Source organism: Rhea pennata, chromosome 15 (assembly GCF_028389875.1).
Source record: "Rhea pennata isolate bPtePen1 chromosome 15, bPtePen1.pri, whole genome shotgun sequence".
Lineage (NCBI taxonomy): Eukaryota > Metazoa > Chordata > Aves > Rheiformes > Rheidae > Rhea > Rhea pennata.
In genome coordinates this window covers 8,019,643-8,135,471 of record NC_084677.1, presented here as the reverse complement: position 1 = coordinate 8,135,471, position 115,829 = coordinate 8,019,643, and the positions used below count along the sequence as shown (strand labels likewise).

At 37.4% G+C, this 115,829-nt stretch overlaps 5 protein-coding genes across 15 annotated transcripts; 3 read left to right on the top strand and 2 right to left on the bottom strand.

Moving 5' to 3' along the window:
* The first annotated feature begins 480 nt into the window (after nt 1–480).
* On the top strand, nt 481–7,829 carry BFAR (bifunctional apoptosis regulator). Of its 4 annotated transcripts, none has more exons than XM_062587895.1 (9): nt 481–495; nt 1,135–1,231; nt 2,268–2,594; nt 3,027–3,228; nt 3,608–3,777; nt 4,315–4,459; nt 4,705–4,875; nt 5,403–5,605; nt 6,475–7,829. In XM_062587895.1, the coding sequence occupies exons 3-9, from the start codon at nt 2,329–2,331 to the stop codon at nt 6,665–6,667; spliced, it is 1,350 nt and encodes a 449-aa protein (XP_062443879.1). In that variant the 5' UTR covers nt 481–495; nt 1,135–1,231; nt 2,268–2,328; the 3' UTR covers nt 6,668–7,829. The 4 variants fall into 4 exon arrangements, with proteins under 4 accessions (XP_062443879.1, XP_062443878.1, XP_062443880.1 ...); XM_062587894.1 differs by lacking the exon at nt 481–495 and adding an exon at nt 638–686; XM_062587896.1 differs by lacking the exon at nt 481–495 and adding an exon at nt 642–686 and having other exon boundaries at nt 1,159–1,231.
* Nucleotides 7,800–40,186, bottom strand: PLA2G10 (phospholipase A2 group X). 3 transcript variants are annotated; one of them, XM_062587897.1, is made up of 5 exons: nt 39,801–40,186; nt 35,626–35,768; nt 14,006–14,171; nt 11,085–11,191; nt 7,800–8,815 (listed from the first exon to the last, which is right to left on the bottom strand). In XM_062587897.1, exons 2-5 carry the CDS (start codon nt 35,681–35,683, stop codon nt 8,670–8,672), a joined length of 477 nt encoding a protein of 158 aa, XP_062443881.1. In that variant the 5' UTR covers nt 35,684–35,768; nt 39,801–40,186; the 3' UTR covers nt 7,800–8,669. The 3 variants fall into 3 exon arrangements, with proteins under 3 accessions (XP_062443881.1, XP_062443882.1, XP_062443883.1); XM_062587898.1 differs by having other exon boundaries at nt 40,008–40,186; XM_062587899.1 differs by having other exon boundaries at nt 40,074–40,186.
* Nucleotides 40,187–40,781: 595 nt separating this feature from the next.
* On the top strand, nt 40,782–70,261 carry ZC3H7A (zinc finger CCCH-type containing 7A). 3 transcript variants are annotated; one of them, XM_062588476.1, is made up of 23 exons: nt 40,782–40,863; nt 47,315–47,418; nt 47,863–47,902; nt 48,740–48,937; nt 49,483–49,641; nt 51,251–51,331; nt 51,421–51,462; nt 52,258–52,288; nt 52,827–53,119; nt 54,829–55,033; nt 55,978–56,042; nt 56,824–57,016; nt 58,734–58,895; nt 59,970–60,166; nt 60,389–60,486; nt 62,546–62,727; nt 64,887–64,963; nt 65,561–65,694; nt 66,058–66,163; nt 66,686–66,794; nt 67,636–67,769; nt 68,096–68,259; nt 69,327–70,261. In XM_062588476.1, the coding sequence occupies exons 2-23, from the start codon at nt 47,351–47,353 to the stop codon at nt 69,514–69,516; spliced, it is 2,928 nt and encodes a 975-aa protein (XP_062444460.1). In that variant the 5' UTR covers nt 40,782–40,863; nt 47,315–47,350; the 3' UTR covers nt 69,517–70,261. The 3 variants fall into 3 exon arrangements, with proteins under 3 accessions (XP_062444460.1, XP_062444459.1, XP_062444461.1); XM_062588475.1 differs by having other exon boundaries at nt 54,826–55,033; XM_062588477.1 differs by lacking the exons at nt 68,096–68,259; nt 69,327–70,261 and having other exon boundaries at nt 54,826–55,033; nt 67,620–67,743.
* A 475-nt stretch (nt 70,262–70,736) lies between these two features.
* Nucleotides 70,737–105,281, top strand: TXNDC11 (thioredoxin domain containing 11). 3 transcript variants are annotated; one of them, XM_062588614.1, is made up of 13 exons: nt 70,764–70,882; nt 74,240–74,314; nt 74,611–74,827; nt 75,494–75,591; nt 77,451–77,580; nt 84,873–84,966; nt 87,777–87,889; nt 88,254–88,454; nt 92,400–93,189; nt 94,894–95,039; nt 96,235–96,344; nt 97,444–97,524; nt 104,168–105,281. In XM_062588614.1, exons 1-13 carry the CDS (start codon nt 70,800–70,802, stop codon nt 104,796–104,798), a joined length of 2,769 nt encoding a protein of 922 aa, XP_062444598.1. In that variant the 5' UTR covers nt 70,764–70,799; the 3' UTR covers nt 104,799–105,281. The 3 variants fall into 3 exon arrangements, with proteins under 3 accessions (XP_062444600.1, XP_062444598.1, XP_062444601.1); XM_062588616.1 differs by lacking the exon at nt 74,240–74,314 and having other exon boundaries at nt 70,737–70,882; XM_062588617.1 differs by lacking the exons at nt 70,764–70,882; nt 74,240–74,314; nt 77,451–77,580 and having other exon boundaries at nt 74,740–74,827.
* SNN (stannin) lies at nt 95,604–115,087 on the bottom strand. Of its 2 annotated transcripts, XM_062588619.1 has the most exons (4): nt 115,006–115,087; nt 103,413–107,745; nt 101,032–101,169; nt 95,626–96,334 (listed from the first exon to the last, which is right to left on the bottom strand). In XM_062588619.1, exon 2 carries the CDS (start codon nt 107,668–107,670, stop codon nt 107,407–107,409), a length of 264 nt encoding a protein of 87 aa, XP_062444603.1. In that variant the 5' UTR covers nt 107,671–107,745; nt 115,006–115,087; the 3' UTR covers nt 95,626–96,334; nt 101,032–101,169; nt 103,413–107,406. The 2 variants fall into 2 exon arrangements, with proteins under 2 accessions (XP_062444602.1, XP_062444603.1); XM_062588618.1 differs by having other exon boundaries at nt 95,604–96,334; nt 101,032–107,745.
* Nucleotides 115,088–115,829: the final 742 nt, after the last annotated feature.

Here is a 115,829-nt window from a genome sequence, read left to right as displayed (position 1 = left end):
CTCTCCTGTGTGGTAAAAATAGTCTCTGCCTGAGCCCTCTTGCCCAACCTAGTGTGGTGCACGTTAGTATTGCAGTTAAACGAGCATCTTAAAACTTGATTGACTTCTGACTTTAGACTTCACGTTAGCTTGTAAGATAGATCTTGGACAAGATGTCTGTGAGGGAAGAGTGCCCGGCGTGTGGCCGTGCAGGCAGCAAACGCAGCTCAGCCCTGCGAGCGTGGAGGCTGCTGTAGCGAGGAAGATGGGAGCGGAGCAGTGCTCCGGTCTGCGGGCGCGGAAAGCTTTGAAACGGCGCGCCGAAGGCAGAGGAGGCGGCGGGGGCTTTGCCCCTGCCCCTGCCCCTGCCCCTGCCCCTGCCCTCGTCGCCTGCGGCGCGGCGCCGCTCGGCGCGGGCCCCGCGACACTGAGCGCGGCGCGGCGCCTTTTTGTGACTTCTGCGCCCGTCGCTGAGGGGAGGCGGCGGCGGCGCGGGCACCTCCGAGCAGCGCAGGCGTGAGGCAGCGCTGGGGCGGCGGCGGCCGCGGGCGATGCTCGCCGGGGCTGCGGGGAGGCGGGCGCGGGGCGGCCCCTCCCGCCGGGCTGCGGCGCTAGGGCCGGGCGCGCCCCGCGGGGGCGGCGCGGGCACGCGGAAGTGGCGCTCGGGGGCGCGGAGCCGCCGCCGCCGCTGCGCGCCGGCCCCGCGGGTGAGTCGGGCGGCGGCGGGGCGCTCGGGGCTAAGGCTGGGCAGCGCGGGCTGCCGCCCGCGCCGCGGGGCTCCCGGAGGCCGGCAGGGCGGCGGCGGCGGCGGGGTGCCGGCGCGGGGGCCTTGCGCTCCTGCGCTGCCGCGAGCGCGGGGCGCCGCGGGGGCGAGATGGGCCCTGCCTCGCCCCGGGGGCTGCGGGCCGCCCGACAGGCCCCGCGCCTCGCCTCGGTGGCAGCGCGGCCGGGAGAAGGCGAGCGGCCGGGAGGAAGGAAGCGAAAGCGGGAAAGAAGAGGCACTAGCGACCCTCCTACTTCTGCCTGTTCCCTTGCTGGGTGTGGAGATTGAGTGGTGAAATGCTGTTGCACCCGCAGGCGTTCTGTTGCCTCTGTCTTCCAGGAAAACTGGAAGAATGTTCTCAGGTGCAAAACCTTCTTTTTATTTCTCCTAAGTAATGTTTCAGGTTTGTCTTCCAGCAAGCCAACAATTTTTGCTTCCCTGGAAAAAGAAATGTTTGTAAGCAGTTCGAGGACCTTAGTTGCACTATTGGTATGTATTTTTGTACTGTTTTTTTTTTTTTTTTTTTTTTTTTTTTTTTTTTTTTTTTACCCGACTTCGAGGCTTACCTCATTGTGTTTGATGTTGAGAGAAAGATGGGAACTCGTTAGTAAACACGAGTCAGATGGTGGGCAGAGCAAGCACGTTCTGGTAGGGTAGTGGCCGAAGAGAAAACTGTAAGGGTTATGTTAACTTCTAACATAGGTATTGTATGCAATGACTGATAAGTAGGTGATCTCTTTCGGTGTTTTTCTTATGAAATAGATGTCACTGCCAGAGAGAATATAAATAGGAACATCAGGCAAATAGGTTTGTAATTTTATTTTGGTAATGTAGAGGAAAACCTTAAAGTCTGTTCTAGCTTTGTGTTTTCCGAAGTACTAAAAAAGAGTAATTACCAGTAAAGAAGTTAGTTTGGAGTTCTGCCCTTCACAGAAAAAGCAAGCAGACCAATCTTGTATAATTTTGAAGCATATGACTTTGTCAATCAACTCTTCTGACATTGCATAGCCAGTACTGACCTATGTTAAAAATGTTTTATTGAACATGTTTGGAAAGAATAGGGATGGAGTAAGTTAATCATTATGTTATATGTGTATTGATTTTTTATTATTATTCTCTGATTGTATTTTCTAATGACATTTCTTTTGGCTTGATGTCTTTTACTAAAATCTTGATTAAGTATGCAGTCAAAATATAAAGTTTATATGAATCACAGAGTTAGCAAGGTTTTTGGTTTCACTTTCATGTGATACATAACAACAAGAAAAAAATATAGGGAGATTGAGCCTAGCTGTTTATATCTAGAGTCTGGTTTTGATAGTAGTTTGCAATAATTGTCATTGAAAAGTAGAAGATCATGTTTCAGTCAGGAAGAGCTAATTTAGTTGAACATTTTTTTAAGTGACAAAGGATATTCCACTGACAAAATACACTGCTTGCAATTCTAAACTTCTATAGTATTTTTTTTCTTAATTAATTGTTAATTAATTAACGATTTCTTAATTTTTTAATTGTTGCTTTGCAGAAATAATGACTTACCAAATAATCTAAGACAGCTTTATGTTTGAGTAAGGCATAAAAGGAAAATGGAAGAAGATGAGACTTTACAAGGTGAACTGGAGATGGCAAAAGTTAATACACGTGCTTCTCCTGAAATCAGTCGCCGGATATCAGTTAGTGAGTTCCTTTGTCATTGCTGTTACGACATTCTGGTCAATCCCACCACCTTGAACTGTGGGCACAGTTTCTGTAGACATTGCCTAGCATTGTGGTGGGTATCCTCCAAGAAGAATGAATGTCCAGAATGCAGAGAAAAATGGGAAGGATTCCCTAAAGTCAACATCCTCCTCAGGTGATTGTAATTTGCTTTTACTTTTCTAGTTTCTTGAATTTGCTGCAGACTTACATAGCTTATTGGTAATCTGAACTTTCACAAAGATTTTTAAAGCCTTTCACATTCTGCAGTTTTGAACTGTTCAGGCACTTTTTTTCTGCATGGAACTGAGAGTTTTTTTTTCCTTTTCTGATTTTTAGAGAGATGGAGAAGTGAGACCACCCCCCTTTTTTTTTAATTGAAACACTTTCATCTTTTAATATAACTGGTTGTTTCCTAAAAATTCTAAGTTAGAATGATCTTTGATAAATGTATGATTATTAGTTTTCTTTTTTAATGTGAGATTTTGATTTCCTCAATCTTCAGAAGCTAAGGAATATACTGCTTTTAAGTGATTGGTTGTTAAGAATCAGTGGGTTATAGTACAATGACAAGTATTTTTCCTATTAGGGATGTTATTGAAAAGCTATTTTCTGATGCCATTGAACAAAGAAAAGAAGATATTCAACAAAACAGTGATGTAGCACGCAGTTTAGCAACCTTCCAAAAATATGGGAATGACCAGATTCCTACAGCTCCAAACATAAGAAGAATTAATCCTCGAGGAGGAGGATTTTTTTCAGGCGTTCTGACAGCTTTGACTTGTGTAGCAGTAAGTTTCATCTCTGTGCTTTTTCTGTATTTACTTCATTAAATGTGTAATCAAATATACTTGAATTACATGTACATAAAAATGTTGTCAGTATACAAAAGACTTAGTAAAGTCTCTTAGTAAAATGAGCTAAGTAAATTAGGTGGCATTCAGATCTGTTTGTCAGGAACTAGAATTGCAATATACAGCAAATAGAAGTTAGACAAATCAGGTAAAACTTCAAGATATTGCTCAAACTTATACACTGAATATTTTAGGGTCCTTAAAATGGATGATTTTACATGTCAGGCACTTTAATGCATGTTTATTGTCTTTATATCACTATTATATTTGCTTTGCAGGTAAAGGATCTCTTTTTTTATTTTTAATGTTCGTGTAGGTAGTTCTGCTTGGGTATCACTGGAGTAGCAGAGAATTTGAAGATGATCTTCTTGTCCAAAAGCCTGTTGCTAAATGGACTGCTGAAGAAGTGATCCTTTGGCTAGAACAGCTAGGCCCATGGGCGTCACATTATAAAGAGAAATTTTTGCATGAGAAAGTGAATGGAAGGTGAGAAGTCTCACTGACAAGAACAGCTGTCACTTTATTGGACTACTAGATAGCTTTCATTAGGCACAGTATATTGCAAAATTAGTTTATCCCATAGGTTGGGGGAAATATTCTTCTATTGATGTATTGGGGTAAAATTCAAGAGCAGTTTAACACATCCAGTTAAAAATGTTAAGCGCTTAAGTTACCTGATTTTTTTTTTCTAATAACTTGTTTAAATGCTGCCTGTGTGGATTGAAATGATATTGAAAGTAAAATTCTACTAATGCATTATCAAAACCAAAGTATTGTGTTCAGCAATACCCAACATGCTAATAAATTTACATGCTGAGTACAAGCAAGGTAAAACTCTGAAAGGAAGGATATTTAAAACACGGCTCTGAGCTACAGTAGATTCAGAACGTTTGGCGTGGAACATTATCTAAAAGGTGATATCTTCTGTCAGTAGCTTACTGTTTCAGCACCTCATTGCTATTTTGTTAATCTTTCTTTGGTGAATAGTCACTGTTTACTGTCTGAATTCTTCTGTTTTTGAAGGCTACTTCTAACACTGACAGAGGAAGATTTCACAAAAGAGCCTTACAATATAGAGAACAATAATCATAGAAAAGCTATTATGATGGAATTGGAATGTGTCAAAACTTTAGGGGTTAAACCACCACAGAACCTTTGGGAATATAAGGTAAATTTTGTATAAAGTACATCATGTATACTAAGTATTTTTTAAATACTATTTTAAAAAGAGAAGTAAAGTTCAGAAGGAATGTTAAGGCAGTAGAATTATCTCTGTAGAAGCTACTTAGTTAATGAACAGTTATTTTTGAAAGAGATGGTGTTGGAACAAAACATAAAGATCGTCAGAAAAGTCTAACAACTGATATGCCTCTTCCAATTTGTTTTCATTTTTTGAAATTTGATACTTTTCAGGCAGTAAATCCTGGAAAATCACTCTTTCTTCTATATGCGCTGAAGAGTTCTCCAAGACTCAGTATGTTATACCTGTATTTGTTTGATTATGCAGAAACTTTCCTACCTTTCATCCACACAATTTGTCCTATACAAGAAGATGGATATGAAGATATTGTCACAAAACTACTAGTAGGTGTACAAAACTTTAAATATGCTACTTGTCTTAATTTGAAGCACTTTAGGACTACCAGGTGAAAAACACATGATGTAATTCTTCACCATTTCATCTTTTTACAATACAGCTTAAAAAAAATTCCTTTAGAAGCAGCTCTTTCACTTTATGGTCATCCTAAAGGTAATCCCATACAGTAACCCTTAAGAAGATTAGTTTAAGGCTTTTAAGACTTTAAATATGCAAAACTGTGTGGTTTTTTTTGTTTTGTTTTGTTTTTTTTAAACATTCAAGTGACTATGGAAAGGCATTTCACCCTAAATAACTGCTTTTTATGAATGACAGCATGAAGCCTGACCGCGGTGATTAGTGCTAAGCTAATGGAAATTCCTGCATTACAATATTGTCTATCAGAAAGTAAAGATAAAGTATTGCTTTGAATGTAGGAAAAAGCAAATATTAAATATTACAGTAGTGGAAATAAACCACTATTCTGTCTATTCAATATGAAATTGACTCACAGTCTTTTTATCCTAATTTATAGGACCTTAAAGATCCTACTTGGAAACAGTGGAGAGAATTCATTGTAAAGTATTTATTTTTGCCATACCAATTGATAGCTGAATTTGCTTGGGACTGGTTGGAGGTGCACTACTGGACATCAAGATTTATAATTGTAAATGCCATGCTGCTCTCTGTTCTGGAATTATTCTCTTTTTGGAGGCTGTGGTCAAGAAGAGAATTGAAGTAAGTCTTACTGAGCTTGTTGAAGAGGATAGAAAATACATGACGTAATAAATAAGGAAATAACCATCTGTCATGGTTTCACAATTGCTTGCTGAAATGACTAAACAGAACTCTAGGGTTAATAAAAAACATATTAATCTGAATCTGTGCTAGTACTGAATAGCTTGCTTTCTGTGAACACTTGAAAGAATTTCTTATAGCTGTTTTTACTGTGCAGGTGTAGCAAATGCAGTAATGGTAATATGCACATTTAAGTTTTAGGTGAATATTAACTGTTACATTGAGAGCCATTTTCATAGTAATTGGAAGCAGTTATCTCTTGGGAAATATATACATGAGAATGTTGTTTTGATATGCTTATGATATAGTTATTGAAGGATGCTTTCTCAGGATCATTAAGTAGCAGGATAGCAACATTGATATCTTCAACAATATGATCAAAATTGCTATTTTCAGTTATTAATTTAGTTTTATTTTAGAGCTGCTGATATTCATAGTAGCTGTGATCTTTTGGTGATAGGTTTTTAGAATTTGCAGGGAGAAATTCTTGGTTTGATGGTGTATAGGGTTTTCATTTTCTCTGCCTACAGTTAGGGGGCAGAACATCTTCATAAGAGAACAATAATCTATGACAAATCTGGAATTCGACCACTTTAACTTGCTGTGTTTTATGGTCAGAACAAATTGGCTTAATACTTCTTCATGTAAAATTTAATATTGCTGTGTTTTAAGAAAGTTTTTAAGAGTGCAGAATGATGTTTTATAGATAACTGAGTGTTAATTTGAGACTGCAGCATACACTAGCTCTTCATAGAATGATCAAAAACAAAACAAAATCTCTCTAAGCCTCTCCCTTCGCTTTTTCACAGGACTATTCCTCACAGAATGTGGAGACATTTCTGGAAAGTCTCAACCCAGGGTCTTTTTGTTGCTATTTTTTGGCCTTTTATTCCTCAGTTTGTCTGCAATTGTTTGTTTTACTGGGCCTTGTACTTTAACCCAATTATAAATATTGATCTCGTGGTTAAAGAAGTGAGGCGTCTGGAAACACAAGTGCAATGACTGGCGTTGGATCTATTGGGTTGTTTAATTTCTGAAAACTGGTATTTGATTGAAACTTTGCTTTTCTTTATATATGTGGTAGTGAAAGTCATGTATTACGTTAACTTAAACGTGCAAAAAAGCCCTAAGGTAAGTTACTTTTAAGCCAGCTCGACTCAAAGCTAGAGATGGGCTTTATCTAAAATGAACTTTCTATTAAAAAAAAAAAATTCATGTGTGAATTAGCTTTTAAAAATTTGTACTGTTGTGTCCAAATTTTGATAAACAAAATCAAACTCCTCTATTCTGTCTTGTGATATCTGGTTATTTTCAAGCTTGCTGGGGAAAGCCTTAAAGCCATTGTCTTCTGAACAGCAACGGTGATTCTATAAGTTAGTATTTCATACCAGCAGTGTGTTGCTCAGAACTTAAGTTTGCCAAAGGAATGCTGTTCCTGGATAGGCTTGATAATTGAAAGTACTTCAGGGTTTTCAGTCGGCTTTAAATGTGAAGTTCTGACAGTCAAATATACAAATCTCACAGTAGCATTGTTTTAAAAATTTCCCTATTGAAGGCAAAGAGTGCTTGAGGGTTATTTTGGAAAATGTGGCAGTTGCCATTCAAAACTTTCTTTGCTCAGGTCAGTTAGACTTCATCAATAGCTTGTTTAATGCTGTCTTCTTAAAAGTACTAATTCTCAAAATAAATTCAGGGTTATCCCTTAAAAGGATTATTTTGGAAAAGTGACCTGACATTGTAATTATGCCTTAATGTAATAAAATATGTGCATCTAAATCTGTGATTAAATATTGATTGAAAATTTATTTTGTATAAACAGGATTGCCATTTGATAATGTATGGTTTTTGACTGAAGCAAAGTTGACTTTTTTTTTTTTAACGCCATGTCTCCTTACATTGTCTTTGTATTTTTTTTATTTGTATCATTAAAATGAACTTCTTATTTGCCTATCAATATTTTTAAAGATTAAAGATCTCTTTTAAATCATAGTCCTTCTTTCTAAAGAAGTTTTATTTAAATTTTTGTATTGGAATACTTGCTACTAGCTTTGGCTTGTGTAAATTCGTTATCTGGCCATCTGGCTTTAAGTGAGTTCAGGGGAGTTAAAACATTCTCAGTTCTTAAACTTTAAAATTATCAGTAATAAAGTGTTTTATTCAGCAATTCTTGTTCTTGATTTCTCCTCATAAAAGTTTTTCAAAAACTGTGATGTGACCCTAGCTATAACCATCTTTACAACCTTATGAGGTGTATAGTTCTGATATCCATCTTATTGCCAGTTTACATTTGCACTCAATATGGCTCTAAAGTTTTAAAGGTACAGTTTCTTTTACCTCTGTCTATAGGAAACTCAAGGTGTACACAGAGTGAGAAGCTAGAGCTGTATTAAATGAACAATTTCTAAGAAAATAGTATTAAAAAAATCATTAAAAATACATTATGCATTTTTTAATGCAGATAAGACTTAAGTAGAATGAGATGCAAATTTAAAATTAGGTTTGGTAATGAGTGTTTAATGTAGATAAGAGAGCTCTCTACACTGACAAGTGACACTGTCACTTCATGCATTTTTTTTCTTGTCAGGTCAAAGAACAAATGTTAACATGTCACAAATCAGAGTTAAGTTAAATGTTAGCAGGAAGGATGGTATCATATACCCAATGGAGAGGGTGGATGAAAAATTTCAGTGAATGGTACTGTGAATCTGAAGGTAAACCAAGTGAGTTTTAAGTCAGTTACTTCTTAAGCTGATGAACTCAAATTCCTATTTAGTATTTAATCAGTAAAAGCTTATGTTAGAAATAATGAATTTGCTTTTAGTGCAATGAAAGATAAACAAGAGGACAAATGTTTGGTTTGTCTGTTTTGGGCTGGAAGAGTTGGAGTGGTAGAAAGGAGGATCAAGAAAGGGAAGAGATCGTTTGTGCTCACCACTGTGGTGAGAAAAAATTGTCTTTAGATTTAAATACATACAGAGTTTTCATGAAGACTGATATCCTGTGTCTAATATCTACAGAAAGGCTGAATCTCACCACACATAAAATCTGGCCACAAAAGGTACTTTGTGTGATAGGGAGCTTTAGAAAAACACTTGGCAGCTTCGCGGTCACATTCGCATGCCATTTTTTGACATCTGTCTTCTAGTGATTCTGAAAGAAAATAAAAGTTTGATATTAGTTTGAAACACAGATTAGTTTGAAGTAATTTAAAGCGCCAAATGGAAATGTAACGATTGTTACCTCTTTAGGAAGTGGTATGTGACCCTTCTCCCTGCCCAGTTGCTCTAGCAAATATTGTGTTTGGGAAGAAGTTTTCTATTTTCTGTAGGCTTTAAGCTACTGAAGGATGTAGCATTCAAAATTACATGTGTGAAATAAGAGATGAAAAGATGATCAATATTCAGCTTAAATTGCCCACCATTCTTATTAAAGTGGTCAGTAAAAAAAAATGAGGTAAGATGTGGTTGAATACGGTAAAATCCATGTCTGGCATTTGTTTTTAGTTGTATTGTTATAACCTAATAGATTTCTTGGTGTGAACAGTTTTTTTTTTTTTTCTACAGCAGTATCTTTTGGTTTAATTATGCCAACCCAGAAATGTGATATTTTCTCCTCTCTGATTCTCTATAAACTAAAAATTCATGGTAACATTTTATTTGAATATTCAACATTTTGAAAGCCGGCTAAATCTCTGCTTGAGATTTGCCTTGGAGCGGAACTAGTGTTCAGTTTGTAGATGAACTTGAATTCTACTATAACATGGAAGTGTTCTTAATGTACGTAAGTTATAACTAGCTACCTTAAGAACTACTCAGTAGCATAAAAAAAAACATTAACTGAAAAAGAAATAAAGAACTACTACTCATTTTCTTCTTTTTGCTCCAAATTTAATCTTCTCCATGGTATACCAGGTTACTTTGTTTCAACTTTTTTTTTATCGATAATATACTTACTGTCTTAGCGTTTTCAAATATTGCCAACTTACGGACTGGAATAGGAAGAATAACCTTTAAAGGCAAATATAGGTTGACTGTAACTTGACTGTTAATCGGATAGTTTAAGAGGAAAGATGCTTGTTATCTTTGACTCAGAGGAGGAAGGTAGAGAGGCTGTAAGAGGCAGACATGGGCAAAGTAAAGGTTGAATGAAAAGGAGGAAAGGAAATAGTGTCAAAAACTTTGATTTTTTTTTTTTTTTTTTTTTTTAGGTCAAGCAAATTCTTATTTGAGTTGTGAAGTAAGTTTCTTGTATTCTGTCTGAGTGGTTTACTTTTTGGCTTTTAAAGTATGGTGGTCAAACTCAGGCCCTCTGATGTAAACAACTTTTATATAAAAAGATATGTATTTTTGTGGTGCAAATAGTTACCAGTTGTCAAGCTGATTTGCATCATGGATAGCAGTACATAATTACAAGCAAAATAATTTTGACTTAACATCTGATTTTTAAAAATTCTGAAAGCTTAGAGTTTTTTTGAGGGAAGGCATAGTTTGAAAAAGTCCTCCAAGTATTTAAGAAAATATATATGAAAACTTTGTTTAAAGCTGATGGGAGTTATAAACAAATCATCTTTTTTTAAAAATCCCTTATACCTTTTCACTGTGTTACTTTGTTATCTTCTTGTCTCTTTTCACTGTGTTACTTTGTTATCTTCTTGTCTCTATCTTTTACAGCATAGATTGATAATATTCATATTTTGGAGCAATTAACCAAGATTTAACCAGGATGCAGCAACTACTGTATTGGCACTTGTATACTGATTATGTAAATGTTTACAAATTCATATTTTATGGCTTGTGGACATGTTACTTCAATTAAAAAAACTTAGTAATCAAATATATTATTACATCAGTGTTTTGGAAATCATAAGTTGTAATTGCAAATTCATTCATAAATTGCAGCCACTAAAACTAAGGTGTTCAGCTGATCAGTGATAAGGATGCCAAAAACTTGTGCGTCATAAACTTACAGATGGGGTAAAGTATTTTCTATATAAAGTATGAAAAGGATCTATTTTAAAGTTGTGATTTTCTGGCCTCCTGTTTTAGTTGCTCTCCTGTTGAAGATTTAATTTGTGACCTGTAACAGGGTAGTGTAATATGGGTTCCTTAATGTATGTAAATGCCGTGTAACTTGATTAAACAGAGGGTTGGGTTTTTTTGTAGTGCTTTCTGAAATGATCATAGAAACTTACAGATCAGAATTTGTTTTGCTTACGTATGTTAGCAGGTAGGAATTAGGAAGAAGAAGATACTACATTCAACTGGCGTAACTGTGCTTCCTGGAAACACAGCTTATACTGGCAAAAAAGCCCTAAAGGGAGGGAAGACAAAAGAAGAATTTTGCAGGTATTTAAGCAAATGTCTATTTTTAAAGTCCATTAGACAATAAATAAAAGTAAAACTAAAAACTGTTCACTCACCACACACAGCAGCATTGTCTTCACATTCCCAACTGTAACTTTCTATCTTGGGGTGACAGCCTGCTTGCTCTGCCTTACCGTAGCAGCAGTCATGGTTAAAACAACACCTGAAAGTAACAGAAACAGATTTGCCTTCATTCATCTGGATTATAAGACCATAAATAACTGTAGTATGTTTTGTATCGGCATGTTTCTATAGTCTGCGAAATAATAAACCAGTTTATTTTTGTGTACAAACTGTCCCCTGCTCGAGAATCAAAAGATTTAATAGAGCACTTGAACAAATACGTTCTTCTTCAATATAATCAATAATGATCAAAATTAGTATTTGATGTGCATTGAATTAGTCGAACTTCCTCATATACGAAAACGTAGGGAATCAGTTTTAAAGATAAGAGACTCTTATGTAGGTATCCCTCTCCTACCCCTTCCAACAAAAAGAGGAATAAACACTAGAACAGTCTGTCAAATGGTGAGTGGCACATTGATCTGCCACAGTTAAGATGTTCTTGTAGCAGTTACCAATAGGGAGAGGTGAAAACAAAACTTGTTAGACTGTAGCGTATTATCTTAAATGCATTCTTATAGCAAAGTGCTTAGATGGTGACGGAAAAGCTGAGGGCAGGTGACTAGTTCAGCAATGAATAGGCACGGGTGCTGTTTAACCCCGTGCTGTTTAACCCCGTACTGTTACTAAAACTGTTTGCCTCAGTATCATAAGAAAGTTTGGGAAATTGCCCAAAATGATGCTTTCAAAATTGTTCTTTTCATAACTGGGACAGTGAATTCATAGGCTTTCTATTACACTTGTGGAACTGAGCAGTATTCTCAAGTAAGCATTGATGGCTTATTTTGGTGCTTAAAAAAGAGTTACTCTCTGGTGCAGAACCACTGGAAGTAGGGGAGGTAACAAGGACCTGAAATTAAAGAGCTTGCAAGTCTTTGCTGCGAGCTGTAACTGTACTCTCTTTGATTCAGTGGAAGGATAAGATGTGTCAGCGAGTTCTTTACATTCAGTCATATGTTTCCTTCTGGTAGCCTGAAAACATCATATTACAGAAAGCATGTGATTTTTGGATGGTGTTTAGGTTGTCTGAGGAACTTGTGTCTGCACGAGAAAAAGTTAATGCTGTGAGTTCCCACTTGCAATTACTGCCTTTTTTTTTTTTTTTTTTTTTTTTTTTTTTTTTTTTTAAGATGATTGCTTGGTAATGCCACACCAATCTTCATTTAAAGATCTTGAAATACTTTATAGCTGCACAGCACAATGTTCTTGAGTTGCTCAGTACATTCACTATCATAAGGGAATAAGTCTTAAAATAGTGTTTGTAGCAGGACTAAGGTAAATAAACAAGGAAATCATGACTTATTTTGGAATGGTACAGTCTATTATAAGGAAATAGAAAACTCTGTAAGAAAGCATCTCTTACTAAAATTTTAAATCACTTTAATCTTCATTTAAATGCAAGAGTAGATATTTAAGGATCTTACATTTGATATCATGAAAGCACTCTAAGGTTTATCTCCATTTGAAACTTTGTTTTTGCAAATGGTGGGCATAAATTTCGATTGCAGTAACTGTCACTTAAATAAATTATAGGCATTCTTGCTTCAGATTAAATATTCCTATAATTTAATTTAATTTGTATTTTAGGAGTAATCCTTAATAAAGGCAGTCCACAATGCAGGTCAAAACTTCAAGAAAGAAAACTTGTTAAGAATATTTGACTCTGCATGTTAATTAGTGCAATGTTTTGATTGTTTCAAATGCTGGAGCAGATCAAGTACGCTCACTTTTGTTTTTGTCCTAGTATTATGTAGTTACTAAAACCCAGACAACAAATAACTAGCTGTATTTCCTGGAGAGGAAGTTTCTTGCTGCTTTGAGAGTTTTGTAAAATGAAAAATGTACCCACAGGGACAGATTTGCAAGCCGCAGATACTCTTGCGGGTACTTGGGAATACAGTGGCCAAAACTAACAATAGTCGCTACTTTCCGTATGTGCTCTCAGTCATTAAAGTAGCAACTGCGTTTTAAAGAATTATGTTTAAAATAACAGATTTTGTATGCAAAAGCCTGAAATATCTAGGCAAAGATTACAAAAGTGTTAGTCTAACAACAGCTAGAATGTCTATGCAAAATGTTCACACGTGATCTTTCCATGTATTCTACCCTAAATATGTATCGTGTTTGTTTCCTTTTTGATTTATGATAAGTCTGTGTCTGGTAAGTCAGCATTTGAGAAGTAACATGATGAGTAAGTATTATAAAGATAAACTTGAAAGTATAAAACCTTTAACTAATCTAACCAGAAAATTATCTTCCTCACAGCTAATCTTTGATTATAAAATAAATTCGTAGTTCTCAATGTGGTGAGATTTAGTATTAAATATGAAAGTTCTATTTTTGTAATTATTTTAGCAACAATTCATAATTCCATTCATTCAGAAGCTGTTTTTCAACAGACTGCATTTTGCATTATTTTGCACACATTCTGTTTGCAAAAATGTGTATTTGCACACATTCTGTGTGATTTTGAACACTAATAAAATAGGATGGATGAAAGTAGAATGAGAACATTTTCAATTGTGAATATTTTTATAGATAGTTTGAAAGTTTGAAGACCTGCCTTCTTGGAGAAGACTTTGAGTCTTCAAGCAACAGCCAAACAGCAACAGCAGAGAAACTGAGTTGTACTGTGAAGCCAGTATTAATGCAGTCAGTGCTTGAGTTAAAGGAAGACTTAAGTAGATATACACCAATACAATGTTAATGCTTCAGACTTTCTTAGCACTCCAGAGTGTGTTTAAACTCAGTTCTCTCCCTGATGTTAAATAAGCTTAATTCTTATTTTAAACCTTTTACTCTGTCCTCTGTGTAAATTCAGTGCTTAACTAATCAGGTAAATAGCTACTCTTACCAGTCTACTTTGTCCTTGGGCCAGCCTTTTCCTCCCAGACCACAGTAGCATCCATAGCGTAGGTAGGCAAAAGGAGAACGTCCTGTAGTACATCTGATGGCTCCAGCTAATTCAAGAATTCCTCTTCGATTCCTAAAATGAGCTTCCCCAACAGTGCCTTTGTAAACTGTAGGGAAGAGGGGGGTAAAAAAAACCTCTTCACTTCGTATTGAATCATTCCTGCAGTTATAAGGTCACTTCTTTTTTCATTATTTTGATAATAAATGTTCGTATTAGAGAGTAGCAAAGCAGTATCTAGTTTTGGTTCTGGCATTCTGAGGCCACAACCAGCTGTCCTTGACCCAGTCCCTTCCCCCTCACTCTGTAGAGAGTAAAATGCTGAGCCACATTCTGAATAGCTGCAATGGTTTTCTCCCACCAAGGCAGCATATAATAGTAGACTTCGGTCATTCCTATTCTTGAAACTCTGGTGAGGGCAAACGTGTCCCATAGTCTAGGTCGATTACTCTGCTAAGATCAGATGCCATAATCATTACAGTATTTTCTCATTACCCCAAAATGCAATTTTGTGTATTGTTCTTCTGCAACAGTGTCAGTTTGTAGAATGTAATGCTTCATGTTTGTGTGAGTGTCTTCTATGGATGGCATTCTGTTTTCTGCTGCAGCATCCTCATGTTTAAGCTAGCAAGCCAAATAAGTGATTTCTTTTTCTTGAAATAATTTTCAGGGGAATTTGAAGAGGCTTTTCCTTAAGGGACTCTTCTCACAATTATTTCTACAGAGCAAGGCCATATTCAGCAACTCTTTTTTTGCATAGGTCAAAGGTAGTGGATAAATGTTGAGACACCTTTTTCTTAAGGGTACTTTCTAATTGCCAGCAATTTGTCAGTCAGGGGTATGTAGATGAGCGTTAGAGAACCTGTTTTATCAAAGTACATGTCATGTTTGTTTTTCAGGTTGTTCAAAGACCCTCAATGGTAATAGGCAGCATTTCTTTGCTGTGCAGGATTTTTCCAAGTCATCTGCAGCAGTTTTTAAGAAGTCAGATGAGTATAAACCGAGTTCATGGAGGAGCGCTGTAAAGAGTTGTCTTACCAAAATAAACCATGAGCTTAATTAGTATAAAAGTTTATAAGCCTTACCTCCCTGTATTGAAAAAAGGTTAAGTTGTTGAATAGCTAACAATGTCCATAAAAGACTGACAGCAGAAGAACCCTTTGGACTCTGTCATTGAGGGCTTTGATCTATATTTTCATGGAAGATCTGTCAGAAAAATATCATCCCCAAGGCAGTTCTTGCACAGTTGAGTAACTTGGGATTTGTGGGATGTTGGTGACCTCCAGCACTAATACTTTCATGAACCAAGGAATTTAAATACCTCATGAAATCACCTCATTAAGAGACTACTATTGTTTTGTGTTTGGGAATGTTAAAAATGTTTTAGAAAGAGTATTTATGGTTAGTCCTTACTTATGAACACAGCTAGGCTTTCTAAGATAATATTTAGGACTTTTCTGACTGGTGACTACTCCCAAATATTTTTTTCTCTTGCTTCATAGACATGAGGTATTGGGAGAAGAGCCAGTGTTAAAGTAGGAGTGCTTGAACTTGCATATGCATGTTCAACCATTAATTACAAGTAACTCATTTTAAACAACATAAAAGTTTCCTTGACTGTGTAGTCATTTGCAGCTCCATTTGCACTAAATCTTGTTCTTAAGATAGTATATACTATATCATGGTTCTTGTTCCATGGTTATTATCTGCCGTTGAGGAATCTGGAATTTCTGGTAGTCTGGTAAGTCTGATCCTCTCAGACTTTACCAAAGATTGCACAAAATGTACTGAGTTGACTATTTTAGAATTTCTGTAGTTCTAGGTGCCAAAAGAGCAGTCATGTTGTGGAGCTCGTATGTGATCGTCTCTTCTTGCTTCACCACTCTGAATGTGTATTTCAGCTCTGGGTAGTAGAAGCATATGTTTGAGGTACTGCCCAATTGTTACCTTTTTGACAGAGCTGAAAGTATTATCTTCACTGTCAGTATAGGTTCAGTAAATTCCCATCTGAAAAAAACTTTGCAATAGCACTGCAGTGTTACAAGTGACAACCACTTACCTTCTTGAAATTTTATTGAAATTTGTCTATGCTCGTTGTTGCTAGCCAGTAAGGACTGAAGGAGCCATGTTAGTAATTAATGGCGAAGCTGTGTTTATTCTGCATGAGGTCAGTAATTAAAATCCTGAATAAAGTGAAGAATTTATTCACTCTGTGTCAGTTCCTGGCTGCTGAGAAAGGGTAGTATTGAAGTGCTATAAGATTGGAAGAGGGAACTAAGAATTTCCAAATTGTATTCCTAGTTGCAGAGAATTGCTTGCTAACTTTTGGACGAATCTCAATCCCTTGATTTACATCTGTGCAAAGTGGAAGTGATGAACAATCTCCTCTCTGGAGAGCTCAAGTATAATTCTTTGAAATGTGCCACATAAGTTCAAGGAAGGACATGAACTTTTTATCCCTGCAGATTCTTTGTGTTACAGCATCTGGACATCTAGGTATAAACCAAGACTGCATTGTACTAGATGCTCTAAACATGACTGAAGAAAAATCTATTACAACAGCTTTATAACCTGAGTATAAAAAAAGAGGTGAGAGACTGTCCTAGAAGCCATAGAACTCTGGAAACAGTATCAGTATGATGATGGTACCTTTAGTGTTATCAGCAGCATCATAAAATTTCCAAAATATTTTATCAGAACTTGCGTGGAACGAAAACAAAGAGTGAAGTGACACACTGCTGCATATTTCTGAACTTTTATGTTTTATTATATGTATTATATTTTAAAAAACTTTCTGTATAATTTTGCTTCTTTTTGCAGAGACTTCCCATTATTTTTATAGACAAGAATATACTTATAGCTTTGGTCACACATTCCTGAAAAAGCAGTATCACTACTCATACCTACCTAATACAGGTATATCTATTACTTTTAATAGCAGAATAGGTCTTCATTTTTTTTCTTTTTTGTGTATTTGTTATGCAGCTAACGTGCAGGTATATCAAAATGTGGCTGGGGAAAATGAGAGGGATTTGGATTGTTTTATTTTTGTTGCTTTATAATGTGCATGAAAAATCAAAAATATGATATCTACAGTAAATAGGTATGATTGAATGTAGAAAAATAATTTAGTTAAGCTTATTGTAATTTGAGCCTAATCTTGGTATAACTATTTAAAATTTTTGTAATATTTAATTTCAGTGTGTTTTGCATGTTTGGAATTACCTTTGGGAGTGTCTTTGTTAAATTTCAACTGTTCTTGTTCTTGAAAGAAAGTTTTAAAGATGAATGTTTGGAAGGAAAAAACTTAAGACAGATCTGTTTATCAGCAAAGTCAGATATAACTGGACATGAGCTACCTGCTCTAAAAGCAAAGGTTGAAGGGAAAGCAAAATCTTACCAATTCTGAGACTATTTAAGACAGAAAAACTTTACAGAAAAGAAAAAAAAAATATGCAGTTGTTCTTGAGATTTTAATGACAAAGCCACAGAGATCAAAAAGCATGAGTGACTTTCTGAAGACTGAAATTAAATAAACACTAAAGACAGCCTGAGAGAAAATAACAGTATGTAGTCACAATGTCCTTCTGTTGTGCTTATTTTAAGCCTGTAATTTCTGTTACCCAAATTAGAGTCCTACTGTGTATGGAGAGCTTTAACGTCATTGTATGCTCTGTTGGTTTGTTGCCTGTGTAAGCTCTTGGGAGTTCAGATTTTGCTAAGTGCTGTACATTATCATGTAGCAGTTATCATGTCTTTGCAGAATATTTTCCACTAGAGCTTTCTGATTTTTTTTCCCCCTCATAATTTTCTGGTCACCTAATTTGCTATAATATAAAATAAAACTAGTCCTTTAAGTTTCTATGTGCATGGAGGAAAAAATATATTTTAGAAACAACCTTTCACAAAAAGCTCTTGTATGTTTCCTATGAGATTTTTCTCTTTGCAATTGGCACAATGCAAAAATAATATTTCAATTATTTTACAGATATATTTTTATTGAGTTACATAACTTCATATAACTGTGATACACAGCTACATTATTAGCATCTGTTAGTCTGTGATGCTTTGTGAGTTTTAAAAGAATTTCAGTGAAAATACTTTCATTCTTTCAAAGACTGAGATGACATAAATATGTTTAGCATCACAAATATTTTTCATTACATATTGCAGTATTTTCTTTGTAAAGTCATAGTGCTGCAGTAGTTTGGAGCTTGAAACTTGGGAGGAAGGTCTTTTCTGATGCATGTCTAAGATCTTACCAGAAGTTGAAACCTGTGAACAACTATATGCATTGTAGAAACTTTGCTTTGATTTGCAGTGGTTTGATATGCCATCAAGAGTAGCCTTTCTCAGCTCATCTTGCTGCTTAGACTACTGATGTGCTATCTCTACAAACTCTGGTCATGTGGTACTTTTTTTTAATGATATACCTTGTTTTGATTTTTATGGATCAAGCATTGAGAAACAGGTAAATTGCATTTTTCTTCCTCCTCACTGCCTACAGAATGAGTGACTGTGATCTCTGACTCAGAGCTATAGGACCAAAGCCAGGCTCTCCCTATAATGATTTGTCTAAGCTGGTAGAAGCAGCAAACCAAAGTGAAGTCGTGCATTAGTTTCCTTAATGTTCTTGCTGAGGTTTGTGTTGTGCGAAGGGTGAAGTCTGATCAAAATGCATGAGGAATAATAGGGGCAGGCTGAGGTCAGGAAGTAGAACTGGGGCAGTGAGCTTACTGGAGCCTTAAGTTGGCCCCATTATGCAAGCACCGTATGCTCTTTAATCATGTGATTGCGTGTGTTTTTTTTTTTTTTTTCCTCCAGACCCCTGCTTCATTCAGTACACGAAAAGAATCTGCTATAAGGATGAATTGAGGCTTGTAACTGTAGGACCTTTCTATCTGCAAGATTGGTTTGGTGAATTTGCAAGCTGTACAGGAATGTGTAAAGTGTAAGAAGACTGAATCTCATAATTAAGGCAGCTAAATGCTATTCTAGAAAACTGGATTTTATCCTTACAGCTGTCACAGAAATTCAATATAAGGCTACTTTAATCACTTTAAAACACTGTCAATCAATGTTTACTAGTAGTATGTTCCCAGCCTCCTGAATATCCAGAGGTTGGAGTACCAAAGTGCTAAGATACTTGGTGAGAGCCAGGCTTTCAGTAGTTCTAGTTAATTTTAAGTAGTAAAAAAAAATCTGTAACATGTCACCATGGGAACTTAAAATCAGTGGATGCTTTTTTGTCTGTCAGCCCAGCTACCTATTTGTATGAAAGAGATGATAATGAGTTTTGCAGAACTGTTAAGGAAATAAGAACTTTCAGGTACTACAATGAGAAATACCTCAGAAAATCTATGAGGAAACAGCCTGTAAATTATTACAGTTGGCCTTTAATACTGCTTAATGAATAGGGCATGGGAATACACATTATTTAATAAGCAGGAGACAAAAGGAAAACTTGCTAAGTGAGTACTGCCTGTTATAGGCAGGAATGAGGCAGGGGTCCTTTAATTACATCCTCACATCCTAACTTATTCATAAAGACTGAATCATTCTTTCAGAACGATGCAGTTATGGTGTTGTAGCAAATCTTAGTCCTAACAATTCCTAGCTTTTGAGCTATTTGCAACTTAAATGCTCTGAGACAGCTTTCTGTATAAAACCCACAAAATAGATTATGAGTAAATTTATCGGCTTTGAACACAAATTATTGTTACACATGCAATCTGCATTCTGCAGTGCAATTTTTAAATACTGAACTTCAGAATACACTTGCCCATCACTGATGAACTTTAGCAAGGAAGCACGAAAACTTCCCGAATTGTAACTTCCATGTTGCAAGTTGAGCACCGAGGAGCTGTCAGCGCAGCTGGAGTCTCCAGCCGCCCGCTGGGATCCCAAGCTTTTCCCTTCGGTGAGTTACGTTTTGCCCAAGCGAGTCCGTCTTGCAAAGAGTTTCTTTGCCCCCGCGGAGGTGCTGCTCCGCCCCGGCCCCGGCCCCGGCGCCCCCCGGCGCCCCCCGGCGCCTGCACTCACCGGCCGGGAGCAGCAGCAGCAGCAGCAGCGGCAGCGGCGGGAGCCGGCGCGGGCGGCGGGGGGCCATGGGCGGCGCGGGCGCGGCTGCCGGAGCGGCGCGCGGAGGTGTGAGCGCCGGCGGCTGCGCGCCGCCTATAAGAGGCCGCTTTCAGCCGCGGGCCGGGGCCCCGGAGCCAGCGCTGCCCAGCGGGTCCCGCCGGCCGTCGGGCCAGAAGGGAGGAGCCGCCGCTCGGGCGCGGCGCGGCTCGCGGCCCGGGACCCCCGCAGGGAGCCCCGGGCCCGGCCGCCCGCCGTCCGGGAGCGGCCCCCGGCTCTGCCCCAGGCACTTCCTAAATCATTCCCTCTAGATCTGAGCTGCTAAGGTAGCAGTGAACTACGAGAGAAGTTATCCAGCGGTTCATTACCAGTGCTGAATGCCTGCACTGGATCTGCAGTCTGAACTTGCCAAGCTTCATCTCCTGATTGCTGTTTTGCTTAGGAGATTAAACAATTACTGCTAAACTGGTCATGTATACTTACTTAATCAAAATAACATTTTAACCTTCCCTTGACCAAAACTGTCAGTCTCCTTTGCAAATCTTGCACTCTTTGCATAATCTTCTCTATTCCCTTTCCAACTTTTGCATTATTTTGAATTATTATTGTATTTGTGTTATTGGATGCTGATGCTCTCAGCTGATGGACAATACCACTTACTTTACTTGACTTTTCTTTGCTTGTAGGTTGCATGTATTTCATCAGCTTTTTCACTACTGCACTGAAACCAGTGCATCTCTTGTCAGATGCTTAGTTGGCAGGGCCCCTGATATTCTGTGTGAGTGGCTATTGGGATTCTTTTTTTGGTAATTTTTATATCTCCACGGGATCCCATTGAGGCTTACACTGGTAGGCTAGGGAAGGAGATATAAAAACAAAGGTTTGTTACAGAACTTACAAAGAACTTGTTCTTGCTCATGACAGTTAGATACTTTTAGAGAGCAGCTAATGGATCTGTGTAGTGAACGTCTGACACCTTTATCAAAGAAATAGAATATTTTTATTTGTGCATGCTGAAGGACAGTCCTACTTTTACATTAAGATAATCTGATTTTGTTTTGTATAGTTTCTCTTTAATCAGAAGAGAAATCATATGTGGTCTGATTCCAGAAGGCAAAAAGCATGCACGTATGGATCAGATCTGTTTTTAGTACACTCTCATAATTTACATTCTATGAAATGGCTGTGTTAGGGTAGCACAGAAGTTAGGGTAGCATGGGATAAATGTGGAAGTACACCAACATAAGGTAGGACAGTGATATATCGGTGTACACTTGATGTGTACAAAATACATCTATGTACAAAATACTAGAAATGGCATGTTAGCCCAGTCAAAACTATGCACTGTGCTTGAATGAGCAAGCAGAATTGATTGTGGTATGAACCTGACAAGCCAGAAGGATGCAGGGTTTCTAGCTCAAGAGCTTGTGTCCTAGAAAGGTAGGAAAGCCAACAGTACTAGATTCTGCTATGTGATTTTGCTGCAGGCTTGCTGTGTAACCATGACTCCCCACTGAAGGCATGTGTGGTAAGAGTGAGCTGTGATATGCTGCCAGCATCTCTGTCCCAGTCTTTTGGGTGTTTTGAACATGGTGGACCATAGCTGCCACTGTGCTTCCCAAGGGAGATTTGCATGTATTAGTCAAGAATAGACTTGTGTACTGGAAAAATAGCATCCATGATGACCACAGATGCTGTCAGTTATCATGAAAAAATCTTGGTAATGTACTAATCGTAATAGAAAACATTCATTTGAGATCGGTTTTTTTAAAAAGACTTTCTTGCTACTGCCATCAACTAGGTCAGAGTAATTTTCCTATTACTTCCTATTACTCATGGAGTCACATTGCTAATTACAGTTACTCTATTTTCATACTGTCACTTATATTGTGTTTGTTTACTGACTCTTCAAGTCTATAAGTCACACCTATTACAATGCTTTAATAGTGTTCAACACCATTTCAGTGAAACTTCCAGTTGAACAATATCCTATCCAGCATACCATTGGATATGACAATAAAACCAGTATCTAGAGGAGCAACATGAATTATATGACATGTTTGTTCTTTAGGAGATTGATGCAATATGTTAGTGCACTTAGCTTGAGTTTGATTTCAAAGCTTTTTTTTTTTTTTTTTTTTTTTTAGTCTAAGTTGGTTAATTTTTATCTAATTCTTATGTGCATGTTATCAAACTTAGAGTTTCACACCATTGACATTTAAGGATGGTGATGTGTGCACAAATTGTACGCTTTTGTATTTAAGTATCTACTGAATAGTTTATATGTTTGATTTAGATCAAAACTGTCCTGTTGGTGTCTATGACCTTGGAAAGTTCTCTGCTAGAACAGGAGAGAGATCAAAACTGAGGTGTGCTATCAGGTTTCTAATAGCTTCTGCTTTCTACAGAGCATGTAATTAATTACTTTTAAGAAATATCAATGTGTTTTTGTGGAGAGCAAATAAGAGGTTATAACTGATTTTATGTAATGTCATAAAATCAGGTGGTGACAGCTTGTGTGTGTATATAAGCATTTTTTTCCCCGCTCTCATTTTCCTATGAATTTTTTTAAGGGTTTAAAGGAACGTCTAGTGAAACTGGGGAAAAAAATAAATTGTATAGAAGGAAGTAATTCAAGTGGGAATTAGGTTGTCCACTTAATTGCCATGGTATATGGCTAAGAAAAGACATTAAAAGAGACTGAAAGTTAATACGGATTACAATTATAAAATGATTTTAAATAAAACTTAAAATACCCTTTAAAGATAAAACTTTATGGGAGTGCAGATATATCATATTTACTTATTGTCACTTCTCTTTGTCTTCATCTGAAGTATCTGGTAACTGTTACAGGTTGTACATGACAAATGGCATTTTCTGTGCTACCAATGAATTCTCATGTGAACTGGAGCTGCATGATGGGCGGAAACCTTTGTTTTTCAAACATGCTTTCCAAACAAGGTTGCATGTAGTCAATAGTAGTTTTAAATAAGTTGTTCTTTAAATTGGAGGACTAGATTAATCGAGACGCAGTGAAACTAAGAACATGCACAGTACATAAAAATATTATGGGCTAACAAGCTAAGTTAGTAGCATATGCTTCATCTCTAAGTGTCTATTATTCAATTTCTTATTTATAGAATTGGTGTTAGTCCACACACAAAAATGTTAGTGTACATTAATCCAAAATGTTAAAATGCTGATGGAGAGTACTAGAATAGTCTCAAATACGATTAATGTAAGTACAGGTTACATGGTTACATGTGAGCAGATGAAGGTGCTGACTTGAGTAAGAGTGTAACAACAGTTGCAAAGCTGCAGTAAGAGCAGTTCTCTCCTTTCTTTCTTTCTTTCTGAGAAATTAAAAAAACAGTGACTTCTTTCTTTGGCCAAATGTACGTATATTGAGCATTTGACTACAATTATGATGATCTCTATTATACTGATTGTAGAAATCGTAGGATATGTAGATATCTGAACAAAGTCCCATGAAATCAGGATCCAACTATATTAAGCATTTGACACACACTTTGTAAGACATAATTCATGCCTCACTGAATTAATGACCTAAGATAACTAATCAAGAATGCTGAAAGACCTATTTTTCCCATTGTTATGAGTTGGCAGTGCAGATAAGGTGATTTGCTTTAGGTTTTATATGATGGCAGAGCTGGGGAACTGAACCTTGGTTTTCTGATTCCCAGGTTAGTAGCTTAATACCCAGACTGGGTTGTTCTGTGGCATTGACTCCTGGATAAAAATAGGGAAAGAAAACATGTGCCTCACTATGAAGGTATCAGGATAATTAGAACAGAAGAGCTGTCTCCCAGCAGTAGGTCAATTGACCTTAAACTGTATTTAGTTCACTGCCATACCTGGCAACTGTCCCTGAGTAACCCCACACTTTCTTGAATATTGAATTGGGGGAGAGGTTCATCCTGGAATATATCTCCTTACATGAGTATGTTCCTTCAGATGCTGAATGTCCAAGTAGTATACAATCAACTTCTTTATCATCATCATCTTCACAAGAAAGCACAATCTTGCTTTATACCAGTATTTGTTTGGAAACATTCAGGGTCCCTAGTGCAATGTTTGTTCCCATTTTTAGAAGTCTGGCTGGGTTTCCTGTCTTTCATGTATTTCCATCCTCTCTAATTTCCTTTTTACAACCAAAGCTTCCTGTTTACCAGTGTTTTCTTCAGCTCATGTTGGTAAGGATGTTGTCTCAGGAACTACAAGAGTTATAAAGCATAGGTTGCAGACATAAGCTCATGTGGCAGATCAGGAAACATTCTGCTAACATCATTTATGTTATTTTTCAATATATTACTTGGTACTATTTTACAAATCTCTTTCAAATATAGGAAATCCAACTTTGATTTAAAAAATACACCAGCCTATAGTGTAAACTGGAGTGTCTTTGTAAAAATAAGCCTGTGAGTTGGGTATGTTTTTAGAGAATTTTTGGGAACCACATTTGTAGCATTGTTCTTGATATGCTCTTGGTAGCCAAGTTACTCTGACCATTCTGCAAAAATGCTGTGCTAGTATGTAGCTGCCTATAACACATAGCTGTGTGCTGTAAAGGTTGTTATTACATAAATGTTTTTTGAAACTGGTTTACAGTCCTAATGTACACAGAGGAACTAATTTACTCCAATGTTTTTTCATCGTCCTTTGATTTTGTTTTGTTCTATTCCAGATCTTGCCCTCTGCTCCTTTCATATAAAGGCTACTAGCACAAAATCCATCCTGTGCATTCAATCACCCAAGCAAATCACAGATTGTTGCTGCCTAAGTATGTTCTTGGGGAACCATCTAGATACACATACTGATGCAATTATCTATTTTTATGATATGGAAATATATAATCTGTCTTTGAGCAAAGCCACAGGCTGGCTAGTTCTGGGGAAGGATTCTATAAATGATTTCTGACCTTTTTAGTGTTTAGCTTTTGATAGCCATCTATATCTTCCAGAAATTTTCTTATACACTGTCAGTCAAGTTCTACATTTTATCATCTGCACTCAGCAAAAGATTTGGGGCCTGATTCTGGTGGAACCTGGGTTTACTTTTGATTTTATACCTAGATGAGAAGAGATATAGCAATGCAACTTTTCCATTTTTGTTAAACAAGATTTGAACTCTTTGGCACATGAAAGATGCCTGGCTTGCTTTCTTTTATGTAGGCTGTATCAAATTCAATTCTTGAAATGTCTGATTTAATGACCAGGATGACAGGATGGAGTGAGTTCTCAGCAAGTTTGCAAGTGATACCAAATTGGGGGAAGTGGTTGATGCACGGTAGGGCAGGGCTGCTACTCAGAGGGACCTGGTCAAACTGGAAAAATGGGCTGCCAAGAACTTCAAGAGGTTCAATAAAGGCAAATGTAAAGCCCTGCATCTGAGATGGAATAACCCGATGCTGCAGAAAAGGCTGGGGACTGATTGAACATTTTTGTAGAAAAGGATCTGGGGGTTGTGATGAACCAAGTCAGCAGTGTGCCCTTGCTGCAAATGTAGCCAGCTGCATACTGGGCTGCGCTAGCAAGAGTGTAGTCAGCTAGGTTAGAGGGAAGTGATTCTTCCCCTATGTATGGAACTTTTAACACTTGTGAGTTTGGGGCTTCACTATACAAGAAAGATGTTAACGTGCTGGAGCACGTCTAGTGGAGGCCACCAAGCTGGTCGGGGGCTGTAGCACATGACATACAAGGAGAGACTGACAGAGGTGCATTTGCTCAGTTGTAAAGAAGAAAGGGTTGGGGAGATTTTATTGTTGTCTACAACTACTTAAAAGGAGGGCGTAGAGGAAATGGAGCCAGATTCTTCTTGGATATGCACAGTGGCAAAACAAGAAGCTACAGGCACAAGTTGGAGCATGGGAAATTCCAAATTGTATGAGAATTTTTAACAAAGAAGGTGGCCAAATCATGAAACAGCTTGGCCAGGGAGGCTGTGGGAGCTCCATCCTTAAAGATAGTCGTAACTCAACTGGATATGGCCCCGAGCAACCTGCTTTAATGGGACTTGCTTTGAACAGAAAGGTGGACTAGGAACCTCCAGAAATCCCTTCCTACCTACATGACTCTATAATTTTTGTGATATAGTGATGGCAGATAGCTTCAAACAAGCAGATGCACCTTGCCAAGGAAAGGGACTCCAGTATAATTTTTTTTCTTTGCCTAAAGGTTTTTAAGAAACTATGCCCTGCAGGCAGGGCAAAAAAGCTATGCAAATGCACTATGGAAATAGTATGTAATGAACTGGAAGTGTGTTTTTTTTTTTTTTTTTGAGACTTTGTCTACTATCTATACAGTTTTGTCATAAATATAAGTAGCACTCTTTACATAAGGAACTACTTTCCCACTACTTTAACTCACTGTATTGAAATTCCATTTCTAATCAAAAACAGCTTAGTACAAAAAGGGAAATTTCAAACCTCATAGTTGCCATTAGGAATGAAATTCATGTCAGCTTTTCTGTTAAGTTATTCACTGTCCCCTTGAATCCACATAAACTTTTAGCATCAACATCTAACAGCAAGCAGCTCTACAGCTGAAGTATAACTTAAGTGCACAGACCTGTCGTTTTTGTCTTGAACCTTGTGCCTGCTAGCTTCATTTGATGTCTCCTAGTTGTTCTACAGAAAAAGTGACAGATCAGTCCCTATTCACTGTCTTCAGGCGGAGCATGATTTTATAGACTTTTCTTACTTCCTTCAATCCTACCTCCTCCAGACTGAGGAGTCTTAGCTTATTGTATGTAAAATATTCTATTACTTTTGTCCGTTACCTTAATCTTTTTCCAGTTCTATTATATATATATATTTTTTTCTGAGATGGGGATGTAGAGTACATTCCGTTGACAGGAAAGAGACAGGAATACACATGCTAATCAGAATTTTGTGTAACTCTCGTATGTCTACTGCTTCTCCATTCTCATTTTGATAGTGCTGAAGAACTGAAGTATGAAACTGTCACTTGTCAAGCAGACTCTGGATCTTTCTTCACTGTTGGAGTCTTTCTCATTTTTTCTCTTTGCCTTTTCAGTGTGGATAGCAGTAACCAGAGAACCTTCAGCACTAAAATCATGATTTGCTATAGCTGAAGTAAATCAGATGTTTTCCAATCAGCCAACAGATGTAACATTACGAGTAATTTGCTGAAGATTAGCCATGGAGTAGAAGTGGACAACACGTAGGTCAGTATTCAATGAAATGTTTGCTTTGGCCACTAGTTGCTGTTTGATTTCCAGAAAAATCAGACTTCCAGAGAAATCAGATTTTTCAGAGAAGTTGGGACTCTAATTTCAGTGGAAGGTAGGAGTTCAAATAAGTTCTCAAATCTGAGCCACAGTTTTCTATGCAGGCCTATTTTTAAGTATGTTTGGAAAGCAATGAATATCAACATAATATAAACATTTTACAATTTTTATACCCTGTAATTATAAAGAGTTAAGCTTATATTTCATTGCAGTATCAATTACTGGATTACGAATGCTTTTTCTTAGGAAACGGTTTACAGTTCTGTAAGTCTCCAATTTCTCTGAAAGTGATCAGTTATGGGCAAGATAAAGACACAGTCAGGACATTTACCGGCAGAGGACTCCAGTTGTAGATTCACTGTTGGAGAAAACAGTTGAGCCTGGAGGCAGCACTTGAAGTACTCAAACCTTGTAAATATAATGCTCAGGGATATATATATACACTGCATTTAATAGGAAACAATCTAGAAAAACCCTTGTCTACTGGTTTCAGTGTAAACTAATCTGTAATATAATAAAGTTCACACCATCTTAAGCACACAGACGGGCTGTATGCGTTAAAATACCATTTACAAAGAATCTTATGTTCCTGTGTGTAAAAGAGAAAAAGTTTTAACTATGTATGAGATGACATTATAAAATTAACACAAATGTCACAGAACTACCCCATTTGTTTCCTATGATAGAACTGCCAATCTGATGGCATTTACTATACAGAGTAAGGGAGTTTGCTATATTGTGTGTAATGTACCTTACTTATTGGCATCAGGATAGTGAGATGGTGACAAAAATCAGCAAAACAAGGTATCAACTATAGCAGAGCTTTTTAAAAGAAATAGCTTTCCATTCATTTGGTATGTGAGAACCTTGCTAAATTGATTTAAATTCTTTAAAGCATTTAACCCTAAAACTTCAAAGCATCAAGTCATAGGTGATCTCAAGACCCAGCAGTAAAAAGATGACCAAGCGTAGTAGTTCATTCCTGTGAAACCTCCTTCCTAGTTTCAAATTTATGCTATGCCTTTCACTGACTAGTTTGCACAAATAAACACCTGTATTCACAAATAGCTATTTAAACTCTTTCAGATGGCAAATACTATATAAATTTTCCTTTCTTGTAAAACATAGTACAGACTAATTGTTTCGGTTATTTTACTGTATTTTCATTAGAATTATTTTAAATGCTAGATGCTATTTTGTCTAGCTTTTTATGATCGTGGCAGCCAAAACAAGGGATACTATGGTGCTGCATATAAAATTTTATGCAAACAAATATTCAGAATGTCTTTTTAAATGCTTAGCTTCTACATATTTGATGTTTTTACTTCACTATTGCATACATGGAGTATTCTGAATTTTACATGTGATGCTCCAGATCTGCTTACTTAACCATAATGGTGATTTAATACTGCAATGAGAATTTATTTAACTTCCTTTTAATTTCTTATATATTTATAATTTTTAATGTTTTAATGTTGCTCTAGTTGTTTTCTCTCTCAGAAGAAAAGATAAATCCTCATTAGTTTATGTCCTGTGTAATCCTTAGGAAGGATTTGCCAGGAACAGATAATCTTTGCTTGTTTCCAAGTCTTATTTAGAACGGAGGGTCAAGGGGAGGCACACCTAAACTCAATTACAGAAGCAATTCCAAATCATATTTATTCTGTAGAATAGCAAATTTTCATTTGGATTTGTTCTTTCTGGTAACCACCAAAGGAAAAAACTTACTTAGTATTTATCTAAAAAACCAAAAATTAATACTGTACATTACCATTTCAAATGCATGCTCACATATATATAATCTTGTGATGAGTTGCTGTTGAAAACTCTCTTTTCATTTCCAATAAAATAGTATATTATGAGCAGTAAATAGTTTATTCATGGATGTGTGCAAACATTATTGCATGTGCATGCAACGAAGTAGACTTAAAATGTGAAGCAAAGTAGTTAATTCTCTGTAGCATCTTCATCCCTGATCAAAGGGAAGGGAATGCATTTTCCTTTGGATCAAAAAAAATAGGCACTAAATGATCACTTTTATATAAAGAAAGAAACACTTTTTTACCATAACAAATATACTGCACGCCCCCCTTCATTTTTCTGTAATCTGCGTAATTATTTTATTACCCCACAACTGGAAGGACTGGAATTAGAGATAGGTGGGTCCTTTTATGATCATTATGACTACAAGTTGAAGGAAGAGGAGGAGTAGCAGCAGCAGCCCTAATTTTACTTGAAATACTGGACTTATCAACCCCTGTGAGAACATCCAGCAGCAGAATCCTGTAGAGAAGGGTCACCATCAAAACAAGGAGTATAACTACTTATTGGTAGGTTGCTTCGTTCTGTTTTCTTGGTGCTTGAATTTTGCATTTTATACCATTAAATCATTCACTTTGCTTTGGCCTCTGGCCTCTGCCTTTTCTTCTTAAGGCATTTGTCATTTCAAAGAGCTTACAGTCAGATCATCTAATCTGTCTTGTGTGCCACAGACCCTGAAATTTCTTGAACCAGACCAAACAACTTCTCTTTGACCAAGGCATGATTTCTATCTGCTTAAAGCATATAATTAACTTCGGAGCTGACAACTTTAGGAGATGAGCAACTTCCCATTCTGTTAGCAGAAAGACTACTGATAAGGGACCTTTGGCTGGAAAAAAGTCAAGTCAAGATTAGGCCCAAGAGTAGGGAAGGGATAGCCTGATTAAGAGAGGGTTTATTTAAAACTGACTCATATAAATACTCCAGTAAGTGGGTCACATTTTTATAGTAGAAATCAAACTTAATAAACACAGTTTAGCCCTTCTTTCTGCAATAAAAGGTGCTTTATTCATTAAAATATTTGATAATACTAAAAGAATTTAGGAGAGCTTTTGAGAAATGGAAGGAATGGCAGTTAAGTTCAATACTAAAATATTTCAGCTGCCAGCCAGAGAAGCTTTACACTTTATTTATATTTTCTCAAGACTAAATAATATATACTGTATGTTAGATTCTGTACTCAGTTAAATAAGTATATCCCTATTGTCTTTAGAAGCTAACAGAAAGGAAAACATATAAAACTATCTAATACCTGTGATTCAAAAGTTTAAATAAAAACGTGCTTTCTTCTGTAAACAACTGATCACAGCAACAGCAAGGTAACTTTAAAAACTGATGGTAGCTGAATTTTACAGATTTTAATAATGAGATAGGACAGCTGAAGCCATATACAAAGTCAGGGCAAGGCAGAGATATAAACTTGGAAGATCTCAGCTCTTTGTTCTATTTTCTGCGCTTTTGAAGTACGTTATTGCTTATTTTATCACGAATAATAACGCTATTTTTTAAAGACAGGAGTTATCAAGCCTGATATGCCTAAAACACAGATCCCCCCCCCACCACCACACATATGCCAATGTTTTTTTTTCAAAATAGCATCTGACAATGACTTAGTGTAATTATACATGCTCCTGGTTGAGGTCTGGAAGAATGCTAACTCTCCTGTCAATTTAAAATCGTTTGTATGCAGCTGATGGGTGGGGTGCCACATTTTTTTAGTTTGAATGTGGTACACTAAAAGAAAAAAAAATCTAAGGTTTGTTTTGTTTGGGCCCTGACGCATATAAATACCCCACTTTTGAAAGTACAATTGATTAGACACCAGCGTGGCTTTATAAAATAGATAAAAAGAGCATGAAATAAAAGTTGATTAACATAAACATATGAGAAAGAGCAGGACTATGCCTGTTGGAGCAACTTCTATGTTAACAGAATTGCAAAGTTTTCAGGAAACATTTGCTCCATTACTTCCTATATTCTATGTCCTGCATTGCAATACATGACACCCAGATGGACAAAGTTTGTTGCGAAAGGCTTTGGTGCTCCATCAGTGCAATTATTCGTAACTGCCACTATGAACTGTCCAGTCATCAGGATTCTCTTCCACACTTCAAAATGAGAACTCCGTGAAATCAAGTGTATTGTGCTGGCTAATATTTGTGGTACTCTTATAATCACTTCTGAAATATATGCATGTTTAAGTACACTTAGATTATTTCTATAAGCTTACAATACAGATAATAGAAGTTAAGTCAGCGCTACTAAGTTATGCAGCAGTAGCACTATAGTTTACACTTGTTTTTCCAAATTCTTGAGCAGTAAGTTGTGTTGGGGGCTGCAGACCTTTTCAGATGAGAAGAAAATGAGCTAACCATATTCTTCCAGATAGTAATTTCTTCAGAATAATTCCATATGGAATCATTAACTGCAGATATTCACATTCTTTGTATTTCAACTTTAGTAGTAAATCAATTAAATTCCTGTCTTTAGCATTTTATAGTCTTAATGGCTTGAATACAAAGATGGTGGACTGACAGATGCAACAGAAGATTCTTTTAGAAAGTACTTCCTTGGGGTATCTATGGCAGTATTCATTCTCATGTTTTTGTTAAAATGTTAATCCTTGTAGTTTGACAAACAACAGTTTAAATACTGGTTTTTAATACTTTCCTTTGATAGAATTTCAATTATATGTTTTATTTTTTCTAATTTGAAGCAAATAATCTGTACTTTCTACTTGGAAAAGAGAGTGAAAGAAAAATGTAGCACAAGTTTCTATTATCTAGTTTTGACACATTTTTAAAGTTTCAGGTGAGGGCTAGATCTCTTTTTGAAATAAATGTTGATGACAGGTTTGATTTACACATGTCAAAATTTTCCTGGATCCATTTCTGATTTTTAATAATGAGCAATTATCATAATTTTGTGTAGTTTTAAAAAAATACTATATCTTTTTATCCTTTTTGTATTTTAAAACATTTTGCTGCTCAAGAAAGGTCAAGAATTGGGATGAAAATTGCCAGGAATGAATAAAGGGTGAGTGACAGAAGCAAATTTTATCTGGGAAGTGTCTGTGTAGCAGAGGGAAGCTGAAAACAACTTCTTTCTTCTCTGCCTTCTGAAAAAGCTGTATTTTGATCCCTGTGTTTCAGTAGCAATGGTTAGAGGAAAGAGGAAATACGCTCAGTAAGGTGAAAACAGGAACAAGCAGAAATAAGCTATATCAAATTTACCAGCTAAAAGTTCATTCTCCTTTGTTTTTCTGTCAAAAAGCATTCTATCTGAAAGTCAAAGTCTGGCCACTCTTTACGTAAAGCTTTATTTGCATTCAGTTAGGATTTTTTAGTGTATGCATAGGATTGCTAGTTTTTTCAATGCTGCTTTTGTTCCACTGTGTTTGCAGCAGACTGATTATTACAATGATTTTGTTTTTTTAGCATGTTCTCTAAAATAAAGTGGAGGAAAATAAAGCAAAAAGTGAACACTGCTGTTAAGAACTTAAAACTCCTGAACCTTGGGATGTCTCAATGTCAAAACTGAAGAATTCCTTAAATCTGTTTTTGAACTCTTGTCAGCTTGACAAGAGTCATTTTTACTAGTTTACTAAGCCTGAGTTCTGGATGACTGCTTGACCTTTTAGAATACAGATAAGTTATGATTCGATGATGAGTAACTGCTTATACTGTTTGCAGGATTTAAGGTATTGGTTTATAATTGGGCATTATCACAGCTGGTTCTTTAAGTGCCTTAGCTTCCCACGTTGTATATGCAGAGTGAGGGATTCGTAAAAGCCAATATAATGATTGGGTGGGGACTTTTTATTTTAGCCAAGTGGATATGATTTAGCAGGGCAAAGTGCAGGACTAAGCTGTGGAGAAGTGTAACATTTAGACATTTGACTTAAGTCTATGGGGAAGCAGACAAGGTTCCGATTTCTTAATTCTAGTCTTTGAATTTTCATTATTATTTCCAAAAGCAAAGCAGGTATTACTCCTTTTTCCCTTTTTTTTTTTCCCCTTTCAAAGTGAGAAATTAGATATGTATTTTTTAAAGCTATGGTTATTTAACTATTATAGCTTTCAGGATATTAGAGAGGTGGTTCAGAGCCTTTGAAGAAATTTAACCTCCTTAGTTTATCCAAAAGGATAATCTAATCACCAGCCTAAAGAGGTTTATAAGCAGGTGTTGCCTCTATCCTTTCTACTGAAGTTGTGAAAAGAATTAATCATTCTTATTTAGTGACAGGAGGGAAGAAAAGTGCTGGCAGAACAGACTCTGTCTTTGTGATTAGGATACCTGACTGCAAAAAGAGAAGATCTGATTTGGTCCTTACTTTTTTATACAATGGTCCCACATAAAATTTTCTTCAACACCAATCTAACTGGCAAACTGTGTATAAGGGTTAGCATTTTAGTTTGGCTCAGAAGTGAGCTAAATTGATTGTCCAAGCATTTACTGTGCTTTGTTTCACTTTACAGAGTCATCTCAGGGCATGTGATCTGGATTCCTTTGGGGTAAAAATCAGACAGGAAGGTGCGTTTCTGATGTGCTCCAAACTGTAATGGACATTAAACCCATTTATCCAGACTAAATGTATGAATTTATACAAAATGCCCTATGTCTTCCCGTTTATTTTTAAATTGCATTACATAGCTCTTTCTTTGGCTTTGCAAACCTGTCTTGAATTTTCTAGTCCTGAAACAAATTTTATTGGCATCCTGTATCATGAACAACTAACATTTAGCAAGGTAATCTTAGCTAGGTACCTTTGACTGTAATGAATTTTAAAAAATTAGCTACTGTGTTTTCAGGATACCCCACTTAAAGAGTGGGTTTGGGGTAGTTCTTCACTCATCTCAAGGGCCTTTTCAGATATGGCTTCATTTGGTTCCAGCTGGGCACCTTTCTGTTTAAATGTGCGACAACATCAGGAGATTATAAACTGTAATGCCACTGGCAGCCTAACAAATGCCTCTTTTTCTTTCTCCTCCCTCTGCCAGAATGAGGTGTGCAATTTGATTGTTTCCAAACATATTAAGAGAGACCTGATTAAGCCTCAGATATATTAGGGAATTAAGCTAGCTGGGAAAAGAAAACAGAACTAGATAACAAGAAAACTATATCTAACTCCCATCTACTTATGGAAAACACTTATCTATTATAACCCTTACTATACTTAAGAGAAGGTAACAGCAGGGACATGCCTTGACCTCTCTTCCTCTCCCTAACAGAAGGCTTCTAACAGGTTGCCCATTTGGGGGTTTGGAAATTTGTCATCTTTTCTGTTCATATCCTCATTAGACCAGTCACCCACACCTTTCTCATACTGCTACATATTTTCCTCATTATTATCCTCATAGTCTATTTGGAGGCCTAAAGTTAATGTTTACAATGTTGACTGGCATTAACAAATGTAAACTAGCCCCACTCAATACATTGGTTTTCAGTTTGCTGTAATACTGCAATGAAATAGCTTGAACTTCCTTCTTTGTTAATTCAAGAAGTCACCTCCAATTTCAAACCCTGCAACTTAAAAGAATTCTTACCCTTCTACTTTTAGGTGGATTTTGATCAGCTGAACTAAGCCTATAGGTACTCCCTAGAATTCAACTCCTACCAACAGTAGGCATGGCCACCACCACAGAAAGCACAGGAGTGTGACTTGTGCCCTCTGCTGGTCTACTGAATCCTGACTCTGCTACTGAAGAGGGCCAATGTTTATCTTTGATTTAATAAAATAGTCTAGAAGTTGCTGCAGGGCCTTACAGAATGACTGTTTACTAGATTTTAATTTTTACTGCAGATTAGGATTGAAACAAAAACAAGATACTTCATATTGTATGCTAATATAATATGTTTAATATGTTTAATATGTTTTATGTAAAAGGTATGACTTACATATTTTTATACTAATTCCAAGACAGAAACCCTTAATTGCTTTGCTGGCTTAAACATTTTCAAACAATGTTCTAAAAAGCAAGGAATATTAAATTAGTTAAAAAAAATGCTAGTATTTTCCTCAGGAAATTAAAGGTGTTTATAATTAACATCAGGTTCATACCATAAAAGTTAAAATCTTAATTGCTGAACTTGCCTTGTTAGCTATACATGAATGCTCATATCAATATTATTATGAATTCATGAGGCATACAAATATCTCTGATTATAATACCTTAATACTTTGAAGCATATAAACAAAAGCTAAAACACTTATGCAGTGCATCAGTGAAGAAACAGCATTAATTCCAAGAGTTCTGATTCGTAGTCTTTGTAGTAGTGGACTCACATTTGTCTGGTTCACAAATAGCTGTCTTTGTGAACATGTAACTCAACTAGCATGTTATCCGTGCATGGTTTTGCTGCAGTTAGTATCTTCATTTAAAAAATGTGCTTACCGTATCTGGATATTTTCACCTTCCTGGGCCAGCTGCAGTGTATCCTGGTTATTTCCATGCCATTCAATAACTGATAAACTATCTTGAATATCACCAAACTTTCTTCACAGGTTACATATTTCACTCAATAAGTTGTAATTTATCTAAAACCGAAAGGTATACAAGTATGTCACACATTAGGTCAGTGAAATAATCTCATTCCAGAAAGTGTAACTGTAAGAGAATTTATCAGCCTCTCTCACAGCATGTGTCTACTATTCTGAACAACTTAAAAGGTTCCCTTTCTTTCCCCATTCCTTCTCTTTTCTCCAAATTCTCTGTACTTCCACCTCCATCAATTGCTTAACAACAAAAGAAATCACTGGTTGTTTGAGGGCTAAGTGAGAAAAACACTTTTTCAACATGCTATTTCTGTAGGAAAATACTATTATACTGTTTGGTTCAAGTCTCAGGGTAACTAAATGATGATATATAGACATTTAAAAAAGAACAAGCAGATTAAGTCCACAAAAAAACCCTTTTTACTTCCAACAGAAATGAGTCAAATGTTCTTTAGTATAGGATATTCTGTTCTCCAATGGCTTTCAGAAGAAGAATCTAGATTGATCTTGTAGCTAGCCCACTGCACGAATATATGCAGTAGATATTCCATTTTTGTTCAAGAGCAATGCTCACCTCTGGGTATTCAAAGCAAAAGAGGGATATTAAATAGTAGCAGCAAATAGAACAATAATAGTGTACAGACACCGCAGAATAACACAGCAAAAAAATAACCAACCACAATGGATTATGTTAAACTGTGTTAAATCTACATACGATTATTTAAAATAAAAGGCATTAATTTGGTTTAAGCCACTTGCCTTTGGAAGGCAACTGATCATAATCTAATTTAGTTCGGTTTAATTCTGCAGGTTTGCAGTCTTACAAAGATTTAATATGGCTTAACTATTTCAATCTGGTTAATTCAGGCCAATAATCCAGAGCACACTTTCACTGAATGAGTCCTGTATTTTTTACTGTTGTTTTATATAAGGCTGTACCTTAGTGATTTATTTATGGCACTTATATTTACATTCTTTGACAGTGAAGATTTCCTTTTGTAGTAGCTATAATGTGTATTCGTATCTGTCCAAAATTGACGGGTTTTGCATACGTTAAAAAAAAATCTTTTCTGAAATTTCCTGTTTTCATGTTATTCAGGGAGAACACTTTTTTTCCTTCCAAATACATGTGGAATTAGAATAACCACATAGTTAGAAATCACTCTTTAAGGAAGGCCTTAATGTCATTGTACATATGTATGCTTGATAGAAATCTGCATTTGGGAGAAGAATCAGGAAGTCTTTCAAAACAGCAGAAAACAAAATAGTTTTGAAGTGAACACATTCCTGGAATTATCTCTATCCAAGAAAATTTTATTCCTGTCAGAAGTTTCTGTCAACTTTAATCCTAATATCAGGAAGTGTTGCATTATAAGGACTTGAGATGCTTCAGATAAAGGAATGCACGACTTACTAACCGAAAAAAAATGATTTGTCTTCCGTGCATCTAAAACCATCATTCACAGCTTCTCGGCAATGAGCACATAACAAATATACATTCCACAGTAATTTGCTTTCTACCCTTTGAATTATAGAAATGACTGTTTCATTTGCCTTCCAGAAATATTTTTAGAACTCAAGAAAAGTACCTGAGTGTATTCTGTTTTATAAACTTGTAGTGGAAAAAGTTACTAATCCTACTGTATATTTAAAAAAAATAATAAAATAAAAATCTGACTATGTTTTTGAACAAGGTATCTGCATAAATGCTTTACAGGTCCTAGCTCTCCCTTAAGCTCAGAATATCATTTTACTAAACCAAGCACAGGAATGTATAAGTAGTTTTTAAAAACAACTACTGAGATACAAATTTTAAGCTATTATAGTATTACAAATCAACTCTAGATTAACATCAAGTAACATCTACTTGTAGTAAAGCAGTGAAATGAATGGAATATAACTTTTCTAAAAAAATGTATAGTTACGTGTTTTTCAAGCACTAAATTTGCTGAATCTGAAGACAGACACAAAGTAGAAAGCTTGAAAGATTCTAGGAGCCAGTGCCAGAACAACAACAGCCTATTTCACTGACTGAATTTCAAGGGGAAGTTTGGATGTTTACAGAATGTAAGACTTAAGAAATTTCAGTCATGAAAAAAAAATCATTACAAGATCACAACTCAGTATCTAGATTCACCTGAAGCTAATAAATATATGAACAAACATGACAGAATGATAAAAAGCATTGGGATGAAAAACATAGCTAGTACTTAACAGCAGCAAAGGTTTCACAGGGTTTTGATGTTGTTTAAAGAGAATAATCTAAATTTAAATTGCTTAACTAGGAAAAACTCTTTCATGCCAGTCTTTCCTTTTCTCTTAGATCAGCCTTAATCAACAAACCTATGCTTTAACCAATGTGTTGGACTAGCAGCCATCAAGCTTTGTCATATCAGTCTCCCATTCTGAAAATGATTTGACATCAGTATCAATAAAGTCCAGTGATATTCCAGGATAGCCATGGCAAGTGTAATTACCCTTGTTATTATAAATACCAAATTTCAGTTCTTTGGAATGCACCTAGTAAAATAAAGTGATATTCATTAGTTTGTTTCTAGTGATACATCTTGATACTTAATACTGCACTTACAGAGCTGTACAACTCTCTCTTGCATATTCTTTTCTAACCGTTTGAGCAGTGACAATTCAGGGCATTGTTCAAGGTGCATTTTGCTGTTGCCAGTGCAGCTGTTTGCATGGCTGCAAGGTGAACTGGATCACAGAATGTTTAATTTGAAACATAACCATTCTCCTGACAGATCAATTCTCTATTCTATTTCACCATATACCCCCACAAATTCTAGCCTTTGCAAAAGAGAGGGGAAAACAGAGGTGTGGGAAAAGTGTTAGTGATGGAGAAGCTGCCTCACCATTTCTACTATCAAATACCTAAACATGGGAAATTCCCATTCATAAGCCTCCTCCCCCCCAGTTTATTTTGTTTTTGCAATACCTGGTTTGGATTTCACAGAAAATAATAAAAAACTGAATTGTCTACACTGGCTTCCTGCAAATAAAGGGATACAGATAACACTGCCTGTTCTTCAGATTGTATCTTTCAAGATTTTATAGGAATTTAACATTTAAAGGACAGATTTTCCTAAATAAATGATGTTCTAAAATAAAACGTTCACTATATGATATTAAAGACAAACAAAAGGTTACAAAATTTTCATGTTTTAATAATTATTTCAGAGAGAAAAATGTTGAATTTAATAATGTATGTTATGACTTCACTATAATCTTCTATCTCCCAAGTTTCAAGCTGAAAAGTAAAGTAAATAGAATTCCTTTAATTTATCTTTAATTAAGTTCTCTTTCAGGCTTACAAAAGCAACTAAAATATATGCTTCTTACTAACACCTCTACAACAGTGGTGAAGTTGACCACAGAATATGTATTGTTCTAGGAAGCATGGAAAAGCTCTGTAACTTCTACTTACATCTACCATGTGAAGTTTCTCTATTTGTCAAATAATTTGTCTAGTTTGTTTGTTCAAAATCATTAGTACAAACAGTGATGAAATGCCTCTTCTGTCAACTTGAAATAGGTTTTTAGTGACAGAAGGTTAGTTCTCTAAGCAACTACAAGATTTTCTAGCTGTCTTTGGTCATATTTTAGCAGTGTAAAGGAGTATTTCCTTCTCGATATGGAAATAAGTTTCAAATTCTTTTTTGGAATATTTTGAGCTTTCTCAGAGGCAGAAATAAAGAAGTTCTATTTTTCACCTCAGTCAGTTGCTCTCAGTCAGCAACTGAAATCGTCAAAAAATAACCTGAAAGTTCATGTATGCTTCCACAAGTGGTATTTTAAAATGAAAGACAACCAGATTATGCAACAGGATCAATTCTCATCTATTCACTCATGACAAGTTAGTACAAGATAGTCAACGTATAACTAGTCTTCTTCTCCTATGAGTAGTTATTATATCCTATAATTAATTTAAACAACTAAAGGAAGAAAATTGCTAGCCTCTTCCAGTTTAATTTACGTAAAATCAAAATGCTTTAAACTCTTATTTGGTCAAATGCGCCTATTATTTCTCTTGCCGCTTTCCCAAGGTGTTCTGCGTACCCTGTAACTGAAGTAACTGCTCCGCAGCTCCCGCTCTCGCTGCGCCAGGGTAGGCACGCTGTGCCCCTGGACCTCTTTTGGAAGGTGCTCGCGATTACAAACCCTGAATAGTTTGTCCGGCATCTTAATTCTAGCACGGAATTTGCTTTGCTTTCCAAGTGCAGTAAGTACAGCACTTTACGGCCATTTTTAGTAATTCAATTTTACCCGGCGGCACGTCCAGGCTTAGCTCCGCGCTCTGCGTTGCACCCGAACCGCCCTCAGAGCGCTCACCGCCGGCGGAAGCCCCGCCGAGCCGCGGGCAGCCCGTCCTAACGGCCGCCTCCGCAGGGCCAGCGGTGCGCGGCCTGGCGCCCCGGGCGGCGCTGCACCTTCTCACCGCCGCACAGCCCCGTTCGCGGCTGACGATCCACGTCGTTCCGTGCGTCACTTTTTCGCCCCCGCCCCGCGTGCCCCGCCCCGCCCCCTCGCACGGCGCACGCGCGCCGGCGCATGCGCAGAGCGGAGCGCTCACGGCCCAGCGGCTGCTGCGCCGGCGCGGGGGGAGGGGGACGTCCCTGGGAGCGAGAGCTCCCGTGTGGCTCCCTACGTCAGTCCCGCTTCTGAAGGGGGATGCGGGGAACCAACCGGAGGTTCAAGCATCAACCGCACCGGCTCGTCGCGGGCGATAGCAGGGCCTGGGTGTGGGCCCGCTAGCCAATAGAAAAGAGAGGGGGGCAGGCTGGCAGGGGCCAGCCAATCATCAGCAAAGACCTAAGAAGCCGCCGCCAATCAGAAATGCCACTTTCCAAAAACATAGGTGACCAGCCAATGGCAAAGCTTGGCCTCCTGCCGCTCCGGCCAATGGTGTCGGGCTGCACGGTGGGGCGGTGCCGCCCTGTGCCCGCGGCCTCCCGACGGCAGGGGGCGCGCGCGGCGGCGGCGCGGGCGCGGGCGCGGCGGGGCCGCGGGGGGCGGAGCGGGGGAGGGGCCGCCGTTGTCGCCGCCGCCGCCGCCGCCGCGCGCGCCCGGTCCACTGGCTCCGCCTTCCTGGCGCTGCGCTCCCGCGGGGCCCGAGCAGCAGGTAGGGGCTACCGCGGGGGGGGGGGGAGGGTCGGCGGCTCGCCGCCGCCCAGCAGCGCGGCGCGGCGCGGCGCGGCATCCCGCCGCCCCTCAGGCTCGGCCGCGGCGGGCTCCGCCGGCGCGGTCGTGCGGGCCGCGCCGCGCCGGGAAGGGGGGGTCTCGGGGCCGTTGGCGCGAACAAAGGCGGCGGGAGGCCCGGCCCGGCCCGGCCGCGCCGCTCTTCTCCTCCAGGGAAAACTGGCGTTTGGGGAGCTCTGCGGCTGGAACGAAACCTCCGCGCCTGACAGGAGAACGGGCGGGCCGGAGCCGCGGGGCCCGCCCGGGCCCGGCTTTGGCGTTCAGGCTTCCCAGTGCGCGTCCTCGTAACTTGCGCTTTGGTTCAGCCCTCCTTTTAAAGGCGAATGGTGGGGAAAAGACGCTGCGATTTGCGGTTTCCCTCGCTTGTTGAGGTGTTGCTCTCGCCTCCGTGCTGCTGTCGGCTGCCGCTGCTTGGGGCGGGCAGGGCGGTCCCGCGGAAAGCGGGGCCGTGGCACGCTGCAGGACCAGCGTTCGCTGCTGACATCGGAGCCAATTGCTGAACTTTGCTTTGTTTGCTTTTTAAATTGGCCTTTTTAGTTTTCTTAGTATTCTGTCAATAAATCTGGTTTTATCACTAAGTTACTTTTCCATCAGTTCAAATTTTGGATGCGTTCTTTTTGTGAAATGGGTGAGAGAACCATAAATCGAAGTCTTGCAGCCCACCCCCTCCATTTGTTAGGGGCATGAAGTGACTTTACAGAGCTTCCTTGTTCTCTCCTGCTTTCCTGTGGATTGAAAATTACAGGAAAGATATGAAAATAGAAAATAAACCTTCAGCAGTGCTTCTTTGTTTTGTCTGTAGGGAAGGAGTAAGAGGAGTTGTAACAAAATGCTGCTGGTAAATAAAGAATGTAGTATGAGTTAGTGTTAAACCATTACTATATATTCTGTTTTATGTGTTTATTTGGATATTTCACAACACTGAAGTTAGTTTCAGGTTTTATTTCTGTCACCAGAAACAGTTATTTTTGTCTTTTGTTAAAAGCCTTTGCAACTGGCATAACAAAATTCTGTGATTATAACCAGAAGTATTAAATTAAGCACAGGAACAAACTCAAAACTGTTGAAATAGGCGGAGTGTGTGTGCTGCTTTCTCTCCTCCCCCTGCATGTTGCATGTCTGAAGTGTCTTATGTAATGGCCCAGTGATGCACGATTGTGTGTATGAAACCTTTTGTGGCTGTGTTTCTGGAGGAAGATATTTTAAAAAAGCTTTTGTAGCTGTGATCATAAGACTCTGAAAGTATGTCCTCTTTTATATTTCTACTTTAAATCCTTAAATGTGGAACAGTTCTTGCAGATTATGACTTTGGGCATTTGTGCTTCAGTAACTCGCAATGGTTAGAGTAATTCTTTGTTCTTAGGCATGTATAACAACGCTTCTTAATCATAAACTTTGTGTAGGTAAAAGCAATAGGGTAGTTAAGTAAAGCTAACAGCTTTCATGATTTACATGGTAACTACTACTTTTAAAGCCCTGTATGGAAAGACTCAGTGTAGTCTTTCTTTCACAAGTTTTAATTTTGCCATTTCCTGTCTTCTAAACTCAATAAACTGTGTTATTGAAATACTGCTGCAACTGTTTTAAATGTAACTTGCATCCTTTTCCAAAGATAGAGAGGTATTGAAGAAAATGAATGGGAAAGAAGACAGGAACAAGTAGACTGAGCAGACTTCTGGGTATTAAAATTCTTGTTTTCATTTCTTCATCTTGATTCCAGACTAAGTCTATTGAGCAGTTTAGAGTCTCTGAAAGGCGTATTTTGATTTGTGTTGTAGTTTGTAACCATTTGTCGAAACTGTCAGATGGTTAGGATGAACAATAAAGCTGCTTTGAGAAGTCTCCTTTGGGTCAGGCTTTGCTTAGTTGAAATTGGACAAGTGCCTGAAGCCCAGTTTGATTCTTGGGTTGCTTGAAGCAGGGTGCAGTGCTGATATATCTGTCAGTGACATCTCACTAAGAAACAGTTAGGATGTAGCGTGGTGGGTGCTATTTCCTTGCCTCACTTGAGGTAGGGGCCTTCTTTCTGAGTCCCTAAATGTGGAAATTATTTAGCCTTTTGGATCTAGATGCTTGAACTCCGCTGCTGGAGGTAGTAACAGAGAGGAACTTCAGCGTCCCTGAGAAGAGGGTGGCGGTGCTGCTCTTGAGTCATGTGGTCAGTTCTAGTGTTGTGTTTCCGCCTTCCCCCTTCAATTTGCAGGATCCCCTTTATTCTAGGAGCTAAACTGAGTACAGTTTTCCTGCTCAGGAATAAAGTCTTCCTATACAGGAAAACTGATGAACTTTTCATTTTTAATTTTGTACGGAGTCTTGATTTCACAGTTTCTGATTGCTGATCACAGTTTTGACATATAATGGGGTAAATGATGGATTAATTTTGGCTGAGTTCATCCAATGTTTTGAGTTTCTTGCCTTTTTATGTATTCTCTTCTGCCAGTGGCGGAAGTACATTATAGTACATAATGAGGTCTCTTAGCACAGTGCAGTTCTCATCAGGTCTGCACCCTAATCAGGATTTATAATTCAGCTGAGCCACTGACACTGCTCATGATCTGCAACAATCTTCATCAGTGATCTGCATGATTTTATTATGATGTAATCTTTTGATGTAGTTTGTGCTGTAAGAAGATCTAATTTAAGATTTCTGTAACCTGGTAATTGCAGTAATACTGAATACTTTGTGATGCATAGCAAGAGAACTTCATCGTAAAAAAAACATATCTATGCAATGCACATGTTCTAAGTTTTACTTTGTGGAGAAGGGAGTGCAGTAGTTAGGCCTGAAGGTGCAGAGAAGGCTTTTATACCTGTTGGGAATATTTATGATATCTGGAACCGTCACTGCCAGTATGGAGCAACTGGCAGAATCATGTGATCAGCTGAAGGTCATTGATCCACTGTAGGAGTACTTCTGGTCCCCGTGGTGTGTATGCATTTTTTCCTCTTTTCTTCATTCATACCTAAGTAAATTGGCTGGACAATTTAGTGCAGTGAGAGAGAATTAATCTCGCCTAGTTCCTTAATCTTCAAAACTGAATTTTCAGTTGGTCAAGTTGCATGCAGGATGAACGGCATGTCTTTGCCCAGGAGTTTTGTGTGCTTTGCTGCCTTTGATGAATCACTTGAGTTTGGAATCTCTGAAAAATGCCACGTCAGACCTGAATAGTGGTGCTTGTTAGACTTCAGGCTTAGGAATGGAAAGGTGAGACTGTCTACGGTTGTTAAATAGTGTGACCTTCCTTTTCAGAATAACCAAGGCCAGTGTTCCTTCTATAGATAAACTAAATTCTCTGCGTTTTACAGAAAGTTCTGCCCATTCTGTTTAAATGGGGTATATGTGAAATTGATTGGCTTTCATTCCAAAGATCCATTTTGCTTTGCAAGGTAGTCTGGCAATTGTTCTTTTGTGCCTTGTGCCTAAAGAGTTATCACAGGTATATCCTAAATTACTAGGGATGTTCTTTAAAATTATCTTGAATGCATCAGAAATGACAAAGTGTACAGAACAAAGAAATTGTCTAGCCCTGTCCCAGAAGGAACGTAAGTAACCAGTAAGAGGCATATGTGGGCTTTTTCTAGGAGGAAAGTACAGGTTTTCCCTGTGCTAGTACTAGCGCAAGCTTGTTTTCCTCCTTATCTCCTATTTGTATGACTGGTCCGTATCTGTTAGAAAAGGTGACATTGGTTGGTTACTGGCAGTGTACTTTCTGTCACTTTATAGGATGGGTTGAAACGTGTGATAAAATAACCAATATAAATTGCTCTCTAACTTGTTTGTTTTTAGAAAGCCATTTTTGGTTTGCTATCTTTAGCAGACCAAACTTTGTATTGTTCATATTTACAGCAGCAGTTGCTGAAGTTCAACATTTATGCAACAGTGGGCTCTATGTGGAAGCTGCATCATTGGTATGCTAGTCTGCTTTTTTCACATTCTGTACTATTTTTCTCTAGCTTCTCTCTTTCAGTGAATCATACAAAGAATAAACTGACCGTATAGGCTCAGTTTTTGTGATATTAAAGAGTTACAAGCAATGGAGAATTTTTATATATACAGTTTTGCTTTGTTTTGTTTTATACCCTGTCTCTGAGGATAGAGGGAAAAAAAAAAGTGTTGATAACTAGGTAATTTTGAAAGTGATTGTATGACAATAAGAGTCAAGATAATTTTGCTATTTACCTTGTGTAACTGTATATAACTGAGTCAGATGTGTTTCTGGTTGCACAAGAAAGTCTAAGAATAATTTGGATGAAAGAGATGCCATTATGGGTGTTATCTGAGACAGTTTTAATTCATCTCTTGCAGTGAAGTCAGTTGAGCTATTGGGGCAATGTTAAGCAATGTACTTTGCAAATTCATTAAAGAAATACAATTTTGTCTAAATGTCTTAGGAGTGCAGATGAATAAGCAGGAATACAGCAGAGTAACAGCTTTGAATAATAAGTTTACATTACATGCATATGCACCTCACTCACCTCCCATTCTTTTAACTGTGATGCTGACTTGTAACAGATCCATTACTTTCATTATCATGGAGAAATTGGATCTGCACATCCTCAGTATCAATATATGATTTATTTTTTGATATCTATGTTAAAAGTGATAGATACTATCACTTGCTATAATGGACTTTCTTGATGTCTTTGCAAGTCATTGGTGTGGAACATTGGGGTTGCTTGAAATGGATAGATTAAAGCTGATCTTAATAGTTGCACAGATTTGTCTTGACAAGATATTACCATTGTTAATTTAGGGGTATAAAATATGGTTTAAATACCTTTCTTATTTTTGTGGGGAATTACATGCTTGCATGGCTGCTGACTTTGGTCAGCGTGAGAATTTCTTCTTACTTGCCATTGGTTGAATTCTGAAGCCTAATTCATGAATGAGTAAATCAAAGGTGTTCAGGTGCACGATAAATTTCCTCTTGGCATTTATATTCATATTTCTTCACAAATAAACTGTTTTTAATCAGTACAACATTTCTCTCATAATAAACCTCTCTTGTACATCGACCACAGTAGGGATTAATAATTTGTGGGAGAAAAGATGATGTATAAAATAATGAGAAAAACAGTTGCAAAAGGTTTTAGTGGTTATTTTCAGTCTTGGAAAAGGTGTTATTAAGTGTTATTTAGATATCTAAGTACACAAGATTTGAACAATTCACGGCAGTGAACTATTCTGGCTGCTAGTTAATAGTTACTTGCAGAGTCTGACTTTTGTTTAGCTTGTTAGTACTGGAGGTCACAATGAAAAGCGAGGTGAAGTGGGGACCTTGAAGTGCTTCCGTTAACCTGTTAGTGACCTCAAGGAAACTACTCGGTTTCTTATGCTCATTTGAGGTGTGTGCATGTTACGGTAGGACTGGCTCTTAAGGACTTGAAATGATGTGGTTTTCATACATATGTGTATTAAGGGTTTTTCAGAAAGGTTTGTAACAGCCTTCTGGGAGCTGAGCTGGGAGTTCTGCAGTGGTTTTCAATATTCCATATCATTCAGAGAAAGCAAGGCATGATGTTGAGCAGGTTCCTGTTCAAGTGGGATTTTGAGTTTGCTAGAGTTTTTAATTTTCCTTTGTTTTTGTTCTTCCATTAGTGGTGTGAAATTGTAACTTGATGCAAAATACTGGGGGGAGGGTTAGTATGGTTTAGTTTGGTTAAGAAAAATACACTGCATGCAGCTTAATATTTTTTACTATAAATCTTTACATACAATAATTTTCTTCAAAAATATAATTTTACTCAAGTTGAAAGTTTTTTTTCAGAATTCTATTTTTTTCAGGATAAAACTTTGTCCTACTGACCCTTCTTGTAAATAAGTTGTGTTCTGATGCTTATAGCTATACATGACCTTGAAAACATACTTCAGCTAGGCTTATCTTGAAGGTTTTACACATCATTGAAGTTTTACTCTATTTAACTTCAATAGTTATAAATCCATTAATTGAGACATGAAGAAAATCACTAACTGATTTGGACTATTTTAAATCAAATTTAAATGACAAGTTTACAATATGGAATTACATTAAAGGTTCAATTTCACTAACATGGTTCTGCATCACCAAGAGTAATTAAGTAGAAAGACAACGATAAAGTAGAAATTGGACGGGAGGTTTTTTGACGAAACGTTACGTAACTCTAGACACTGATGGGGAGATGTTGGTTCTAAGTTGGGGCTTTTAGTTGTATTACTGTTGCAACTTTAATGCTTGCCTGAAATTTCTCTAGAGTGTGTTCTCTAAAGCTGCACTGCAGCATAATCTTTGTATGATGGACTTGATTTTGCTGTGAGACTTGATCTTTCTGATACAAAGGCGAACTACTATGTACTGACAGCCTTTCCCTTCCTCCCCCTCCTTTCTGTATTTCAGGAGTTGCACCTCCAGAAAGTGAATGTTCAGGATAACATGTCCAATGTATCAGAAGAGAGGAGCATTAGACAACAGGACATTAAGAAAGGACTTCAGTTTATAGAGTATGTGTTTGTATTTTTTTTTTTAAGTTTCTTCTAGCATGACTGATATGACTTCATTAAAACTTATGTATTCTTTTGACAGATAATCTGTTATTTCATAATACTTACAGAAAGACTGCAGTTCTCATATATAAGTCATTTTTGCACAGTGGAGGAGAAGAAAAATTGTTTTAAACTCAAACTTTCAAAATCTTAATGTCTTGAACAGCAGCATTAAAACTGGTTATGTAACTTTAAATCAAAATTATCATTAGTATTAAGAACACATACAATTGTTTAATCACAGCTATTCCACAGAACTTCTGTCTAGTTCGGTGCAGACAATAGATAATATTTACAGATCTAGCTTGTTGCAGCATGTGACACTCTTATAAGAACCAGTATTCTCCAAAATGATCTCTTGAGCAGTGCATGCAAGAAGTTTTTCTTATTTATTTTTTTTAGGTCTACTTTGCCCTATCCGGGGACACAGGAACAGTATGAGGTAATGAAGGTATCTTTGTGTTTCCAGAAGGGGTTTTAAAATGGAGCATCTTGTTTTATTTTGCTTGCTTGTTTTTAATCATCGTTTAAGTAATTGTTAGAATGTGAATAATAATTTACAGTGTCTGAATGTTGGAACTGGAGGAGTGCTTACATTGTAATATAGGTATTTATATATTTGGGTGTTCAGAGGCCACTTATATAGCAGCACAGATTAACCTTAGTGGTGCTGGGGATTAATTTGGGGCATTCATTGAGAAAAAGCATGTATTATTCTGAGTGAAGTTTAGTGTAATTGAAAAAATAAGATAAAAAGGACTTCAGTCACACTGATCTGTGTAAAATCTTTTCTGTTTCTGTATGTTTTATTGTTTTGGATAATTTTTTGACTAATATTTTTACACACTAGCATTTTCATCCAGACAGTAAATTGTTTCATTATATTTGATAACATATTAGATTAGAATGTAATCTTTCACATTTTAGTTTAAAAAAAATTCTTTTTTGCTGTGAAAGTAGCCTTTCAGGTGTGCCCCTTGCTGTGGCTGCTGGTTGCTGAAAGAATGCAACAAACAATTGTGCATCTTTTTTTTAATTACCTAGACAAAATTACTCTTTTATCAGTAGCTCAACCTGTCTTTTATATCGCTGTATTGAAATGTTGAATATTAGAAATTTTCTTCTGACATTTTTCTAAGAAAAATACTAATGCAGTTTTGCATTTTATTTTGGATCTGTAAATTTACAGGTATAAAAATATCTGTTTAAATACATTGGGAAGTGTGGAAGATATACAACAAATACTGCTGTTCATGAGTGTGTCTTCTCTTTGTTCCAGTTATTTATACGAGAGCTTGTTAGAAATCTCTTTAATGAAGGGAATGATGTATATCGAGAAGGTGATTGGAGAGGATCACTGAGTCACTATACAGAGGCTATAAACATAGCAGATTATGCTAATTCCGAAGAAATCCATGTTTCTGATGATATTTTAGAGAAGCTGCATGTAAACAGGATAGCATGTTATTCAAATATGGTAAGCTTCTTTTTAAACTGTTTTTTCAAGGAGAGTATGTTAACAAAATTTGAAGACATAAAATTTTCTAGTGAGTAAGAAGCACTTTGTGTTGGTTTGAGAATTGTCAGATTCTTAAATTTCTTCTTTTAAAGTATAATTGTCTAGGTATTTTTAGTTTATAATATTAGAATAATCATATTAATGTAAGAGTCGTACTGGACTTGGAAGTTATCAGAACAGTATTTTAATCTGTTACATTTATACTGCTAGTGGCACTGGAATCTGCCACTTTCTGTGTGGACTAAGATGGTTGCTATGAAAGAACTAAATTGTACTCATCTTTTTTATTGGATTTTACATGGATGATACCGAACTAAAAAGAAGCAGGTCTAAGTTGGTGGCCTAGCAAAGTTCGTATATGCAGTGAACAGTGGCCTTGGTGAATGTTGTGTATATGTGGTGAATGTGGTGAATGTTTTAATACCTTCATCCAATATGGTTTAAATTCAGTATTCCAAAGATAGAAAATTGTTTTGATAAACCAGTTCCTCTTTCTCTTATAGGGTTTACATGAAAAAGTTCTAGAAGACTGTGAAATAGCATTAAGATTGAATGAAAACAATTTCAGAGCTCTCTATCGGAAAGCTAAAGCCTTGAATGAGTTGGGAAAGTATAAAAAGGCTTATGATGCTGTAGCAAAATGTTCTCTTGCTGTGCCACAGGTAGGTAAAAACAATCAGAATGTATCTAGTTTAAAAAACTAATACAGAAAATATATACTCACCTTAGGAACCATGAAAGATGCAGTAAAATATTTTAATGCAGTAAAGTATTTTTATTCTGCTAAGAATTATTTGTTATGAAAGTGATGGAGATTGATAGCAGAGATTACAGCCTCCAAATTTAGGTTTTTGCATTAGCTTTCAACAAGAGAAACAGTCACTTCACAGTGTGGAATAAGCACTAGGACCATTGAATTAACTGTCATTTAAAATGCTGTACAGTAAGAAGTATATTCACAACATAGATAGGAACATGACACACAATAACAGAATACAATATGTTTTTTGTGCTTTTCAAGCTAGCTTTTCTTTTCCCCACTTCTACTAGTGCAGTTCTTACGTGTGCGTTGAGTGATCCGTTCTCTGAATTACTTAATATGCACATCTAATCTTAGACTATGTCTTTGTTAGCAAGCAGTGTGGCATGATAGGAGAGGATCTGTAGACTAAAGCAGTAATGCTGAGGACCTCGTGTTTATGTTGTACTCTTCCGTTTTACTTTGGACTCTGTTCCTGCAGACTAACCACTCCCCCTGCCTTGCTTAACAGTTGGGGGGCATGAAGTGCATTCCTGCAGCACTTCTTTAAATTTAGTTTCAAAAGGAATCTGATTAAAGCTGTCTGAGATTCCTATATTGCAAACTAAAATGCAGTGAGTAAGGATGATTGGGCGATTCACTTCAGACAGGCACTCCTGATTTGAAGTAAAATGCTGATAAGCTCCATTCCGTTCCAAACAGAATCATAACAAGACACAATACCAAGCTGTGTTTCTGCACTTTCTGTATCAAAATTCTAGTGAAATGGCTAGCCAAACTGCTGGATATAGAGAAAAAGTTTCAGCTGTACTTCCAAAGATACAGGAGTTTGTTTATTTGAATGTCTAACTTTGGACTTGGGAGCCTGAATTCACACCTCCAGATCTGAATGCTTTGGCTGAAGGCTTGTATGCCTTTAAGTGTTTTTTTTTTTTTTTTTTTTAATAAATATCTCCTTTTCTAGCTATATGACATGTTTTGAAAACTAAACTTTACAGTAATTTAAATGGGTAATTATCATTACTAGGAAAGAATGAAATATGACCAGATTTTCACTCAGTGTCTCTAGTTGTATGATGCAATTTTTGCTAAAATATGGAGTTCTTATTCAACTATTCAACTGAAATGCCAGTAAGAAATATCACCCCCAATTTGTAAAAATACTTGTGAACTTACATATTATAGTATGTAAGTTTCCTCACATAAGGTGCTTTGAACTTCTAGTAGTGGAAAACATTTACATTACTTTTGCGTTGGGTAATTAGAAGAGAAGGATCTTATCCGTTTCCTGGTACGTTTATCTCTTTGAAAACATTGGGTAGCTTGAGGGTAGCTTCTGTATTTTTCTGAGTTAGCCTGCAGTCTTTTATATATATGAAAGAATAAAAATGTGTTATGAGACATCCTGTATATAGAAGTCTTGCAGAATATAGACACTTTGAGATGTAAACAGATGTCTTTGACTAGATAATAATACATATGAAGTATGAAATTTTATGTATTTCTTTTAGGATGAAAATGTGATTAAGCTCACTCAAGAACTTGCTCAAAAACTAGGATTAAAAATAAGGAAAGCATATGTGAGAGCAAAGGTAAGATTTTTGTTTTAATTTTTGGAAATACAGCAAGCTTTCTGTCCCCTGATATCAAATTTGAACTTAAGGGTGTATTTTCATTGCAGCCACCTTCATCAAGCCCGGTTTCTAATGATATATCAGATAAGGTAAGGTTTTACATGTTCCTAGTTCAAGCTAACTTTAAACTACAGGAAATAATTGCTTCCAAAATTCTCAATGAATGAAGTGAAAATGGTGTACTTAATTATTTATTTAAAATGCTATTATTTTGAACAACTTCTGGGTTTTATCAGTCTTTGTATCAATTTTGCTATGTTTTTATTGCAGGTTAGACATGAGATTATAATTCAGATTATTTTTGTAGAATAAATGTTAAATAAAACATTAAATCCAATGCAGTGAACATATTTACTTTTAATGTCTTGAGACAAGGCTGTAGTTAATGGGTGTGTTGGTATTTCACGATAATAATCTAAGTGATAAGTGCTGGGATAAAGTAGCTTTTATTTATTCATTTTTCCAAATTTAGCCTTCATTAGCAGCTGAACTTGCATTGATCTTGCTGTTTGTGATGTGTATGAGAAGAACTAACTAGGAGTTCTTTGTTATTTTATAGGCTTTTTCCACGGGAATATAGGCAATTTGGCTATAAATGGATGACTTTGGCTAGAATGAGGAAACGTGGGAGTAGATCATTTAAAAAATTTTCATTTGGTGAAGGATCAGCCTCGTTCTTGTTGGTTGGTTACAAACTGTTAGTGATATAAGGATTGAGATGCTCTATTTGAAAAAAATAAGACTTTTAAATTTTATTAGACTTTATTAGACTTCAAATTTTATAAAACCTAATTTTGAGGACTTATTCTTGATCTGTAAATATATATTTGAGAATCTTTTATATTCTTGTTCAAGATACTGAGAGGTATTTTTCTCATTCACAGAATTCTTCTTCTGTAGAAGATATTGAGTTAGGTGAGTCTTGTTGGATTACAGTATTAATGCTAGGAAGCTAGATATACCATGCATATCTACTTGCATTTGTTATGAGATTTCTTTATAAGAAAATTCATCTTGTCATGTGAAAGATTTGTGGCAAAAAGCCTTATCTGTTTATGCCTAAAAACACAAATTTAAGTGGCTGAGATGATCTCTATTGGGTGTCTCAGCTTGATGTGATTGTAACTGCCACTAATGTTAAGATAGTCTCACAGTGTTGTCTTTAACTTGGAAAAAATGAGGAGAGGAGAATATAGCAAAGATTTAGTAGAGTGTTGAGTCTGTAACTTTTCCTGTCTTTTTTAGTTTGAGCAGTGTTTAGTTTAAACACTGTATCTATAGGCACATACAAGTTCTGAAGTTAATGGAAGCTGCAAACATTTAATTTGGTTTTGCTTAACCATCTGTCATGTCGCTACATTCCCATCCCCACCATCATCAGGTTGAAAATTATAAGAGATGTTTTTACATCTTTGAATAAAAGTTCTAGTCATTCTTATCTTACCTGTTTCAGATTTATCTGAACAGAAGCAAGAGATTGCTGCTGCTGCTGCTGCTTCATCCTCCTCAAACTTTGCTTCTGAAGTATCAAAAGACTTGGCATCAGTACCTGTACCATCCTTATCTTCTGTTATGCCTCTTCAAGTGGAAAAGGTTTCACTGCCTTCTGCAGTGTTGACAAATGGAGGAAATGTTTCTTTCTCTATGCCGGAAACATGTTTAGATTGTGGAGACGGAGATATAATTATTGGGGAAGAACTTGATGAGTTACTTGACTCTGTGCCTGATCCAGACGAAAGTGTAATGGTAATGTTTGTTTTGTTTTCCTTCTTGGAAGACTATTCTTTTAAATGAGAACTTGTATTTTTATAAAGTACTCGAAGTGTGGATTAACTGTCCTAGATTCACTGAGCTGTATTTGCACTTAGTTGTCTTAACCCTGATGAGTACAGATCCTCCTAAATGTGGCTGTAAAGATATCAGGACCCCAGATACCTCCAAGGGCAATTATGTTGGATTGTGTATTGGAAAACCTGAGTGAGGTTTTTGGGGGAAGGACACTACTTCCAGAAATCAAAATACTATACAAAATGAAGCAGACATTTGAAACCTGAGCTGGTATATATTTGTGTGATGCAGATAAGCCCTCTCACAACCTGAGGGCAGTGGATGTGACAGCCACAGTGTAGCTCCAGAAGCTATGGCTAAGCACAAGCCAGTAGCTTTGCAGGACAGTAGGGTGCTGACACAGTTCATCTAGTGCGTACACTAGTATCTCTATGACGTGAGCTTTGTCCAGTCCAGTGGCCTGGATAACCAGAAGTAGAGCATTATTAGTCTAACTTTTTAGAAGATACTAATAGAAAAATTAAGGCATTTAAATATTCTAAATTACACTATCATTCCAGAGTTAGAAGAGAACATGAAGTATTTTGAGTTCCTCAACTGTCAGTCAAAATGAGAACTCTGATGAGCAGAGATGGCTTAACTTACTGGTAAGGCTGCCGACTCTGCTAGGGCCCTGCTGTTCAGTTGGAGCCTGTAGCATCACACTGATGAATGAAACTAGCATATTTAATTCTTCATTTAGTTGTGATTTTAATTCCTAGTTCAGCTGTGGATACAGCTGTAAATGAGGCTGGTCTGAGAACTGATTTTGTCTTATGTGATATCTTTAAATCTAGGCTGCTTGGACTCCTAATTTTAGGTTTTATGCACTTTGTTTTGTGGTATGTATTTCAGAAATGTGGAGAATAATTATTTTTAAGAGATCCTAGGAAGTTTACCCATAGTGAAAGCCACTAGGACATAAGTCTTCCAAGATAGACTGCAATATAATGCAGTGTGGTATTTGAGTGAGTTGCAGACTGATGACTTGGGGAGTAAGGGGAGTCTTGCATTGCCCCAAACCCTGTGCAGACTGACTTAGTCAACCTTTTGACAAGGGGGGTGTTTCTCAAGGTGGCAGGAGGAGGAACTGAAACTCCCTCACTTGTCTGTGTCCTTAACAGAAGTGTTCATAAGAATGTTACTTTCCTTGGAAAAAAAAGTGAATTGGTCAATGCAGAGGCCTGTGCAGACTGTAGCATTAGAATTAGACTTGTATCTGAGGATTCATTTTAAAGATAACTTTAACTTTTTACTGTATTGCAATTTGAAGAATTCATTAATCTTCATTTAGTAGAAATCTTCTAGGTTTCTGATTCTTCCTAGTCTTTCTTGTGGGCTTGTGTATTTAATATTTAAAATTCAGTTTTGGTGATTTGATTTAGGGAAAAAATGCAAATCTGTTATTAAGCTAATGGAACTTTTTAAGTAGTTAGTTTCTGAGTTATTCCTTGCAGAATTACCATATTGAGGCTTGATTACAGTAGTTCTAGATAGTGTATCTTTTTACTGTTGTTTTTCAGTGGAATTATAAAAGCTTTACAAAATCCATACTAAGAGCTAGATTATTACAGATTGTATTCTTGAGTTTTTTCCCATATATGAACTTTTTTTTCCTTCTACAGCAGACTACGGGAGTCAGAGGACCTGTTCCTGCGGGAAGTGTAGCTACTAGCGTACCTTTTTCTGCATCTTTGTTGGGGACGTTGCCAGTTGGTGGAGGATTTGTTCCTTCGCCTTCTCTTTCAGAAATCTTTTCACAGCCTTTGGCTTCTTCACTGGAAAATTTTTGTTCATCATTAAGCACCTTTTCAATCAGTGATCCAAAAAGAGGTAACAAATGAGTCTTGAGTCATACATATTTAATCTTATATTTTGAGGGAGAATTGTGAATGAACCAGCTGGCTTCTTTTTAGCAAATGGGTTTTCACCACTATTCAGTAAAATTTAATATTTACATGATTTTTTTTTTCCATATTTTTTGAGAGTATTAATAATCAATGCTGATTATTAACAAGAACTTAAAAATAAAGCTGTTTACTTGGGATCTGCATAAGCAAATACCAGGCTCCTCCTGTTGGGTTTTGTGTGTTTTTTGTGCAAGTTACTTGTTCTAAGTTAACAAGTATAAACAAGGAAACATGTTAACATCATGGTTGTCTTTAAAAACAAAGATATCCTGTCAACTTAAACCATTTCTGATAATTTGGCAAAAAACAAGAATTCCAAAAGACTAGTAAAATTGCCTATCATGATAGTTACTAGCATGACATATTTGTATTCAGACTTTGTGAACTATGATTGTATACTAAAATCAAGTATGTGAAATAACAAGAAATAGTCAGTGAACTTGAAGAGAAAAGAAAGGTTTTATTTTAATCATCAATGAAGCCTACTACAAAATAAAAGTAAAAGAATGCTCTTAACCCTCTTTCATCTCCTAGATCTTGAAGATCAGGTATTGCTTGTTTAGCTAAGCTTTTTGTACTGCACAGGTCTTTTTATGTTGATTCAGCATATGCCTGAAAGCTACTGCTGATGTTAATCAAATGGCTATATTGAAGATTATCTAGTAAGTTTTCAGCCCAGATGTGAACAAGTTGATTTCACATTAAAACAAACAAACAAACAAACATAGCAAACAATACCTTTGCTGTTTGCTAGAAAAACAATCCTTTGCTACTTTTACTTTTGAGGAATAACAAATAGTTTTGGAATACAATGTTTTGGGAAAGTGAAATAAGTGAAATAACAATTTTTTTTTTTAATTGCTTTAGATGTCTCAAGTTCAGTTTCTAGAGATGGTACACCAGCACTTAAGAGCAATAATTCCCCTTTATTTGTAAGTATTTTTCATTTTTTTTCCTTCACATTGATTAAATTTTTAATACTTTGAGGGCTTAAGGAAGCTCTTAATTTTTTACAGTGGAAGTTCTTGTTTTAAAGCTGGCACTTTGTCTATAAAAAATATTTTTTTGATGTGGAAACAGTTGCTCATAGCCACTATGATTGAACACAGAGAAAAATAAAACAACTTACTGGAATTTTCAAAGATTATTTTAGATAGGCAAACATTGACTACCATTGTAGCCACATTTCCATTCTGAGGAACTTACTGTAAAATACTGTGGAAGCTTAAAATAACTAAGCTAGGACTAGATGAGAACTCTCTTATGATCTAGGTTGCAAGTATGAGGAATCCTGGAGATTCAGTACAGGAAGAGACTGCTTTGTGTCTGTGGATCTGTCTGGTCTCTGTGTATTGCAGCTGTGCAGTGTATTTCCTGCAGACCTTGGCTCTGCTGGCTGTTGATTATGTGGGGAATAGTGACATGAAGAATCACGTGCTCATGGGCCAGCTTCACAGCAGAGACTACTAGCCTGGCAACTGCTGTTCTTCTACCTGTAACCTGGCTGGGTGGTGTTACACTCTTAGTCTATCGTGGGGGATAAGGCTTTTGTAAAATCTTTATGTCCCCTTTTTAGATAGGTAGTTAAGCTTGTATTTTGTGTGTGTGTGTGTGTAGTTTTTATTGAACTTTGAGGAATAATTTAAATAAACAAGTATTAATTGTAGAAAAATGAGATTAATGGATCAAATAAAATATCCTTTCTTCCAACAGATAAATGGCCCCAGTAGCTTGTTTGGGTCTGAAAATTACATGGGAATTACAGGTCAAACTAGAAATGACTTTTCAAATGTTTTTAGCAGTGCGACTGCTAATATACCTGTATCTTCAGCACCTGCGGGAAGAAACCCATTAGAAGGCACACATGAGCTAAGGCAAGCCTGCCAGTTATGTTTTGTCAAAAAAGGTAAGGGGCTTTAAGACTCATTTGTGTTCATTATAAAAATTAAAAACATACATTTAAAGCGTTAGTGTTCATAATTTAAAATACTGTTGTCTTATGTGTTCAGTTCTGACTTGCTCTTGACAGATGTAGTATGACCTTACAATTAAGGAACTGGTAAAATGTTTCAGCCACTATTTTATCATCTTCCTTCTTGTCTTTATTTCTTATCCTAATAGGTGCTTGATTCTTAAACCACCACAAATCACTACATCCTTTCCCGAGCCTGTAGGCTTACTGTGTAAGGTCATTCACGTTCTGTATTCACTTTCCTCCCAACACCCAGGGTACTGTGAAGAGTGACACCTTTGCTCAAGACTAAAAAAACTTGCAATACCCACTCTGATTGGCCTTGGGGAATTGAACTGCAGTTCAAAGTACCTGGTAACCTTCACATCCCATCTGTTTTATTGTTCTTTCAAACTAATTCTAAATCATAATCATGAGGCTTCCAAACCTTAGTAATAATTAACTCCACTGTGTTGACTCAGAGGATCTTAACCTGTGTTGGGGTTTAATATAACTAATCTTTTAGGTCTGAGCTGTTGCTGTTAAACAGAGCAGTATTCTAGAGGCAATAGCTGTTATCAAGACTAATGGTAAAGATAAGTATTGTGTTTCAAGTTACAGGTATCATTGAAATAATTACAGTAATACATACAACATAGTAACAGATACTTCTGAAATATTTTATTGACACATTTAAAGGATGAGTATTGTAGTTTTTGAACTTTTAAAATTATTTTTACAAGAAAAATCAATAAAATGTGTTTTGTGTTTTTTCAAACATCACTCTACTAAAAGCAGGAGGTATAAAATATTGGTGGAATCACTTAACATGTCCTTATCTTGATGACTTGTATCAAAGCATCTATTTGTTCTGTTTCTTCATATCTCTCAATGCCTTTGTGTCCCCTGCTTTTTCTACCTACTCCTGCAATTACACTGTTGCATCGGCTTCTTGATTGGGAGACTTGATCACACTCTTGTTTTTTGTAAGCTCTTAAGTAGCAAAATTCACTGAGCATTGATAATTTTCAAACTTACTTCCTGATTTCTTCATTTTAATGGTAGTGTAATCCTCACTATGGTATCATCCTAAAAACAGAGTTCAAAGCTAGGTTCTTTTTTTTTCTTCAAAAATCTTCAAATCCTGGGACAGGCATTTATGTTTTTTGACATACATTTAATCTTTAGCTAGTATGTTTTGTTTCTGGGCATAGAAACTGTTCTAATATAATAAAAGTTGAGGTTAAGAGACATTTACAGAACCTTGGAATTTATCTGCATTGATTTATTATAAATGAGCAGTTGAAGTCTTAGTATATGCTTTCCTAACACTATTTTCTGACATTTGAAAAAACACATAGCAATTTGTTGCTATGTGAAAGTACTTACAAGTTTTTTTTTAAAAAAAAAAAAAAAAAGAAAAAAAGAAAGAAAAGAAAAGCAAACTCCAAAATTACTTTTGTTTTTTGCCAAGGCTGATCCTATTGTAAGTATTCATAGTTTTCTCTGTTCTACTCAACTTGGTTGTTAGTGACTTTTGGCTCTTCAGACTTGCTGGTGCAAGTAAGAATTTTACATGGTATGTTTCTGTATCTTGTCAGTGTATGTATGGAAGTGTTAAGAGTATGCTGCAATTTACACAATGATAATTATTTTTTTGTGATTGTTTCAGGTCCTAAATTATTGGATTATGCTTACCATCCCAGTTTAGAGCATAAATGTAAGAAGGATATTCTAATTGGCAGAATAAAGAACTCTGAAGATAAATCATGGAAAAAAATACGTCCAAGACCAACGAAGACGCAGTATGTGGGACCATATTATATATGCAAAGGTATGCATGATATTTGTAGTATGATGTTAATGCCTGTGCTCAAAGTAATATAGTTTACCTAGTTTACCGTTTTTACAGCGGTGTATAGAATGACTTCTTATTCTTGTTCATGGGAAGTAGGGAAAGAAGTTTACTTGGGTCATTCATATTTTCATAAAGGGAGTCAGAATTTGGCTGTTAATGTGATTATTTAGGAAATATGCACTGTACTTCTGTACTGTACTTCATCATAGGTAGTTTGCTTCTTACTGCAGCATTTTTCTATATCTACTTATGTTTCATTTTACAGTCCTCATTTCCTTTCTCTTCCTACTAAGTATGCCTACAGTACTGATTTGTACTGATTTGCCAGGTAGAGGCAAATGAATAATTCCCTTCCTATCTCTGATTCTCCTCTGAAAGTTTTTTGGTAGGCCTATGTGACCCTGTTTGGCCAGCCAGGAGGGGAGATGGAATGTAATGCTGGGAAGTGGGGCCTGCTCTCTGACTACTGCAGGTCTGTGAGCATGCACCTACCTTCTCATCAGGAGTTGCTGTATTCTGACACAGAGATCTTCTGGGCTGTAGGCATATGTAGCACAGTTTTTCACTTGCTTGTGCATTAAGGAAAGAACCACTCTGTGTTGTGTAGTTGTATAGGCTTGGAATATACTGTTGCTTTGGTTATAAAGGATTTCTGGGCTCTGAAGGGAAAAAAAAAAAACACCACCACCACCAAAAATAAAGACATTCTTGTTGGACTTTTGTAGTAACAGCCTCTGCTTGTTATGTAAGCTGACTGGTATATTAATTAACAACTATATCTAATATGTTTAAGAAAAGAGAATAGGTATTCTGGTTTCTCAGCACTGTTGGCTTAAAGAAGGATGGTTGATGGAGATGCACATCAGCCTTTTCTGAGGAGATTTAAATTTAAATCAAGTCATTCAGCTGACACATTCACAACAGATGCAGCAACAGATGTAGCTGCTTTATTAAAAGGTCTTAAATAGAGTTTGTAAAGATTTTATTAAGATGGACTTTTTCAACAGAAACTGTATGAAAGCAATGTCAAGTTCAATGTTACCATTTTAGATGTTGCTGCTGAAGAAGAGTGCCGATACCCAGGCCACTGCACGTTTGCATATTGCCAAGAGGAGATAGATGTATGGACACTGGAGCGCAAAGGAGCCTTTAGCAGAGAAGCTCTTTTTGGAGGAAATGGAAAGATCAATTTTACTGTATCTCGACTTCTTCAAGAGCATCATGGATTATTTATGTTCCTTTGTGAGGTGCTGCTTTATTCTAATGTTACAATAAAAATAGATAATAAAATTACCTATTATATGCTTTGGTTCATGACTAACCTGAAATACTGAACTGCATATTTGATGATAACCTGACTAGCTTTAGAGTTAGAGACTAGTTTAAGTCTCTGTTAGGTTCCCTAAAGTGAGATACATTTTTGAATGTATAAAATATATATTCTATAATTACTTGTTTTTGTATTTCAGAAATGTTTTGATCACAAGCCCAGAATAATAAGCAAAAGGAATAAGGATAATTCATCTTCTTGTTCTCACCCTGCTATGCATGACTTTGAAGATAACAAGTATGTCTGTTTAAATTTCAAATCAAAATCAAATGTTTCAGGACATTTTTTAATATTGATTTTTCATTTCTTAACTGTTGATTAATTTTTTTTCCTTGTTAATAGACCATTGTGCTTTGACAGTATTGGTAAGACAAAGTTATGTACAAGGATTGTCCCATATAACTGAACTGAAAGGGGACTACATCTTTATCAATACTTTCAGGAATAGTGGTATTGACCCTCTTGCTTGAACCTTATTGCCTTTAGTGTCACTTTGTTAATAGCTTATTTACCTGGTGAGCTGCATTGGTGCAATTACATATGTGGCATTAAATTAATATGGGATCCTAATGTCTTAAGCATGCTCTTTCTTCAGTGTGCTTTGCTTGTTTTGCTTTGGTTTGGACTAGTCAGTTAAGAACAGGTTTATCTTAAATATGGCATCTGAAATAGACCACATACTTTATTACAATTGGTAAAAAGTAGTGTACTGAAAGATCCTTTAATTATTATTTGAGAGCTAAGAGAGGCTTGTTAACATACTGTTAAATAAATTTCAGAGACTTAATAGACTTAAATTTTTATATGACAGATATCCCATTAGATAAAAATCTAACAGGAGCATTTTAATTGCTTTGTGCATATCCCACTTCCCTGTACTGAGGAAACACTGCAGATATAACAGCAAGGCTGTTATTGTGATGAAGTTAAATATGTCTTTGATGATGATCTGCAAAAGAATTAGTATGTTGTTGTAATTAGTGGAGAATTTATACTTCAAAGTGAGACATGATATGGTTTGCCTCTTGAAGAGAAAGATTGTATCTGATGATGCTTTGCAGAAGAAGGACTTTTAGATTTCCTAAGAATACTGATTTGTGATGTTTGTTTACTCAGCCTAGGAATGATACTTAAATGCCACTTCCTTTTGGAGAACATGTTTTCTGATTTTTGAGAATAAACCTACAGTCAATCTGTAGTGGTTGCAGGATAAAGATTAGGGGCACTGCTGGAGAAGTCTGGAAGAATATGTAAAATGGTGCAAGTAATGATAGTCTTTGAGGAGTAAATAGGGAAATACTGCAAATTCTTATACTGAAACTTACCATATCAAGAAGCAGTTTAAGAGAAAATTTCATCATTGTCAGCAAGAGCCAAGATGACAGGCTTTCTTTAAACATTAAAAAAAAAAAAAATCTTGAGTCTAATTCTGAAATCTCATTGAGCCTTTGGTAATACAGGAATTATAGAATAAGTTCCATATCCTGAGTTATTTCGGCTTCATGAAATAGATAAGAATTTTCTCTTCCAGCTTTAATTGTGGCCTGATTAAATTCTTCCCTGGGTACCTGTTATCTCATTTGACTTTGAACAAGGTGCACCTGTGTGTGTGTGCACGTGTGTGTGTGCACACGTATCCATATCTATGTTTGTACTGTGGAAAATGAAAGAAGAGCTCAAAGGTAGTTAGCATTTATAGTATTTTCTATTTAATATTCTAGAACTAGTAGGCTGTATCCAAAATATGTTTACAAATTCAGTTTTGATGGAAAAATACTGTAATGATGTACTGTGCTAGTTAGTTTACCATTTTACATTGTTGACTGCTTTAGGCTGGTCATTGCATCGAAATGTAAATATTGAATTGGAAGTATTTAACTTAAAACTAAATGAGACTTTTAGGGCTGTCAATGAGAACAATGTTATTTTGTGCTGGAATATAGAGCTCAGTCTGAAAGATGAGAATGGCTGTATAATATCCACACAACAGGATCCAGGATCATTAAGGGCATTGGAAAGTATATGCATCTTATTTGAAAATTCAGATTTATTAAAAACATGCAGATATCTAATAACTACTAACTTTGAGCATGATGAGTTTATTCTATACCTCATAATTTCTTTGGTGGTCAGCTTATAAACTGTATATGAACAGAAGGTATGGTTACTCTGTTGAGTAAAAAGCATTAAGAAAGTGTTTGAACAATCTCATGAGGAATGGTTACCTTGCATGTTTTTCCACACATGAACAAAGATATTTTAAGGAATCTTTAAAATATTAACTCCTTTGAAACAGGTGCCTTGTCCACATTTTGCGAGAAACTATGGTGAAATATTCCAAAATCCGCCCTTTTCAAGTTCGGTGTCAACTTGACCTGTGCAGACATGAGGTGCATTATGGCTGCTTACGAGAAGATAAATGCTTTTATGCTCACAGTCTGGTAGAGCTTAACGTCTGGATAATGCAAAATGAAACAGGTATAGCTGTGGTAACACACTCCCTTATTCTTCATTATAATCCTGCTGTTTCTTCCTTGTCTCAACTCTTCTCTGAAACTGGTAGCTTGCGATCAATAGACTGACTTTTGATCTGGAATCTTTCATATAGTGTGCCCAATAAGCAGGCACCTAACTATGGTACCTACCAGGTACTGAGTAAGGCTACTAGCTGTTTAAAATTAGTGAAGTTATAATAATAAAAAACTATCAGAACAGCTCATTATGATATGAAATTTTTCTTTAGAAGTAAGTCTTAAGCAGTTACAAAAATCATGTCTAACCAGATTTGTTTATTTTCAAACCTTCAAAGTTCAGAAGATCTGGATCCACTTATTTTTCATAGATCATTGAAATAAAACCTTGAAATAGTTTGTTTATACTTCTGGTTCCCTCAGTCTCCAGTGTGTGAATCCATGTCCCTTCCATAGTTAAACCTTTCTTTTAGTTCACTGCTATTTTGATATTCCCACATAGTGATATCAGAACAGAAATTCATCTAGTCTGGTACCCTGTCTCTTAAGAGCGTATGTTTGGTCAACCTATGTATTTTCCTGTGTCTGTTTACACAGGACTCTGTTTAGACTGCTTTTTCCTATTCTTGCTTGTTTTTTGTGGGTTTTCTTGGTTGGTTTCTTTGAGCATAGCTTTTATTATTATTATTATTATAGCTGATGTTTTTTGAACAAATACTTCTCTGTACTTGTTGGCCTTCCCTGCTCATGTGTTCAAAACTATCTATAATCTTTTTTTATGAATTTGAAGCAATTGGTGAATTATTAGTAGTAAATACTTTGTAGCAGCCATATCAGTTGCTCATTCCTCTTACCTTGCTCTGTATGAGAGCAGTATGAAGTAACCCTGTTGGATCACTGTGATACATGGAGGAAAAAAGAAATGTGGCAGTCTGAATGTGATACAGCATTTCTGGCATTTTTTTTTTTTCCTTTTTGCCTATGATATGTTCTTACTCGTGTCTGAAGAAACAGTTCCATGTTGCTTCTACTTTCTGTCTAGATAGTTGAACAGGAATATTAAGATAGGACATCACATGGCCCTGACAGCTTTGAGTAAGAAAGTCAGTTTGAGATATTACATCAACTGTTGCTTTGTTCTTTTCCTCTTCTGTTTCTCCAGGGCTGAGCCTTTAGAGGTATCTGTATGAAAGGAAAACTGTTACTTTCTGTCCTTCTCTGCTCCCTCTACAAAGCCAAGGATAGCAAATACTTATGCTATAATTTCTGGTTTAAAGTAAGAGTGGGGTTCTGCAGCAAATTTGATTCACCACAGAAGTTTGTCTTTTTATTTATTTATTTTTTAATTTTAGGATATGTGTATGCTGCCCTCACACTTACTCAAACTCAGTTAAGACTCTTTCAGTGAGACATCTCTTCTGGATCTAAGGTGGGGGAAGTAAAGGAATGCCACCTCAGGAGAGAAACGTTTTATCCAGCCTTCAAATCCAAACACAGAGGACAATCTGTATTGTGTAGAATTACAGCAGTAAATGTTAGCATATGTGAGAGCACTGTATAGATCAGATAGGAGGCTTTACCAAAGCAGTTGTTAAAACGAGTGGCTTTTCTGAAACAAGAACTAATTAACAAGACTTATTTGAGATCTTTGTAAAGAAGGTAGGGGCAATTTAGTACCTCATCATTGACTGGCATTTTGGATACTGCAGATAGGTTTGTTTTTTGTTTTTTTTTTCCTATGGAAATTTATTTAGGCCAGAATTTATGTAGGCTTTCTGATGAGATCCTCGTTAGAGGACTTGTATGTTATCTTTAAATAAATATTCAAAGCAAGATTGCAGTTTAAGTTATTTGAGCCACCTGTACTTTAAAAACTATTTCATGTTTGCTTTTTAATGAGATGAAAGGTGGGTATAGTATTTCAGTTTTGAAGGCCCTCCTAAGGTTCTTAAGTTGTGTGTGTTTTATATAAACTTATTTGTGTGTGTGTATGTGTGTTTAATGTGTGTTTTTATACACACATTATACACATTTATACATGTGTAATATGTAATAATATACAATGTGTGATATATAAAACATCTTGGAGCTTCACTAGCACTCCAGCATGGCTCAGATTTCAGAATAGTCATAATTGCTGAGGAACTCTTTCCCACTCCTTTGCAGGTATTTCACATGATACTATTGTTCAAGAATCAAAGAAGTACTGGCAGAACATGGAAGCAAATGCACATGGATCACAGGTATTTTCATTTTGCCAAGCAACTAATTCTGTAGCTACTTCGGTGATAATTCTCTTTCTGTCTGTATATAATGCACCTTATTTTAGAAATTATTTACTTTTAATGACTTTTTTCAAATTATCTTTTTCACTTTAACCTTTCTATACATTAATCATAGGCTTACTCTGTTTGTGCCAAAATGCCCGTTTAGCTTCTAAACAATTCCTGTTTTCCTTTGCTTATTCTGATATATGTAGAATATAAAACCTAATTATTTCATAGTCACTGCCACAGGGCATTAGTTATGTTTTCAGTATATGACTTTTTCTGATACTTGTTTAATTTATACATCATGTTCATATTGCCACAGCTTCTGGGTAAATTTACCTAAATTAGAAATAAGTTAAATAAAAATGTGTTCTTTAAGAAATGTCTACTTTTTAAGATTACAAACTGAACTATTACTAGATGGCATGTATTGTAACATCTGCTTCCAGACATGTGTTGTGACTCTTATCTTAGGGGTAATTCATGATTACATGTGGATTTCTTTGCAGACACAAAATACCTTTTGTTGTTGTTGTTGTGTTGTTTTGGTTTGGTTTTTCTTGGCTTAAGATCCTTGGGAACCAAATGAAACATGGATCACTTAATTTGAAGATGAAGTTTGTTTGTGGCCAGTGCTGGAGAAATGGTCAAGTTAATGAGCCAGACAGAAACAAAAAATACTGCAGTGCAAAAGCAAGACACCCGTAAGTAAGACTGAAAAATTAAAATTTTGTCTTTATTCAGCCACTTAAATCCTCTTTTGGAAAATTTTCTGTTACTGCCAAGGAAAGAGTCATAAGAGGAATTCAAAAAGCTTACTGAAGCAGAACACAGTAAATCTTATTAACATTTTAATAACTGATCATAAGAAGCACTTCAGTGACAATTTAGGTATTTTTAATTATCAATTATGGTAGAGTTTTGCATAAAATGTAGCTAAATCTCAAATAGATGGTGAATTCTTTGTGAAGATAACTTCCTGGGCTTCCCTGGTCCTGCTTCTATTTACACGGTGTATCTTTTGTCAGAAGTATTTTCTTGTGTTGAATGCATCCATTTCTATCTAGGTGGACCAAAGATCGCCGTGTGGTGCTAGTGATGTCTAATGAGCGGAAAAAGTGGATGACCATTCGTCCTCTTCCCACAAAGAAACAAGTGCCTCTGCAGTTTGATGTATGTTTACCTAAACATACACATGTACACAAAAGTGGGGTTATCTGGAAAATACTAATAACTGGGCTGGTTTGACAAATGCTGCAAAAACTCCCATGGGAATTTATGGGAATATTCTAAGGCTGAGTTTCTGAAGAAGCTATTAGCAAAGGACTGAGTTCATGTTTTATTACTGAAGTCCTTTATTATCAGTGGAGCTTAATCACTTCAAGTGATTAACTTGTATACAATTTAGTTAAATTATTTACAGCAGACATTGCAGAAATAGTTTCAACGTATCTGTGGCCTGGTAATTAGATAAGAGGCAAAAAATATTTGTGGTACTTGCTTCCAACAGTTTAGCCATAAACTAACTTTAGCCATAAACTACAAGACTTGAGGCTTGAGTTTTTGGTTTTTTTTTTTAATAGGCACTATTTTATATAATACAAATGTCTGATGGGGAAGCACTAGGCAAGTAATTTTCTACCATCACCCATTTTACTTTATTGATAAAGAATATTTTTTAAATTCGTGTTCTAGTTGTGCAATCATATTGCTTCAGGCAAGAAATGTCAGTATGATGGAAACTGCTCATTTGCTCACAGTCCTGAGGAGAGAGAGATGTGGACCTATATGAAGGAGAATAGCAGTAAGTAGAAGAATAAACACATTAAAGGCATGCTGTGAATCTAACTGTTCTATTTTTTCTTCTTGCTTTTCAATACCTTTTTAATCAATTTTCTTTCACTGCATTCTGTAGCAAACCTTGAAAGGCAGGCACTTCTTTTTGATCTGAATAAGGCCAGACTGGGTAATCAAAACTAGCACTAAATAAAAATAGCTTCATAACAATAAAATAGTTTGCATTGATTTGGAGGGAGGGTCTTTTAAGTAGTATGTGGAGGTATCCATCAAAATTGTTTGATATTTATACTTCTTGCTGCCATGTGTATACATTAAAATTCTCTTGTCAACATATGGGGGCTATTTGCAGAAAACCTCTCTCCCGTGTATTTACTGTAAATGACTGTTTACTGTCTGTTGTTGATTTGTTATCCCATCAGGGAGTTGCTGGGGAGAAGTAATGAAAAATCAGAAATAATAAATGCGGTAAATTATAGTGGCATGGCCTGCAAGAAAGCAGTCTGAATTTAACAAAAATTGTAGCACACTTAATATTTACACTAGTCCTTAGAAATTCAGATGTTAGTACATAGTGGCACAGATGTCATCTATACTTTGGGTGTTCACAAACATATAATATCTTACTTTCCCCTAGATAGCCAGAAATGAGTCTTGGTAAGTAGCCAGGGATTCACATTGCCATTAGCTATTGTCTCTATACTGTGCAACTCTCTGCAGTATGGCCTGCCTTTTATTCTGAAAATAATTGACGACTGAATTATACTTGCAAACTCAGTCATTTATCTAGTATTCTCAGACTCTTGCCTTAATTGCTAATTACTTATTTTAGCTTCTGCTCTCATTAGTTCAAGACTTGGAGCAGTTGTATGACATATGGCTAAAAAGTCAAAAACCAGAAAAAGGAGATGATACAGCCACTCAGGCAAACAAAGAAAATGGGAAGCAAATTCATATGCCAACTGACTATGCTGAAGTTACAGTAAGTAACATAAGTATAATTCTAAATTCTTTTCCTTATCAGTCAGTAACATACACTGATGTCCTTACTCTCTTGGTGCTCCCTTTTGATCATAGGTAGCTACACTACATGCAAGCTTTAATAACTGTTACTGTAATGCAGTTCTAAATCCTCTGAAACCACTGGAGCTCATAAACTTCAGCTGATTGTTTCAATAATATACTTGATTAGCTAAACAACAACTTACGGGCCAGCATAAAGAAAGCATGTAAAATGTATTAAGGAGCAGTTCTGTGCTTGTGCTATTAAATTCTCAATGTTTTGTTTTAAAACTCCATATAAAACAGGTGGATTTTCACTGCTGGATGTGTGGAAAGAACTGTAATAGTGAGAAACAATGGCAGGGTCACATTTCTTCTGAAAAGCATAAAGAGAAGGTTTTCCACACTGAGGATGATCAAAACTGCTGGCAGTATCGCTTTCCAACTGGATATTTTAGCATTTGTGATAGGTATGTAGTTTCATGTGATAGATATGTAGTTTTAAAGACGATAACAATGCTGTTATGCTGGGAAATGAGAGTTCATAATGTAAATAACTACTGCAGTTATTATTTTTGTCACCTACTATGTCTTACTCTGCATGCCTCTTCTAACAAGAAATGAAGTAATTAATAGTGTTTTAGCATGTACTATTTAGAACTCAAGGAGTAATAAGCTGCTTAATTGTGGAACCCAAATGAATAGGCTGTGTGATGTTAGTACAGGTTCCTGGGTTTACTGCAGCTGGGTGAAACATCTAAAAAAGGATGGTACTGTTATTAAAAGTTTACGAAGCATCTGCATGTTAATTATCTGTGGAATACAAGAACAGCACATAGTTGGACAGTGTTACTGGAGCTTTAAGGCAGATAGGAATTTTGTTTGATTTTTGAATACCTTATAGATTTTGAGAGATTGTACAGCACATAAAGCAAGTTATTTTTTATTTGCAGTCTTTGCATGGAAGTTTATATGCCCTCTTTTTACTAAATTTTTAGTAACGTTAAATGTACTAGGTGTTTTGAATATTAACAAATCTCAGATACGCAGTAGAAAGTGAATACAAACTGGTACACTTATCACTTAATACGAGAATTTGGGGATAAATTAGATGCATTACACTTGAAGAATTTAAAAACAAATTTAATGAAATATTTTTGTTAAGAAGCCCAAATAACTAATTTCCCGTCTTTAGCTTAGTGAATTAAATTTTAAGGTATTAATTTAACTGATTAAAGCAAATAATTTGACCGGATAAAAGGTGTCAAGCATAAGTGACCGTAAAATAGAAACATGAAGAACAGAAAGACAAACGCCATCTTTTGTCCTTTGCCTATGCTTTTCTCTCAGAGCTGTTAAGTGTTATCAAAATGCTAAACAGAGTATGATATTACTTAAAAAGTAAGTATTATTCCAGTTACCTTTCTGTGTCTTTAATATTTCGGTGATTTGAAAAATATGACCAGTAGGAAATACGTAGATGGAACTGTTGTCAGGATAATTCTGTAAGAACACTATCTGAAATCTGTTTTAACAGATATATGGCTGGTACTTGTACTGAAGGAAACAACTGTAAATTTGCCCATGGAAATGCCGAGCTCCATGAATGGGAAGAGCGAAGACAGGTTTTAAGAATGAAACTCAGCAAAGCAAGAAAAGACCACTTGATTGCTCCCAGTGATAATGACTTTGGAAAATATAGTTTTTTGTTTAAAGATTTAAACTAATACTGAGAAGGCACATACATGTTACCAGCTGGAAGCATAAACCAGAAAATTTGATAATAATCAAAAGCATGTGACAGAAAAGCTGCAGGTTTTCTGCTTTTATTGGCATATATTGTTCCTCCTGGACAGAAAAATATAGTAGATTTAGGGGGATTGAGCAGACCTGTCTGTGCTCTCATGAAACAGAATGGTGATTAAAAAGAATCTTAAGTATTACATGCTTATTCACCTTCTGTTGGGCAGAAAGTTAAGAAATAGAAGGGGGGAAGAGAGGTTATAATGTCTAGGAAGCCCCCCTAGTATCAGTCCTTCAGCTGAAAAACTTTAAGGTATTAAGGTATTAAAAACAGAGTGTCTTGGGCTAAGAAGAAAATGATGGATGAAAATTCTTCAGATGTTTTAATGGAGATGATTTGTTTAAAACAAAGTTTGCTACTTTATCTATATGTAGGTTGCTAAAAAGGATTTTCTTATTAAAGATTTTAAGCAAAATAACCATTTAACTGCAATATATGTTGAATGGGTATTTTTTTTCTCTATTTGTATGTTTCAATATAATTTACTGAAAAAGGATCTTGGGAGAAAAAAAGTAATTTTTGAAAATCAAGTAGTTAAAATTCTGTTTCTTGGTCTTTGCTGTTTAAATGATGATTTTGAAAGATTACACTTGTATGTCAGTATTGTGTATCGTATGGACTAACGTTGCCTGTAATAAAGAGAACTTTACATAAAGCTGTTTTCTGCATGTAGCCTCCTAGGACTGAGATCTTGTAAGAAGCCACCGCGAGCCACCGTGATCTGCCTCTTCGGAAAAGCTCGAGCACCTCCAGCGCAGCACCTCAGCTCCTGGGGTGGATGCGTCCTCTGTCCCTCGCTCCTTGGACTGATCGCGGCGCTGAAGGGAGCGAGGGGAACGGCCGCTGCCTGGCGGGGAGCGCGCGCGCGGGAACGCGCTGGCGGCGCCTCGCGCCCTCGGGCGGCAGCTCCTCACCTCGCGGCTCCCGCGCGCCGCGGAGCCGCACAGCGCCGCGCCGCGCCGCGGCCCTCCCTGCCCCTCCCGCCCTGCCCGCCTGCGCCTGCGCGCGGGGCGGGACGTGGCGGCGGCGGGTTGGCGGCGCGGCGCGGCGCGGCCCCGCCCGGCGGCGGCGGCAGGGCGACGTGTGCGCGCGCCAGCGGCCCGCGGCCCTGCCTCCCGGCCCTGCCCGCCCGGGCCGCCGGGGATGCCGCTATGCGGAGGCCCCGGCCCCGCCGCTGCTGCCCGGCCGCGGCCCCGCGCGGCCCACATGGCGCGGCGCCCCGAGCTGCTGTGCGGCGCTGCCATCGTGCTGGGCTGCGCCTTCCTCGTGGCCCTCAAAGTCACCTGCAGGTAGCGGCGGCGCCGCCGCGGGCCGAGGCGCGGGCGGGCGGGCGGCTCTTCCCCGGGGCGGCGGCGGCCGGGCCCGGCGGGGAGCGGAGCGGAGCGGGGCCGGGCGGTGCGGCCGGGCCCGGCCTGCGGGGGCTCCGCCAGCCGGGCGGCAGGCGCCGGGGCGCTCGTGCCTGCGCCGCGGGGTCTTGGGCCGCGGCCCGCGGGGCGGCGCCGCTGCGGGCGCCGAGGGGCTGAGCGGGTCCCGCGGGCGCAGCGGCGGCGGCTGCGTGCGGAGCCCGGACGGCGCCTGCGTGGCGCGGAGCGCGGGCGGCTCGGGCGGCCTGTCCGTGCTTCCGTCGCGGCCGGCGGCCGCCCCGGCAGGGCGGGGGGCCCCTGGGCTCTGATTGCCCCGCGTCCCCCAGGCTCTCGCCGGCTTTTTAGGCTGAGAAACGCTTGTCCCAGAAGGAACGGTTCTGAAAAAGACCCGCCCGCCCCTCTCGCTCGTGCTGCCCGGATCGAGACGGCTCCTGAGTGTGTTTCAGCGCGCTGTGCTGCGGGCAGCGCCCCTGTTCCGGCCGCCTGCCGCGGGTGGGAGTGCGAAGCTCTCGCCTCGCGGGGGAGCGTGGAGGACTTCGGCACTTCCTCAGCTCAGAGTTAACTGTCCGTTTCTAAGAAGCATAATTACGCGGCTATTTTCTTCTGTGCTTGGTATTTGTATGTTTTCTTCCTGCTCTCCTCTATTTAAACTGTACATAACTTGCATTTTATTGCACACTGTGCTTGGAAGCTCACAAATGACTCTGGGAATCTGCTTTTTCTCCCTCTGTAATCTTAAGGAAATTCCATTAAAGAGTTTTCGATGTTCAGACTATAGTTAAATAGACAAGCTGCAAGCTAAGATCAGAAAAGTGTTTCTCGTTAAGCTGCTGTCAGAAACAGAAAGTACAAGTATTCAAATTATTTGTGCAATTTAGGGGATTGCTAATTGTACATATTAACAATGACTATCATACGTACTTTCTCATCATGCATCATTAGTATGATTTGAAAGCAAAATCTCAGCACTAGAGTACAATTACTACCACTAAACTTACTTACAAACATAATATCTTAGCCTTCAGGACCAGTGGATAAGAAGTGCTAAAGGGGAAAATCCCTGCACCACAGGGCAATTCTTTAGTAGGGATTGAGATATTGCAAGTATACAGCAGCTTAAATATCTAAAGGGAGTCTGATCTACCTGATATGGCACTATACAAATGTCACTTTGAGACAACCCCACTCTAAGGACCTGGCAGTCGAACAACCTGATCTTACTGGCGGTTGTATGTCCTTTCCTTCAATACAAGGTTATTCTGTTGAAATGAGTTTAAATTTTGTAGGATATATGCAGCATGTAAAAAAAAAACAAAAAAACAAAAACAAAAAAAACCTCGATGTTTTAATAAATGCTGTGTAATTCTTATATTTGTATGTTCATTTATCATGTTATCCTCGTTTCATTCATGTATAACTTGGTGAGGTTTAGCCTACTTGGTTTTCAAGATTAAGACAGTTCTAACAGTGAAAGAATTTATGGTAAGGAAAGGTATGAACGGCAATTCACGAATAGTCTGTGAGTAGCCACATTGGTATTTAACATTCCACACTGGATACAACAAGGAGTCTATTCTCTGTATAAAACTGAGAATTACATAAAAATACTCCATTGTATATTCGGTATTGCAAATGGAGGTAATACTAAGAAAATCAGTTTAAGAAGCTGATAGCCATGGGTTTATTCTGTGGAGTGTTTTATAATTACTGAAGGGTTTTTTCATATTTGAGAATAGCCATGTATTTCTTACTCACCTGTGTCATGATACATCTGTCCACTCAGTACAACTTTTGAACTCTCTGTCCACTTTCAGTTAATTTGGTAGAGGAAGCAGAGGTTCTGAACTTACTTAGGTTGTTGGTTTTCATTAAACCAGTTGAAGAGGAGAGATTCAAATTAATGTCTCCTAGGAGGTAGGTTTCCGTGTGAGCTCAGCCTTTACCTGTTGTATTTGGCTTTTGGTGGCTAATCAACGTGTGTGTGCTGACTGCTGAGTTGGTGTTTGTGCAGTTTCAGCGACCCATAACACATCTGTAGTTGCGTCCTGCCCAGCTGGAAGCTAGAAAACATGGGAGGAAGCTAGCAGTTTGGGTAAGAGTGGTGCACTAGATTGGGGAAGGAGGTGGGTTGCTGATTGGGGGAGCAAGAAGGACCAAAGGCAGAGATCCATAGGAGAAACTAGATTTCTGGCTGTGGATGAAAAAACAAATCCATTTTGTGAGTAGTGCAATTAATGAAGTGTAAACATAAGAAACCAATTAATATTTAAAAAATTCTGGGTTTTGGACTTAAAGTTTTTTTCTTGCATGTGAATTAAGAATTTCCATAGCTTTTAGAAAATATGTTGGGGATAGTTCTTGGATGTTTAGCTTTAAGCATATGCTTAGTGACCTGGAAATGAATAAAGAGTTGTGGCTTTTGTGGGTTTGTTTCATAAAAACACAAGTACTTCTTACAAACCTGAATATAGTGGCAATATTAGAATGTTGCTTAATGTATGAGTTTGACAGTGTTCGGAGCATAATAATTTTGTCCAACTTACTAAAATTGTAACATAAAAAGAAGCAAAGTTATTATTTTTTTTCCTTAGCTTTTTATTGTAATGTAATCTAAAGGAATGCATACACTTCCCTAAAACTTTCTGTCACATGAGATACCATGGCAAAATTAAGTCATGCAGTGGTGCAGTCCAGTTTTTAATCTAATTTACACTATTAAATATAGTCTGACTATAGTGAATACGGCTGGAGGAATATTTTGGATTTAAGAGAATATAAAACAGAATATGATCATTCACTTGCCTTTGAGGCAGGCTGTGCCATAAACACTTCTGAGAATATACTGGGGATGGTGTGTATCTGGATTATATGATTACTGTTTGCTGACTTGATAGAAAGCAGAGTTTTCTGTGCATTTGGCTTAAATTCTTGGTGTTATTGCACAAACCTGTTTCTCTTAAGAAAACAAACCTGTCATAAAGTCATATTGTATTGTCTTTAAGTCAAGATTCTTTATTTGTTGATACTGTCTTTACACTGAAGAAGAAACCTGCCTGAACAAAGTTCATAGTCTCTGCTCTGATCACTGATATCAGTAAGCTAACACATATTTGCGTACTGCTAAAAGTCATTAGTAAAATACAATTTTTTTCTTTGTGATACAAATAAAAGAATAGAAATGTAGAATATTTTAAAGCAAAGCATAAGGCACAGTAGTAGTCTCTGTTTACATTATGTAAACACATCACAAAACTTTATGACCAGCATCTCTTCTCTTATCAGGATGCTGTTACCTAAAATACAAGTGTTAAAAGAGGATGAGGCCAGGGAAGAAATCCAAAGAAATCACTCTTCCTGGTAATTTTATGCTCTATAGCAACCTGCAATAAGAGTGTGAGCTAACGTACCCATAAACATAATGCATGGTATGATAGTGTGACTTCTTAAAACTTGTTAAGGGTGATCTTTAGATTTCTATGATATTTCATGTAACTAACTCAGATAATGTAAATTATAGTCTTTTGCATCAATTCTTAAAGTTTTATTATTGCATGACTTTTGCTAGGATTAATAAATTAGGACTTTGGACACACTTTTTTTTTTAAACTACTATTATGCAGTCTCAATAAGCCTTTTTTATTTCCTTCCTGCAGCCGAGCAAAAGATGTAACAATGCCAGCAAAGCTTCCGGTGAATTTCTTCTCTACAAGATCTCCAGTCATTGATCTTTTTCGGGGACAGTTAGATTATGCAGATCACCTTCGTCAGGATTCGGAAATTGCGCTGTATTTCTTCTATGCACCGTGGTGTGGCCAGTCCATTGCAGCAAGAGAAGAAATAGAGCATGTGGCCAGCAGATTGTCAGACCAGGTAATTCTAGAGACTGTTTGATTAAAAAAAAAAAAAGATAGCTTTTTAATCTTCATCAAAGAGTAATTTCTGCCTTCCCACAGGAGCCAGTAGGACCTGAATGCTCACAGTTTAGTGTAGTTCAGCCAGCCATCTTAATTGCAAAATTACATACAAAGTGATAAAATAATCGTAGAAGACCTGTGATTCTTGCTTGGCTGCTCCTGGATGGGGAACTCCAGAAGTTTATCCTATAAAGTATTCTCAGAATTATTCATGTGCCTTTGGGCAGAAATGGCAGGGAGTTTTCTCCACTACCAGGATTCTTGGAGACGATGGTCGTGATGTTGAGGCCTTGCAGCCATTATGTTGCTGCCTAACAGTTAGTTACCTCTGAACACTTCACAGATTGAGCTGTCTGGAAACTGCTCTTTGGACTTTGCTCTGTGGAGTGAGTCATCAATAGGGGTTATGACCAGGTTAGTAAATTTGGAGGATTTAGGTTAGGAAGTTAAAAACTAAATGGAAAGAAAAGTGACCAAAAGGATTACTGTTGCAGAAAAGGGGGAGCACATGTGGAATACTGTGTTGAAAAGGCATTGAAAATAGCAGATAGAATGGATTGGAAGATAGATAAAGTTATGGTAATGCACTTTGTTAAGGTGAGAACATCTGTCTGTTCTACAGGTGCTATTTATGGCTGTTAATTGCTGGTGGAACCAAGGGAAATGCAGGAAACAGAAGCATTTCTTTTATTTTCCCGTAATACACTTATACCATCGGAGGTAAGAGTTTTATAAACATGATCTGGGTTTTATGTTGTCACTTTGATAAACAGAGGTACTGTCTAAAATGGTGCGTATTGAAAATACTGCGTCTGTAGCTATAATGAATAGTTACAAGGGAGGAGATTCTAAGCGAAGCTCATCATGTAGACTACTTACATATCAGAAAAGGTTGTAAATGTCAGTTAAATGACATGCTGCGCAGTTCTTCATCCATAAGGAAAACTTTGTTGCCTATGCATCTCCTGGAAGTTTTGCCTCAAATGAAATTTAAAGAGGTCAGATTTACATTTTTAGTTTAGTTTTCTGCTTGCTGTAGACAGACTATATCAACTGGTCCCAACTTAAGGCAGCAGTAAAGTATGTGCTTATGGGCTATTGAAGTTAGTGGAATTTAAATTCATATTTAAATGTAATTGTGTGCTGAGAAGTTTTTTATAAATCTGGACTTCTCCTTTTTTATAATCCAAATGTTGCAATATCACTGTATAATGTTGTATATAATACCACTTTTATTTTTAGTATTTGTGTGTATTACCTCTTTTGTTCTTTTTGTGAAGTAGAAAGTAGGAGGTCATGTTTTCTAATCCTAGGTACAGAAGAACTAGTTGCTGTGTAGACTCTGACTTGCATTTCTGCTTGCGTACCATAGTCTCGCACTGCAGCTCCCTTCCATTAGCAAAGGCTGATTTTGTTTGTTTAGGAGATTATATATTGAGGAGGAACCATCCTGATCTCTGTTAGCTCAACTTTGAATAGACATGGATTGCATTGGCATAATTCAAACTGTAATTAAAAAAAAAAAAAGCTAGATCAGTGCAGGATCCCGCTTCGATGTACGTAGACTTAAAATTATTTTATACTGAGATACCATGCATTAGATTGATATGTTTGGGTACTAGCAGTAACCAATTGGAATATTCTTAAACAGAGTTACATCAAAAGGAAATACAAATTCATACTGATACTTTGTAAACTTCCCCCAGAGAGCAATGCACCCCTCATTTTTGAGACACTGAACCTCTAATGATGTATACTATGCATGCTGTATGTTGGAGCAGTACATGTTACTGTGAAGACAAAGATTTGTAATAAAACAATGTAGGAAGTAATGTAATTAAGAATGAGTATATATAAATCTTTTTTTTTAAATTACTTCCGATTTTTGATAAATTTCTTCGGTGGGAATGGACTGATTCCTTATGCTGTTAGTGTTTAGTTTATTTTGGAGTGTGATGCTCTGACAAGCCTGATGCCTGATAACAGTGAATCGATACAGGACTTCAGGGTTATGAAGGGCAAGCTCTGGAGATCGTAGCCGCAAGGCCCCCTCCAGCTTCAGCACTACCTGGCATGGTGTGAGTGCTTGTCAGATGGCTGAAGGAGAAGGTGTAGGCCTGCTCAGCCTCTCCATCAGCAGTGCGACTGGACTCTTCTCTGCTTAATTGAATGCTACTTATAAAAATCTATTTAAAAATCTGTCAAAATTAAAAATTGTGACACTTTTCCACTCCACATTTTTAAGTCTCTACCCTCAGGTGTATAGACAAAGCAGAAAGATAGGTGTATGGTTATGTAACTCATACCTGCCTTTCACCAACTTCTTTAACGGGGCTTGGAGGTGGTCTCCTTCCCTGGATCCCCACCAGCACGTTGTGCGTACGCGTAGACCTGCGTTAGAGCCGCAGCTCCCCTCTCCAGTATAGCAGCTCCTGCAAAGGAACACAGAGAGCACTCTCAGTTCCCGGGCACCGAGCGTGCTGTCTGTGTCACTCTCGTCTCTGCCACCCCCAGGAGGGACTCTCTCTCTTGTTAACTTAAGTCTTAATGGTTTTTTGTTTTGTCTTGTTTGGTACTAGTTTTGGACCAATTGAATACAAAGGCCCTATGAGTGCTGTTTATATTGAAAAGTTTGTTCGCCGGGTGATGACACCACTACTCTACATCTCGTCTCGATCAAAATTACTAGATTTCCTCTCAAATTATGAGGTACTTGTCTCTCTTGTCTAGCTTTACCGCTGTGGTTCAGAAAGAGTTTGACTTGTTTCACAGTTTAATTTGAGCTGCTCCAAGATCGATTTTCAGAATCTTGAAATCAGTGCCCTGCAAATTTTGTTAAAATTATAAAAATATGAAATGATAGATTTGTAGTACTGGTACCTTATGTAGTGTCTGTCATGGTCTAGTGATGTTATTGATTTGCAGTACATTAGTATGTAGAGCCAACAATCAAAATTTACCTCCCCAGAATGTTACATGTGGAGATGTGAAAAGAGAAATCCCTTTTCCTGAAAAGCTTGCAGTCTCAGTTGGAAAGGCAGTTGAGAAATATGTAATAATTGCTTTAATTTTTAAAGGAATATTAAATCTTTCCATTAAGTGAAAAAGTCTGTTAAATAAAAAACAAATGTGAAATCAATTGAAGTATTGCCTTCCAACTTCTTTATATCATGTAATTTCATGATTTCACTCCACTGGTGTGTTGTGTTTTACCAGTTTTCATACTCTTGTGTACAGAGAGGCCAAAACTGGTAACAACACTAGTGGATTAATAACTTTAAATAAAATGAATTTGCAGCAGAACTATTTGTAACTCATTTATAGCTGTACATTCCTTTAGTGCACAATGGGGAAATACAATGTTTCTAAACCCTAAGCTATTACAGCAGAAGAGAAAACATGAACAACAAATTGTAGTAATGCCCAAAACACAGTAGGGCCTTTTCCGTGTTTCCAAATGAGACGTGGTTCCTTTTTGAGTTGGTGTTGCGTTCTCAGGACAAATCCTGCTGCAGGAGAGAGCACAACTTGTATTGTTAAATGAAAGCAATTGCCATGAGTAGTTGCTATGCTCTTCACAGTTTAGTTTATCCCTCAGCAGCTATTTGTTGGTTTAGTTTTCCAGTGTTTTAAGCAGAGATTTTGAGTCAGGAGTGGTGAGTTCTGCTCCTTTCTCTGATACTTTCTGTAATTACGAGCAGTTCTGTTGTCTTTCCTCTGCTTCAGTTTAGTCATTCTGAAACTTTGTTGTTTTTTTTTAACCTCCTTCAGAAATTTAAAATCAGCCATGCTTGGTTTTCAGTTTTTGTGAATTGTCTTTTGGTTGTCTCCCAGAGTAAAGATTAAGCATACTGTCATTAAGCTTAAACTTACAATAGGATATGCACTTCCATTGGAAAAAGACTAAGATAAAAGACAAATTTCTGAAGAAAGCCCGAAAATCAAATTTTCATTTTGAAATACTGTTTAGCAGTTGAACAGCTATTTATATTTCCAGTGTGCAGTCAAACATCCCCCCCCTTTCCTCTGCTTCAAAACTCCATGGCTTTGAGAAGACCCCAATCTGTATTTTATATTTGGCATTTGTTGGTTCTTTCTGTGAACTGGACTAAGAATTGAGTCTGATCTGTTTGCCCCCCCTCCCCCCCCAATTTAAGGTTGATGTTATTTCCCAGTCCGTGGCACTAGGTGCTCAGCCTCTTGCCTTTATAAAATAAAGAGGAGACGGAGGAGGGCATACAAAAATAACAGGCACCTCATGCAGTCAGATCCAGCAGGGAACAGGACAAGCCACACATTAATGGAGAAGGGCATCGGATAGCACGTGTCCAGGTGAGTGCAGTACGGAAAGCAAACACTGACTAATCAGAAGCTGTGAGAACTAAGAAATCAGAGAATTGTGTACAAAGGTGGAGAGGGAAACATAGCCATAAAGGAAAAATTAGTTTTCAAACAGAAATAACAGAAATAAACATATTGTTGTTTCCTTATTTTAAAGTTAGAAATGAAAATGTTTTCACTGTTGTTTATGTAAGTCAAGGGATGTTATGCACTTCCTAGGAAAAGGTATCCAGGACGTTATTGCTGTGCTTAAGAAGTAAAAAAGTTTGAGAAATCTTACTATGTTTTGGAGTAGGTTACAGGCAATGCATGTATGATACAAACAAATGGCTATTGCAACAGCTTATTTTCCTCTTTAGTTTCTTGCTTTGATTTTCATCTTTTGTACACCAAAATTGTTAATTTTGGCAGGCAGGAAGAGAGGGAAAACTGTTAGTGGTTGATCATTAGGCATTTTGACCATTGTCTGTTTCTTTGTGATTTCTTCATTGAAAAGCATGACTTTGAAGCTTAGAATATTTTATGAAAGATAAGTCATCAGCAGCATCTGATTTTCAGTCCTGTGTTCTACTAGAGAAGAACTTATGCAGACTCAGGTTAGGGGTGTTTACATTTGATTTGGAAAATGTGAGCTGAAATGAACCTTTCTATAGCTGATTGCAGCCTGCCCTAGGCAGTGCTTGTTCTCTGCCTCAACTGTTTTATTTACTTTGGTATTTAGGGTCTCCCACGTTAAGGAGTAGGTTGCAGTGTAGCTTGCTGTCAGTGGTTCTTGGGAGGCAATCTTGGTCCTTGTTCCTCTGCTTTTCTGTCCAGGGATAGCATTACATGTTATCTGGTGTATGAAGTAACTTTTAAAATTATCAGTAGGTGAATGATTCATATGCAAGGTCGCAAGTGGAGCAGAACTTCTGCTGGTCTGGGTTTTCACACTTAGCCTTCCTGAGCACCTCTCTTGTTTCAAGGGTATCTTACTGTTGCTTGTCAGTTTACTTCTACCAATGGCCAGGACTTCAAGGCCATAGTTGTCTTTTTTCATCTGACCTGTGAAGCTTTTCGCATTTAAATCTTGTGCTCAAATTCCAGTTACTAACTCTTGACAAAGAAAGGATCTAGCAAAGAAAATCAGGAGCTCTGTCCGCACACAACCAGATACTGAAAGCCATTAGGCATGTTAGCATGCCTTAACTTGGCACTTTTACAAGATTTGCTAGTTCAACTTACAAAGCCATTTTTTTGAAAGTCCGAGCACATCAAGAGATACCAAAATTTAGTAGTATTTTGTCTTATAATCAGATCTTAATTAGCAACATTTTTAGAAACAGAAACATGCTATAGTCCAGCAGAAAGTAAGAGCAAGCGCCGTTGGTTATGTGATACTGTGTCCCTTTCTCAACCAAAGGAGATCAGTAAAAAAATGACTATAGTGGGAAGCTGTACTTGCTACCACAAGAGGGCACAAAACGCATATGAAAAAAATTCTTGTTGAAGACTTGAAAGTTAAGATTCTGCTTTTTCTGATACTTTTTGAAAAATTGGGTGGAATGATACTAGTGTAAAATTAGAATGAGATAAAAAAATAAATCGACTGTGTGAGAAACCCCACTTGGAAAAGCAGTTATAATCTTGGACTATGCAGGAAAATCTAACTTGCATCAGAATACAAATGTAAAGTTCCTGCCATAACTCCAGATGACTGTAAGCAGACTTCTTGTGTTTTCTTAATTGCAGAGATGTAACAGTTTTATTTTAATCCAAACTAGTAGGTCTAATTCCTCATCTGACTGACTCAGCTCTTTCAGAAAGGGCCTCTTTCTTCTAAGGCACAGTGGAAGAAAACATACAACTTTCCTGGCTGGACAGAAGTCTTCACTGACTAATGAAAATCAAACATGTGCACAGGGATTTTCTAGCATAGGGAGGTGAGTGGCGGGGGGTAGTCTCTCTGGGTTGCAGTTAGGATGTGTCTAACACTGGATCAGCTTTCTTCTGTGCTCCAGCTGTGCAGAAATGTTTGCTGATCATGAATGAGCTGTGTAGGAGCTGACCCAGCAGTGGATTTGACTTAATAGCTTGCTCTTGTATGTGGTGCTGTGGTGCCCCTGTTAAGTGATGCAGTGACAGTTTGCATGTGCCCTAAGACATGGGATGGCTGTGGGTTGTTCTTTCTCTTTCCGTTTTTGGCTACGTGTGGTTGTACACATCATTCGAAAATGAACAGTCATTTACTTCTAATTTTAATTCATCTAGTATCAGTCAACACATTTCCTTCTTTGCATTTTTACAGTACAGGATTTGTATTACCTAATGTTGGTCCTTCTGTCCCCCAGAGATGATGTTTTCCTTTCCTCTTGCAGTTTTCTTTCATGAGTTTACAGACAGACCACAAGAGGAATTGCTTGCTGGCACAGGTCTGAGGTTCTGAAAAAAAAGTTCTTCCCTTAACTGATACAGCCAAAACATAAAAATAAGTAAATAGATACTGAGATGGGGATCCCTTAAATGAATAGTAAAAGCAATTTGTTTAATTGTAACAGCTAATCAGTAGCTGTATTTTTTTTTCCTTTTTTCAGTACTTTGCATTCATTGGCATTTAAATATCAGCGCTCTTTTATCACATGGTCATTTAATATTGTGAGGTTTTTCTGCAGCTGCTCTTAGTCAGCTGCAGTTTCAGTGATTCCCTGTACCTTTGCAAATGTTCTTCACTCTTCACGCTCTCTCCCAAAACTACATGAGCCTCAGTATACTGCTTGTCTTTGACTGTTAAGAATAATTTCTAGCTGTAGTTTTCTATCCTTTAAAGTAGCTATTAATCCAGAAAAAGACCTCCTTTTACTCCTTGACACTTTAGTTTCTTTCAAGGTATTTGATAACTTCTTGTAAGCTTTTGGGGAAATTACACTATGCTGCATTGAATAGATCACTATCATCTGCATGTCTGCTGATGGCTTCAAAGAACTTTTAATAGATTTGAGGCATTGCTTGTTGGTAATAAAATCGTGCTGACTGTTCTCCAAGAAAACAAGATCTCTGTTTTTTTCTTAAAGATTCTACCAGCTTGCTGGTCTGTAATTGTCCAGATCATCGTGCAACCTGCTATTTTTGGATTTAACCACTGACACTTGGCACTTCTGATTCCTCTGGTGTTGAGACCAAGAAATAAGCTGCACTATGGTTAATACTTTAGCATTTCCATAACTGAGTTTTATTAGGTACTAATGACTTTTCACTATTGACTTTCTCAGTTCTGTTCCAAAACCTTTCCTACAGACACTTAATTTGGGAAGCTTCCCAAAATTGTTCCATGGAAGAAAAGCTCCAGTAAACTCCCCTGCAGCAGATCCCAGTGCTTCTAATTGTCCTTAAACTAGTCTGTGTGCCATCTGCAAATACATAATCCTGTTAGGATTATACTGCTTTTCATGTGACATTGTCATCTTTTGACAGGTATGGATTCTTTCTTTTTTCCTTCCTTTCCTTTGTTTTTGCTTTGTTTTTGAAGTCACAGCTGTATTCTCACAGATCCTGTGAGTTGAAGACAGAGGGTGCTAAACTCACTTTATATAGCAGCAAGCCATAGCCTGTTCATTTGACTATTTCTAACTGTCTGGTGAATACATTTAACCATAACTGCACACAGATAGTTGCCTTGAAGCAGCTGATCATCAGTAGCAGCTTTAATGTAGATGCCTGTGTGAACCACATGCAGGCAGCTGTTGTGAGAGCAGTTAATTTGCATTTTGAGTTGGCATTCAGTTTTGTTAAAACCAGTGTAGTTGATGTTAACAAGTGAATCTCTTTGACGAACAGAAGAGCAGGAAAATATGCATGGGAAGAAATACAGCATCTTAGACACTTCTTCATGTGTATAATTGTAGCCTGTAAAAGGAAGAAGTTTTAATGGTTTTGGGATGAGCATTTAAAGGAAGCTGGTTAGACAGATTACAGAATGGACATACAGAATTAGTATAGATCCTGCCACTACACTTTATTCTTAATCTCAAGCTGCAAAAAGCATGTAATGGAATGGGTGGTCAGAATCGGAACATACATATCTGACCTTTAGCTGCTTCTCACATTATACTATTGCTATTGACTCTTCTTTTGTTCAGTAGTTCGTGCCATATGGTTTGAGTACAATAACTATGTGAAGCAAACTTACACTTTGAACCATACGGTTTTGCTGACATTTTTTTTACTCTTTAAGGAAGAAGAATGATTGCTGTTACTTTGCTGTTTTCTGCTTCTAATTTCTTTATATTCTTATTTCCTGCCGAACAGTTATTGCAGAAGTTTAACTAGCAGCTTGTACTTTGTTCTTATCATTAATATTTTTCTTGCAGTGCCTTTTAAAGAATCTTTACAAACAAGAATCTTGCATTCAGTATTCTTTAATAAAAGATAATTCCTACCTGAAAGGGCAGATTATTAGTTGAGATGGGGAATATTTTTATTGGTGAACATTTTGGGAGCATATCGTGTAAGGTAAAAGTCAAAGAAAACTAGTAGTTGTAAGAGGCAAAATATATATTCATGTTTAAAAAATAAACTTATTTTTTAGTAAGTAAAACTCAACAAAAATTAAAGCAGCTTCTGAAATAACCAAATGTGAACATTTTTGTGGGACACATTTGCCACGTAAACGGGTGAGGAGTGAGCCTGGAATCCGGCGCTGCGCAGCAGTCCTGAGGGGGCTCTTGCTCTGTGCATCGCACTCTGCATGTCCGCGCTGCTGCAGCTGTGGGCCAGAGAGCACGCGACAGCCAAATTCCGCTGCTGCGTATGGCCTGAAAGTCTAGTATACGGGTATGAGTGGTGAGAGCAAATAATTTCTAGTGGATTGTATTTTGCAAAATTTAAGATTAAATCTGAATTTCAATTTTGGAATAAGAGAGGGTTTAGATTGTGCTTCTGTTTGTTCCAAGTCAGCTTCTCCCAGATTCTATTCCTGACTCAGGCTTCGTATCTGGCAGAGGAAATAGGCCTATGAAGGGTCTTTGAAATTTTGAATTGCCTATTTGGCCACTTCTAGAAAATCTTTGTGGCTGTGAAGGTGGGATATGGGATTCTTGTGTGATTTTTGCGCATTTGGTCTCCCACTGACTTCTGCAGCCCACACTGGAAGAATTTACCATGACTAATAGCTTGATGATGGGATGATAAGGTTCAAGTATTCACTCACAAAATGTGTGAATTCATCTGTAGTTGCTAATTATGTGCAGTACAGTAAAAATTAAAATGCTACTATTAAGTTTGTTAAATACTCTGACAAATCGTGTTCCGTATTTCAAAATATGCCTTTATGATGCTTATGATTCTTATGATGCTGCTGCAGCTGACTCATAAAATAATTTCAAAACAAATACTATTTTTAGAGAACTGTAATAGCTAATGTGGGAACAATGCAGCTTGCAACTAATGCCTCTGCAGCCATAAAAGCTCTCTCATTATATATATTTTTGTGAACTACAACATTAGAACAGATTTTCATTCTCTTCTGTATTTTTTTTACAGTATAAAATTACTGCTTTTGTTTTAACAAAGACAACAAAAAACAATGTTTAGTCTGCTGTGTTTTACTATAGGCAAACAATTAGAGTGTTCCATTTATTTATATTTGAAAATAACCTTGCCAATTCTAATTCTTATTTTTTCAGCCTGGAGTTCTGGGATATTTTGAATTCAATGCTTCACCTCAGCCTCCTGGTTACCTAACATTCTTCACATCAGCATTACATTCATTAAAGAAAGGTAAAAGCATCATCTTTCAAAATTGAGGGCATCTGTGAACAATTCATGTAAAAGAGTTCAGTTCTTTGCAATATTTTGTAGTTATGGAATGAATCACTTCTGAGTGTGTTTCTTAATGTTGATCTAATTATGAAGCTATCTTTTATTACAATAATGAAGAAGTAATGTGAGGATTGCTTACAGAAGGGGTTTATTGCGTATTTTGTAATCAGCCATTATGAAATGAAATACATGACAGGCTTCTATACGAGGTTGCATTAGTGTACACTTTTCTCTGTAACCTAAAAGTGTAGCTGCAGTCTGTATATAGGTGTAATCAAACTAACATTTATTTAAGTTTAATTCAAGTGTGTTTGTCTGGGACAACATCTAAAATCAGCGGCAATAAGATGAGCTTGACTGTCAGTCTGGACTGTAGTAACTGAATTCAGCATCACCAATGAAATTCTTAAATGCTTTCTTGTATGGAGTTAAAGAGCTGGTAGAAGATAGCTTAATGAGAAGGATTTTTTTCTATTGTTTTGCATTAATCTAAAATACAACAACTTTTGTGCTCAAATACAAAAAGTTTTCATGTTAATAACTTATTTCTGTTACATTTTGCCTGATTTTATTCTTTTTTTTTCCCCCTGACTTTTATACATAACAAGCACTGAACAATAGTGCTGGAACCCTGGGGATCACTTTATATATTTTTCCTTGCTTTAGATAGAATGCAAGTGAAATTTCCTAAACAACATATGGGAGTGTTTAAGAAATATAATAGTGGCCTCAGTAAAAGCCCCTTGGCTAAAAGGTGAACATTTTAATGTATTTTTGAATATGTTCACCAAATAAAATATTTAGAATAAGATGATTGCACTTATTTCATAGCTTTTTCTACTAAAGAGCTTTTCTTTTGGATTGTTATATGTAATTTTTAAAATATCAACATGGTGCACTAAATGTTCTATACAAAGCTCAAAAGTACTCCTAAAAAGCATTTAAATTTGAGTAACTGTCAGTGGGAAGTAGTATCTTTCTACCTATTTGGTTGATTAATAAACTGAGGTGGATTGCTTAGTGTTTTTATTCCAAATATGTTTATTTGAAATAAATTTACATTAAATCAGTTTTAAAAATTGACTGGCAATTAATTACGGTGGAGTGGTTTTGTACATACCTGCCGATGTGTTTAGCTACACTATTAAATATTTCTATCTGATAAACTTCTGGGCTTTGTAGTCCACTGTGGTGGACTGTAATTTTTTTTTTTTTGTGATAATTGCTGACAGGTAGCAGCCCCTGCAGTTTTCACACTCTTCTGCCGCCTACATTCTAATCCCCAACACCTTGGCGATTAGTAGTGTCTCTGTGTGATAAGTGTACAAACACATTGGTACTATTGATGGTAATCTCCAGACATAGATTGTGTCTGCTTTTCTAAGTACCTAATTACATGAGTGGCTATTTGATCTTGCTCTGCCTTAAAATGCTAGAGAAGCATTGTCTTTCTCTGGAGAGCTAAATGCATTTCTGGATTACTTTGTTCTTTAAGCAACACATCTTCAGTTTAAGAAGTTGTCTCCCATGTTCAGAAGAGTCTTCTCCATGATATACTATTAGACAGGAAGCTATCCTTTGTCATTTTTCTGTACATTACTGAGCTTTGTTTCATGACGCTAAAATACTAATAAAATAAAGCCTAGCATACTATGCTTTTTATTCTGATTTTACAGTGTGGTGGTATAATACGCAGTATTCTTAATATTCTTTTCCTTTTCAGAAGCCATGTATTTTAAACTTCACTGAATGTACTTGCAGACACTCATGGCTGCCAGGAATTTGTGTGCAAATTTTTCTCATGTTTTTTGAAATAAATTTTCTTGAATAAGTTGCAAATGTCACAGTGCCCTGCTATACATTGTTTATAAAAACTTCTGTATTAAACAGAAAAAGGCTGCTGCTTTCTATTTTAATGAAGTTCTACCAAAAAACCCCAAACCTACTCAAAATGTTTATGATCCTCATTATCTTCAAAATGTTAATTTTATTCTGACAGATTGGATTTTTTTGGTCAGAAATCCTGGAGATAAATTTAAGTAATTTTTCTACTCGTAAAATTAGCACATTTTAAGGATATTTCTTACTATCAGCAAATGAAGTAAATTGATACCATTCTTCTGATTTTTGCTTTGTCAGTGTCTTGGTGTGCAGTGTAAAGCCTGTTCTCCTGTGTTTTATTTTGTAATTTCCCCATTTATGTGTGGGGCATATACTTCTTGGCAATCTAAATATGAAAAGCATCCTATCCTTGCAGGATATTGTTACAAATATAGAAATATCAAAATAAGTATTTAGATAATACCAATTTTTATTGTAAATATATGCAATATGAACAGTCCCTTAATATATTAGTACCTTTTTCTTATATATGTCTTGTCTTGGTTTTTGAGATGCTGTAACATGTAGCAAGATATATCTGAGATACTAAATTCTGAATTTAATAAGCAAGTTAAGAAACTGGACATTCAGCATTCTCTATACCTGAGTGAAGAAGAACAACACATTTGCTTTCCTTGTCTGCTCTCGTCCCCTTTCTTCTTATACCTCACTTCATTCAGCAGTGGTATTGGCAGTTGCTATTTCAGTAAGGTTTCTGCACGTTCGCACAGCATGGTTCCAGGTATTGGTTTAAAGGTGTACCAGGAGGAGGTTATATTGTTACACTTAGTTTCTTATAACCATTTAAAAAGTAAGTTATAAGATACTTTCAGGAAAGAAGTGCAGTATATGTAATTGTATTAAAAAATGGAAATTTGTCCTTTCAGATTACCTTGGAACAATACGCTTTGGAGTGATCACAGATAAACGTGTTGCAGAGGAGATCTCGTTGGTGCATTCAGGCAGTGTGTATTTGCACAGACATGTGAACACGTCTCTTGTGAGTACTATGTTAATGTAATGTAATATGGTAATTTTGAGACAATAGTGAGTATTGAAGCTCTGTTGTAGTGGGCCTTGAGAAAATCTAGTAAGTGACAGTGTTCCACATAGTATTCACAAAGCTGTTAAGTACTAGAATACAGAATGTTTAAAAACTACCTTTTTTCATTGGCGTGTTTTTATCCTCCTTTCCCAAAGTAGGAGGATATAGGAAAGCCTGAAGCTCACTGAGTAGTGTCATTGAATTATAAAGAGCTTTAGGCATTACATTAACAAAACATGCTATATGTGATTACTGCATTCATTACTAAACAGTATGTTTAAGTAAGTTAAGATGAGTAATTACTTTTTCACCTTTCAAGATTTATCCAAATGACGTCATGAACTATACGGCTGAGAACATTTGCAAATGGGCTCTAGAAAACCGAGAGATGCTCATAAGCTGGCTGAGACCGCATGGTGGAAAAAGCCTTCTTTTAAACAATGAGTTGAAGAAAGGACCAGCACTTCTCATATTTATACCTTACAATCCTTTAGCAGAAATTCACCCTCTTTTAGATGAAGTAAGTGAGATAATTCTTTTTTTACTTCCAACTTAGAGAACTGTGGCTTAATTATGCTAGTGTTGTATGATATACAGGGTGGGTGCAGTACTACTGAGGTGAATTTTGTGCTCAAACCTATTTACAAGATCTATTTTCATATTATGTGCTCTGGTATGAATAGGGAATCATATATATTTTGAAGTACTGGAAATTACCTTTTTAGACCTGCTTGGGATTCTAAGTGTATGTATAGCTAATAGAAAAAGATAGAGCACTGAATGGTTACGAGACACAGATAAATGATTTGAGGCACACAGGTTTTATATTTCATAATTGTATAAATGTGATGTTTCTGTTAAGAAAGGGAACTTCTTTTCTCTGAAAAGAGAGAATATTTATTAGAAACATGATCCTATAAATCCTGAATTGATTCTTGGTATAATGTGTAGAGGGGAAAAAATCTGTATACATTATATTTTAAATCTACATTCTTTCATATTTATACCTTTCCTTACCTGCTCCTGTAAGGATGACATACCTGTTTCTCACTGTGCCAAGTAAGACTAGGTAGTACTGCTTATTCAGTGTAATGCCAATTCGAGATTCAGAGTTGATTTTAGTAGTACTAGAATTATATTTGGACATCTGACGCTAACAATCACTTCACTTTTAATCAGAGCTGTTTTCTGAAATTGGTAGAGAATACTTCCCATTCAGATTTCTGGCTCATTGCTCAAATTCTTTCTTCTTCTTTTGCAGCAGTCCCTCAAATCTTGCCTCAGTTTGTCCCAAAGATTCTTGACCAACTGCTTAAAGAGAGGAGAGCTAGAAAAATACCACCTGCCGCCTGTCGGCATGCATTTAGACGGAGAGCTTTTTCCTCATCTCTGTGGACTAGCTGTTAAGACTACTGCCTCGTAGTGTTTTAAAGAAGGCAAACAAAGTAGAGGAATAAGCATTAGTAAACTGGCTGCGTGTAGCATTCCTGTTACGATCAAGAGGCCGCGTGTCTCAGTGTCCAAAAATATTGAAGATGACAGATATATCATTTTATTTCACTGCTCTGAGTATTCACATTTGTTTGAAAACATGTTTTCAAGACAAGTTATTACAACTCCCTTATCAGCATAAGGGAGGTTTTGCCCCATGCAGTATGCCTTTGTCACGTGTCAACAGCGATTCAAGGCAAGGATATGGCTCTTTTTTTCAACTCCCTTCTTTCAGTAGAGAGTGTTGTGTGACAGAAGCAGATCTTTCGTTAAACTTCTGTTTCAGCTGCCAAAGCTCAAATGAAGGAGCAAGAATATATTTGAGCATTGCAAAACTTAAGTATTTTTTCCACCCCATTCTGGTTCTCCTCTCTTTGTTATTCCTCCCCGAATGTGGTTACACAAGGAAATATGGCCACTTTAGGAAATGAGACACTGTTACATGAAATCTAGCCAAATTACTCTGAAAAGTATTCTTATATCCTGTATATTCCTAAGTCTCCTTCCAATTTTCTCTTTCTCATCCATTATTCTTATTTTTGAATTGCCCAAGACTAGAGTTTGCACCTGTGAAATAAACCAGTTAGGGAAACTAACTTGGTTGAAAAATATTTTTTTCCCTGTCTTATTTTTCAGCTGGACTCCATTGTCTCATTTACTGTATACCATGCAGATGCACATCACAGTGGTGATAGCAGAGCAGTAGGGGTGGTGTGAAAAAATCATCTGTGAAGGAAAAAAAGCAAGCCTAAGTTTTGGTGGCAATGCTGGCTTATATTGACATCAGCTATATCCCAAAACATGTGGGCTCCATCAGGAGACGTAGTTAATGCTGCAGTGTCTGAAGCAATGAGGAAAAGATGAAAATCATTTATGGTACCATATCTAATTAAACTAGAAACAGACACCATAAAAGCTAGCCAGCTACAAGATTATGTTCATTTATATTAGAAAAGCTGAAAGAAATGAAGTAATGTTTTTGATAGAGTGGTACAGTCTTCTGGTCTGATGCACAGGTCATTATACTTCTCTCATTTCTGGAAGTTTAGAAATGTGGGAAGTTCATTCTGTCTGTCAAAAGACTCTCAAACCTGAGAAAATAATCATACGTGAGGCCTGTTCTTCAAAAAACTTCTCCCAAACAAAACTGTAACCTTCCTGTAGTGCTTGAAACAGCATGATCTAATGAAGAGTATGAAAATGTCTCGAACTATAGAGTTCTTATCTTAATTTCCTTATTCATTTGACTTTCTACTTTCATAAAATAATCTACTGATTTTTCCATCTTTACAACTGGAATACTACTGCATATCTCTAACAGATTCTTGCATGGATTAATACAACTGGCAGACAGTAACTATTGTTAATTCAACTTTATAAAATTCTCTGTATACTTACTGTTCTTTCTCAGTTGTTTCTAAGAAGTCTTTTGCAGGCAAAGATAAAACTGGAAAAGAGCTGCAATTATTCTTATACTAAACCGTCCTATTCTTCACCAACTTAATTCAGTGACACTTGCCACAGACTAATCACTCCAGTAACAGATACCATAATTTAGATGCAGTTAGTGCCGTATATGATGTTTGGCTTCAGATTTTTTCCTGCTAAGTAAAAGAACATTTATTTGTATCTATACATGAAATGACATACAAAATCTCTCAATTGATGTTGTATATCTTCACTTTAATAGAGGTGTATTGTGCAACTTGTTTACCATTGGAAGGGATGTTTATTGCAGCCTGTGTGAGTTCCACTGAGCTCTGAAACCGCCTGCCTGCCTGGCAGTCGCACAGGAGGAGGAGGCTGCGTTTATTGTGTGTTGAAAGCTCTCAAAGGCCAATGTCTTTTTCTGATAATGGTTCACTGAAATGCAGTTTCATACTGCAAATCTTTTTTTCTATTCATAATAACGTCTCAAGTTTCTCCATGTGTAGTCAAAATCTTCAGAGTATAGTATGGTGAGTCAATTTTTTTATTTTTAGGTACTTTAAAAAAATATTTAATTAAGCATTTTCAGGACCTGTAGCACCATCTAATAATGAGTTCTTAAAGATTAACAGAAACTGTTACTGCAGACCTCATCTGAATGATTGTGTGACACAGTCCCCCTCCTAGACTTGATGCTTCAATATTCCTTTGACTGCAGTAATAATGGTCCCTATTAGAATGTGCGTGTGTAAGCACTGTGCGCGCTGTGCTTTGTGTTTTGGTTATATTTACTGTGATAGATGAAGGTGAAGGGTTTTTTTTCTTTTCCCTTTCTTACCTATCTCCTTGAAAGGTAATCCCTTTTATAGGCCATGCGTGTGCCTTTCATTGTCCGTTTTCCCTTGGTTATGACAACTGAAATGGTAGTGCAACACAAACATCTACATTGAATTGCAGGTAGTTTTTTCAATTCTCAATAAATCCCACGTTACTACATCCAAAGTATACTGCAGGATTGCAGCTGTATTTCCATGGCTGGGAGAGTAACAACAGTGCTTCAGCACTGTTAGTGATTGTTACAGAAGTGGGGGACTATCCACACCAGGAAGAACCTCCATTCCACTTTCAGACCGGAATGTTTTTATTTATTTTCCCCTCCAAGTGAAATTCAGGAACCTGAATTTATTGATTAATGCTGCATGTAGTATAATTTAACCTTGAAATGTAGTATTATGGAACTGTGCTATATACGATGCAGAGAGGACCTTGAGATCAGTGTAGTGGACTGAAAATATTTCTGTGGCTTTTGTTATTGTTGTTATTCTGAATATTTAATTCTTATGTATTGTTATCAAGTCCAAGCCCCCTGTGATTTTTTTTACGCAAGACTAGTCAACTTTGTTTTTGAAATTCCATCCAAAACTGCACACATTTTTACATTATTCAGCCTGTGACAAATAATTTCATTTATGCGTGAAGTACATAAAATTAATCTTTTTATTTCATTTTCTTCTTCTTCCTACTCCTTCTCTCCCCCTCCCTGTAGATTACCAAAGTGGCCTTGGAATACCACAACTGTAATAAAAGCCAGGCAGCTGAACCAGTCCTTCAACACTTAGGAGAGGCTGATTCACCAGCTTTTGATTCCCGTGTACCAGATACACATACAGAATTGTCGGAAACATTTTCAATAACAAAGTACCCGTGCTGTAACACAGTGGTGCTTCCTCAGTGGCATTCAATATCTAGAACTCACAATGTCTGTGAGCTTTGCATTAACCAGACACTTGGTGTCAAACCAAATAAAGTCAATGTGCCACATTGCAACTTCTTAGAGATAGAAGCGGCTTTGGACTCTTTCTACCTCCAGGAGCATACCTTTTTTCAAGTTATATCAAATACCATAGAATGCAGCAATTTCTTAAGTTTCTATAGTCCCTTTAGCTATTACACTGCATGTTGCAGGACAGTAAATAGGCATTTTTTAAGTTTTATTAGTTCTGAGAAGACCATCTTTCAGACCCCTAAAGTAGCATTTTCTTCCCATGGGAAGAAAGATAAGGATGATGCCCAAAATTCTATTTCTCATATTGAGGATAGGAATTGTTTTATTTCTGACCTTAATGATAATGGCGCTAACATTACTGGTCTGAGCTGCAGGACCAACAAAACCTTGAATCTTTATCTAGTGGATTCAAATCTTTTTTGGATATACGCAGAGAGATTAGGAGCATCAAGATCTACTCATCTTAAGGAATTTGCTGCCATTGTTGACCTGAAAGAAGAAGTGCACTATGTCCTGGATCAGAATCAATCACTTCTTGGATCTACTTTGGGTATGGTATCTACTAGAAATGCTTGAAATAAGAAAATTTAAGTCTGAGAGTAAGTTTGTAAATGGAAAATATATACCCTTCATAAAATGACTGTATTAGAGCATTAATAATATTTGCATTGTCCCTCAAAACTGTAAGTACGAAAGCATGCAAAACATGAGGAAAAATAGTCACGTTCTGATCAACTTTCCCATCCAGTTCTGTATCCTCTCTGTCCCACCTCCTCAGAAAAATACTTCAGATAAAAAACAAAAAAAAAAAAAAAACAGTGATCATAAGCAGATACTTAGGAAAAAATAAGGCCAGAGTGAACGTATATCGTGTTTCCTTCCCCTTTTTACTCCAAGTACTTTCTGTCTCAAACTATTTTTAGTTCACAGGATTTCCTGAGCATGACGGGGTTTCTCTGCTGAGTAACTCTCAGAAAGCAATGCTGTCTTCCCAATAATCTGAACTTCTGGAAACTTTTTGCTTCCACATCTTTTGTCAGGGAGTCACTGTGAGGGGGATGTGTGTTTGTCTTTTTTTCAGCCTCTAACTTTTGACAATTTTACTAGAATTTTAAAATGAAATATCTTTGTGTAATATATTTAACAGATTCTGGTCTTTACAGACTGTTGCCTAAAAATTCAGGAATATTAATATGTTTTTTACCTAGCTCCCACCTTTTAGTTACATAATACTTAGTCAAGCATAAATATCCAAAATCAGATATCTAGAAAGTACAAAACTTTTAATTTGATCTGATGTGTGAATTTCATAAATGCTGAATGTTGAATATAAAATTAAATGTATGCTATTTGCATTTCCAGAGATAAACTTGATAATCTGGTACCTATGTACAAAGGTACCAATTTTGTTTGGGCCTAGTTTTTGGACTGAGAACACTAGGATAAGAAGTTTTATTTGAAGAAATAATTGTTTTCAGCATGTTTTTTTAATTATTTCATTTGTCCTGATTGTTGGATCTTTTTATTTTATAATACATAGAATAGTACTGTTTTGAATGTAAATTGAAATGAATGATATACTCCATATCTTCTATCAATTTAGAGAATGTGGTTCTGGCTCAAAGCAGTGTAGGTGAAGGTAGATGAGGGTTTGGGGTTTGTTCTAAATTTTTACTGCTGGTCAAATATTGTCAAATATTTTAATATTAAAGAGAAAGTTGAATGGAGAGGAATGTGGTCACTGATGAACTAAAGATGGCCAGTCATGTTGTCATGGGAATAGTGCTGTCTTTGAAGGTCTAAAGCAAAAGAAAATTACAAGGAAAGTACTTAAAGAATAAATGCAAATAAGTAAATAAGTGTGGAATTTATTAGAGCCTTCAAGATAAAGAGCATATGTTTGAATGCAATGTGGAAAGTAAAAGACAGGGTGAAGATCCTATTTATGACTTAGCAGGTATGTGTTTAGATTAGGATGCAAAGGAATTATTATTGCAGTAATTACAGAATAGTAATAGAAGCAAAAAAGTAGTAAGGCAAGTGAAGAGAAGATTGCAGCAGGCAATTGAAATTTCGTATTGTTTCCACAGAAGTGGTGGTTACTTACAAGTTGATAGGAAATGGTCAGAAATAAATTTATGATTTGAAACCAGATTTGAATTTGTTTTGTTTTCTCTCAAATTCTTCTGAAATCCAAAATGGAAACTGTTGTTGTGAAACTTAAATAACTTTGTAATGTATCATTTCATTTCAGAGAACTTCATAAAAAATTTCAGCATTCTCTACAGTCCCTTGAAAAGGCATCTAGTTGATGACTCTTCAGTCCATTTTCATGCACAACGCATAATCACTGAAGTGACTACTAATACCTTCCATGATATTGTGTTTTTGAATGAAAAGGTACAAATCATTACTGACAATCTTCCTTGCAAATCATTCTTTGCACTTTGGAGGAATGAATTTCATTCTTTTTTACATTGATGTGCTTGTTCTTATTTGTAAAACAAAAATATATGTTACTTTGTAACAATTCAAGAATATTTGTCTATAAATGCAATTCAAATAGTGTGATCTTAAGTGAATCTGTAAAAGGTGGTAGTAGAACCATCCAGGAGTCAGTGCAACTGATTTCCTGGCAAATCTTTGCCACAGCTCAGTTTGGTCATTTTCATTTTTGCTATGTGTTAGAAATACAGATATAAAAAAGGAAAAGTAATGAAGAAGTATCATTTGCTTCCTCCCCTCACCCCTTTCCTCTTTTCCAGGATGGCAGGAACACATTGTAAATACATAGGGCTTGAGATTAGTATTGAAGAACGTTCTAGTTTCTGGGCCCCAACCTCAAAGAAAATAAACATGCCACAACTTTTTTGTTTTATTTTGTTTTTTATATACTACAGTTTCTTTTTAAAATAAACTTTTTAAAGTTTATTTGCAAAGGTGATTGCAAAGTAGACATAATACAGAAAAAATGAAAGTTTATAAAATTAAAGTAATATTTGAAACCATACAAAAACAAAAAAATCTCAGGGTTAAAAGTTTTCTTATTGCGTGTCATAAAATTATTTTATATACGATGTCATACTGAAAGGTGATTAAATTACTGATTCCTTAAAGATATAATAGAGTCAGGACCAATATCCATTGGCTGCTGTGATGATTCAGTGAACTTGGACACATGCAGAATTTGGTTTCTAGCACCCCTGATGCCTGCATTGCTAGTTGCAGGAGAACAACACACTTTTAGGGCTGATCATTGAATTTTTTTCTATATCAGGTATGCAGTTGCTCAAGTAGAATAATTATGAGACATTTAAGAAAGTCTAGTGGTGCATTTTCATTAAAAGGGAACTAAATAATCCTCTTCATTTTGTCTTTTTCTTCCCAGAAAGTGAATTCCCTGAGAGCTTTTGGGTTTTGGTTCAGGAGACAGTGGGCATCAGTAAATAGTTTATAAAGTATATTAACATTATGATATAGTTTCCTTTTAATTTTAAATAATTCAAAATAATTTTGCTGTTGTGAAGACTAGTCATTCTTTAGTGCAGATTAACTATTGTAGGTAATCAAACTCTTCTCTGGTTTTATCTTCTAGAATGTTTTGCTGCTTTATTATGCACAATGGTGTGGATTCTGTGCTTCTCTTAATCACATCTTCATTCAGCTTGCTCGGCTTTTGCCTGCAGATAATTTCACTGTGGCAAGGTAAAGAAAAAAAAAAAAAAAAAGGTTGTCTCTCTAGAATCATATACTTGAGACTGAAAATGTAGAAAATAATTACCTTTTTTCTCTCTGCAAATATGCAATACTTGATGTGAATGTAATCTGTTTCATTTTTCTTTGAATGAATTATTTTATGTATTATTCTACGTAAATTTGGTGGTTTTCAGATTCACTGCAGTAGTTTTCTAATTTAATTAAAACAGATTTTTATTCAGTGCAATTACACTTGCAGTTTCATACCTAGTTTCAGAAAGTGAATCAATAAAATACAGATAATAGCAGAGCATCAATTTTACCTCTCTCCCTGATAATTGGTAGAAAAGAACTATATCCTATTATATTGCATTAGTTGAGAAATAGTGTATGGTGTATTATTTGGTGCTTAAGACATATTTTTGTTTAGTATTTCCAGTATTTTTCATGTTTCAATGCAGCTTTAACATTCTTGCTCATATATTTGATAATACATCAATATCTGCAACCTCTGCTCTGATCTAATCCTTTTTGTTTCATTCCGACTGGAATCCACCCCAGGGGGCAGCACCACATATATGGAAAAAAAAATCTAAATCTGGAGTTTATTACCTGTTTATAATTGCTGCCTTAATCTCATAGATGTAATGGTACTCCCAAATATATACGCGTTCTGTCCTGATTTGGAACTTCTCTCATTTGCTTCATTATTTTTATTGCAGTGTTATCTGTCGTAACTTAACACATTACTGTGATTTTTTTATGATTACAAATGAAATTTTCTTAATTGTAAGTATTTTATTATTAAAAAGGCAAAGAAAAATTTAAAGGGAGAAAAACATTAAATGAAGAGTTGTTTCATTGTGTTGTGTTCTTTTGTATGTAGAGCTTTAGCAAAAATTTTTCTTTGAAGAATATGCCAGTCCTTGGAAGAAGCAGCAAAGTAATTTATTCCTAAAACTAGTTGCTTAGAGGAAAATATTCATGAATTTGTACTGAGAAACAAATTAATGAATAGAAATTAGCCAATCCCCAAAATGGTGTTTTAGAAGAAAATACAGTGTGTTCATCTGCTTGTTCTCTTTATCAGTGTGTTTTTTCTTGACAGAATTGATACTACTCGAAATGACCTTCCGTGGGAATTTATGACAGACCGCCTTCCAACCATTTTATTTTTTCCTCACCAGAGGTAATGTAATTCTTTTCTCTATGGATCTTTTACTTTCATTTTGCCAAGTTATAAAATTTAATCTGATTGTACACCTTAATAAATAAAAAAGCCAAACAATAATTCATTTCCATGTATGCATTATTACTTAATACATTAAAAAAATGGATAGGTAATAGTATGTAAATAAGTCATTATTTAATTGTTTGCAAATCTTTATTTATGAACAGCAGCATTACTAACTTTATTCTTTAGTTAAATTCTTATGGTTGTCGTTAGAATACTTATTTTGACCTTGTCCAGACAAATGAATGAGTGATTTCTGGAGGGGAAACTTACTTACGTAACATCTTCCAGTTGGATAAACCAAGAGAGATCTCAAGAGAATAATATAATGGATTCTTGCAGTAAAATGCAAGGATTTTCTACTGCATTTTTAATTAAAAAGAAAGCACATACAAGAGTAAGTAAACTAGCTCAAGCTTAATCTCTTTTAAAAGAATAAAGTCTAACAACCCTAGTATTTTGGTGAGCATGTAGATTGTGATTGTTTTTTTAAAAAAAGGGTTAGAATTAAAAGAATATAAGTAAAGAATCTGAGAGCTAAAGGAGCTCTGTGGTATAATGTAATATGTTTAGAGGGACTTTTGAGCATTCCTTCGTCAAGTTGAATTTCTCTCGGATTGTTTTTCTCACTGTATTGAAGTTGAACTTCTGGGGGGAATGTATGTATGTGTAGCTGTACCCATGTTCTGCACAGCAGGGTCTCTGCTGATGGAACAGTTCTGTGTTCTATGCAGATCGGCAAAGAACTAGTTTAATGGGGCAGTGATCCAATTTTTGGCCTTTATAAGCTTTCTAAAGGGTACGCTAACTTTTTATACCAAAATCTCTAATTCTACAACTGTTTTATAGAGTGTAGAAATGGCGCTACCTACAGAGATAGCTCATGCTCTGTGTTGAGTAAATAAGAAAATGGAATACACAATAGAGGAAACAGTCCTTTAATGTCAGCTATGTCATGATGTTATATAGAAAGAAGTTTTATACTAAAGTCAATTTGAATGTATAAAATATACATAAATGTACATAAGAGATATTTTCTTTCCTGATAAAATGGGGATATAGAATTATTTTCTTTTTTTCCCCTGCTTTGTGATGTCATTAGTCTTGTTAGGTGACATCACTGTGTTGCCATCTATAAAAAAATACGAAGCAAAAACAAGGAGATAGGATATTATGCATATTACTATGTGATCAAGTAGAAAGAGAATGAGATGGAGTGAAAAAAGGTAGTTGAAGCACAAATGTGAAATATAGCAAGATATACTTAAAACATTGTGAAAATCAGAAATAAAACTTATTTGAAGGAAGGTTGTTGTCTTGCTTGTGATGAGTCAAAGTGCAAAACCTGTTGCAAACTTTAATCATCTTACTGAGCTGTTCTACTGCAGTGTTTTTAAACACAAGATTTATTTTAGATTGAATATGTCAAGTGCTGTGCTAAAATGCTGAAGTGAAGCCATGCTTGAAAACAAAGCTATTTCATGTAAGAACTTTGTGTGTAGGCTAACACCATGGTTATTGAAGTACCTTATTTTTTTCTTAAAGAAAAAAACACTATTTCACAGAATACTTCAGCATAAATACATTTTTTTCAAAGTTCTCAATAATTTTTATTGAAGTAGCACATACACGTTATCTGTCACTAGTGTCCTTAATGCTATCAGCTAAATTTTTGGCAATAATAAAAAATTTTTAGAGCATTGCTTTTGTAAATATTATAGGTTTTTTTTCTTCAGCTTTCAGTTATTAACATTAGCAAGCTGTCACGTCCAGGAATGGGGAGAAAAGAGGGCTGTCCAACATACTCTAGGTGACCCTGCTTGAGCAAGGGGCTTGGACTAGATGATCTCCAGAGGCCCCTTCCAACCTCAACCATTCTGTAATTACATCACGGGAATAATATGTGTATTGCTGAAGTGTTTTGTTTTTCATTCTGACTCAGTAACCAGTCTTTGACCTTTCAAAAGAGAAAAGTAACAGTGCATTTACTGGCACTCCAGAAGCATTGCGTGTTTCTTCAGAACAGTAAACAAATGAAGTCTTAGTAGCAGTTTAACACCTACATAGCAAAATATCTAAAAGAGATTAGCAATAAAACAAGACCTGTGTGTTGTTGAAGAGAAACTGTATGCAAAACGCAGAAAAATTCTCTCTCTGATCATATGCATATACAGTAGTATGAGCTCTGTAACTCCTAAGAGATAAGTAAGTTGTACTTAAGTACTATCTGATCCTAATTTTTCTGGGTTTGTGAAGATACACATTTTCAGATGTTTGACAAACTGTAAAACAGCCTCTCACTTTACAAATTTTTTAATTTTTTCCACTATATTCAGAAAGAGTCAAGGATCCAGACGTTCAGGGAAAAAAATATTTACACTTACTCATTTCAGAGTGAGCATATAGGTAGGCATAAAAAAGTACCTCTAATTAAAATCAAAAGGAAAATCAAATCTAAATTTCTACTTAATGGAAGAGTTAACTTCATAGCAGCAAACTAACATTTAAATTTCTAAGTATGTGGAAGTACGTGGAAATATATAGAGAAGATTGATCAGCAGTTTTAGTAAGTAAGTTTAAAGAACATAGTATGAAAAGTCAACCCAAAACTTCAGCTCTTAGAAATTCTGATGGCCATGATTATTTTCAGAAAGGCGCTGAAGAGGTTTTATATATATGTTTTTTTATACATATGAAGGTTTTATAGCTTTAATTTAGTTTGCTGATAAGATTCTGGACTAAAAATAACTTTACCAAAAGGCATTCTGTGTCACTGACTATGAACAGGATTAGCAGTGCAGGAGAATAAAGATACGACAACATTGTTTCCCCAACACTTAAGTGTAACAGTGATAAACACTTATTCTGTGTCCAAAACTAAAAAATACGTGACACAAAATACTTAAAGATATCTTCTCTACTTTGTTTGTTGATGATTTATACTGTTCTTATTTTTCTCACAGTGAAATATTTTTGTATATTGCCTGAACTTCAGGATATATAGGTTAGATTATTTTCTTCCTATTATTACTGTTATGTTGTTCTTTCCTATTACTATTCTGACAAATTTCCTGCAGCATCATTTTCTAAACTTGTTGCTTAAAAAGTCTCTGGAGTATTACCCCCTGAGACAAAAAAGAGGATTTATTTCTCTTCTTTTGTATTTCATGCTCTTCAGATTTTTTTTTCTTCTCAAACAGGAGTCAGAATTTTTTTCTATTTTCCTCAAAATCATATTTTGAGTTGAGAGTAAATTTATAATCAACATTTCTTCTAGCAGCTTTCTTAAAGGAATAGCATGAAACTAAAAACTGCCCTTATATGTCAGCAGAGGTTATGTTGAAGAATTTAGTCTGTTTGGATTTAGTTTGTTTTGGATTTCTAGTGGTCACAAATATTCCATAGTGAGACTGAAATTCATTAGCACTGCTGTTAACATCATCTATTAAAAAGGTAGCTTACCACTTCTCATTAGAGGACCTTTCTTAAAGCTTAAAACTGTCAAATTTTCTTTATATAAGCTGCAGCGTTACAGCCCCAGTATCCATCTCAGGCTGAATACATTTTGGGAAAACTTCAACCAAAATTGTTTAGTTGTTTCTGTGGAGAAAAAGAAATCAAATGGTAAAATCTTTTAACAGTTGTTCTAGAAGATATTATAGTATACCTTGTAGTTGTGCAATTCCTACTTTGTATGATGAACAGGAGCTTCTTACTGTACTCATGAAAATTCATCCACACTTGACCAAGTTAAAGCCATTAAAATTGAATTTATAAATGCTCAACAGATTGTTTTTTTTTTAAAAAAAAATCAATATTTGAGTTCAGGAGTCTCTTGGCTCCCGATGCTAACCATGCAGTCAGTGTGTGCCAGGCACCAGAGCCAGTATGTTTGTTCTTCCTTAATTAACTCAATCTTAAGCTGTTTTACAGCTTATAGAGAGGAAATTAAAACAAGCAGTGTTACAGATACCTTTGTCTTTATAATATTAAATGAACATGCTGATTTCCACCCTTCTCCTTGGAGAACTTTCCATCATCTGCAAAGGTGTAATTTGAGGTATTGGTACTTAACAGTGCTGTCCAACAACACACAATGTTTAAACCTGTGTCTTAAGTTTTAGAATCCTAAATTCATGTTTTAAAGTGTGTACAGAAATAATTTGATTTATATCAGTTCTCTCTTGCAACTATTCATCTTTCTTCCCCCTCCTCCAGCATGCAATAATCCCTGCAAATCAGCCTCGCAGATCAGGTTCCCTCTACCCATTCTTCCAGCTCAGTTCCCGTCCTTTCTCTGTTCCCTCCCTGAAAACCATTCCCTGGGTTAGCTGAGCACAGCTTGGCTGGAGCACAGTTCCAGGATGAGCCCCTGGATACATAAAGTCAGTGTGACTTACACTCTTTGCTTACCAAGAGCTACAGTCTTCAATACTAAGACCCCCATAACAGCTTGGGCCAGTTCCAGCTTGAGGGATTTTGTTTTACGGTTAATGGCACAGGGTGGACATCCTCCTGTGATTCCCCAGCACGTCTGACTTTGGGTCAGCAGTTGCTCATGCGCTGTAGGTGACAGCATGAGGGTCATGAATAAATGACTGTGTGGCTCTTACAAATCGGGTGTATTATATTTTAAACGTTTTTCTAAATTATTTTAAGGCATAGCTGAAATAGGTTTTAGGGTATTAAACAATTCATGGAAATGAAGCTTCCTCTGATACTTGCCATCTTCCCAATTGCTACATAGACCTGTGTTTTCCATTTCTTTTCAGATACTCATTTTGCTTTGGTCTGTTTTAATAAGCAGCTCTAGTCCCCTCTCTGGAGCAGCTGACTCTTTGGTAACATTGTTTTTGTAATCCACTATTTGGTTTCGCAAAGGTATCTTATCTCTAGTCACTGTTCCTCTCTTGCTCTTTCTGTCCAGTCTGTTTTATATTTTGCTGCATCTGGGTAATCAACAAAATTAGTTTTTGATAGTTTATGTAGTATTAGTATCTCTGCTAGAGTAGTCATACATTAATTTTGGATATAAAGGTGCTTTATATTAAGGCTTCCTGTACAGTCCAGGTGAACCCCTTATTCATATGCCTTATGAGACAATTTTTGCAAATTGACTCTGTTGTACTTACACTGTTCTCCCCATCTCATACTCTTAATTCTTTTGTTTGGTTTTGCTTTTTAATAGCACTTAAGCACAGGATGCTCAGAAATGCTTTAAGTCAATAAACAATGGATGATGATATAGTAAAATACTACCATTATATAAGCAGTCAATTTTCTCTTAGTATAGACTATATTTTTGCCAAAATCATCATGATTCATTTACTTTTGATGCTAAAATGAGTATCAGTTGAGAAGCTGCTCATGGTAACTACAGGTATTACAGTTGATCACTAGAAATCTACAAGGGAAGAAAAATAATCATGCCCCATCTGACCCAGGTTCTTGAACTATTGATAAAATGTGATTTCTTCCTGAAGTACAGTAAGTAGTTCTCAATAATTGAAGTAAATATAATGTGATTATTATATATGTTAATAAATTGGATTTCACATACAGCATTTTTAAGGAAATTATATCTGATAGGTCAGAAAAATTTCTGTGTTTCAGCTGCACAGTGTAAGCAATTTGGAAACAGTTTCACAAATGTGGGGACATGAGTGTTATCCATGGTAATTACTCTATAGAAGCAGCAGCAGCACACTTTGAGCCCTTAAACGTTATACCTGTCTGTCTTGCTTTAGAATAACCTTTGGGGTTTTTTTTGACTTGTGTAATTCATCCGTAAGTAATTTACAACCACACAGGGAGCCAGCCAGACGCAAACCAACAACACGCACCTGATTTGACTGGTTTGCTTCCTCGATGAGCTCAGGAGCATAAAGACAAAGCAGCAGGAGGAACAAGTAGAAAGGCTGGTTTTGCACAGGAAGAGGTGCTTGCTTCCAAGTAAAGTCACTTAACTGTTTTAAAGGCAAACTCCTCTTCTACTACCTTCAATACTTTTCTAATGGTGGAGCACATTAAGCTACTTATTCTGGGATAACTTGCAGTATAGCTTCAAAATAATTGTTTCCCAGTTTTATACAGCTGGACTTCACCTTACCTATATTGTTAAGAAATCTGAAAGAAAAGTTAAGAACACTTAAAAAATTTTACTTCAACAGTTAACATTTGCCCATACCAATACATTCTGATCACCCTGGCCAACAGTGATGTTCCCATGTAGGCTTTCATGTTTAGTCATTAAAAAAAAAAATTAAAAAGCTTTCCAACTATAGGTTAAGAATAGGATCTGTTTCTTAATTTGATAGAAAAAAAAATCTTAGTAGACAAAAAACCCACCATTGACCCAGATCAGAGAGATGCTTACAGCACCTAAACAAGCTGGGATACAGGTAGGTTTCCTAAGGAGACAGTAGTCTGTGCACCGTATCTTCATTATATAAGTAAGTTTTAAGTTTGTTACCTCCTATGATAGCCATTCTGTATAAAAATAAGATGCTAAGTTTGAGTTGGATAGCAGATACTTAGGTAAAATTATCACTGTTTACAATTCTGAAAGCTGCAATATTAACTTGATGTGTCTTTCTAGGAAGGAGCAGAGTGTGAAGTTCCCTGAAGACTTTCCAGTTAACCTTCCTAATCTCCTTAAGTTTATTTTACATTACTCAAGCCTCTCTTCTTCATCAGACCTCTGTACCAAAGAATGCCTGCATAAAGAGACAGTGTTACAGCAAGGACATATCTCCCACTTAGAGAGAGAAATTCAGAAGTTAAGATCAGAAATTAGTGCCCTACATCAGGCTCATGACAAGCTTGAAGAACAGCTTTCTGAAGCTAGGAGAGAGGAACAAAGACTGCAGCAGCAAAAACATATGCTGGAAAAGCAGCACAAAACCCTGCAGCTCCACAGTGAGCAGTTACAGTCCACATATGACCAGAAGAATCAAGAATTACTAGCAATGGCTGAAAAGCTTCAAGAATTAGCTGATGCATCAGAAAACCTCCTGAAGGAGAATACTTTGCTGAGAATCTTGGTAGCATCAAAGGAAGGAAAACTACAGCTAAAAGATGAAACTAAAGAACCTGTTCAATCAGAGCAAACACCTTTTGATGACAACGATGCATCAGTTTCAACAGCTGCCACAACATTAGTGGAAAAAAAAATTAATAATATTGATACTATAGAGACAGAGCACAGTAGTGAAAACAGGACAGGATGATTGCTAACAAAGTCAAATAACAAGGTATTGGGAAGGTATTTATGCAAATTTTATTGAAATTCATTGTAAATAAAGACTTTTCTCCCAAATGATCTAGAAAAAAAAAATCAAATGAAATATTTTTGTATAAGTTGAACAACTTACTAAATACTCGCATCTAAATAGAGGAGGAGTATGGAAAACACACCCTGCACTTTACTATTGCACTAACTTGCAAACACCTATCCATTTTACCTAAAGATGCTTCCCCCCCCTCCTTTTTTTTTTTTTTTTTTTTTTTTTTTTTTTTTTTTAAAGGGGGCAGCACTGTGAAGCACCTCTGATTAAGGGCCAGTCATTTTTCACTGGCTCTCTCTTACAGCTGCTGGAGGAGATGTTAGTTTAGGACCTCTGATTTATATTTTTCTGGTAATTTACCAAATTTGCCCTCTACAGTCTGCATTTTGTTTGCAGAAATAAAATGGAGATGTTTCATCTGTGTAATTAGTAAACTTGAATGGACAAAATCATCTTGCTACAACTACTGCAGAATTTCAGTACTTTGTATCACTTTTGTATACCATTTATACCTGTCTTGAAGTCTTCAAGAGCCATGTGTGAACTGTTCTCTACTGAAACAAAACTAAAGAAAGAATCTCCCTGAATTACTCCTTTTCTCCTTGGTTTTAGGAGTTCTAGAATGCAGTATTCTATGTGGCTGGGGCCTGGGCATACAGGCAAGTCACATGAGAACTGCATCTTTACATAAGCACGTGACAGGGCAAGGACAGCCATGTCAACTGTACTCATACTGTACTCAAGAGGCAACTCTGGGAGCTTTTTGCTTAATGCCACTATTAGTTTTGCTTTAAGTTAGTCTCCAGTTAGAAAAAGACAAATATAGCACTAAGAATGCAAGTTAACATTTTACTTCAGAGAAAAGGGACAAGACTACCAAGTAGGCCATGATTCTCCTCCTTACAATTACAAAGTTACATAGTTCTCAGGTAAGTAAGTTCACTAGGAGGTTGCTTAGTTATTCTATATGTACAGAAAGCAGTAATCTAATGTTTCCTGCAGAGTTTAGGAAGTTCAATTTGAGCATTATTTGTAACTTATCTGAGAAGAAAAAGAGCCTATGGTAAATGTTTCCTAAGCAGTAAAGTGTTTGAAACTTTGCATCAGGTACAAAGCAGCTAAATGAATGTCATAGTACAAGATAGTTCAGGGGCCAGTGCTGAGCTAGCCAAGCCCTAAAGCAGACCTGCCTACCCCAAGGATTCTGGATCGCATAAATTGCCTTTGGCGCCTCAGTGTTGTCCCTCTCCTCTTTCCTCCCAAGCAAACATTTAGGGTCTAGAACTCCTTAATTAACACAGCTTTGTAGAGTTTCCATAGTTTAGTCTCAGAGCAGGAAATAAAATGCATCCTTATTTGAAAGTACTTCCCAAGTCTCTTCCCCCCCACCAACTGCTCAGAGACATCCCTTTCCCCATATCAGCATCAGTTTTCTCAGGAAAGACTTCTAAACTTATCTTGTAGTAATATAGTTAAACTAAAAGAGTTACCTACAAGATGCATTAATTGTATCATACAGTTGAGAGTCTGTCTTCACACTAAAGTAGTTTGTTTGTTTTAAAAACAACAGGCTGTTACCATGTTTACATACGCCCTAACTACTAGGTACACAAACAGTGCTTAGGAAAACCTCATAGTAGTTGTTTTTATACCACTTTTAGTAAGTAACCACTTCTGTAGTTTTAACATGCAGACATACAGAAGGGAAAAAGCCTGCTCTACTGCCATTTAAACTCCTGGAACCTTCTGGACAGTCCCTGAGGGTTACGTATCCATCATTAGTTCCTGGGTTGGAATCCATGAAAATGGCAGTTTCCTTGCAGTAGCTACATGATTGGAGAACTCTCAGTTCTAGTAGCCAAAAAGCTTGACCTATCCAGCTGCAACTAAAGGAAATCATTTTCTTTCTTGTAGCCCCTAATGCTTCCTTCCTCAAGATGTGTCTGACAGGTTATACCTGCTTTTCAAAGAAATTAGTCCAATAAAGTGTTAGAAGTCAGCAAGAGTTCTGGCTTTATGGCTGTGCATTCAAAAATTAATAGCAGAAGCAAGCTTTAACTGCAGATTCGGTTCTGATGATCCGGAATCCCATCCAGAGTTGCTCTGGAATCCCCTTGTGTTGTGTACGGTTGCATCATACTAGTCCCATATGCTGTGTAACAAAAAAACAAAAGCTCCCGGCAGCCTATTTACAGTTCACAGTTGTAAAGTAGTTCACATTACAGTAGTAGTTCCATCAAAATGGGCTCAGCTAAACATTCAAGTAAGAAAAACTCTGTTAGTCTCTTCACACCAATATATCCCTGTGTCCATTGCCGGCAATGGACTTCATGACAGGTGAGTCAGCTCTTGTTATAGATGCAACAGGATATACAGTTGATGCAAAGTGCAACTTCTCAGTGCATGCAGTTGCAAACAAAGCTTATTTAAGCCTCATCAAGGTGTCTTCTGATGAGCAGTGTATATGTGATGAAGTTCTTCACAGTATAGGAGATTCAGCTGCTGGTTACACACATCATAAACATAGTCTATATACATGTGTTGCTCCAAGTTAGCTATGCACTTCTGCACCATTTGTAGTTAGCTTAGCTTTTCTCTCCACACAAGGTCCTTTAGCAGAGTACTGCACCAGAAGAAAGGGCTCTTTGGTTTCTCCTTCTCCCACAATGCTCTCCTCATCTTCAGACTGGCTGATCCTCTGCAGACGCAGGTAACACCAGCAGCCCAGTATCAAGGCACCAAGAGCCGCAATAGCAATCAGAATAACAATAACAGTCACCACTCCAGTGGTGGGGCTGTGATCTGTAATAGACATGGTCACTGTCTCAGATCATCAGACCTCTTAAGATTCTGCTGTCCTCTTTCTCAGTCTTGCTTCATCTTCTGGCTCCTGCAGGGGGAGAAACACAATGAAGCTACACAGTTTTACCATATTCAGCAATGTTAACGTTTGTGGTTGATACCTTCATAAGGACGCAGCCCTCTTTCATTTAGTACTTCAAGCTTCTGATGCTCACACACTTCTTGCTCATTTTGTTTTAATCTAGTTATTCACCTAGCCTTTGAATATACAAGTTCTACCCTTTAAATCTTACATGCTTGACTTGCTCTCAAGGCAGCACACAATCAACTAGTTAGGAGGTAACCATTTTTACTAGGAGATGGGAGTGTGAGGTAAGATACACAGGCTAATGTAGTTCTGTGATACACAGCAAAAAGTCTGTAATGGAACTACAGCCACAACTCAAGCTAAGCAAAGTTCTACTGTCATAGAAGTCGTCACTAAGCATAGTCTGACCAGCTGACTGTACGCACCAAGGACATCCCCAGATTTGCACAGGAGGTAATTTTCTGTCAACAATCAAAGTCTAAGGTGGAGAGTTTTAAGTCTATGTAATAGAAATACTTGATCATGCATGAGCTCTCAAAGCTATGAGAAGGTAGCAATTCAGCTACCCCCCCCTTTTTTTTTTTTTTTTTTTTTTTTAAGAATCCTACAGAAATGATACCTTTAAGAGGCAGAAGTCTACACTACTGCCACTTTCAGAATTTAACATACAAGCATAGCTTCCTTAGGCATTTGCAACAGTTCTAGAATTTTTATTGAATTTACAATAGTTTTAAAGGATTAAAACAAACCTGTCCATAAAACTAGTCTCTTTAGAAGAATTGACTATGTGGCCATTAATTGTTTATTCATTGAGCCTATAAACACCAACAGATGCTGTTTTTACACAGGTCTGGTAAGCAGGTGGAACACAATCTTAAAAAAAAGACACCACACACAAATACCCCAATACAAGAGGAATATCATTATTTTAAGCTTCTGCTCCCTCCAGTGGCTTTCAAACAGTAAGAAAGAGCACGACAGAGGGTTAAAACTGAAGCTGAAATTGGAACAGAAGCAATGGGCAGGTAAACGAAAGAGAAAGGAAGAGCTATAGGACCTCCTTAGTCTGCTATAGAGTCTGGCAGGCAAGAGATACTCATCATACACTTTGTCTACTTTCACTTCCAGATTAATGACCATTTATTTAAGGAGTCATGCAAGTGTTTTAAATCTAAAAGTAACTACTTTAAGAAGCTGGCAGCTTTCCTTAAAATGTCTCCACCTAAACTGGGATGTATGTTTCACACAAGAACTACCTTTCTTCCCTACTACCATAGTTGCTTAGGACAAGACAAGAGCTTACAGGACCCTATGCATTTAGCCCTGGTGAGGCCTCATCTGGAGCACTGTGTCCAGTTTTGGGCTCCCTAGTAAGAGAGAGACATGGGGCTACTGGAGAGAGTCCAGCATAGGGCTACGGAGATGATCAGAGGGCTGGAGCATCTGCCCTATGAGGAACGGCTGCGAGAGCTGGGCCTCTTCAGCCTGGGGAAGAGAAGATTGAGGGGGGATCTTACCAATGTGTACAAGTACCTGAAGGGAGGGTGTCAAGGGGATTGGGGTAAACTCTTTTCAGTTGTCCCACGTGACAGGACAAGAGGCAATGGGAAGAAATTGAAGCACAGGAAGTTCTGTCTGAATGTGAGGGGGAATTTCTTCCCTGTGAGAGTGACGGAGCACTGGAACAGGCTGCCCAGAGAGGTGGTGGAGTCTCCTTCTCTGGAGATCTTCAAGGCCGGCCCGGATGCAACCCTGTCTAACATGCTCTAGGTGACCCTGCTTGAGCAGGGAGGTTGGACTAGATGATCTCCGGAGGTCCCTTCCAACCTTACTGATTCTGTGATTCTAACATAGAGGCCACAGCCAGTTACTACCTGGGAACATAGCTGACCTCCGCACTGCTGCAGGAGCCGGATTAGGGCTCAGTTCTGCAGTTTCAGGTACAGTAAAGCTCCTAATGGTTCCAAGACTCACTGAAACAAAAGCCAGAAGAACAGTGTCTGTGTTGCACCTAACACAGTTAATCACCAACTGGCAATGGAAGAGAAAGGAAAAGCACTTCTGGCTGCCATAAATCCCAGTCTACTTGGAAGGTCATGAACCCTTCCAAAAGGCAGTAGAAATCTTCCTCACTGGCCTTATTGCAGCCAACTGCAATGGTAGCCTCCTTATACTCACCCCTCAGAAGTCAGTCCTGCCTAGCTCAGAGTCTGAGATGTTCAGGCTGCTAGCAATGCTATCCACTGTGCTTCAGTTCTCACCACAGTTTCAACACAAGAGATTTAAGGCAATTACATTCCAGTATTTACCAAGAGAACTCAAGCTACTGGCTTAGTTTATTACCTAGCATGTCAAGGATTGGCAGGCACACACTGCCATGTAGCCATGTCATCAAGTACAGTTCCACTACAGAGAAATTCAAAATTTGTTTCATTAGGATCTAGTGTCACATAACTAATTTGCATACACACACTGATTATGTTGTCAACCCTGTAAGCTACGGCAGCCAACAGCTCGTAGTGTACCTGTTAACCAACAGCAAGCCTACACACCATGCAAAACACCAGCAACAGCAGAACTATTCGCCCATCACAGCCAGAGAGGCACATCATTTTGTCATGGTCACCTTGCTTCTGCAATGCTTAAAAAGATCATTCATCATGGAAAATTTCATGTAGTTCCTTTTCTCAGGGCCTGTCTACACTGCAGCATTTCTGAAAACTGTTTAATCTAGCTGCTCAGCATCAGCACAAAAGATGGGTTATCCTGCTGCTCATGCAGGCGGTGCAGTCCTCACGAAGCCTTGCTCTCCAGCTGCATGATTGCTAGTAGCAGCAACAACCTGCTAGCACTGGTTTCTCTACAGAAACTTGGTGCAGCACAAACCCTTGTATTAGAACTTAACAGTTACTTTGATCTAGCAAATGGCTTTATTTTTGTAAATGCTGCTTCTCTGCAAGGCTTCAGGCAAGTAGACCATCAGGTATCAAAGGTATGGATCTTCAGTATCACCAACATCTTTTGGTAAACTCTTTTTAGACAAGGCAGTACTCTCAGAATAATCAGCTAGCAAGGTACAGACCTTTGTAAGTAGTCCTGAGAAACTAATTTGAAAGCAAGAGCAAGATAACAGAACTCACATCTATCCAGACCTGTGATACTACATATTTCTTCCTCCTCCTTTTAACAGGAGTGCAAACCACCATGGTCCCAGATGATCCTGGAAAATACAGACCTAGATGTATTAGTCTGTAAGACTGTGTTTAAGTTTGAGGGACAACTAAAGCTCCTCTGCAAGAGGGCAGAATTCTGCCTTAAGACAAGACTTTCTCTTATAAGTTACATATTGGGCTCTTGCCATTCTTGTTTCATCTGGACTCTTGGATATCCCAAAAAGAAACAAGAAACCTTATATCCCCCAGTTTGTGAATGTTCTTTTTCTGGACAAAGCAAACACAGAAGCAGTTCCAAAGAGTTATGAAAGGTACATATTAATTTGTGTCCCTGTGCAAAGAAGCACATAGTACTTTATTTTTATTTATAGTTTCTTGGACAATGATGTTTTAAATGGCCATTACTCCTTAATAGCACTGCTACTGCTTACATGAAGTTGTGAGGCAATTTAACCTGTACTCCCACCTTTCAAACAAGTCCTGATATTAAACCTTATCACACCCTAACCAGTGTTACCTCTCTATAACTGCCAACACCTTTCAGTAAACTTCTCAGCAAACACTGCCTTATTTAAGAATACAATGACAGCACAACTGTGGCAAAGTCAAATAATACTGTTTAAAGTAATTATAGTTGTGGTCTAATGAATCATTTGCATTTAACCAACTAACCAGAAAAGCTCTTTTGAGCAGACTGAGATGTTAGCAATAAACACAACAGAAAATTGCAGGACTTGTCCTTGAGCAGGACATTATACAAGAATCCTCACTCCATTTACATCAGAAAGTTATTTCTTGCTGGGCCAGGCTCTCTTGTATCTGAAGTGAGTTTTTTTTCTTTTTCAGTTATGAGAATTAGGATGTACAAGATTGATTTACTCTTATTAAACAACAGTCCAAATCTTCAGTGTACACAGCTACTTAAAGACCTCTCTCTTTCTTGGCCTGATCTGTAGGTCCATAGCTTGTTTGAAGTTGACTGCTTTCTGTTTCGATTAAAAGAATCAAAGGATCCAGGTCAGATCAGATCTGAGAGAAGGGTACAGCTCCCTTTGGATGTATTCTCCAAGTAATTCCATTTCTCTAGACACAAAAACTGAGTGTAATCTCACTTGAATTCTGCCAGGATAACCAGGTTGGATGAAGCAGCCCTTTCCAGCTCCCACCTGAAAAGCTCCTCACATCTTTGTACCACACCATACTTAATGGTCAGAGTTATGCATGAGAAAGCCTACATGTGTTTGGAAAGACGTGTCCATAGACATTCACCTTCTAGGAAAAGAAAACAGGGATAAAATTAAAGTTCAATATCTCAAAACAGTTCCCTCAGCTCACACTTTTCTATGATATAAAGGTATAGAAATTACTCTTTGTGCAGGCATATCCTCTTATTCCCACTCAAGTAGTTTGACATCAGCATCCTATATAGAAGTCAGATACTAAGCAGCCTGACACCTATACAGAAGTCAGATATTAAGGACCTGCACAGCTTTACAGTAAAAGCACCTAGTTAGTGGTGCATGGTAGTAAGTAGGATAGTAGCAGTGAGTGTTATTTTATCAGCTTCAGGTGCAGCTTTGTTTGCTATTTTCAGCCTTTTGATCACTGTATACCTAAAGCTGCAGAAAAATTTTAGCTATAATTCTGTATAATTAGGTGTGGTACATTTGCATGTTTTAACTACACCATTAAGAGCTACCAAAAAGGCCTTTCATTTCTTTGTTATGTTTTCTAGACATGTAACTCCAAACTCACCCCTCTTTCCACCAGTAATTGATTCAAAACAAAACTACGCTGTCTTCCAAGTCCATTTCTACACTGTAGAAATACTGTGTTCTGTAGATCTCCTTGAATTCATCTGACAGACTGGTTTATTCTTACCATGCTTAAGAATATTCTTAAGCATATCTGCACTAGAAAAGCTCATAAACATACCAGGAGCAGCACTGACTTCACTCACGACTTCGTAAGATGTTAAGAGAACAATGCCATTGAATTTACAACTCCATTCATTTATAATTTGGTGGCATCTCTAGTATCATTTCCCTTGCCACCCCACTTTCCAGCAAAGCTAACAGCTAGGCAACATTAGCAAGACTTGCTAAATATCAGATTAGTCAGATTCACTGGTGGGTAACTGCTTATAGCCTATTCCCAGTTCTTACAGCAATCAGACAATGAAAACCTCAGCTACGCAAGTCACTCCTCTAGAGGAAGCTTTTTTTCCACCCCCTCCACCCCTCCTTGGCTGGGCACCATTTCCACTCAGAACTTTTCCCTAGTTTTATTAGCCAATTCAGAAACTCTAAGGAAAAGACAAACAGGAAGCCAGTTATAAATTGTAGGACACTACTAGAAACAAATTCTATTGAAGGCTGTTTTGATACTTTCTAAATCAGCCCCCCCTTTTTCTTTTTTTCTGAGAGTTACATGCTGCTAAGTCAATTATGGTTAATACTTCTAGGCATATTTCTGAAGAATTATTGCTAAATTAAGAATCAAGGCTATAGGAAGAAGCTTCAAAAGCAAATCCAGTACAGTTCACCCAAGCATACTAAAATTCTCCAGCAGGACATTTAAAATGCAAATGTTAGAAAGTGTCTTATTAACATTAAGAGATATCTTATTAACATATAAGAGATATCATTCCTTTTGCAGTATTTTCAGCTCAAGAAAGTTGAATGGGGCCAAGAAAAGAATACATGAGAATAAAAATACTGATGTGGCTTCTCACTTTGGGAAAAGGGGCAGGGGAAGCCCACAACAAAAGTCAAGCTAGTGCTTAGTTAACAGCTTCCATGTTAAGATCCTTAACAGACAAAATAAGCAACACATGCTACCAACTGTGCAAAATCCGCAAGTAAGATTACTTTTGAGGCATGCTGCAAGCTTATCACAAGAGCATCCTAGCTGCCAATGGCAGACAAGAAAATAAAACCTCAGAGAAGATCAGAAGTGTAATTTTGCAACTGGCACACTAGTGTTAAGGAAATTACAGCACCCGTATTACCCAGCATTACCTGTTAGAAGTCTTTACTATACAGAGTGCTCAAGCTTCACTGTACCTATTTAGCACAAAGGCTTCACTACTTCCAAAAAAAGCAAGATCACCACCCTTCTTAATTAACTGTTGTTTAAGGATACCTCTTCGTGACACAAACTGAGACTTGGCTAGAAGACTGCAAGATGGAGAGAGGCCAGAGCTGTGCCCTGGTGAGTTTTCCAGATGCATCCAGAGCATTTCAAGAGCACACGGACATTTGCAGTAGCGCAAGCGAAGGAGGTTTGTGCTGAGCCAAACAGCCCAATTTACATGGAACCAGAAGCAGGTTTCTAGCGTTAAGGCCATGCCTGCTTCAACAGAAGCAGCTGCCAGAGCAAGTGGCCATCGCACTCAATGCGTGTTTGTCAGAGCTGCGTCCGTGCCTGCCTCTGAAGAAAAGCCCGTCCGGGTGAGACGACGCAGTCGCTTCCGAAGCTCAGTTACCACACATAACACGCGATGGACGTGTTCGCCCTGAGTCATTGCTTAATTCCTGATATATTAGGGAATTTGCTGCAACGGCAACGTTAAGTTTGCTGGCAAGCGTTTCCTACGCTCACGCACACGCCGGGGGGCTCCCCGAAGGGGGCTCCCGCCCCCGGCTTTGTCTAACCCGGGCTACGCGGCTCCCGCGCGCGCCGCCCGGCCCCGCCTGCCACAGCCGCGACCTCCCACCACGGCTGCGGGCGCAGGAGCCCCGCAGGCAGCGCCGAGGCTGCTCGGCCGCGACGGCGCGCACAAGCCGCCCGCACCTGCGCCGCCCCGGCGCCGTTGGGGGGGGGGGGGGGGGGGGGAAGGCGCCTCCTCACCGCCACCGCCGCAGCGCCCAGCCGGGGCCGCCCGCCCGCCCGGCGCCCAGCCCCGCCCCGCCGCGGCCGCCCCCTCCCTCCCGAGCAGCCCAAGGCCGCATCGGCCGCCGCGGGGCTGCGCGGCCCCAGCGGCGGACACCGCACCGCCGCGGGCCGGCGGCGAGGCCTGCGGCGCCCCCCGCCCCCAACTGGGGGGCCGCCGCGCTGCCTGCCTGCGCCGCCGCCGCCGACTCACCGTGCCTGGGGCGAGGGGGGCGCCGCGCTCCACCGCGCCGCGCAGCACCCCGCGGCGCGCGCAGCAACGCCACGGCGGGCGCGACCGCTGCCTCCGCGCCCGCCCGCGCCGCCTTATACGGGCGGCGGCGCGCGCGGCCATTGGGCGGGCGGCGCGCGGGGCGGGGCCGCGCCGGCAACGGCTGACGGGGCGGGCGGGGCGGGGCGGGGCTGAGGTAACCGTCTGCGCTGGCCGCCGCCTCGGACCGGCCCCGCGGGCGCGAAGCCGCCTGTGTGAGGGCGGCGGGCCGGGGGAGGCCCTGCCGCGACCGGCCGTGCCGCGGGCACCGAGGCCTCGCTGCTCGGCGCCCTGGCAGCAGCCGGCCCGGCCCAGGCCCTTTCTGTCACCCGCAGAGATCAGCCCAAGCCGCTTTACCGGCGTCGTTGATTCTCACTGAGGTCGTTCCCTCCCCAGCCTACTCAGTTACCTCCACCATGGTTAGTAAATCGTGCTGTTGGGACTTAACAGTGGTGTAACTACATCAGGAAATTGCCCAAAATAGGGTTTCTCTGTTCTTTCGTTGATCTGTACTGACAGGTTACTGACATCGGAGCAAGGTATTCACAGAATCAGTGACGTTGGAAGGGACCTCTGGAGATCGTCTAGTCCAACCTCCCAAAGGTCTCCTGGCGCTGGTTCCACGGGGGCTTGAACCCAGGAGCTTCAGCATGTAAAGCGGATGTGATTACCCCTACACTCTCCTTTCTCCCCGGTGTAGTAGTCACTCCTGTGGTATGCTGTAACAGTTGCTGGCAAAACGAATCTCAACTTGTTTGAGAATCATT

Excerpts from the sequence above, each read along its gene's own strand:
- TXNDC11 (XM_062588614.1), top strand. The coding sequence starts at position 70,800 with ATGGCGCGGCGCCCCGAGCTGCTGTGCGGCGCTGCCATCGTGCTGGGC. Across the intron at positions 93,190-94,893 it reads ACTTCTTGGATCTACTTTGG|AGAACTTCATAAAAAATTTC; the intron begins GTATGGTATCTA and ends ATTTCATTTCAG. Across the intron at positions 95,040-96,234 it reads TTGTGTTTTTGAATGAAAAG|AATGTTTTGCTGCTTTATTA; the intron begins GTACAAATCATT and ends TTTATCTTCTAG.
- SNN (XM_062588618.1), bottom strand. The coding sequence starts at position 107,670 with ATGTCTATTACAGATCACAGCCCCACCACTGGAGTGGTGACTGTTATT.
- PLA2G10 (XM_062587897.1), bottom strand. The coding sequence starts at position 35,683 with ATGGAAATAACCAGGATACACTGCAGCTGGCCCAGGAAGGTGAAAATA. Across the intron at positions 14,172-35,625 it reads GGTGAAAATATCCAGATACG|TTTACAAAGGCACTGTTGGG; the intron begins GTAAGCACATTT and ends TCTTCCCTACAG. Across the intron at positions 8,816-11,084 it reads AGACAATGCTGCTGTGTGTG|AATCACTAGAAGACAGATGT; the intron begins GTGAGTGAACAG and ends ATTTTCTTTCAG.
- BFAR (XM_062587895.1), top strand. The coding sequence starts at position 2,329 with ATGGAAGAAGATGAGACTTTACAAGGTGAACTGGAGATGGCAAAAGTT. Across the intron at positions 4,460-4,704 it reads AGAACCTTTGGGAATATAAG|GCAGTAAATCCTGGAAAATC; the intron begins GTAAATTTTGTA and ends GATACTTTTCAG. Across the intron at positions 4,876-5,402 it reads ATATTGTCACAAAACTACTA|GACCTTAAAGATCCTACTTG; the intron begins GTAGGTGTACAA and ends CCTAATTTATAG.
- ZC3H7A (XM_062588475.1), top strand. The coding sequence starts at position 47,351 with ATGTCCAATGTATCAGAAGAGAGGAGCATTAGACAACAGGACATTAAG. Across the intron at positions 47,419-47,862 it reads AAAGGACTTCAGTTTATAGA|GTCTACTTTGCCCTATCCGG; the intron begins GTATGTGTTTGT and ends TATTTTTTTTAG. Across the intron at positions 64,964-65,560 it reads CAAATGCACATGGATCACAG|ATCCTTGGGAACCAAATGAA; the intron begins GTATTTTCATTT and ends TCTTGGCTTAAG.